General features: G+C 37.9%; 1 long non-coding RNA gene across 1 annotated transcript; it reads left to right on the top strand.

Moving 5' to 3' along the window:
- The first annotated feature begins 28,296 nt into the window (after positions 1–28,296).
- LOC129057775 (uncharacterized) lies at positions 28,297–85,363 on the top strand. The gene is made up of 3 exons (XR_008522545.1): positions 28,297–28,375; positions 77,551–77,694; positions 85,167–85,363. It is a non-coding gene; the product is annotated as an uncharacterized LOC129057775 (long non-coding RNA).
- Positions 85,364–138,615: the final 53,252 nt, after the last annotated feature.

Here is a 138,615-nt window from a genome sequence, read left to right as displayed (position 1 = left end):
ATAGCCCTAGGTCATTGCCTAATTTGTCACAGAGTGTGAGAAAAGCACATTTTATCACCGCCACGTATTTTTTTCCTAATGAAAAAAGAAAAGACAATGTTCTTGGCATGAAACATGATATGGAAGACGTGTTCAGTAATTAAATTTTTCCTCCTCTTTGGATAGTAGTTTTGATTCATGACTGACATAGATTTTTTTTTTATTTTTTTATTATTATTACTATTATTATTATTATACAGGGGAACATCAGACTTCAGGGACTGTTGTGGGACTGACATAGATTTTATTCTTGGTGGTTTAATTCTTCATGTTCATATTAACAAAAAACATATCTCACTATATTTACCAATGATATAGTGTTCTCAGCCCTGGCTGAATATTACAAATACCTGAAGAGTTAAATCTGATCTGTGAAGGGTTATGGGCATTTGTAAGTTTTAAATGCTTTGCAGATAATTCTCCTGAACTGTTAGAGAAGAGAATCCTTGAATCAAAAGAACAATGGAAATGCAATGTTTAAGTAAGTTTCTCTCACTCAAGTGTTTTCTAATTAAGAGCATACATTTAAGGTTTCTGTCAGCAGTTCTAGAATGGTTTGAGAGGGTGTGTGTGTGTGTGTCTATGTGTGTGTGTGTGTCTATGTGTGTGTGTGTCTGTGTGTGTTGCCAAGTAAAGACGGCTTTTCCAAGGGGAAGGCTGTGCTGCTTCCTGTCATGTTTAAGAACTTGGTCTTTATTTGGTGTTTTGGGCTTGCTTCTCCACATCCTGCAGATAAAATACTGCGACCCCCCTAGGGAGTTTCTTCATCTGCTGGATAATTATACCCACCTCTCAAGACTGCTCTGAGGGTTAAAAGACATTTGTTATGGGTTGAATTGTGTCCACCCAAGGAGATTGAAGTCTTAACTCCTCGTACCTCAAAATGTGACCTTATTCAAAAATAGCATCTTTACCGAGGTGACAGAATTAAAATGTCATCATTAGAGTGGGCCTAATTCAATATGACTGGTGTCCCTATAAAATGGAAAAAACTGGATGCAGAAACAGACATACGAAGGGGAAAGATGATATGAAAATGCATAGAGAAGAGGCATCTACAAGCCAAGAGAGGCCTGAAGCAGATCTTTCCCTCACAGCCCTCAAAATAAACCAACCCTGACGACACCTCAATCATGGACTTCTATCCTCCAGAACTGGGAAAGAATAAATTTCTGTTGTGTAAACCACCCAGTCTGTAGTACTTTTTTATGGCAGCCCCAAGAAACTAATACAACATTACAGAGCATAGTTAACACTGTGCCAGCACTAGCATAACTTCAATTTTAAAAATGCTACAATAAGGAGAAATTTTAAAATACAAAGTATTACCAATGCTAAGAAAAATAGAAATAATAGATCATTTAAAAAGGTAATAAATTATAATTTCTATAATATTTTATTAAACACATACATGATAAATTTGTTAAGCATTTTTACTCTATTTTAAGTCATACAGATGATCTCATCAGCCAGTCTCTTGGTGTATAGCCAAAGCTACCTTATTTTAAAGACCCTTTAAAAGAGCAAGCTTAGGTTCACAGCAAAATTGAGAGGAAGGTGCACAGGAACACAGTGTTCCTGTGCACCTTCCAGAACATCAGAACATCCCCCTGTTCTGATACATGCCCCGTCTCCCACATTAGCAACATCACCCACTATGGTGGTTCATTGTTACAGGTTATGCATCTGCTTTGACAACGTCATTATCACTCAAAGTCCATTGTTTACATTAGGTTTGTCCTTTGTGTTGTACATTCTATCGTATTGGACAAATGTGTAATGACATGTACCTACCATTGTAGTATCACACAGAGAATTTTTACTGCTCTAAAAATCCTCTGTGCTCTTCCCATTCATCGCTCCCTCCTCCACCCCCCAACAGCTACTGATCTTTTTACTGTCTCTATAGCTTTGTCCTTCCAGAGTGTCCCATAGTTGGAATCATACGGTGGACAGCTTTTTTGGATTGGCTATGTTCACTTATTAATACACACTTAAGCTTCCTTTACGTCTTTACTGGCTCCATAGTTCACCTCTGAATAATTTTCCATTGTTTAGATGTTTATTTATCCATTCATCTAATGAAGGACATCTTGATTGCTTTGACAATTATGAATAAAGTTTTGCCAATTGTGAACAAAATTGCTCTAAACATTTGTAGGCATAGGCAGGTTTTACTGTGAACATGTTTTTAAACCTCATTTGAGTAAATACCAAGGAATGTGATTGCTGGTTCATATGGTGAGAGTATGTTTAGTGCTGTAAGAACATGTTTTCCAAAGTGGCTGCACCATTTTTCATTCCCATCAGCAACGAATGAGAGTTCCTGTTGCTCCACATCGTTATTAGCATGTGGTGTTGTCAGTGTTCTGGATGTTGGCCATTCAAGTGGGTGTGTAGTGGCATCAGATCATTTGAATCTGCATTTCTCTGATGACATATATTATGAAACATCATTTCATATGCTTATTTGCCATCTGTATAACTTCCTTGATGAAATGTCTGCTAAGGTCGTTGGCCCATTTTTAATAGGATTGTTTATTTTCTTATTGTTGAGTTCTAAGAATTGTTTGTGTATTTGAATAATAGTCCTTTGTCAGATGTTTTTTGCAAACTTTTTTTTTTCCATCTGTTGTTTGTCTTATTCTCTTGACATTGTTTTTCCCAGGGCAGAAAATTTTAATTTTAATAATGTCCAGCTTATCAATTTTTTCATGGATCATTCATGAGTGTTATTGATTACTTCCTGTATACCACTTTCTATTCAAGTAAGTGCTTTGTATTTTAACTCATTTAATCCTCACACAAAATCTTTGGAGTATATACTGTTATTACCCTCATTGGGTACATTTGGTGTTCTATCGTTGTCAAACCCGATGTCATCTATAATAGATTTTCTTTTTTGTTAACTTCCAGGAATTTTATAGTTTTCATTTTGCATTTATATATATATAACCAATTTTGAGCTATTTTTTTGAAGAGTTTAAGGTATGTTTCTAGATTCATGTTTTTGCATGTGGCTGTTCAGTTGTCTCAGCACCATTTGTTGAAAAGACTACCTTTTCTCCATTGTATTACCTTTGTTCCTTTGTCAAAGATTAGTCGACTATATTTACGTGGTTCTGTTTCTCAGCTGTGCATTTTGTTCCATTGATCTATTTGTTTATTCTTCAACCAAACCACACTGTTTTTATTACTGTAGCTTTACAGTATGTCTTAAAGTTGAGTAGTGTCAGTCCTACATCTTTGTTTCTCTCTTTCAATATGTATTCGCTATTCTGTTTTTTTTTGTACTCTCCACATAAACTTTAGAATAAGTTTGATAATATCTATAAAATAACTTGCTGGGATTTTTGATTTGATGACATACAGATTAAGCTGGGAAGAGCTGACATCTTGACAATATTGAGTCTTCCTCTTCATGAATGTGGGATATTGTTCTACTTATTTAGTTCTTCTATTATTTTTTTCATCAGAGTTTTTGGCCACTTTTCTCAAATAGATCTTGTGCATTTTTTTGCTATATTTATACCTATGTATTTCATTTTGGGGAGTGCTAGTGAAATGGTATTCTGTTTTAATTAATTTGAAATTAAATTAAAACAATCCCTGTTTATTGCTGGTTTATAGGAAAGCTATTGACATTTGTATGTTAACCTTATATGCTGCAATTTTGCTATGATTGTTTATTAGTTTCAGAAATTTTTTCATTGGTTCTTTCAGATTTTCTACATGGATAAATGTGTCATCTGCAATTAAAGAAAATTTTATTTCTTATTTCCCAATCAGCATACTTCTATTTCCTTTTATTGCCTTATTGCGTTAGCTAGAACTTCTAGTACAATGTTGAAATGGTGTGGTGAGATAGAACATCGTTGCCTTGTTTCTGATCTTAGTGAAAAATCTTTGAGTTTGTTACTGTAAAAGATAATGTTAGCTGTAGATGTTTTATAGATATTCTATATCAAGTTGAGGAAACGGTTCACTATTTTTAATTTACTCAGAGCTTTAATCAAGAATGAGCACAGGATTTTGTAAAATCCTTTGACCGTATCTAGTGATATGATTATGTGATTTCTCTATTGATGTGATAAAGTAAATTAATTATTTTTGAATATTGTACCGGCCTTGCATATCTGGGATGAATCCCACTTGGTTGTTGTAATGGTTAATATTGAGTGTCAACTTAATTAAAAGATGCAAAGTATTGTTCCTGGGTGAGTCTGTGAGGGTGTTGCCAAAGTAGATTAATATTTGAGTCAGTGAACTGAGAGAATCAGATCCACCCTTGATCCAGGTGGGCACCATTTAATCAGCTGCCAGCATGGCTATAATAAAGCAGGCAGAAGAACAGCAAAGGACTTGACTTGCTGAGTCTTCTGGACTTCATTTTTCTCTCATGCTGGATACTTCCTGCCCTCAATCATCAGACTCCAAGTTCTTCAGCTTTTGGACGCTTAGACTTACATGAGTGGGTTGCCAGTCATTTGCCAGGGGCTATTGGGCCTTCAGCCACAGAATGAAGACTCCTGGCTTCCCTACTTTTGAGGTTTGGGGACTTGGACTGGCTTCCCTGCTCCTCAGCTTGCAGATGGCCTATTGTGGGACTTCAGCTTGTGACTGTGTGGATGATGACATTTTCTGGCTACTTCCTGCTGAAAAGGGGTGTTGTGTGGGGAAAGGCAGTTAAGGTTCCTCCTGGGGTTGATCTAAGGGTCCTCATAATAAGGCATGTCCATGTGTGGTTCTCTGTGCAGCAACATATGGAGTTTGATTGCTGTCAACCATTCTGATAGGTTGTAACACTGGTTTGCCTCCATCAGATGTTGCTGAAACATTAATATAGAAGTAACATTCCTTTTAGGATAAGAGACATTGGATTTGGGTGGCTAGAGTAACTTTAGTGTTAAGCTTGGCTAAATCTTTCCTGCAATTATTAATCCCTTCATGACTTCCACAGACCATCTAAGACATGCTTAAACTTTCTGACTTGTCCTAAACATCAATTCTTTTTAAACAATCAACTATTCTTTTTAGAACAAGTAGTTACCATCCTTATAATCCTTTCATGACCTCCATGAACCATCTACAACATGCTTAAACCTTCTGAATTGTCCTAAACATTCCTCTTTTAAAAAACCAACTATTCTCTTTAGGACAAGTATTTACCATAAAAGATCCTTTCTTATAAAAAAATCTCTTTCCATTATAACCTTCTTTGCATAGCCAAGGTGTGACATATTACCAAACACAATAAGAAGTCGTAGCAGACTCAATGACAGAAAAACTTTCACGATTCTTTTTGTTGGTAACTATTATCCCTGCTATAAGGATAATAACTAAGCAAAATACTACAGCAATGGAAACTCTCTGTCCAATATTTCAGTTAGAAGGTACTACCATGTATAACTCTATTGGAAATAGCAGAGTGAGTATAGCAATTCCTGCGAGGGTGTTATAGTAGATTATTTCCATCTAAAATTTTACTTACCAAGATATAGAATTTCTATTTGGGGGCATCTGTGAAGTTCCTTGGTTTTATCTTCCTGAACAAAGAAACCTCTGTGTTATGGGCATCCTACTCACTTTCATTACCTGGCAGAATTTGCAGGATAATTGTCCAGAGCTAGCATATTCATCCAGATTTTTACATTCCCCATCCCTTTTGGTTTCTTCTGAGCTGCAGGAGATCATTATTTGATTTAAAGGAATAAGCAGGGTTAGTTTAAAATGTAAGCAAAAAACTTAAAGACAATCAATGAGACGAAAATTTAATGACAAATGTATGATAATCTTTGGAGCACAATTTCTTTCTCTGGTCCTCATTTTTTTTTGGTAAAAACAAATTGTGATGGGACTGTGCATTTTGTTCATAGAATAAACTTTACTCTTATATTTGGCCTGATTATTTGCATAAAGTACAGGAAGAATAATTATTTCTACAAAGGCCTTTTGGATTGGCTTTGCTGGAACTCTGTTCCACAAGGAATCTTAGATAAGACCTTTTAAACATACGTGTGCATGTGTCTTTATAGCAGCATGATTTATAGTCCTTCGGGTATATACCCAGTAATGGGATGGCTGGGTCAAATGGTATTTCTAGTTCTAGATCCCTGAGGAATAGCCACACTGACTTCCACAATGGTTGAACTAGTTTACAGTCCCACCAACAGTGTAAAAGTGTTCCTATTTCTCCACATCCTCTCCAGCACCTCTTGTTTCCTGACTTTTTAATGATTGCCATTTTAACTGGTGTGAGATGATATCTCATTGTGGTTTTGATTTGCATTTCTCTGATGGCCAGTGATGATGAACGTTTTTTCATGTGTCTTTTGGCTGCATAAATGTCTTCTTTTGAGAAGTGTCTGTTCATATCCTTTGCCCACTTTTTGATGGGGTTGTTTGTTTTTTTTCTTGTAAATTTGTTGGAGTTCATTGTAGATTCTGGATATTAGCCCTTTGTCAGATGAGTAGGTTGTGAAAATTTTCTCCCATTTTGTAGGTTGCCTGTTCACTCTGATGGTAGTTTCTTTTGCTGTGCAGAAGCTCTTTAGTTTAATCAGATCCCATTTGTTAATTTTGGCTTTTGTTGCCATTGCTTTTGGTGTTTTAGACATGAAGTCCTTGCCCATGCCTATGTCCTGAATGGTAATGCCTAGGTTTTCTTCTAGGGTTTTTATGGTTTTAGGTCTAACGTTTAAGTCTTTAATCCATCTTGAATTAATTTTTTGTATAAGGTGTAAGGAAGGGATCCAGTTTCAGCTTTCTACATATTGCTAGCCAGTTTTCCCAGCACCATTTATTAAATAGGGAATCCTTTCCCCATTGCTTGTTTTTCTCAGGTTTGTCAAAGATGAGATAGTTGTAGATATGCGGCGTTATTTCTGAGGGCTCTGTTCTGTTCCATTGATCTATGTCTCTGTTTTGGTACCAGTACCATGCTGTTTTTGTTACTGTAGCCTTGTAGTATAGTTTGAAGTCAGGTAGCGTGATGCCTCCAGCTTTGTTCTTTTGGCTTAGGATTGACTTGGTGATGTGGGCTCTTTTTTGGTTCCATATGAACTTTAAAGTAGTTTTTCCCAATTCTGTGAAGAAAGTCATTGGTAGCTTGATGGGGATGGAATTGAATCTATAAATTACCTTGGGTAGTATGGCCATTTTCACAATATTGATTCTTCCTACCCATGAGCATGGAATGCGCGCGTATGTTTATTGCGGCACTATTCACAATAGCAAAGACTTGGAACCAACCCAAATGTCCAACAATGATAGACTGGATTAAGAAAATGTGGCACATATACACCATGGAATACTATGCAGCCATAAAAATGATGAGTTCATGTCCTTTGTAGGGACATGGATGAAATTGGAAATCATCATTCTCAGTAAACTATCACAAGGACAAAAAACCAAACACCACATGTTCTTACTCATAGATGGGAATTGAACAATAAAAACACATGGACACAGGAAGGGGAACATCACACTCTGGGGACAGTTATGGGGTGGGGGGAGGGGGGAGGGATAGCATTAGGAGATATACCTAATGCTAAATGATGAGTTAATGGGTGCAGCACACCAGCATGGCACGTGTATACGTATGTAACTAACCTGCACATTGTGCACATGTACCCTAAAACTTAAAGTGTAATAAAAAAATAAAAATAAAAAGAAATTTAAAAAAAAAAGACCTTTTAAAGCCAAGCTCAGCCATGGGTTTTTATCCTCAAATACCTGTGACTTGGGTGATCCTTTTCTCTTAAGGTCCCAAGATAAACTTGGAGCTCCTGTACCTGTTAGAAAGTTACATTCTTTACTGACCACAGGTTAGGAACAGTGTACGGGGACTGTGTAGACAAGGTATGAGGCCAGTCTTCCCCAAGGCATTTTTATTGGATTTGCACATCAAGATTGATTCCTTAAGGGAAACATACCTTTCCAGTCAAAGCCTTGGTAAAATAAGCAGGTTTTTTTCCAATTGTGTGCTGTTGCAAAAGAAAAATAGATTCTTATTGCACTGGTACAAACAACTGTATTGCTGTAAGTTAAGAATACTCACAGATAGTTTCCAAATTCTAGAGAAACCAGGCAGAGAGAAACAAATGTGCTCTAAATTTTGTTCACAGGAGTATACCTTACTCAATTATTAAAGGCTGTAAATAGTTCAAAATAAGTTTCCTTGACTCTGAGAAACAAGGATCAGCAATATTCCAAGCAAACATCAAAAAGGTTGCTTTAGCTTTCTGAGTGCAGTCCATTTAGTTAACCTTTGTTTTGTTTGATATTCATGCATGTTTCAGTTGTTCATGAGTCTTGTATGGTTTTTTATCTCTATTTCAATGTTACAATCTTCAAAGCTATTAAAAACCCACATTTGAGAACACCTGTTAAAGTTCTATAGCTTGATTATAAACCATCTTTTGAGAGGAAACAAAGTAAGACAACAATTGTCTGTGAATGACAAAATTTCCAGGGTAGTTACAGTTAAAAACATGACTGACAAAGAAGTTTAGTTGTCTCAGTGGTTTGCAATAACTTTAGTAACTTTTATGATTGATAGCATATACTTAGACATTAAAATTTTAGAAATCCCATACAAGTTTGAGGCATATATTAGTATTCATCAAAATATAACTTAAATAAGATTGGACATCATTTTGGCAATCTCATGTGACTAAACATGTCAAATAATCCTGTTTACCTTTTCTCTGAATGTTTCCAGGGCCCTCAGAACCATCCAGAAAGCCAGGCAACAGGAAAGACAATTTTAAATCTTGAAGTTTGATTTTGGGACGCCTGCTAAATGTTAGAGTTTTAAAACACTCTATGTTATGAAATAGAATTCCAGATTGCCATAAATTATTTATTTTGCCAAAATGATGATGCAAAAGGCAAAAACCTTTCATTAGTTTTTACTATTACATAAAAATCCTGTTCAAAGCCAAATTTTATCCTTGCATACATTTATTAATTTTAACCACAATTTGTTTAAATGAAACCTTATAGATGATTCCAACTAATCTTAACCAATTTGACCATGAGGTGAAATTTTTACAAACCTTTTATAACCTTTTTTGCTAAAGGGCAGATTATCATCTTACAACAACCTTGCTGTGCTTTTATTTCAATGCTCAATTTATGAAAATAGCATGTAATACCCTGTTGACTTTAGCTAATGTTTACACATTTTTTGCAAGAATAATTTTTATAATCTTTCTATAATTTGCTTAAACCTTCAGCTTTCTTATCTAATTTAAGACAATTCTTTATGACTAGGCAATATTTACATTTCCATGCCTTCTCATCTTTTACTAGAAACACATTTTACTGTTTTTATATGCCTTGCATGTAAAACTGTTTAGTGGTCTCAGATACACGTTGCACTGTTAAGTCTTAGCAACTTTTACTTTCGTGAAACACCTGATTAGTAAGTGATTTTAATTACATACCAGATGTGGAGCCTAGGACTCAGACAGAAATGAAGATAAGGTCTGACTCTTTGCAGCATCTAACTGTACCTGTCCCAGGCCTCATCTATTTGTAAAGCATGCAGTATACTACCTTGGAACATTTAGCAAACCTAGTATCTAAGTTGTATTATTTAGACCACCTATTTGCATTTTGATGACACTTGCATTTTACCAATAATTGTTAAGACTATTTATATTTATTAATGAATAAAGTCACATGAACTAAAAAATATTTGATTTAAGTGCTTATTTTTTAAGCCAATCAATTAGAGCTTTTTAAAAATAGATATTACACACAACACATATATAGTGACACAAACAGAATATTCAACACTTGTGAAATTTTTCATCTGCCAGTTTTTTAATTGGATTACTGGCTTCAGGCTGGAGCCCTCAGAGGAACAGGGCCAGGATGGCATGCATTTTGAGGGCCTAATAAGCAGGCACAGCTGAAAGCAAAGACATATCCCCAAAATTAAGAGTGCCATTTTAAGCTGGATCTTGGATCCCCAAAAGAGGGAGATACTATGGGAGAAGATGGTACAGTGCTTCTGCCATGCATTTTATTGCAAGGCAACCCAAAGCCAGTGGGCTTATTTTGTAATCAGCCCATCCCCCATGGGAGTCTCATCTCTCAGTGGGGGTAGCGATGTCTCCATATCTTTCAGGTGACCAAGAGCATGCTTCTCTGATTCAAATGTGCAAATAGTTAAGTATCCCTCCATAACTACCATTAGCCGTCCCTTAAAGTATATTTCCTACCTAGTTATTACACACCAAATCTCTCTCATAATGTGAAGTAATTTGATAACCCAAAAACTCAAAACTGTCAGATAACAGAATGCAAAACAGAACTGCTCCTTTGATTTTGAGAGGGTTCTATCTGCTTTTAATTCCTGGGGTTTCATGAGGAAAACAGAGATTTTTTTCCAAAAATGGGGTCTGTGGCAACTCCTATGTTTTTCCCAAGGAGTCCCAGGCTACCAGAATTCATCTTAGGGCCTCTCATGTGTGCATTAAGAGTGGCAAGACAAATAATAGAAAAATAACTCAGTTGATTGAGAATGAAAAAGAGAACCTTGAAGGAGAACATCACACTTTGGGGACTGTTGTGGGGTGGGGGGAGGTGGGAGGGATAGCATTGGGAGATATACCTAATGCTAGATGACGAGTTAGTGGGTGCAGCACACCAGCATGGCACATGTATACGTATGTAACTTACCTGCACATTGCGCACATGTACCATAAAACCTAAAGTATAATAATAATAATAATAATAAAATAAAATAAAATTAAATTAAAAAAAGAAAAGCAAGATCCAAGAAGAGAAAAACATAAAGGCCTTTTAAATATCCATATAACTTGAATATTCACTCTTAATTAAGCTGAGCACTCTTTAAGAAAATCCTTTTAAATCTCTTGTTACTCGACTTTAGCCATGCCAAGCAGTTAAGATTTTCAGCTTTTGAACTTTACAAAAAGTAGCCTCACAGGTGAAGCCAACAAGCCATAATTAGGTTTTGACTTAGCCACAAGTGTACAAGGTATTTTTAAATGGATAGTAAGCAGCTTTTGAAATTGTTGTTACAGAATTGTGACTGAGACAGTGAAAGAGATTCAACCCAACCAACTCCATTTTATTTCCAGCCCCCAATCTCTCCTTGCCCAACCCTGGGCATAGGTCAAACTAACTTTGGGAGGAGACTGGTTTACAGTTTATAGTACAAAAAAGCTAATAACAGCCTCTTCCTAAGATATACTTCCCTCTTGCCTGGGGACCAGACTAAGAAACTAGCCATAAGATTAGAAACCATGGCTTAGGACTCATGCAGCTGGAGGCTACAAGATTTTGACCCTCCCTTATCTGCTCTCAAGATCAGTGCTTAAGATATTTTGTAAACCCTGCCCTTGATGGATTAGCTGGCCCCACCCAAACTGATAAACTGGCTTACCTGATTTTGTGGCCCTCACCCACGAACTGACTTAGCACAAAACACTCACTGTAAAATGGCAGAGACTAAAACAAAGTATTGCCACGTGGTTACTGGTCATGTTTCCAAAGACATGAAACAAGATAGAGACCCGTAGCCAAGTTTGTTACTAGCCATTTTGTTGGGCTGGCTTGAATAGCAGGCTTATGAGGTCCTGCATACTAGCCTAAGGTACCCTTTCTTTTGACAGAACCATACAGAAAGACACACAAGCACAACAGATTAGCTACAGCCTAAGACCAACCTCAGAAGTTCTTTTTCATTAATTAAAAGTTTACAGAGAATATAAAGAGTGATCCTTATTGTTTCTTTTACTGGTTTGCACAGGGAGAAAGACACCAAAAGCCTGATTGGTAAAAAACAACAACACCAAAAAAAAAAAAAAACCTTTTACTCTTTTGCTGGCGTGTGAGACTTCTGGGCTCCCTTCCCCCTAGCTCAACCCTAAGCTAAGCATTATAAGGTTTGGTGAAATTAACATTTCCCATGTTGGAAGAACATTATAAAATTAGATAGGAGCCATTTTAAAACATAAAAGAAGAAAAAATACCACACAGAAATTTGGGTGTTCTAACTAGAATTGTCAAGGGGCACTGATTCCCTTCCTATTAGCAATGGTGTTTCCTCTATTGCTTCACCTTCCCTATTTTCTCTTTTCCCTTTTGGCCTACTATGGGAGACATATTGCTCATCTCTGAAATTCTCAGCTCCCTGTGGAGCTGTCTGGTTTTCAACCACAGTTAGTATTTGGCTTAGGAGCAGCCTAACATCCCTTCATGAGAGGCCAAACACCCCAGTTAAAATTTGGAAAACTTCTATATATCTACCAGTGTCATTAGAAAATTGGCCTGAGTCTCCCTTTATTTGCCTAAGGTCCTGTAATGAGAAGGGAACTTGAGGGGCCCCTGAATAGGGGGATCCTCAGATTGTTCACCTGGAAGTTGCTTCTCTAACTTTGGAGAATCATTCTCTATAGGCCTGCCTAATATGACTACTATAAAAGTTGTGTGTTGATTTTGTAATGCCTGGAAAGGTCTAGTAAGAAGGTCACGCCCTTGTGCAAAAAAAAATGAGCTGCTTTATTCTTTAATGTTTCAGGATCAAAGGAGTTCTTGTGCTTCACAATGCACTTCAGAGGGGTGCAAGCTGAAGATGATCTCTTACCCATTTAGAAAGGGAAGCAAGAAGCAAGAAAATGGCATCCCTTTTTTAGTGTGATCCAGAGTGGAGAGGGAGATAGTGGGGGTGTCCCTGCTGCTGTTTTTCCTCCATGGTTCCTGGGTACTAGCATGTTGTTGAACATGCTGCCCATGGTTTCGTGTGTGACCCTCAGCCAGGGGACTAGAGGAACTAAGCGGGATTAGTCATGCTCACCCATGCAGCTCTAGTCTTCTGCCTGTGATTTCCCTTGACTTGCTAGACTTGTGAGACCTGTCTAGCTCCCTGAGAAATGGATCTCGGGAGAGGCTATGTAACAGTTGCATTTTCCTCCTTAATGGAGGAAGTGTGCTGACTTGAGCACTATATCCTGCTATTATGGCTTATGCTAAAGCGTTTACCCTTAGAGAATGGTTCTAGTTAACTGCCGAACTTAAAATCCCCTGACTAATTAAGTATCATTTTAACTGGAGCCAGAATAAGTGCCTTAAAAAACGTAGGGACTGAATGGTCATTTTGCTGCTGATGGGACAGTACTGACACTAAAATCTGGTTCCAGAGGACATTTTACTCCTAATTGTTGAGGGCAGAGTTTTCCTGTTCACAGAAGCAGCATAAACCCTAATTTCTAGTAGAGAGGAACTAAAAGGGAGGAGAATTTGGATGCTAGGGTGTTTCGGTAAAGATCCAACAATGTGCCTAATGGAGAGAATTCCTACATCACTAGGTGGCACTATTTACCTAGAAATGCCAGGTGCTTTCTAGGTCAAGGGTAGAGTGACCTTGAGTGCTCTCCAGACCAAGGGCAGAGAGAGAGCTGGAAATGGCATGTGCTTGCTAGACCAAGGGCAAAGAGTGATCTGGAAATGCCACGTGCTCTCCAGATTAAGGGCAGAGAGGGGGTAGGGAATCACAAAGACAGCATTCCCTTGAGCTATATCCCCAGTTACTATGGCATTCCCTGACCTTGCCTAAGAAGATTACTTCCCTGAACTGTAAAACTTCCCACACATTGCATACACAGAGAGGACAGGGGATATGGCGATCGTGGACAGGAAAGGGGGAAATTATGATACAAACATTGGAGAGCCTGTTGCCAACACCCCATTGGGCAGTTGGAGGCTGGAGTCAGTCTAGAAGCCTTTGGATAACACCAGGGGGTAGCCCCAGCCAGAAATCCTCAGTTGCTCAAGGACCTCTTTCAGCCCCATGCAACGGTTAAGTCCTCCATGAAAAGAAACTGGTTCAAACATGGCCAATATGCCCAGCAACTTGTGGATGCTGGGGGATTCTCCATGTTCTCCCCGGTAAGCCTCACATCCAAGTCTTTAAGAATGGCAGCCACGGTAATCATGTTTTTAACTGACTGATGGATGCCTGTTATTAATTTGATTTGATTCTAAAATGGAGTCCGAGAGCCCCAAAATGACAGGACAAAGTTGGAGTACACTCGTCTACTCACTGTTTTGATGAATGTTGTACCTTGGTATCCTAGACGAGCCCCCAGTATGAAGCAGCTACATTGTCTGGGGTATATACCTGGGGTTCTTCATCTTGCAGCAGAAATTTAGGAAATGGACACACATGAGGAGTTTAGGAGTGGAGGTTTAATAGGCAGATGAAAGAGAAAGTAAAACTGTGCTCTTTCTCTATTGAGAGAGAGGGGACTTCCAACAGAAAAGATCAGCTGGCAGTGGATGTGCCAGATTTTATAGTCTGGCTTGAGGAGGTGGTGTCTGATTCACGTAGTGTTCACAGATTAGTTTGATCAAGTATGACGTTTACACAGCATGTGGGGAAGACTGGTTGCCCCTCCATAATCTTATCAAGCAAATGAACTTTCCTCTTAGCCAGTGCCATCTGGTCTGCTCCTTATTGTACATGTGGCTGACAAAGAGAAGGGAAGATGGAGCTGCCATCTTGAACGTGATTGGCACAGCTGCCAGCATCTATGTCTGCAGTTCGGCTTTACAGGCTGCTGTTTGTTAGAAAGGAAAATAATTTGGAGCTGCTTTTCACTAAAAGGAAAACCTTGCTGAGGACTTCAGTACCCTCACTATCTGCCTAAGTAATTTCTTCTTAACTCCTGTGTCAAAAATGTCTTCATTTCATTTCCTTTCTTTTTATTAGGTGACATGAGATTTATTAACTTCATATCAGCACTTAAGTGTTGCTAACTTTATGTAATAGTATTTAGGTTAAGGATTAGTGTGCTTCTGATTGTGCACAGGATAGCTGTATTATGTTAGGCATAATTGTGACCTATTATTGTCTTTATTTAAAGATTATGTATGATTTCAGGAGATGTATATAGGTTCAACTTGACAAGGGGTGGACTTGTGATGGTTAATATTGAGTGTCAACTTGATTGGATTAAAGGATGCAAATATTGTTCCTGATTGTATCTGTGAGGGTGTTGCCAAAGGAGATTAACGTTTGAATCTGTGGATTAGGAGACACAGACCTACCCTCAATCTGGGTGGTCATCATCTAATCAGCTGCTAGCGTGGCTAGAATAAAGCAGGCAGAGCAATGTGGAAGGGCTTGAATTGCTGAGTCTTCCAGCCTTCATCTTTCTCCCATGCTAGATGCTTCCTGCCCTCAAACATTAGACTCCAAGTTCTTCAGCTTTTGGACTCTTGGACTTATAGCAGTAACATTTGCTAGGGGCACTTTGGCCTTCAGCCACAGACTGAACAGCTTCCATACATTTGAGGTTTTGGCTTCCTTGCTTCTCAGCTTTCAGACAGCCTATTGTGTGACTTCGCCTTGTGACTGTTTGACTCAATACTTCTTAGTAAACTCTCCTTCACACATACATCTATCCTATTAGTTCTGTCCCTTTAGAGAACCCTGACTAATACAATTGTGGTATATAATTCTTTTATACATTGGTAGATTTGATTTTCTAATATGTTGTTGAGGATTTTTGCATCCATGCTCATCAGTGATATTGGTATATAATTTTCTTGTAGTGTCTTTGGTTGTAATATTAGTGTGATGCTGGCTTCATAGAATGAGTTAGGAAATGCTCCTTCTATTCCTATCTTATGAGAGTTTATTTAAAAATTGATATAATTTTCTCTTTAAATGTTTGATCAAACTCACCAGTGAGCCAGCTAGGCTGTGTGCTTTCTCTTTTGGAAGGTAATTATTGATTCAGTTTATTTAATATACATATGTCTATTCAGATTATATATTTCTTCTTGTGGGAGTTTTGACAAATTCTCTGTTGTAATAAATTTGTCCATTTCATTTAGGTTAACAAATTTGAGCACATAGACTTATTTATCAAAGCCAACTTTCCCAAGTATAGATTTGATAATTGATCATTTCGACTTTGTTTAGAAAACACAAACGCACACACACACAAACACACACACACACACCCCATATGAGTTATTTGTAATTTTCTATGACATTTCCTTTAAAGTGGAATGAGACATAAGACTTTACAGAATTTGGAAAGAAATCTGATTTCAGAACCTTTCTGAATAATACTTATTTCCTTTGGAACTTCCAACATACAGTGATTTATTTTTTCATTTGCTTTTTCAAATTAAGACTTTACAAAACATTTACTTATATCTCATATAAAAATTTTTTATTGTGATTCTAATTATTTGGTTTGCATACTATTTTTATCAATTATTTAATTATAATAAGATATAAAGGCGATACAAACAGTTGAGGGAAAAAACAACAACTGAATTTTCTAAGAATAAAACTAACTCGCTGGGAGTTGATGGAAGGAAACATAGGATACAGGGTGAAAGGCAGAGCAAGCCATGTGTCAGGAGCATAGATCTGAGGCAGTGCAAGAAATGATTCCATATTTCCACATTTTAAAAAGAGGATAATATTTATTTTGAAAGAAATTCAAATATACATATTTACATATACCTATATACATATATACACAAATATTAATATATATTTTTTCTTAAGCTGTACTATTCAAGACATGTAGTTATTAATTCAAGTAATGTGTTAATAATATTAAAATATTTGTTTTGACTAATTAGATACAAAATATTTTTATAGCATCTGAAATTTGAGAACTTTTTTTTTTGTTTACAGCTCAGAATATAGTCCTACTTAGTAAACATACCATATTTACTACAAGAATGGATAATGCCTGTTTAGTTGTAATGTTCTATAAATATCAATTAGGTCAATATGGTTGACAGTTTTGTTCATGGTTTCTATTCTTTTGATCATTTTTGTCTAGTTCTATCAGTTACTGCGAGATGGTATGAAAATACTGTGGTTGTAGAATTGTTTAATGTTGTTGATTTTTGCCACATATTTATTTTTGAAAATCAGTTATTAGTTGCATACACAATCATGATTTTTTCTCTTTCTGGTGATTTTATTCTCTTATAATTAAAAATATCCCTTGTTATCTTTGGTAATATTTATTGTCTTAAAATCTACAAATTTAACTACTCTTGCTTTCTTGTACTCACTGTTTTCAAGATTTTTCCTCCATCCCTTTACTTTCAATGTACCTGTACATTTATACATAGAAAGTGTGTTTCTTATAAACAATGTAGAATTGGATCTTGCTTTTTTTACCATTCTGAAAATTGTAGTCTTTTTTGTTAGGCCTTTCAAAATTGTCTTATAGGTCCCTGAGGTTTTACTCATTTTGAAAAAAGAAATTATGTCTTGCTCTTCCTCAGATTGACTAATTTTGGTTGATTCATCTTTAGGTATACTGACTTTTCTCTATATAATCTTTATTCTGCTATTAAGTCCATCTAGTGAATTTTTTAAAATTTTAGGTGTATTTTTCATGTGAAAATTTCCAATTGGTTATTTTATATGTTTTCCTTTTTGCTGGGATTTATCTTTTTATCTATTACAAATTTACAAATTTATTTTCCTTTATTTGATTGAGCGTCATTATAATGGTTGCTTTAAAGTGCCTGTCACTGTGAAATAGCTCACACGCACTTCTCATTAAGGTTAAACCTATGTGTGTATGTGTGTGTGTGTGTGTGTAGATGTATATTCCTTTATAAGTGTATATATTTCAGTATATAATTTTATTCCTATATAAATGTATATATCTTGCTTCTAGAAATGTATTCTTATACATTCTTATAATTAAAAATACATTTCTATAAAGCAAGATATGTACATATATAAGAATGAATAAAATATATGTATACAATATATCATATATTCTTATTTACATACAATATACGCACATACATAGATGTGTATATATACATATATCATATGCACATGTAATTATACAAATATAAATATGTATATACATATATATTAATAAATAGCATAAATAGGGTCCATTTTATGAGTCATTCCAGGGTTGGAATGTATTGATTATTTTTCCAGTTTCTAATAATTCCAGTTTCTGGGTTTTCTTAATGTTGTCATACATTGATAATATTTTCCCTTGAGATAAGTACATTTTCCTGTCTGTTCATATGTCAAATAATTTTGAATTTTTTCATGAACATTTTGAATGTTATGTGGTAGGAATTCCAAATTTTGTTATGTTACTCCAGTTTTGGTAGTTTTGCTTTAGGATGCAATTAGCTTGATTAGACTCAAACTGGAAATTGCTGGGCCTACAATGAATGGTGACACAGGTCTCTGTTCAGTACTTGAAGCCTGATCTGCAGCTTTCAGTTTGCCATGTTTGCGTGGTTCGGGATTAGCCAGAGACTTAGGCTTAGTTTAAACACATAATTTGGGGCTCTACTTCTTTCTTTCTAAGTTTCCCTATATTTTTTGTTGCTTTGGTTGTCCAGCTCTCCTTGACTTGGTTCTTACAGACAGAAAGACAGTGGACATTTTATTAGAGTTCTAGCTCCCCCTACCCAGCCACCTGCCATGAAAGTACCTGCCCACAGGACAACCACAAAAAACAGGAAACTCACTCCCCGCTAGTTACTTGCTCCAAGTTTTGACTATCTCCAAAATCTGGCTGCTTTTGTTCAGTCTTGAGGGCATTCAGGAAATTCTTTGCTTTGTGCAGGATTTATAGCTGCAGTTTGTGGGAGGGCAGTGTTGTTAGGCACTCACCATCATATTTCAAACTACTAACAAGGTTTGATTACATCTTTGATGTAAGCTAATATTTGGATTTGTGTTAACATTACAAGATGACAAACTCTGTTTTGATAATCATCTAAATTCTCAGTATATAAATTCCAAAAATGCAATATTTATTATTATGAATATTATTTTACCCTTTTACATTTTACTCCCTTTTTTTGCTTATAGTGATATTTTATAGTATTATCTTGCACATTTTAAATGGCATACTATAAGCTCTAATTTCACATAACTAGTGTTTTCTATTAAGCAAACTAAGCAATCTATAAATTTGACATATGACTGTCCCTATAAAACAATTTTTCTATTAATTTGTATTTAGTTCTCTTTAAAGTGCTCAATATATTTTGGCACATTATATGAAAAGTGTCTTTTATAATCCTGGAATGTAAGTTTACCCTTAAAAAATTGATTTCTTTACTGTTTGCAGTTTTACATTGCAAATTAAGTTAATCCTCCGTGGCACTTGATTTCAAAATCTAATTAAATAATTAAACATCTATATTACGAAGTGATTCCGAATGACATAGGAAGTGCATCCTTTGAATGTAATAATTCTATACAAAGTTTTGGACGATGGCATAAATAAGGGAGGATATTCTTGACTTTTACTCTCTTAATGTTGACTGGATTGCTAGCCAGTAAAGAGGATATTGCAGAAATTTCTTAACTTACTTTTCTGTCATATTCTTATAAATTCTAACTACAATAAAATTTATTTCTTATTTCCTCAGTGAAATCCTAAAGGAGCAAAATCTCATATATTTCTAGGGATAACATCATAGTATTAGAATAAGTTTTAACTTGAGAGAAAAAAATATTTACATACCGAAACCACACACACATACACATGCACACACACATATACACATTGATTCTTTCCTTACACACTAAGCATTGCCCCAGAGAGTCAGTGACCTACAGAACTGTTGAATTTTTAGTGAAGAAAGCATTTATGCATCCACAGCTTAAGCAGGGGAGATGGCAAAGCTGAGAATGGCATGATATAAAGAGTACTGGTAGCCAGGAAATGTTTATAGTTGGAGGGTCCCAGAGTTCAGTCAAAAGTTACCTGAAGGCCATCTGCAGAGGCACAGGGAAGAGATAAATCATTCCCTGGGGAACAGAATGACAGGGCCAAATATTGAAGAGCAGAATAATTTTTATATACTTTTAAAATTGAACTTAAAAACAGTATTTTGTAAATATCTTTATATATCAATAATTTATCTCTAACACCATTATGAGGTACAATGTTTTGATTTTTAATTCATCATCTACTATTGGATGTTCAGAAAACTTACCATTTTTTTAGCTCAAAGAGGTCGTAGAGATTATCCATGGCTCCAAACTATCACTGAAATTAGTCTTTTGTGATCTGATACAATAATTTATTCTTTACATCTTGCAGGAAATGAATTAAACCAATGGACATATATTGATTTATTCACTATGTTTGCTTTAGCTCTGTTATATGGTTTTGTGTTTAATATATACTAAATATATTTTTATTTATATAATTGGTCACTGATCTAGTGGCTTTTTCCTCTCATTTTGTATGCATTTATTATCTAGCAAGGCTTGTGTTTTTGTTTACATGTTTATCTTTACAATAACATATTTAATACTCTAAGTCCCCTCTTATTTGTCTGTTTTCAACTGGTTTCCTATTGTGAACAATAATAAAATTGTTTACTAACCTCTTTCCCTCTCTCCTCTCCTTCCTGACATGGCATCCCCTAACATCTCCTCTCTCTCTTAATTAATTGATTATTAATTATATAATTATAAAATTACTTATTAATAATTTAATATTATTTTCTGCCACTTTCCATAACACTTTTCATGAACTAAATTAATTTTTATATGTTGCCATTCCCCTCCAATTTTGATAATCACACTGCATCTATCTTGTCAGAGAATAGAGCCCTTACATACTGTATCACATAATGTTGTATTACAATAATTGCAAGTTTATCACTGGCTTACAGCCCTTATGCTTTCACCTGCCCTTTCCTTTATTGCTTAATGCTCCTTGTCTCTCAGCTTACATCACAGAGGCTCAGGGCAGCAACATTTTCTGAGTTGATGTATCCTTACAGTAGTTTGTCTACATCCATAAAGTCCATTTGGCTGGGTATACAATTTTTAGCTCATTTTTTTTCTTTTTGGATATTTGAAACAACTTACAACATTGTCTTCTGCCACTACAGGTTTATGTTGAAAATTCTGATTACAATTTTATTTTTCTCCCTTATGAATGACTTGGCTGTGTGTTTTGATTTATTGAGGATTTCTTTTTGATTAATTAAAGTTCAGTAGTTTTAGGTGAATATCTCTTAGTGACATCTCTTATGGTTAGGTTTCCCAATGAATATGGAAGCCCTTTTAATATGGAATTATGTCTTTAAAATAAAACCTTTAGAAACACTTTATTGTATTCCTGTTTCTTGGATTTGGTTTCTTTCTTCATTTACTTTTTCTACAAGTATAAATTATCTTCTTTGCTTCTCTTCTATAGTGACTTTCTTTCAACTTTAAAAATATTTTAAATTTATTTAGAATATGTTTTTTTCTCTTATCTCTAAACTTTAATATGTATCAGTTGTGTTTATTGACTCTTGCATCACTGCTATTTTACCCATCATTTCTGACAAAATATATCATTTATTTTAAATTATTTCCTTAGTGTGTCTCTCTCTCTTCTCAAATCTGTTTGTGCAGTCATATTATTTTTGAGTTATTCTAAATAATCTTAGTTATGTCATTTTTATAGCTTCTGGTTTTCAATTTTTCTTTTAGTTTATTTAGCAATATTATATTACACTTTTCGTCTGTTTTGTGGGCATGGCTTTATAGTGTGTTTTCATGGTAGGGATTTTATTTTCTACATTTCAATTTTCATATAGTTGTTATTTAAAATGATTTTTTCTTTTTTTGATACAGGACAAGCATCCCAGAGGTACCTAGTCTAGCTTCACATGTGGGAGCTCCGTCTCCTTTTGTTTTTATGCTGTGATAAAAAACATGGCGGCCACTTGGGTTGCTTCTACCTTTTGGCTGTTATGAATATTGCTGCTGTGAACATTTGTGTGCAAATATCTCTTCGAGACTGCTTTTCATTCCTTTGTGTATATATTCAGAGGTAGAATTGCTGAATCTTTTGGTACACATGAATAGATAAATACAATGTGTGGTATATATGTATATATACAATGGAATATTATTTATCCTTTACAAGGAAGGACATTCTGACACATGCTACAATATAGATGAATCTTGAAGACATTATGGTAAGTAAAAAAGCCGACATAAAAGGACAAATACTGTATGATTCCACTGTTATGTGATACTTGAGTCAAATTCGTAAGGATAGAAAATAGAATGGTGGTTGCTGGACGCTGAAGAAAGCAGGGAATGAGGAGTTACTGTTTAATGGGTAAGGAGTTTCAGTTTTGTAAGAGAAAAGATTCTGTGAATAGATGATGGTGATGGTGGTACAACAGTGTAAATGCACTTAATGCCACTGAACTGCACACTTAAGATGGTAAACTTTAGTTGTGCATATTTACAACTTAAAAAATAAATTTAAAAATATTGTGGTGATATGGTTTGGCTGTGTCCCCATCTAAATCTCATTTTGTAACTCCCATAATTCCCACATGTTGTGGGAGGGACCTGGTGGGAGATGATTGAATCATAGGGGTGGGTCTCTCCTGTGCTGTTCTTGTGATAGTGATGAGTCTCACGAGAGCCGATGGTTTTAAAAATGAGGGTTTCCAGCTAGGCGCAGTGGCTCACGCCTGTAATCCCAGCACTTTGAGAGGCCAGGCAGGCTGATCACAAGGTCAGGAGATCAAGATCACGGTGAAACCGTGTCTCTACTAAAAATACAAAAAATTAGCTGGGCACAGTGGTGGGCACCTGTAGTCCCAGCTACTCGGGAGGCTGAGGCAGGAGAATGGCGTGAACCCGGGAGGCGGAGCTTGCAGTGAGCCGAGATTGCGCCACTGCAGTCCAGCTTGGGCGACAGAGCAAGACTCCGTCTCAAAAAAAAAAAAAAAAAAAAAAAGAGGGTTTCCCTGCACAAGCTCTTTTCTCTGCCACCATGTGAGATGTGCCTTTCACCTTCCACCATGACCGTGAGGCCTCCCCAGCCATGTGGAACTGTAAGTCCTATAAACCTTCTTCTTTTGTAAATTGCCCAGTCTCAGATATGTCTACTAGCAGCATGAAAACGGATGAATATAGGTGGCATCAATTCTGAGATCAACCTCTGCTGTTCCAAATGCCTTTTATCTTCACTATTCTTTGTATGCATTGCCCTTGTCCTGCTCGGTTTGGATTCCACTCCCAACTGTTTCTACACAAAGTGAGATTTGTCCCATGAATTGGAGTCTCACAGCCCACTCCGGGTTTCTCCTGTGGCTCTCAGCATGGGCTGTGGAGTTTACCTGTGTGTCTGACAGCAGCTTAGGCTGGTGTGAATCTGTTTCCTTCCTCTGCTTTCTACTGCATGGTTTCTGACCACATAGGTTGTTAAATTATGGAGATTGGCCTCATCTGCTCCTATTTGTAGTTCATACGGGTGCCTTGTCCCCTCATTTTATTGTAGATGTTGCCAGTTGGTTTTGGGTTTTACCATCCTAGTATTTGCCTCCTTTTATGTATTGATTTGGGAAGATTCATAACTATGCCCCCACAAACATTTTCCTAAGTAAGCTTTTCATTTTTGTCATTCTTTTTCTTTGATTTCTGTTTTTGTCATCTTTCTCTATCTTTCTTCTATCCTATTTATCAGTTTAAAAAACACAGCACTAAAATCAGAAAAACAAATCTTAACGTAATGAATTGATAAAACAAGGATTTTTTTGAAAGCTCTCCTTAGAGCATCTTCCCTAGACTTGCAAAATCTCGATACCTCCTGTCTTCTAGAATAAAAACATTCGGTGTTTAGGACAATGATCTTCATTTATTAGATATGTGAGGTGTTTATTAGATTTGGTCAGGAAAGTTGACTTATTTACACCTGTCCTTCATTAGCACGAATTAAAACAATGTTTTAAGATCCATTTTTATTTAACTAAAAAGTATTCCTTAAGCATCCTGATCAAGATTGCTTGTGTATTTGGTGGTAGTAAGTGACTATCCTATACAGCTCACCTGTGACTAAATTTAAGCTTCATTTTTCTATTTCTGCCAGTTCCTCCCTCTTCACCGGATGTCCTCAGTCCCTGCCCTTGTTCCCTGCATTCCCCAGCTCCTCCCAACCCCACAATATGCTGTGTGGCCTGGAACACTGATTTGCTCACAGTGGATGCCCCATGCATTTTATTAGGAACAGAAATCACTTTGTCTTTTCCAGTGCTGCTTTAAATAAATGGATGAAGACACTGGGCTGCTAAAATGTCAGTTCTCTTAAAGAATAAATTCTAAAGATGAAAACCATAATTTAACAATTATGGAAGATTTTTGTCTTTTCATTGTTTCTAGCTGGTTCAACTTTGTTCACTGTGAAATTACCGTGTAAATTAAAATGTCTGTTTCTCTTTGTTTTAGCTGAGTTAATGCTATTCAAAATTGTCTTGCAGATATTTAGAAATAGTAGCACTTTTGCACATCATTTGTGGAAGCATTTAATGCAAACTAATCTAGCTATTATCATCTGGAGCTGTAGGCTATAGATTGTGGTGGATCTTTTTTAAAGGACTGGCAAATCTCTCTTATTAATGTAGAGGGACTTACAGTAAACTGAGACATTAAGATTCATGGGATCCCTGCCCCACTTTTGCTGAACCTGCTCAGCATACAATCCATAAATTAAATTATTTGGACACATGTGAAAGAGCAAGCTTCAGGAACAAAAAGGACAACAAAATGATGGTGTTAGCCTAATTGCTGCACAGTCCAGACACAGCTCAGAATTGCTGTAAAGGTAGCCAAGAGCCTTTAGAAGGACCTTGAGAAGAATACTCTCACTTTCCGCTTTCTCTCCTTTCAAACTCTCTTCTGTCTCATACACACACACACACACACACACAGACACATACACCACACCCACTTTGCTGCTCCATTTTAAAACACCAAACTATAGTTTGCAGTGTGTTTTGTTCTAAAAGCAGCTGACTTCTGGAGAGAAATTATGGAAAAGAAAAGGTATTCATAGTGTAAAAGTTAACTAGACAAACCTTATGACACCAAATATTGCCTGTTTCTCTTGGACACATTTGTCTGTATCTTAAAGGCAGAAAGCCACACAAACAAGTTCCATTATTTTTCTACCAAAACATCAGCACTGAATTATCCTGATTCCAGTCTTCAGAGTGAGGTCGCCCTTGTCAAACTGCAATAATTTCTTTTCATTTTTCCTACTCCGTTTTTCACACCAGGATGTATACCCTAAACTCAGGAGCAACTCACGTTGGTGCTGGATACATGAATGCCCTTGTTTATAGACTTGTAATGAATGTCATAGTGACTCTTCAGAGTTTTCGCTCATCTGCTAATGCAGTTCAGGAAATCCATGGAAAATTTTTTCTCTACACATTTTCCTATGCAAATAAATGTGTTATATATATATATATTTAGAGTGTATTTCTAGGAGTAGATGCTTTTTCTTTTAAATCTAGGAAATGGGCCGGGCATGGTGGCTCACACCTGTAATCCCAGCACTTTGGGAGGCTGAGGCAGGTGAATCACCTGAGGTCAAGAGTTCAAGACCAGCCTGGCCAACATGGTGAAACCCCATCTCTACTAAAAATACAAAAAAAAAAAAAATTAGCTGGGTATGGTGGCAGGTGCCTGTAATCTCAGCTACTGGGGAGCCTGAGGCAGGAGAATCACTTGAACCCGGGAGGCAGAGATTGCAGTGAGCTGAGATCATGCCATTGCACTCCAGCCTGGGTGACAAGAGCAAGACTCCATCTCAAAAAAAATAAATAAATAAAAATAAAAATAAATTCTAGGAAATACCTGCTACTGGTCACCAATAGTTTCCTTGATCTTTAAAGCAGTGATGAGGAAGTGGGGCCCCAGCACTCTTATATCCACACTTGTAACTAGTCCTACAAACCCTGGGCTCCAGAAGAAAGGAAAGAGTGTCCTATGGTTTATAACTATTATTAGCGTGTGGAAAAAGCCAGTGGTAACAGAAGGAGTTGATAGTCAAAATCATGGCTCCTGGAAGCTTTCCAAAGTGGCCAGCCTTCCCAGTATTGTTCATTTTTTTTTTGTTTTGGGCATAATATTAGCCTAAAAAGGATACAAGGAAATCCTGTGAATACAGATTTATCTGTAGTTTGTTTCCCAAATACAGGAGACATTAAGCGCGACTCATACAGGTGAGTGGCTGCTAAAAAAAATGCAGGACCCTTGAGGAAGGGAAGTAACACACAACTGCACTTTAGATCCTCGGCCGCTCTGCTTGCCTTTCTGAGATGGAGTTTCCACCTGTAGACTTGGGTCCTTGTGGTGTGTCGTGGCAGGGAGCCCCCGTGAGGATCCCATGGATTGGTATGGGCAGTAGACGTCATCTGCGCAGGAGCTTTCTACCTTCTTGAAATATAGGTCGTGTTGTCATTTAAAAAATACAAAACCATGTGAGATTATTACTGGATTCTTAACAACTGTCATCATCTGTTTTCTCAATCAATAGTTGCTAAAAATGTAGGTATTATTTTGTGGAGCTTTTGACTTTTTTAATACCTTAAAGGTTCCCTCATGCTCAGGAAAGTCTGAAAATTTGAGTTTAGAATGTGGAGCCTTGAGAAGGTGCAGGGGGTCTCCTATGTGTGCCCTGGGATTCCCCTTGGACTCAGATTGGTTGTTGTCACCAGGCTGCAAGGAGGAAGGAGGAGGAGGGTCCTGCAGGGTCTCCGAGGTGAACCAGCAGTTTTGCACCCAGCTATGATTTGTTTTGTCTGGTTAGCAAAAGAGCTCAAGGGTACACTTTCTAGCCATGTGCTCTTGATTGGTGAGCTTGAAATTTTTTATGGCAGGAACAAGTTAATGAGCTAAGGCATTTGGAGGTTTTCATAAACCCCTTTTCTTGCCTTTAAGAAATGAAAATGTCTTTTTACTCCAAGCTGAAATTGGCAAATAGTAAGACATCACAGGATCTTTTTAAATGATAGTTTAATGTTTGCACATGACAATTGACCATACTATTTTCTGTGTGGAAATGAACGAAATCTTTGCAATTGTGTGATTTGGACACACCTGAACTTACAATGCCCTAATTAAATATGTACCTTACAAATCCATACCAGATACTTCAGCTGTTTTTCATAAATTAGCTCCAGTCAAATAATAACAAAACTTCCTCTCTTTTTAATAGAAAAAAGATGTCTGCTTTCAGGGCACTCTGAAAACCACCTCTCCCTTGAATGTGTTTTGTGTTTCCTGTCTGTACAGTTTAATCCCCAGAAGGATGCTGGCTCAGATACCTGGGCCACCCCATCTTTTCATCAAATTATTGTGAGCACTTCCATTTTAAGCAGTGGAGTCAACAGAACACAACAATATTAATTTAGAAATGTGAGCACTATCCTTTTTCTGTTTATTTTTCGTTACAACATCTTACTAGTTGTTTGGGTTCATTTGGTAGGTCATCTTGATCTTTTTCTTCTCTAAAGCTGTAGGCTGGCTCTCTGTGAGGCTGCAGGGTTAGCACCCCCACACCTGGCCAGCTGCCTGGTTCACGGTGAGCCCGCGGGTACAGGGATGGAAGCGTGCTGCTGGTGATTCCACTAGCGGGAATCAGAAACTCGCCGGCACTATTTCGCATCCAGCTTCTCGATTCATTCCACAGATTAATTCCTTGACTTGATTCAATGGAAATTGATTTATATGAAGGGCCTAATACTTTGCTATATGTACTTTGGTGAAATTAGAAAGAAAAGAGTCAGAGGGTGCTAGAACCCGGGCTGCTGCAAAGATGTGCCTTGTTGATTTGACCAGAAGGACCTGGACCAGTGTAGGAAGTCCTTTTTGAGCTCTGGAGTCAGAAAGACCATCTTTTGAATTCTCTGTTTGTTACTAAACGGCCACGTAGTCTTGGTGGCAAATATTTAACTTCTCTAGACCTCAGTTTTCTTGTCTATAAAATATACACTATAACAGCACTTATTTCACTAGATTTCTGTGAGAATTAAGTGAGTTAATTTAAAGTATTTATTCATTCAACAAGTATTGTGTACCTACTGTTCTCACGATGCAGTTCTGGGCACTGGGAACATATCACTGAAGACACACTCCTCTCCCTGCCTTTCCAGACTTGTATTTTCTCTGGGGTAAGTGAGAAGGGAGGAAATAAAAATAAACAAATAAATACATTTTCTTTAATTTTTTTTTTTTTTTTTTGAGACAGTAACTCACTCTGATGCCCAGGCTGGAGTGCAGTGGTTCAATCATGGCTCGCTGCAGCTTCCACCTCCCCAGCTCAAGAAATCCTTCCACCTTAGCCTCCCCAGTAGCTGGGACCACAGTTGTGTGCCCCCATGCCAGGCTAAGTTTTGTATTTTTTTTTCTTTTGTAGAGACCGGTTTCACCATGTTGTCCAGGCTGGTCTCGAATTCCTGCACTCAAGTGATTCACCCACCTTGGCCTCCTAAAGCGCTGGGATTACAGGTATGAGCCACTGCACCCTGCCCCATAAGTAAACTTTCTAAAAATTTTTGAGCAACAGGAGAATAAAAGGAAAGTGGAATAGGGTATATTGGGACTGAAAACATGTAGGGGAAGCCAATTCCAATTTTCAATGGGGTTGTCCAGTGAGGCCTCCTTGAAAGGCTGACATTTGAGCACAGATGGAAGAAGAGGAGAGGAGAGGAGAGAGGCAGCCACGGGCACGGCTGGGGCAGATTAGCACTGATGAGTCTGGGAGGTGGGAGCAGCAGAAAGGCCGGCAGGGCCCAGCAGCAGAGCAGCCATGAGCAGGTCCAGGAGGTAACGGGGTGGGGGCACTGGAAAGACATGCTTGTTTTTTCTTTCTGGTGCTTTTTCTTTTTATCCAATTTCTTTTTCTACTCCCTTTTGTTTCCCTTGAGCACTTCTCTTTCTTCCTTGAGCACAATTGTGTTTTTCTTCAGTAAGTTCCTACTGCTCTAAGTATCAGGTGCAAGCCTGGTATGTTTTTTTCATGGAAAAAAAAAAAAAAAAACAGTTGTGAAAACCATTATCTTCTTAGCTTCATAAGCATAGAAACCTTCCAGGGGAAGGTTTTGTTTTGCATCTTTGCATGTTGCACAGCTCCGCAATGCTTCACAAAGGATAGGTACATGGTGAACACTGGTGAACTTGGTTTAATTTTCCTTAACAGAGAAAAACATTTCTCACTTGCTAAAAGTACATAAGTTCAAATGATAATTTTAATCGATAATGAAATATTATTTCAAATGAGGTAAAAGCACCTTTTTCATTTTTGAGGAAATCTCAACTGTTCCCAGTGCTTCTGAGTCCTTCGAAGGGGAGGTGCAAATGCACACATGCTTCCGCTGGATTCATGTCTCAGGGAAAGTCTGTTTGCCCTTGAATTTCATGTGAATCAATAAAATAATGTTAAGTGCATTTTTTTTTTTTTGAGATGGAGTCCCACTCTGTCACCCAGGTTGGAGTGCAGTGGCGCAATCTTGGCTCACTGCAACTTCCACCTCTCGTGTTCAAGCAATTCTTCTGCCTCAGCCTCCTAAGTAGCTGGGATTACAGGTGCCTGCCACCATGCCCAGCTAATTTTTGTATTTTTAGTAGAGACAGGGTTTTACCATGTTGGCCAGGCTGGTCTTGAACTTCTGGCCTCAAGCAATCTGCTTGCCTTGGCCTCCCAAAATGCTGGGATTACAGGCGTGAGCCACCACACCTGGCTTTAAGCACATTTTTTATTTCACTGGGAGCATCTCAAATGTGCCTGGACTTCATGAGACAAATATTTCTGAGTTCATATCGTCAAATATTGCTTTAAGCCTTTGTTCACTTGCATTTTAGCATCACTGTAGTTGGAAGAATTAGAAATTAGAAGTGTGCAGGACTTAAGGATGCCCCCCAAAAAGATAATCAGTTTTACTAAGGGGTAGGAATATTGTCCTATAAGCAAAACTGAGAGAATGCTATGTAGTTCTAGAAATTCCAGAATGATTAGACATTATGGAAGTATTTACTTTTTTTTTTTATTAGGCTTTAAGTTCTGGGATACATGTGCAGAACATGCAGGTTTGTTACATAGGTATACACGTTCCATGGTGGTTTGCTGCACCCATCAACCTGTCATCTACATTAGGTACTTCTCCTAATGCTATCACTCCCCTTGCTCCCCACCTCCCAACAGACCCCAGTGTATGATGTTCCCCTCCCTGTGTCCATGTGTTCTCATTGTTCAACTCCCACTTATGAGTCCCTATAAGCAAAACTGAGAGAACTCTATGTAGTTCTAGAAATTACAGAATTATTAGACATTACAGAATTATTTACTATTAACATTCACCAATGTGAGTATACATTATCACATTTGTCAGGATAACAAACAGAAGGTGAAAACATTATTATATAGACGTATATAAAAGTTATTTGAAAAAGTTCCACACATTCATTATTCAAAAAAAAAGTCTTGGCAAGGTCTTAATAGAAGAAAACTGTCTAACGTAGATAATAAGTATTCACTTAAAAAAATATATTCAAAACTTCATCATTAGTGCTGGCAATTTAGAATCGATCACATTAAACTCAGCAATAATACAAACACACCTATTATCCCTGCTTCTATTAAAGTTTATACTGATTTAACAAGACAAAAGTAAAAAGCAATATAAGAATTAGATATGAGAGAATACAATGTCTTTTTATGTAAGTGTGATTGTCTATAGACAAATCCAAAGTAATCAAATTGGCCTCCAGCACCTTTGCTGAGAGTGAGGCCAATACAAAAATCAATAGTCGCTTTATACACTGGTAATGATCACTGTAACAAAGATCCCATTCATGATTTCAACAATATTTATACAACTCTAGAAATAAAACTACCAAATATGTGCAAAATCTTTACAGAGAAAACAATAAAATATGACTGAATATTTGAATACTCATTCCACTTTCATAGCTAGAAACAGTTTACCTTAAATCTATTAATACTTCCTAAGTCAGCCTTCTGATTCCATTAAATTGTGATGGAAATCTAAAACAAGTATTTCATAGACCTTTGTAAACTAATCCTCACATTCACAGGGAAGAGCAGAATGGGAGGGATAGTTAGGAAACTGAAGGATTACAGGGGTGAGGAATTTGCCTTTCTAGCTATTGAGCTTTATAGTAAGTCCCTAGTGATTGTTGTATTATTGCAGAAATGGAAACACGCAACAATGAACAGAATACAGAGCTTAGAATTAGACCACATTAGTATCCTAGGGTTGCAATGACAAAGTACCAAAAACTAGGTGGCTTAAAACAACAAAATGTATTGCTTCACAGTTCTGGAAAATAGAAGTCCCAAATCAGCGAGTCAGCAGAGCCACGTGATATGATGTGGTTGTGTCCCCACCCAAATCTCATCTTGAATTCCCACATGTTGTGGGAAGGACCCGGTGGGAGGTAATTGAATCATGGGGGCAGGTCTTTCCCATGCTATTCTCATGACAGTGAATAAGTCTCATGAGAGCTGATGGTTTTATAAGGGGGAATTTCCCTGCATAAGCTCTCTCTCTTTGCCTGTTGCCATCTACGTAAGACATGACTTGCTCCTCCTTGCCTTCTGCCATGATTGTGAGACTTCCCCAGCCAGGTGGAACAGTAAGATCATTAAACCTCTTTCTTTTGTAAATTGCCCAGTCTTGGGTATGTCCTTATCAGCAATGTGAAAACAGACTAATACACCATGCACCCTCTGAAGGCTCTAGGGAAGAACTGTCCTCACCCCTTCCAGTTTCTGGTAGTGGCAGGCAGCTTTTGGCGTTCCTTGGCCTGTAGACACATCACTCCTATCTCTGCTTCCACTGCCATATGGCTTTCTTCCCTGTGTGCCTGTGAGACCGAATTTGGGTCCTAATACAGTATGACTGGATCTTAATATGATTACATCTGCAAAGACCCTGCTGTGGTTTAAATGTGTTTTCTCTCCAAAATTCTAATTTAAATGTAATTCCCGTTGTGGTAGTATTAAGAGGTACAGCCATTTAGAAAGTGATTAAGTCATGTGGGCAGAGCCTGGATTAATGCCCTTATTAAAGAGGCTTAATAGAGTTCCCCTCTGTTGCCCTTCTGCTCACTGCCACGTGAGGACACGGCCTGATCCCTCTGGCAGATGCAGCAACAAGGCACCATCTTAGAAGCAGCAATAAAGCCCTCACCAGACACTGAACCTACTGGTGCCTGGATCCTGGACCCCCCAGCCTCCAGAAGTATGGGAAATACATTTCTATTATTTATCAATTACACAGCCTATGGTATTTTGTTATAATGCAAATGGACTAAGACATTAAATAAAGTCACATTCCCGGATACCAGAGATTACGACTTGAACCTATCTTTTTGGGAAACACAATTAACCTACAACACAGACTTGTGCGTATATAGCATGTATTCAAAAAAGGTCGCTTTGTGTGTCTGTGGGAAAAAGCTGACTGGTCGATAAAATAAACAGTGCTGGAAAATTTGGTTGTCAATATATGTCAAGAAAATGAGGATGCTTACCCAAGAGCACATTCCCCAGGGAAGAAACAGAATTTAATGGGGAAATCCTACATAGGCAAAATGTTAACAAGGGCATGATGCCCCCACTGTGGGGCAGTGCATAGGGTTCCATTATGGCCAGCCATGAGATGTGATGAGGCTACTTTCTGGAAGGCAAAAGACGCATGATTAGGAGAAACCCAGGCCCTTTGCTGGGGTGATCAGGAGCTGGGCCCCATGGCTAGGGTATAATTGTATGGCATGGCACACACATAATCTTTATCCCTGCTCCATGACCTCAATGCTTTCTCAGGCACAGATAACAATCCTGCTCAGAAGGTAAACTCCTCTGAATGAAATTGGTCCTGGACAAGTGAGCCCTTACCTCTCAATATGAAAAAATGAAAAGAAATTAAATTCCTACTTAACATCATACTGAAATGAAGGACAAGGGAATTACTGACTGAAATGTGAGTGGCAAAACTTTAAAACTTTCAGAAAGTATAAGCAAATATCTTAACATCCATCTGAACCTCAGAAAAAGGGTTTCCTACAGGTGATGAAAGGGCAGTGTCAATGTTATGCAATTCAGGACTAAAGCCAGAGCAGCTTGTTCAAGGTCAATTACACAGTTAGTGCACAGAAGGCACCAGGGGGTCATCTAGTTCATGCTCTTGTCTACCACATGGGGCTTCCAATTTATGCCTGGACGTCCAGAGTCATCAGAATTACGCTCCTCAAGGGAACTTGTTGCTAAATAAAAAATGATGATTCAGAACTTCCTTTTACTAAACTGAAACTTGCTTCAAGTTTTCCTCCAATCAAAGCTTTTTGAATCTCTACATGTGTCAGGAAATATGATGAATAAGATGTGTTCCCTGTCCTTAAGAGGCACTCATATTGGCAGGAGAGACAGATATATAAGGAGGTAAATTACCCATAAAGTGCTGAAGGAAGCAATAGAAATCTCTGGAAAACAGGAATAGAGTATGGATATTAATTAAATCAGAGAATATCCATGGAGGAGGCAATATTTGTGCTAGCTTATGAAAGATAAATAAGACCATTGCAATTTGTATGTGTGTGTGTGCACGTGTGTGTGTGTACAGGGTGGTAAAAATGGATTTTCAAATATTTTGTGCCAATAAAACCTTCAGATATTTGAAGGCAGTCATCAAGTGCCTGGAGATCTTGACATTGTAAACCAGTCATGGCAATTCAAAAATTATAACCTTTTACTATCTTCAGCTTAAATGTCCCTTCTTTGAACTATGACTCATGTGATTTGATTTTTTTAAGCATCTTTATTTTCTGTAAATACATAAACTCTATCAATCTCATTTTCAAAATTTAAAATTGCACTAGAAAAAATTATAAAGGAAGAAAAGGATTCCTCTAACTGCTCTGATCTGTTATAGTGTGGACTGGGGTTGGCACATGCCAGCTTGCAGAAGCTCATCATGTCTGCCTTTTCCCAAGTCCACGTTCAGTAATGTCACTGAAGTCAGCCGTGGGCAGTATCACACTGGAAATTAGCACACAGTACAATTTAGAGCTTCTTTACCTGCACACCACTGCTAGATAGAGTAGCGCTGTGGCTCCCTCAGGTTATACACTTGACTTCCTTGAATGCAATTTAAGATAACGTAATATGTTTTGTGAGGTTTCCTCACAATGTTCAGTGTTGACTCAAATTGAATTTCCTGTCAAATAAGTAGTTTTTTTCTTTTCTCTCTCTTTTTTTTTTTGGTATTAGACAGCATTTAGAATTAGGCAAATGTTCTAAATAAAAGAAAAAAATCACCTGCAATTGTTGATTCATTTCAGATTGTCTGCTGCTTCTTTAAATTTTATTTTTAACTAAATTATACATGTATATAGTTTAATCACTTAGTGGTATCAGTCCTTAAAGAAAACTCTGCAATTTCCTACTCCTTTCCATTTTCCCTGCACTGGTGGCAAACTTTTAGCAGATTCCTTGGGCATTAATCTATGTATTTCTATTGCTTTGGCATTAATTATGTCTCCTCCAAATTCATATGTTGAAACCCTTACCCTAAATGTGACTATATTGGAGATTGAGCCTTTAAGACAATAATTAAGTTTAAATGAGGTCATAAGAGTAAAGCCATAACCAAATAGGGCTGGTGTCCTTATAAGAAGAGGAAGAGATAGCAGAGCTGCTCTCTTTGCCATGTGAGGACAGTGAGGGGCACCCATCTGCGAGCCAGAAAGAGAGCCCTTCCCAGGAGCCAAATTGGCCAACCCCTTGGTTTTGGACTTCTCAGGCTCCAGAAAATAAATTTCTGTTGTTTAAAACACCCAGTCTGTAGAATTCTGTTATGGCAACCTGAGTCAATGAAGACATCTATGAAACATGATTCTTTGGCCATTTCTCAGTTTTCCAGTTTTAGACACTGTATTAGTCCATTCTCTCACTGCTAATAAAGACACACCCCAAACTGAGTAATTTATCAAGGAAAGAGGTTTAACTGCTCACAGTTCTGCAGGGTTGGGGAGGCCTCAGGAAACTTACAATCATGGCGGAAGGGTAAGCAAACACATTGTTCTTCACATGGCGGCTGCAAGGAGAAGTGCAGAGAGAAGTTGGGGAAAGCACCTGATAAAACCATCAGATCTCAGGAGAACTAACTCACAATCATGAGAACAACATGGAGGTAACTGCCCCCATGATTCAATTACCTCCCACCAAGTCCTTGCCATGATACATGGGAATCATGGGAACTATAGTTTAAGACGAGATTTGGGTGGGGACACAGCTAAACCATATTATTCCACTCCTGGCCCCTCCCTCATCTCATGTCCTCACAATTCAACACATAATCATGCCTTTACAATAGTCCCCCAAAGTCTTAACTCATTCCAGCTTTAACTCAAATGTCCAAGTCCAGTCTCGTCTGAGACAAGGCAAATCCCTTCTACTTATGAGCCTGTAAAATCAAAAGTAAATTAGTTACTTCCTAGGTACAGTGGAGGTACAGGCATTGAGTAAATACACCCATTCCAAATGGGAGAAATTGGCCAAAACAAAGGGGCCACAGGCCCCCCAGAAGTTCAAAATCCAATAGGACAGTCATTAAACCTTAAAGTTCCAAAATGATCTTCTTTGATAACATGTCTCACATCCAGGGCATGCTGATGCAAGAGGTGGGCTCCCACAGCCATGGACAGCTCCACCTCTGTGGCTTTGCAGGGTATAGCCCCCATCCTGGCTGCTTTCACAAGCTGGCTTTGAGTGTCTGTGGCTTTTCCAGGTGCATGGTACAAGCTGTCTGTGAATCTGCCATTCTGGGGTCTGAAGGATGGTGGCCCTTCTCTCACAGCTCCACTAGGCAGTGTCCCAGTGGGGACTTTGTGTGGGGGCTCTGACACCACATTTCCCTTCTTCACTGCCCTAGCCAAGGTTCTCCATGAGGGCCCCACCCCTGCAGCAAACTTTTGCCTGGATATCCAGGTGTTTCCATACAACCTCTGAAATCTAGGCAGAGGTTCCCAAACCTCAATTCTTGACTTCTGTGCACCTGAAGGCTCAACACTGCATCAGAGCTGCAGAGGTTTGGGATTTGCACCTCTGAAGCCACAACCTGAGCTGTACCTTGGCCCACTTTAGCCATGGCTGGGGCATCTGAGACACAGAAAACCAAGTCCTGAGGCTACACACAGCAGGAGGGCCCAGGGCTCAGCCCACAAAACCATTTTTTCCTCCTAGGCCTCCTGGTCTGCAGTGGGCAGGGCTGCTGTGAAGGTCTCTGACGTGCCCTGGAAACATTTTCCTCATTGTGTTGGTGATTAACATTTAGCTCCTTGTTATTTATGCAAATTTCTGCAGCAGGCTTGAATTTATTCCCAGAAAATGGGTTTTTCCTTTCTATTGCATCATTAGGCTGCAAATTTTCCTAGCTTTTATGCTCTGCTTCCTCTTGAGTTTTTTGCTGGTTAGAAATTTCTCTGGCAGATACCCTAAATCATCTCTCTCAAATTCAAATTTCCACAGATCTCTAAGGCAGTGGTGAAATGCTTCCAGTCTCTTTGCTAAAGCATAACAAGAGTGACCTTTAATCCAGTTCTCAACAAGTTCCTCATTTCCATCCGAGACCACCTCAGCCTGGACTTTTTTGTCCATATTGCTATCAGCATTTAGGTCAAAGTTATTCAACAAGTCTCTAAGAATTTCCAAACTTTCCCACATCTTCCTGTCTTCTTCTGAGCCCTCCAAACTGTTCCAACCTCTGCCTGTTACCCAGTTCCAAAATCACTTCCACATTTCAGGTATTCTTATAGCAGTACCTCACTTCTGGTATCAATGTACTGTATTAGTCTATTCTCACGCTGTGAATAAAGACATGCCTGAGACTGAGTAATTTATAAAGGAAAGAGTTTTAATTCAGTCACAGTTCTGAGGGCTGGGGAGGGGCCTTGGGAAACATATAATCATGGTGGAAGGGGAAGCAAACACATCTTTCTTCACATGGTGACAGCAAGAAGTGCAGAGTGAAGGGAGGGACAACCCCTGATAAAACCATCAACCTTAACTATGTCTCAAATTTCTCTTATAGAAATTTGTCTTTATCCAGAATATACTTTGAGTCTTTTGCTAAGATACAGGTGGAATTATCACACCCTACCTATATAGAGTGGAAACAAAGATGGAATTTAACTTTTTTTTTTGAACATTCTACAAATTCTTCTTATTTTAACCACTCTTTGTATCTTCATTTTCAAAGGAAACTGGTGCTATTAATTTCTGAGTCTTCAGGAAATTCTCTGTACATTATGTTGCTTCTTAGCATGACATAGCAATAGCCAGGGGCCAGCATGGCCTCACCTGAAGGCGGGAAAAGAAAGAGCTGAGATCAGAGAGGCTGTCAGGAGCAGACAAGGTGGGGTGTAGGCCAGTGTTTGACTTGGACTTCTAATGTGCCCGTGGTGGAGAGGCATTGAGTGGTGATGCAGAAAAGAAATGTGATCTGGTTCTGTAAAGAATGATTCAACCTGCCCAGTAGAGAGTATCTGGCATGGGGGAAAATCATAAGCAGCAGAACTGATGGGGGGGTGTTGCAGTGGTCTTGATGACAGGAGGGCCTGGCTTGGACTAGGGCGTAGAGTGGAAGAAATGAAGACTTTTGAATAGTGAGTATTTCGAGTCAGAGTCTCGGGGATCTGATGACGTGGAGTTCAGAGAGAGACATCAAAATAACTGACTCCCGGGTATATGGCCTGACCAAAGGGTGAGTGGCATCCCCACACTCCAGCCCACCCAGGAAGAGCAGTTCGGGGCCTTGAAAAAGGTGACAATCATGAAATTACCTCAAATTGCATTGGAGATATGTCAAGTTAGCCAGATAAATATATACTGCATGGGAGTGTCTTCAAAATCAATTTTCCTGGAGTTAGAAAAATAGATGGGTTAGGTACAAGCTAATTCGCTGATAGATGAACAGTTTCTGATTACGTGTGTACATCATGCATAGCATGCTGCCGAAAGCTGACAAGCTTCAGTGAAATATGAGAAATGCTGTCTTATCTTGTAGTTCATAACCTGATAGAGGGAAGAGTAACACTCTGTTCTGAAATTGCTTTTAGATCTGTATATTCAAACACACGACCGTTTCATCAGTTCAAAAAGTAAAATGTTTTTCAAATAAATTTTTAAAATGGAGAATTTGATTTTGGTCTCTGGAAACGTTTTAGCTTAACACTGTATAGTTGACCTTTGAGAACACTTTTAAGTCATTTTGAATAAAAATCTATGTTTAATAATTTCTCTGTACAGATAAATGCATTTTGCATATGTGCTTCACAAATTGGGAATGGGAGAATATAAATCATTACAAGGAAGGAGAAATAATTTTTTCAATAAACACTTGTTTATTTGGGCAGGGATGTTTTCCCCTTAGAACCTTGAAAGCAGCAGAAGAGTCTTACTAAGTAGTGCAATAAAGTCTTTGTAGTGATTTTGGTGAAGATGAGCAGCACGAATCCACGTTTATAAGGTTTAAATACAACCCAAACTACATAGTGTTTTGAGATGCATATAATGATGATGAAAATATTTAGGAAAATAAGCAAGTACAAGATAAACCTCAAAGTCAGGCTAATTGTTGCCGTAGGGATGGGAAGCAGAGGAATGCACTAGGGAAATAACTGAGAGAAAGGGCAGCTTGGGATGATTCTGTTCTGTTTCTTCAGGCATGTGATGGTTTCACTAATGGTCATTTATTGTTTTGTTTCATAACTTAAGTATAAATTACACGTAAACTCCTGTGGACACAAACATATAATCCCATTTAAAAAGGAGCACACTAAGACCACAATGATACTAACATTGAGGAAAAGCACACCCAGATCTGCGCATCTTTCAAGGAGGTGCATGTGACAGAGGATGTGTGTCACATACACCAGAGGAGTGATAATAAAACGTTAATTAAAGATATGATTAACTTTGAACTGAAAAAGTAGGTGCTTCCGCTAAAATCACACACAGAAAAATGATACTTTTTGTGATTTATTATTTACATTGTACAGGCGCCCTAAAAATCAACAAAAAGTTTAAAATAAAATGAGGTATAAGTTTTGGAGAAGAGGAAGCAAAATTACTATTATGTGCAGTCAATACGATTATTACATAAAAAAGTCAAGAAAAGTGACAAATTATATTTGGGCTAAAAAGATAATAAAGTGGTTTATTACAAAATAAACACAGATAAATTATTAGCTTTTCCATATAGTCATGGAGTAATAGCATTTAATGGTATAAAGTACACATCACAACAGAAGCAAAATATAAAATTCCGTAAATATAAAAACCTGTATTTTTGAGAAAAAAAGAAATAAAATGTGAGATCTTGAAGAAGATAGTTACCCTTTTCCTGTATGAGAAAAGTAACATTTTATATTAATATTCTCCAAATAATTCTAAAACGTTAACGCCATTCATATAAATCTAAGCGATATGTTGAGCCTGAAAAAATAATTTCAGTTTGTGTGGAAGAAAACTTCATCATTATGGCCAACGCTTTGTGAAAGAAAAGCTATATATGCCATGTGCTACTTGATATTATAGCATATTGTAAAGCCACAAAAATTAAAACAATCTTTATTAGCAGCAAATCGACTATGAATGGAAGTACTAGAAAACTCAGAAAAGCCCCCAATATAATAATTTATAACATGACAAAGGTAGTATTTGAAAGAAATGGGAGAGAGAATGCTTTATTATGATTGTGACAATGGTGATGACAATGACAATGATGATGCTGTAACATGGTACCCGGCTGGTGTCATCTTCTCACATCTTCCCACCTGCCCCATATAGGTGGCCTCCTGCCTCGTTTTAGGATGTGGAGGTGTAGGCATCCATTGTATGGTTTCTAGTGTTGAGGCCTCAATTGAAACAGAGGTCAAAATAGTACCGATTAGCCACGTTTTATAGAAATAGGTGTCACTGGGGCTTTTTGCAGCAGCATCAGATTCAAGAGACCCAGGAGTGCATGAGTGCTGACTGACCATCGCTCCTGTGCACAGCCTTAGCAAGCCAGACTGAGAGTGTGGGTCTGCAGGGGTGGTGAGCACAATGGGGAAAGTGTGTTCAGGAGACTGCATGCAGGGCTTTCTGGGCAGTTGGTCACTGGAATGACAGGGGAAGGATGACCCCTCAGCTCCTCACATTATAAGGGTGTTGTGGCCATCATTAGCTGCCATGCTGAAGGTTATTTAGTCACCATCCCAAAGCCAAATGCTAGCTTTCCATGGCAGGGGGCATCTCCTCCTCAACCAAGAGAGATCTGTTTATGTTTTAAATAACACAGAGCCTGCCTCTCTGTTTTTTTTCTTTTCCCTCTCTCCTTCTCGTTCTTTCTCTGTCCTGTCTCTCTGTCTTTTCCTTTCTTTCTCTTTTTCACTCTCTACCTTTATCTCTATCTGTCTATATCTGTCTGTCTCTCCCTCTCTTCCACTTTCTGTCTCTCCCACTCCATCTCTGTGTTTCTGTCTCTGTCTCTTTCTCTCTCCCACTAGCTGGAAGGGAGGGTGGACTTTCCAACTACTGCATAAGCTCCCAGAGTCATAGTTTTGGGGTCCTCTCCCACAGTCCGGATGCCTAGCCTCCTGCCATAAGCAGCTGACATTTGCCCTCATCATATTGCCCCAGGGCAGTTGATGCAAGAGGAGTCAGCAGGGTTATTGCTGTAAGTAATTGTCTAATTTCTGAGTTAGAAATCTTGAGTTTGCTTTCATGACTAAACAAATAAACATAGATGTTGACAGCTTACCAGAGTGGATTGGAGTGAGGCTGTGGAGATATTCTCCTTCTCTCTAAGTCCAGCACCGTATTTTACCACCTTCCAGATACACAAAGAACAGAAATCCAAAAAGGTAACATCCTTGCTTATAATGCAGACAAATGAAATGGCTTGGCCTCTTCCTATCCCGGGAAAGTTCTAACCCTGTGGCTGCTACGGGCACAGAGAAGGAGGCAGGAGAGTGATTGAAGAGACACACCTACGTTAGGGGCCTCATAATATGCAGTGACCAGTTCATTAGTGAAACTTCCTCCAATGAGTTTCCTAGAATTTTACCAATTAGATTAGTATTCACTCTCACTGAAGAGCATGGGATAGAATTATATAGGGACAAGGTGCTCTCTGTATGAGAAAACCACTCTATTGTAATTCTGTGTAAATATGTGTATAAAACATTTGGAAAGACATTCCGAACATGAAAACTCTGATTCTCTATGAAAACTACAAATGACTATCACTTTTTTGAAAAAATACATTTTTAGTCTTGGCTTGGTAGCTCATGCCTGTAATCCCAGCACTTTAGGAGGCCTTGGTGATCACATCACTTGAGCCCAGGAGTTCGAGATCAGTCCGGACAACATCAGGTGCGTCCCCATCTCTAAAAAAAATGCCCCCCAAAAAAATTAGATGTGGTGGAGTGCACCTGTGGTTCCAGCTACATGGTGGGCTGAGGCAGGAAGATCACCTGAGCCTGGAAGGCAGAGGTTGCAGTGAGTTGTGATCGTGCCCCTGCACTCCAGCCTGGGCAACATAGTGAGACCTCATCTCAAAAACAAAAACATTTTTAATTGTATAAAATATTCATAATTGAAGGTTTAAAGCTATCTTCATTTTGAAAAAAAAAAAAGTTTGATTGTTTGCTTTTTGTACTTGCATCAAAGTGTTCTCAGAAAGTGAGGAGCTGGGAAAGCAGTGGAACATGCTCCATAAAGGGGGAGACTCTGTCTGAGACACGGTGTGGGCAGTGCATGTTTGCGCGCGGCAGGGAAGGGAGGGCCATGCACCCTTGATGGGGAGACTGGTGACCCCCCAGGAAGGTCCTGAGTTTGAGGCTAATGAACTTTGACTCTGGAGCTAATAGAGATGTCTGCCCAGATAATGACAGGTCAGATTTTCTTTGAGCTGTCAGCTCCACGAGTGTGGATGATGAAGTGTGGTGCAGGGAATTATTGACATATATCAATAAGAAGACATTTGCTACAAGTGAAGTTTACTTCACGACATAAATTTACAAGAGGAAACAGCTTGCTTTTCTAGATTTTCTGTTAAACAACAATCACCCTAATTTATTGAGCTTATTTGAGCTTAGTTTATGAGCTTACTTAGAAAAAGTTACTTGTACTGTCAAATTGTACTCATTATTTCTACTGTTTATATTTCCAAACTGCAAAGCAAATCTGTTTTGTTTCTAGTTAGGAATGGTTGGAATGAAATGAAAAGGCTCCTGACTGGCTGTCAGGAGATCTGGGCTTTGGCTCCTGCCATGACACCCTCCCACTGCCACCAAGTCCCTTGTCTAACATAATTACCTCATTTGCAATATGAAGAGGTTGGATGGATTAACCTCTAAATCTATAGTGTGACCCTCAGTGCATCCTAGATCCTAACTTTATATAACCAAATGTAAGTGAACATTATAGAAGCTCTCCAAGATCTTGCAGAAAAGGTTAACTAAATGGAGTAATGATTTGACACTTTGGTTATATATCCTGAGACCTGGTTTAGTTTGGTTGATTGTCAAAAATCACTAGAAGAGTAATAGAGAACTGGAAATGGAGTAGAAGTCAAATCTTTCCATATTTTCACTTCTTCAAAATTGGTCAACAGTTGAGAGAAAAGAAAATGAAATGAGGAGGTAAAAAGCAGGAAAGGGAAAAATGTTCCATCCAGTACCAGTAATCATTTGAAGTGTTCTTTTTGAGAAATATATTTGTTTTAATGTATCTTCCTAGCCAGAAACACTCCAGTCAGAAGACTTTTGTGATGCTCAAAGTATAGTAAAATTATACTATTAAAAGCTTGTTTTCCTTTTGGAAGTATGATTCACCTTATTATATCTTATGGCTGTCAGGAAGAAAGAAAGTCTGTCCAAACACAAGAGCAAAACATAGTTTCAGTCATTTTTTGATAGACATCAGGGAGATCTTATTTCTTTCATTGTAGCCTAGAAAACGGGGTGGAAAAATGCAAAAAAACAAAAATCCCCTGATAAGTTAATAAAGCAAAGACTTTAAATAAATAAATTTGTATTATTTATATTATGCCATTTATATTATAAATATCTAAATTTATATTAATAAATTAATAAATTGAAGAGTTTCCTACAAATACCTAAGATACCTTAACCAGATATAGCAAAAGCACTTAATGCTCAAAGCAGGGAGTGCAATGAAGGCTCTCCACTGAAAACAAAAGGTGGGGGATACACCAGCTATTGCAGAGGGAGATGCTCAGTGCTGTGTGTGGGGATGGAGCAGGTTCATGGTTGGATTTAACTGAGGTTGAGTCGGCATCACACAGGCTCTATGTAGTGAGGCAGAAGTGAAGGACTGAAGTGTGTTTGCAAAGAAATAATTATTATGAGGGACCGTGGGACATATTTTGGGTATGGAGGAAAGTGGGAACATAGGGACATATAATATAGTGATGAATTGATAAAATCAGTGCAATGAGGATTTGAGTGAGATTTAAAAAATGGTAGAGCAGGCAGAGGACAGCAGGTAAGCTGTAAGGAAAGGAGGTTCCAGGACAGGAGAGGGTGTCTGGATTGCAGATGATGCGAACATTTACAATGATGTGGTCACAGGTGTGATCACAAGGGTTGGGGGTTGAGGAAGGAGATATTCAGAAGAAGAACAGAGAGTGAAGACTTGGGAAACATAAACATTGAGGGCACATCTCATAGACAAAATGGAGAAGAATAACCAAAAAGAAGAGAAATTTGATCACAGGGTCAAATACTGCTAAGAAGAGGAGAAGATGAGTACCTGTGTTGTGTGTTGGATTCCATCTTTGTAAGAGAAGTCTCACAAGTAGGTGAGAAGCTAGATGTTACTACAGCTAATGCTGCTCAATCTTTCATCAAAACATCCTTCATGTCAGAGGGGAGCAAATGCTTCCAACTTGGCAGGGTTGGAGGGTGGTATCAGGGCCTCTAGAAGTGTTTAAGAGTCTGACATTTATTTAAAGTTTTGTACTTGATTTTTAAAATCATTTTAAATTTTGGATCCTATTCCATAAAAGATCTATAGAAAATAATATTTCACAACAGTAACAATCAGAAAAAAGACTGGAAAAATGGTTTACCTTTCTGGTTTGAAAGGGATGAGTGTCATACATTTAATTTACCTTTTCAGGAATAAATTGATGAAAAGTACCATATGTTGAGTTCAATGAGCAATAATTTTCCTCTAAATTAGTCCCAATATTTCAAGACTTCAGCCTCTCATAAATATGAAATCTATATTTTATATAGCTAGTACCATTTTGTTTACTCTTTTTTTGAAATACATTCTGGGACAGAAAGATCGGAATGTTGCCTAGAATTAGAAATTTGTTTTCTCTTTGGACTCGCCTATTTTAGGGCACTTTTTCAGAGCAATAAAATGTATAGACAGAGCAATCAATCAGAACATTTTAAACACTTTCTATGCCCTATCAGTATAATAACCAAATAATAGCTAGTTATCCACGTTGCCTCCTGCCTCTGGGTGAGTGTGAGAATCTTCAGTCATTTACAGGGTCTTGAGCCCCAGGGTATGCAGTTTCTGTGGGAATTTGGAGACTTTGACAAGGTTTTGCTCGCTGGAAGCTTCTGTTAAGTGTAAGTCCTTTCTGTGGAATGGGTATTCTGAAATCTTTAATTCCATTGCTGAAATCATGAGCATATGATAATATCTAATCACAACATTTGCCTTATTTGGAGTAGAAAGGTACAAGTTTCTTCCTAATCTATCTGGAGGAATATGCAGTACATATCCAGCAAAAGTAATGAAACCAGGATTTTAAGTCAAAGAGAATTTAAGTCTGAGTTTGCAAACAGCATTTTTTTCTTCTCATTCTCTGCATATATGTAGTTCATCTTATTGGAAGAGGCACAAGGAGCTTGGTATAACCTGTTTTTTTCTTGCAAGGAGGACACAGCTTATGGTTTGTCAGTGGTATCCTTTGATAATGCTTCTGCAGGTCTCCCAGGGCAACACCTTTTCAAGTTGGTGGAACTTCTGTAGAAATGTCTGGTGAGGAGGTCAGAATAATGTGATACAGCATCTGGGAAGCTCGTCTGTTTCCTCATCAGCTCTTTGACTCTTTCTTAGAAAGGTTCATCAAAGACTGTTTTTTTTTTTTCCTAGAAAACATGATTCCTTATATTTCTCTGTAGTAAATAAGACTCTCCTTTTAGATTCCTTTATTAAATAAGAGTCTCCTTTTAGATTCCTTTTCTGGTTCCTTTTCTAGTCTGATTCCTTTCCTAGTCTCCTTTGCTGGTTCCACGAAGCAACTCTTTTCAAGGAAAACAGTGCCTAAGACCAGGGATTAGGAATAATAGAAAAACAGCTGAATTCCTGACTGGCCATGTGACCACCTTTCACTGAAGTTTCCTGATCTAGAGATAATAAAAGTCACATCTTATAATGTTATAAGAACTAAATGATGCATACAGAGTGCTTAACATAGTTTCTGGCTTCTGTTAAGAAGTCTTAAGAAATACGAATTAGTAATTGCTTCTTGGCCTTTTGGCTAAGATCAAGTGTAAGAAATACGAAATTAGTAGTTGTAGTTTCAGCAGCAGTAATAATAGTATTATAGTCTCAAATTTTGTTTTTATAGCAGTTATGTTGTGTGTACATTTAAAATACATTGGGAGTACTGCTTTGGATTTACTAATTCAGGGGAGCCAGCCTTAAAAAATATTAGCTAAATAAATTAATGTACTGGAAGACACTTCACAGTTAGGATGAATTTATCCTTCTCCTTGTCCAGGTTGTATTGGTGTCTATCAGGATGCCTTTTTTGTTTCATGGGAAAACTCGGAGTCTGAGAACTACAACCAGTGTCTTCAAGGACATGCAAAGAAGGAACCGTTCTAAATCCATGTTCACTTCCCTGCAATGTGTTTTAAATGGGGTATTTGAACCACCATCTCTTTTTGTTGTTGTTCTTTTACTTTGTTCAGGTTTACCATTTTTAACACTTCAGAAGGTAAGGGCCACGCACTTTAAATTGAAGAGATCTTTTGAAAAGGTAGTTCTTGGTGCAGTATTCGACAGCACAGTGACCTCTGTCTGGGTTAACCACCCCTACAGTCTTACCCATCACAGGCTTGACCTGATCAATATTGTCTCTTAAAGTAATATCTGTTTTTTCCAATTATTTGATCATCAAGCCCCCTTTTAATGACTCTGCTTTTACAAGAATCTTTATCACACGTAGCAAAATGGGCAACATTGCAGATCTGTGCAGACCGTAAGCATCTTAGTGAGTTTGGACTGCTATAACTAAATGCCACAGAGGAGTGGCTCAACAACAGATGCTTATTTCTCACAGTTCTGGAAGCTGGAGGTCCAAGATCAGGGTACCTGCTGATTCGGTACCTTTTGAGGACTCCCTTCTGGCTTGCAGTTGGCCACCTTCTCCCTGTCTCCTCACATGGCAAGAGGGGTTAGTGCAGAGGAGAGAGTGAGCATTCTTCCTTTTTTTTTTTTTTAAGTGGAGTCTTGCTCTGTCACCCGAGTGCAGTGGTGCGATCTCAGCTCACTGCAAGCTCTGCTTCCTGGGTTCATGCCATTCTCCTGCCTCAGCCTCCCAAGTAGCTGGGACTACAGGCTCCCGCCACCACGCCTGGATAATTTTTGTATTTTTTGTAAAATTTTGTATTTTTAGTAGCGATGGGGTTTCACCATGTTAACCAGGATGGTCTTGATCTCCTGACCTCATGATCCACCTGCCTTGGCCTCCCAAAGTGCTAGAATTAACCTATAGGAAAACTTTTTCTGATGCTCAGATGGATATTAAGATATTTGTTTATATTTTCTGAAATTTTAAAGTTTTGTCATTCACATTTTAGTTGGTGAATTCCCTGTCATTCATTTTGGTATGGTGTGAAGTAGGAATTTAATTTCTTTTCCTAACCTTATTTAACAAAGGCCCCACCTCCAGACACCATCATGCTAGGGATTAGGGCATTAACATATTAATTTTGAGAGAACACAAATATTCAGTCCATAACACTAAGTAAAGAATGAAATCCAGTCTTTATATCCATTTTACAAGGGTGTCTTTCAGGAATATTATAACTTCTTCATGTTTGGCTATGTCTGCAAGGCAAGGATTTATCAAATTCTTTTTTATCATATAAAATTTCTCTTCCAAAGAAATTCTGACACTGATTTGAAGAAATCTTGATTTTTGTTTGTTTGAATTTGTTGGTTTCCTTTAAAGTATTTACAGTTCTTTTCAATATACCGTAAGAATAGAAGTTTATGAAATATTGCTTATGCATTACTCACCTGAGAGACAACAGGTTTAGGCAGGTTTCCACTGGCCTAACAATAGGCTCTGCATTTTAAATAGCCACAGACATTAAGTCTACAGTGTTAATCAACTTCCTACCATCAACTTTGTTACCAAGCTCTCTGTGGGCAGCCTCAAATAGGAGGCCACGCCTGTCACCATGCTGGGGGATTCCAGTGCCATTTGGATTTCCCTTGCAATTTCATGTATTTTCCATAGTTTAAAGGAAGATCTTTCCAAACTCAGTACCATGAATAGGATGAATTAGACCTTTTCTTTGTAAGAGTGGGCAGATCTCCCCTTGATGGATGTCAGCAGTATCTGGAATAGAGCTGGACTGTGGAAGACATGCACATGGAAAACTGGGTTTTGGATGGAGAATGCCAAGAGACACAACTGGAAAGCCCAGGAGGGCTTGGGAAGACTCAGAAGGAAGTTGAGGGGAAAGAGCAAAACAAATTTCAATTCTCTCACAAATTTCCTGTGGTCACTTGGAAATGCACATAATGTATTAAAACATTCAAATCACTTTTTGTCAGAGAAGAGGTGCTATTCAGCACTACTGATATTTGGTTGAATTTTCTGGATGGGAATATCTTGCAGATCTTTTTGGATACAGGAGCATTTCTCTTGATCTGGAACAAGGTGAATTTACTTTTGTAGTTCCTATGGCAAAATAAAAAGGGGTGAAGTTGACACTAAAATTGATGCCGATATTCAAGCTAAGATTCGAATAAGTGATTTAAGCATTCTCAGTGAAACCAGACTTCTATTCCCTAAAAAGAACTAAAAATATAAGGAAAATTAAAAAACAAAACTGGTAGGTTAAATGATATTTGATTTCTAAAAAATTTAATAGAACATATTTCTGGATATTTTTGGGGAAAGGAATAGAACATGGTTTTAATAGACTTAGACAAAATGAACTGCTATTAGGGTTATGGCCAGAGAATTTCTAATAGACACAGAAGACTCATTTCTCTGTTTCAGTCCTTGTCTAGTCAGGAGGTAGCACCACATCATCATTAAAAAAGATACTTCAGTGTAAAGGCTTGCTAGGTAGATTGAAAAAACTAATGGATAACTGAAAGGCACAAAGAAAACACTAAAATATCATGGAAGTATTAAATACAGAGAGCAGATACTCCCTCACCATGTTTAGGAAATGAAGGGAAGAGGTTGGAGCTATTAAAATTTAGAAGATGTCTCCCTGACACAGAAATATTCCAAGCCTGTGATAAGCCCTCTTGCCCTGAACTCTTAAATATTCTTAGTCTGTAAAAGAGAATGCTCTTGGCTAAAATTGGCCAGAAGCCCCTGTCAGGTTTATTCTCCAAAATAAAGCTGTCTTTGACTGTTGAAAAATAAATAAATTAATTAATTAATTAATAAAATTTAGAGGATGAAGAAGGTTGCTTGCAGAAATGAAACTCAACAGAACAAGAGAAAGACAGAGACTTATCAGACTTATTGGATTGAAGAAGAGGTCCTATGGGATTGGGACCCCAGACTTCTCAAGAGAGGGCACTGGTTAGCTGCTACTGGTCTCCCTAAGGGCTATGATGAGGTTGATTCTGTACCTATGGAAACATTGCAAACGGATTCAACTTTTGCTACCGGATAGAACTGCCACTGCTGCTATGGTGGTCTTTAAATATGTTCACAAATTTTTTGATATTTACTCCCTCTTTTAGGCAGTAGTGTTTAGTTTCCCTCCTGTTAAGTATAGGCTGGACTTAATGACATGTTTGTAGCAAACAGTATAGACCAGAAATGACAGTGCATGATTTCAGAGAGCAGGTCACAAACATCAGCATAGCACCCTCACAGCATGCTCTCTCATGTGTGCCTGCTCTCCGTTTCTTTCAGATAATTTGCCCTGGGGGAAGATGATTTCTGTGTAGTAAGCACACACAGGCAGCCCCATGGAAAAGTATACATGCAAGAAACTTAGGCCTTCTGCTGAGAGCCCTGAGTGATCCTCTAGCCTCAGGTAAATATGCAGCCCTTGCTGACACTCACAAGAAACCCTGAGTCAGAACTGAAGCAGGGCAGGTGAGTGCCCAAATTGGGACTTAGCCTGGGAGGGTTCTTGGCTTGCCCAGGAAAGAATTCAAGAGCCAGCCAGTGGTATTAAACAGGAGCTTTTACTGAAGCTGCCATGCACAGCAGCAGAGGTTCTACTCCTTGTGGAGCAGGCCCACCCCATGGGCAGTGTTCCCAGAATAGCAGCTCAGAAGCAGTGCTGCGGTCAGATTTATACCTACTTTTAATTATATGCAAATAAAGGGTGGTTTATGCAGAAATATCTAGGAAAAGGGTGGCAACTTCTGGATTGTCAGGATCATTGCCATGAAAAGGGGTGGTAACTTCTGGGAGTTGCCATGGCAATGGGAAAGCGACATGGCACAGTGGTGGGCGTGTCTTATGGAAAGCTGCTTCCACCTTGGACCTGTTTTAGCTAGTCCTCAATTTGGTCCAGTGTCCAAGCCCTGCCTCTGGAGTCCAGTCCTGCCTCCTGCCTCAGAACCACCTAACCAAGTTGAGCCTACTTCCTTGACCCAAATAAATTTTGAGATAAAATATTTTTTGTTTTAAGCCAGCAAATTTTGGTGTATTTTATTAAACAACAATAGAAAACTAATATAACCCAAGTGAAGAAGCAAATCTGAGTTGCACTGGTAGGAACCATGAGCAAAGAGGAAGGGTTGTTACCTTCTCCTGCCTGTAGCCTCTCCTCCCAGCACCCCCAGCACCAAGCACTGCTCTGCTTGCCTAGCAAGAGTCTAACAAGTCAGACAGCAAAGCAGAATGCAATTTGCAGGGCCTCACATTTCTAAAGACAGTAGCCTAATATAATAGCTAGTGCTGTCCACCTCTTTGTCTACCTAGCACTGACGGACACTTTGTGCACATATTGGAACTTACCCCAAATTCTGTGATTCTGCATAATGAGATACAGTGATCATTCACGCAATGTAAGACACTCTCACCCTCTTCTGATAATAAGGAGACAAGAAGTCTCAACCATCTGTCTCGCTGAACAAGCATACTGTCCCTCTCTGGCGTATGTTAATTACTCTTTAAATTCAGTCACAGTCCCATCTAAATATTATGTTACCCAAAAGATAAATTGTAAAGGTAAGCTAGAACAAAGCTTGTAAAATACAGTAAAGGAATGTGGAGAGAGATGAATGCATATTAATATGTACAGATGCACACATGTACACATGTAGTCAACAAAGAAAATATACATAGATACTATAGTCCACATTTATGTAACTAGCCATAAGGTTGTAGTTGATATTTGTAATTTCCCTTTCTTTTTATATTCGTGTTTCCTTTGCCCTCAGCTTAGACCTCAGATTATGCTATTAGTGGGATATAGAATAATTTTTATTTAACCCAATATCAAGAAGTTTTTTCTTATGTTTTGTTTTAAAAATTGTATTATTTTAGATTTTACATTTATATCTGTATTCTATTTTGATATTTTAAATTTTATTTTTAATGTTGTGGGAGCTGTAGAGGTCTTTTTGTATAAGTGTAGAATTCCAGTTTTTTTCAGTACCACTATTGAAGAGACTATCCTTTTTCCATTAAATTGTCTTTCATTGTAAAAAGTTGACTGGCCAAGTATTTTGGGGTGCATTTTTAGATATGTTCTGTTCTCTTAATCTACATTATTTTTTCATCAATACACACTTTTGATTACTGTAACATTATTATAAACCTTGAAACGTGGCAATAAAACTCTTCCAATATTATTCTTTATTGAAAACTCTAAAAGTTATTCTGATTCCCTTATCCTTTCATTACATTGTAGAATTAGCTGACCAATTTCTACAAAAATTCTGTCGGCTTTTGAATGAAATTGCATGGGCTATCTAAATAAATTTGGAGAGAACTAACATTTTGCAGGAATTATCATCCAAAATATGAACACACTATATCCACTTATTTAGGTCTTCCTCCTTTTTTTCTTTACTCTTAATCATTGTTAGTATACAGATCTGGCACACATATTGTATTAGATTTATATCTAAGAACCTCATAGTTCTGTGGGTTGACTTTTCATGTTTTTGATAGTGTCATTTGAACCACGTAAGTTTTTAATTTTGATGAAGCCCAACTTATCTATTTTTTATTCTGTTACATGCACTTTTGGTATCATAGTTTAGCCCCATATGAAAATTCATGCTTAAGTTTTCTTCTAATAATTTTATACTTTTTACTCTTAATTTAGGTCTTTGATCCATTTTTGAATTAATTTTTGTGCATGGTGTGAGGTAAGGATCCATTTTCATTCCTTAGCATATGGATATCCAGTTCTTCCAGAATCCTTTAATAAAAATATTATTCTTTCCACGATGATTTATCTTGATACCATTGTCAAAGAACACTCAACATGGGATATCCTCATTTACATTTTCAAGTGCACAATACTGTATTGTCAACTGCAGGACTTTTCCCCTGGTGGTCTTGGACTGATCAGGTTCTACCTATTTCTCACTCTGTAGTTCTCAAAAATAAATGTAGAATGCACTGGGAATACAATATTCTGAGACAGGGAACAATGACAGAATAGCCCAGGTGTATTAGTCCGTTTTCACACTGCTATGAAGAATTTCCCAAGACTGGGTAATTTATAAAGGAAACAGGTTTAATTGACTCAAAGTTCAGCATGGTTGGGGAGGCCTTGGGAAACTTACAGTCATGGCAGAAGGCAAAGGGGAAGCAAGGCATCTTCTTCATATGGCGACAGGGGAAACTGCTCCTTATAAAACCATCAGATATCATGAAAACTAACATGAGAACAGCATGGGGGAAACTGCCTCCATGATTCAATTACCTTTACCTGGTCTCTGCCTTGACACATGGGAATTAGGGGGATTATAATTCAAGATGAGATTTGGGTGGGGACGCAAACCCTAACCATATCACCAGGCTGTTTTAGTGTCTCACTAGAAAAAGCATGCTTATTCCAGCAAGTCATGTAACATAGGGTATGAAGCCCAGGGTGGGCTGCCTTTGGGAGTTCCTCAGCTGGGGTGCAAGTGGCGCATGCCTCTGTTCACCCTAAGGAGCTTAACTGAGCCCTGGGGGGTGAGCATGCATTGAATCCTACTTGGGCTTCTGTTGTCCCTTGCTGCTTGTCCTTAAGGAATAAATCTACTTCATGTAACTCATTGTCTGAATCTGTTCAGACAAGCGGGGAGCCAGAGCACAGGGGACCTGCTTCACATTCATTCTGGGCACTATGGTGTACAGCAGATCTCTAGAGCTTATTCATCCAGCATAACTAAAACTCTAGACCCAATGAACTCCCAATTTCCCCCACCCTTCAGCTCCTGGCAAGAACTATTGTATCCTTTGCTTCCATGAGTTTGACTATTATAGATATCTCATAGGAAATCATACAGTATTTATTCTTCTCTAACAGACTTATTTCACTTAGCAGAATGTCCTTCAAGTTCATCCATGTTGTCACAAGTGGCAGGATTTTCTTCTTTTTTAGGGCAGAATAATATTCCATTGTATTTATATACCACATTTTCTTTATCTGTTCATCTTTCTATGGCCACTTGGGTTGTTTCCATATCTTGGCTATTGTGTATAATGCTGCAATAAGCATGGAAGTGCAGGTATATCTTTGAGAATCTGATTTTAATTCTTTTGAATAAATACTCAAAAGTGGGATTGTTGGATTATGTGGTACTTCTATTTTTAATCTTTTGAGAAACCACCACACTGCTTTCCGTAGCTGCACCATTTTGCATTACCACCAACAGTATACAAGAGTTTTACATCATCAACACTTGTTATCTTTTGGAGTTTTTAAAAATAATAGCCATCTTAAGAGATGTGAGATGATATTTCATTGTGGTTTTGATGTGTATTCCCCTGACGATTAGTGATGTTGAGCATTTTTTCACATACCTGTTGACCTTGACCGTTTACATGTCTTTGAAGAAATGTCTATTCAAGTTCTTAGCCCATTTAAAAAATCATTTTTGTTGTTGTTTTGTTATTGAGTTCTAGGTCTTACTTACATATTGGAAATTAACCCTCTATCAGATACGTGGATTGTACATATTTTTCTCGTTCCATAACTTGCCTTTTCCTTCTGTTGATTGTTTCTTTTGCTGTGCAGAAGCTTTTCAGTTTAATGTAATGCTACTTGTCTGTTTTTTGGTTCTCTTGCTCTTGATTTTGGAGTCAGACCCAAGAAATTATTGCCAAGACCAGTGTCAAGAAGCTTTCCCTAGGCCGGGCATGGTGGCTCACGCCTGTAATCCCAGCACTTTGGGAGGCTGAGGCGGGTGGATCACGAGGTCAGGAGATCGAGACCATCCTGGCTAATACAGTGAAACCCCATCTTTACTAAAAATACAAAAAATTAGCTGGGCATGATGGCGGGCACCTGTAATCCAAGCTACTCGGGAGGCTGAGGCAGGAGAATGGCATGAACCTGGGAGGTGGAGCTTGCAGTGGGTCAAGATTGCGCCACTGCCCTCCAGCCTGGGCTACAGAGCAAGACTCCGTCTCAAAAAAAAAAAAAAAAAAAGAAAAAAAAGAAGCTTTCCCCTTGTGTTTTCTTCTAGGAGTTTTACAATTTCAGGTCTTATTATTTAAGAGTTGGTTTTTGTATGACATAAAATAGGAGTCAGTCATAATTCATTTGTTCACATGTGGCTCTCTTGTTTTTTCAGCATTATATGTTGAAGAGACTATCCGTTGTCCATTGTATGTTCTTGGTATCCTTGTCGAAGATCAGTTGACTGTATATGTGTAGGTTTATTTTAGGGCTTTCTGTTCTATTCTGTTGGTCTATATGTCTGTCTTTATGCCAGTCATTATCACACTGTTTAATTACTGTAGCTTTGTAATATGTTTTGAAATTAGAAAGTATGATGCCTCTAGTTTTGTTTGTTCTCAAAATCACTTTGGCTCTTTTGTGTCTTTTGTTGTTCCATACGAATTTTAGGATTGTTTTTCCCATTTCTTTAAAAAAAATGCCACTGGGATTTTGATGGAGATGGCATTGAGTCTGTAGATTGCTTTGGGTGGTATGGACATTTTAACAATATTGAATCTTCTAATGAATGAACACAGGTTGTATACCCTTTTGTTTGCATCTCCTTTAATTTCTTTCATTTGTAATTTTCAGTGTACAGGTCTTTTGCCTACTTGATTAAATTAATCTCTAAGCCTTTTATTCTTTATGATTCTATTTGTAAGTGAGATTATTTTCCCTATTTTCTTTTCAGATGGATTGTTGTTAATATATAGAAGAATATATTTTTGTGTGCTGATTTTGTATCTTGCAACTTTACTGAACTTGCTCATTAGTTCTAAGAATATTTTTGTAGAGTCTTTAGGGTTTTCTACATACAGGATCATATCATCTGCAAACAGAGATAATTTTACTTCTTCCTTTCTCATTTGCGTTCATTTTACGTCTTTTTCTTGCCTAATTTCTCCGGCTAGAACTTCCAGTATTATTTTGAATAGACATGGTGAGAGTGGGCATCCTTATCTTGTTCCTGATTGTAGAGGGAAAGCTTTCAATTTTTCAAGATTGAGCATCATGTTGGCTGTGGACTCATCAGATGTAACCTTTATTATGTTGATGAATCTTCCTTCTATATCTAGTTTGTTGAACATTTTTATCATTAACGGTTTTGAACTTTAACCTGACCTAATGAGAATGAGGATCATCTTATAAAAAGCAAGATTACTGATATCTTTCCTATGTAGAGTGTTATCTGCAGAGAATAATTGGATTGCATTTTTCTGCTGTCAGATTAAAAAAGACTAAAATTATGTAATCGAAGTCACATAAAAATATTCATATCTGCACATACTTTCCTTATATATATCATATTATCATATATGTCAGATTACTTTCCTAATGTGAGTTGCAGAGTGCAATATCATTTTTCTAATTTCTATATCTTTATTAATAAAGGGGTACTAAGTATTTAATCACAAACTTTTTAAACCCACACTTTCTCAGGCTTCTGTAATATTAGCTAATGTTTATTGAATGGCAGTGTCTATTTTAAAGGTTTTATGTAAAATATGTCACTGAGATGCCAATTTTTATATATGACTTTAAAATCTTCAGCTAATAGCTAATGTTTATTAAAGGCAGTGTCTATTCTAAAGGTTTTTATATAAAATATATCACTAAGATGCCAATTTTTATATATGACTTTTAAATCCTCAGCTCAGTGGATATGTCAATGATGGCAGGAAATCAGTTTAATCATTAAGGTACCAATAGTGTGCCAGGCATTTTGATAGAGCATATAGATAAAATATAAACAGGGTCCTGATCCTTAAGGCATTCAGTGGTTTAGGAGGATAATTTTCTTAGTTTTTAAATACAGATTGGGCATTATGGAGTCAAGGAAGAGGGTCCCATATCCCAAACTAGTGTAGGAAAAAGAGACCGAAGTTCACTTTCTGAGATGATATCTGCCTAAAATTTTTAACAATGAATAAGAGTTAAGTAAGAAAGAGGAAGGAGGAGAGAACAATGCAGACAGAAATAATAGTATGAGCAATGACATATACTGGAAACTAACAATGTGAATATGAAGAATTACAATAGTTTACAACAACTCAAGTGCAAATTGTTAGGTAGAGAGAAAGCACAAGTCAGGCTGGAGCCTACGGCAGGACCAAGTCATGGAGAATCATTGTTTATACACCATGATGGGGAGCTTGGACTTTGTCTTTTAGACTGCACGGAGTTATTAAAACATTTTAGCATTGCAGCTTTCCACACACCAGTGATTCTCAATGTTCGCGTGCAACAGAATCGCCTGGGGTGCTTGTTACAACACAGGTTGCTGGGTTTCAGTTTCAGGGTTTCTGACACAGTAGGTCTGTGAGAATTTGCATTTCTGACAAGTTCCCCAGTGATGCTGAGGCTCTGGTTTAAGGAAGTGAACTTTGACAACCATCGCCTCACAGAAAGGAAGCGATCCAGCAACAGCAGGGTCCTCACATCCGACTGCCGGGCTGCCGTTCCTTAAGCGAGCCCAGCTGTGACCATGTTAAAGGTTTCATGGCCACTAACCATACTCCATGTGAGAGCCTTTGTTCTCACCATGACTGATCCTGTGACTGATCCCACCTTAACACCTGAGCTTTCAACGTCCAATGCATTATTTTACAGTGTGATATGATTATACCTTTAGTGTGTCCCAGTGTTTTAGTCTTATTTCTTACCACCTTGTTGTGCATGATTTTACCACTGCTGGAATCCTGACCTTGGCTTCTTTTGAGTATAGGGCATTCTTTCCTGGGAGTTATTGGAGCATTGTATAGTTCTTATACTTATCTGTGTTGAACACTAGGAAACTTGGAGTAGTGATATTTGTAGAGCCAGAAAGGACCTTGCAACACATACTGTAAATTTTTCACGGTTTTCTCTAACCTGACTTTTGATGAGATAAACATTTCTTTTTACTCATTCCTCTATTTCTGTTTTTCATTTGTTGTTAGAATATATCTGAGAAGAGAGCTCTGTCTGAACATATTTACCCTTTCTCCATTATTGTTGAGATACTTCCTATCAAGAACTTTGTTGTAAAGTTCATGTAGAATACAAAGTGAAATCGGAGTGTGTGTGTACTCACTAGCTGTGTGACTTTGAGGAAATTAGCTAACCTCCCTGGACTTCACATTTATTACTTCTCAAATGAGAGTAATGGTCCACTACTTAATTTGAAAGATTATACGTAGGCAGCAAAAGTAAGGCACTTTGCTCAATGCCTGAAGCAGTATAGACTCTTAGCCTGTATTAATCTTCTGTTCCTTATTTTTCAAATATGATAGTAATATTCCATTTGGAGATGGTTCTTACTGTCTCCAACTGTATGATATTGGGAAGGAAACTTTATTTTGAGGATAGTTTTAGTTTACAGGGGTCTATTTCTTGGAGGTTTTTTTGGTTTTTGTTTTTGTTTTTTGAGATGGTATCTTGCTCTGCCACCCAGGCTGGAGTGCAGTGGCACAATCTCAGCTCACTGAAACCATCTCCCAGGTTCAAGTGATTCTCATGCCTCAGTCTCCAGAGTAGCTGTGGTTACAGGCACCTGCCACCATGCCTGGCTAATTTTTTGTATTTTTAGTAGAGATGGGGTTTTGCCATGTTGGCCATTCTGGTCTGTAACTCCGGGTCTCAAGTGATCTACCTGCCTCAGCCTCCCAAAGTGCTGGGATTACAGATATGCGCCACCATGACTGGCCTTTTGGAGCTACTATTATTTAAAAAAATTCTTCCCATTTCTACGTCAAAGTGGGGGAATCCCAAATTTACAGAGGCCAGAGTGTGGATGGGCATGGGTTTCTCAAAGTCCTACAGCTCTAAATAGTGTTTAATGATTTTTCAAATTGTAGCTGCAAAGTTTGAGACAGTTTTTACACATTTTGATGTTTCTCTATATTTGGATTTCACTTTTAGAAAATTCACCTGCAGAATTCCTCTTTCCGTTCAAATGGGGACTGACCACACACACACACACACACCCCCACCACAAAAAAAAACAAACCCAACTCCCAGAAATGAACTAAAAACTTCTGGGAGCATTCCTGTTATATAAGAACATAAATTTAGGTCAACTTTGACTTTCTAGACCCCACGGGATAATTATCCATGATTGGCTGCTTCTTGTAAAAGCTTCACATATATATTTATTGATAAATGTGTTTGAGTTGTGTTAGAATGCAAATTCATTTTCATATCAGCTTATGCAAGTTTTGTCACAGATAAAGCCAAGAAAAAAGTATATATATATTTGCTTCTTGTATTATAATACACAAATGAACCAGTATCTCTGAATTACTTGATTTTATTTAGAGATAAGACACATTAGAGATAAATGATATACATTTTTCCTTTAGTTGACAATTTCTGAGCAAAATTAATAATTGCCACATCTGGGAGTTGAAGTCAATAACTATGAGAGCTGTGTTCAGTTGCTAGATAAGATAATAGTAAAGAGTAATTAGTATTAAAAGCAAAATTAATCTTTATTGTGGTTTATATTATAATTTAGAAGACCCTACATAGGCACAAGAAGGTATGAAATTATCTCATCCTTGTAGATGTGTTAGGAGCATGGAGGTAATATCTGGTTACATTAACAGAGAACTGCCACAATGATCCCTCATCACCGTAATCCTGGGTTTTCATCAGACAGGTCCTGCTATGAGTTTATCTTCAGCAAAGGAATCAGTCCCTGCTTGCATTATAATCCCCTACAACCCTTCAGACTTTACTAGGCTTTTCTAAAACTAGGTCAAAATTAAAACTTCATGCAGCTATTGAAGGTAATCAATTAAAATGTTGTGACCTTTGAGCTCACAGTCAAAATTTATGGAAAAATTAAAATTTAGGAACTTCTTGCAGATCTTTCCAGATATTTACTTTGATCTTAAGAAGATATCATCTGAAGCATTACCAAATATTTAAGACACACATACAAAATTATTGCATAATAATGCAACAATTTTTAAAATTATCATTATGACAGTCATTTTAAGAACACTTCTCTTTTTCTGCCTCCTGTAATACACTGATAGAGAAGTCATTTGTGCCAGCTCACATACTAAGGGAGGTACACACCCTATTTCATCTTCACAACCACCTCTATGAAGTAGGGGACATTATTATCATCGTCATCAGAATCATTGTCATCATCATTGTCATCATTGTCATAGCTTGGATTTTGCCAATGAGAAAACTGAAGATTGAAAATAATTAAGTAATTAGTCTAATCTCCCCCAAATGGTAAGCAGTTTTGTAAATGGAGTGTAAGAAAAACAAACAAAAACACTCTGGTGACAAAATAACGTGGTGGTTTCTTCATGATTCAGCAAATATGATAATGTGGTAATTACTTAAAAAGAAAGAAATAGAAGAATATTTGGGAAGCTGCTGAAATGAAGACAATTAGAAATGAGCATTTTTATTTTCTCTCTTTCTTAAATGGTGCATCAGATGCAGTATTCATTGCATTATTTTTCCCAAACTGGAACATCTTTTTTTTTTTATCCTTTTGGTTTATTCACTTGTCACAAAGAAACTTTTTAGGAAATACCATAATTTTCCTAACAGCTAGTAATGATTACTGTAGAGTGCTGGAGACTATGGATGATATTGAATCTTGCAGAACTAGTAAGGAAAGGGTGGTTCATCTGGTTAACCAGCAACAACATGCATTCTCAAAGATCTGGTAGAGTTAAAAAGCCAAAGGAAATGATGGGAGGAGCTTTCTAAATATTTTATTATTTTTTTCTTGGAGTATCAGTAAGTATTAATACATCACATTTTTCATTATGTTTCCAAATAAAGCTTTTTTTTTTTTTTAAAAAAAAGTCTGCATTTGTATTAGCAAACAGGTTTCTGTAGTGAAAAAAATTAGCTTGAGAGTTAGAATATGCAGAAACTCCCTAGTTCTGGATCTGCCTAAAGCATACAGCCTTAGGCAAAGCACTTAACAGTTTTGAACTTTAGTTTCCCATATGTGAAGGGAAATAATAATATACGCTCTCACATTTTTGTAAAGATCATACAATAGAGCATATGTTTGAATCTATTATAATATTTGAAACTTTAGGTAGATACTAAATTAATGCTATTTCTATTCCTTTCTATATACAACTTACTTGTCTCTGAGAAAGTACATTTTATTTGATATACAAGTGATTTTCAATTAAAATCATACATGATTTTGAAGAAATTATTTTTCGATGAAAAATTACTAGACTAGCTGGTAGGCGGGACTTAAATGATGAAAAATGTATACTGTAAATAATGGTTTAAATCTTTAAAGCTGAAGTGATCAGGGTAAAAAGTTATCCACAGAAAGAATGTATTGTGGTTTTACAAGTTATCAGGTACATGTATAAGGTACCTAATAAAATAATGAAATATTGATACGTTATTTGAAGAGAAAAGGTAAATATGGACATCCATCAATTTAATCATAGCCTAGATTCTGGTGGCAAAATTTTAATTGCCTTTTTTTTCCCTCACATTGTCCCACTTAAAGGTTGATTATTAGTGTGTCTGACATTTGGAGCCTTTGTAGCTTTTCTGGCTTTATCACTATAAAAGCTATTTCTGTTGTAACAGTTTATTTAGTCATCCCTCATCAAAATACAAAATACTTTTTCTTTTCACAGGAGGAGATTTTTCCTTTTGTGGTCCCAAATGCTGTTCTTTTAATAGAATCAGTATTAACACTGTCAAGAAGCTTCAAGAGCCCAGTAGGATACATGAAAAGTGCCGCATGTGGTGGTCATTAAAAAGGAAAAACACAAATACAAGACTAAACCTGGAAAAGAAATAGTTTGTGAGCATAATTAAAAGCCAGCTGAAACTAAATGAGACTTTAAAAAGAGTACCTGCAACAAAAAAGTTTAAAAATTATTACATATAACTAAAGAACTAGGTAGCTTTGAAATTTATAACCCAATTCTTATAATTAACTTAGAAATACAGAAATGAATCTTTTACAATTGGTATGACAAGGGAAATAATTTGTTAACATGCAGAAATGAGTCCCAATCTTACAGAAAAGGGGTGGTTAATTACAGGAATAATTAACTGGAAGTCAATTTCTATTCTTTAATGGATCTGTTGTTTTCTTAAATGATTTCCTATATGATTTGGAGAATGAAATGAATTTCCTGATTTTAAGCCTAAACACTTTTGTGACAGCATTTTTGTGTTAAGCTTATGATCCACTCTTTAAATAAATTATTCTTGTTAAGTCACTGTTTGAATGCGCCAGTATGTGGTAAGCTCAGTAGTGTGAAGCTGATTCATACATGCTGCAAACATTGTTCTAGCACCTGGCTGCTTGCTGGTAAAAATTACTCTCTCCCTCTGAGGATTATAATAATCATCTTGGTTATAAGCATAACTAGTGAATAGTCTCAACGTCTCTTCTTTTCAATTCTCCATAATCAATGATAATCACTGGATCCTGCCCAGCCTCATCATGGAAGGATAAAAAAATACTTAAAGGCAACAGCAGACAGAAAAGTTATCCGAATGAGTCCTTTCCCAGAGTTTCCATTAAGGGGCAAATGATTGAGCCTAAAATACCGTAATCATCTCCAATTGTAAATTTGAAATAATTTTTTCCATATGTGACTTCAGGTTTATAGAATGCTAACTAAAGTTTATTTTATACTATTACTCAAATATCTGATTGATAGGACAAAATGTCATCTAATGGTATCTCTGGATATTTAATTTATAACTTTTCTTAAGATTCAAGAATAAATATCACTCGTTCTCTTGCCAGCAACTGGAAAAGAGATTGCAACACTTCTTTCCAGAAATGTTTATTGAGCTTCTACTTAATAGCAGACACCTTGATAGGCCCAGAATATAGAAACGTGAATGAGCCATGATGCTTACGGAATGAATTGATTAAAAAAATACTACAGCACGGTAGATGTCCCACAGAAGGGTGAGCAAGGCATTACGGGAATGCAAGAGACAAAGCACTGTGCATTTGTTGGAATGTGAAGGATGAATAGAAACTTCTCAGGCAGGTAGGTTGTAGTGAGGTGGAGAAGGTGTCTCAGGGAAAAGAGCATGAATCGAATCAGCATTAGCATATGTAATAATGACAGTGTATTTCACAAGACAGATGTCCAGCTCTAACTCAGTGAGGCATTGTATAAGTATTCATCTTGTGTTTACAGTGCACAGAATATTATACTGAAATATATATATCCAAAAGAGACAGTCCATAGACTGAAGAGAAAGTTATATTCGAATGAGAAAGATAAGACAATTCATTCAATTATTAGAAGATAATAATTAGAAGGCAGTGCCTTGAGTTTTCTTTCCTAAGTTTGTCCTCTTCCTTCTATACTCCGCTGCTGGTTTTTGAAGCAGCAGCATCTACTGACCAGGAGCAAAGGGTCAGTCTCTGTCTGTCAATCAACTTGATTCTCTCCTACCCCGCCTGCCTCTCCATTGCCCTCCTGCCTCTCCTTGCACCTTCTCAAGGGTATCACCCTCTCCTGCCTTCCTCTATATATTCTATATGCCGCTCTCTTGGTCTGGAACATCCCCTCACTCATTTTACACCTTGAATATTGGCTCCTGTGGCATTTCCTTTAGGAGATGGGCTGCTATCATGTAGCCAGCACCCAGATAATAAACAAAACTTATGCTCTGGTCTGCCGCTGCCACCCTCTGCCCTCCTCCTGGCTTCTGATAGCATTAGTTAGCTTTTCTGTTTCTGAGCATAACAGAAATGGAATCCTACAGTATGTGTTCTTTTGTGTTTGGCTTCTGTAGTGAACATTATGTTAGTGATATTTGTCCATATTGTTGTGTATAGTTGTAGATCATTTGTTTTAATTGCTGTATATATAAAATAGTCCATTAGGTAAACATCCTAACAGTTATTTTTCTATTTTACTATTGATTGGCTTTGAAATGTTTCCAGTCTATAACTATTAAAATTAGTAAACCTATAACCACTCTTGTGCTTGTCTTCTGGCAATCAAATGTACACAATGCTGTTACTTAGATCTCAGTAGAATTTCTGAGTCATGGAACAGGAATATAGGCAGTTTGACAGTTTCTTGTAAAGTTAATCCAATGCTTCATTTAACCAAGCAATTCTATTTCTAGATATTTACCTGTATTATAGTCTGTTCTTGTACTGGTATTTATAGCTAATTATAAATTTAATATAAATTTAATTTATATTAAAAGAGAGGTTTAATTGGCTTACAGGTTGTACAAGAAGCATGACAGCTTCTGAGGGGAGGCCTCAGGAAAACTTTCAATCATGGCAGAAGGCGAAGGAGAAGCAGGTGCATCTTATGTGGCTGGAGCTGGAGAAGAGAGATGGGGAAGGTTCCACACACTTTTAAACAACCAGATCTCACAAGAACTCACGAGAATAACACCAAAGGGGACGGTTTCCCATTCATGAGAAACCGTCATGTGATTCAATCATCTCCCGCCACGCACTACCTCCAACATTGGGGATTACAATTCGACATGAGATTTGGGCGGGGACACAGATCCAAACCATATTATTACCCAAGAGAAATGAAGACATACGTCCACACAAAGACCTGTTCACTTAAAAGATATCATTCCTTTGTCTTCAGGCTTCTGATTTTTTTTTCTCTTGAGAAGTCCTCTGTGAATCCTGCTGCTGCTCTTTTAAAGACCTTGTGTGCTTTTCCACTTGAAACTTTTAAGATTTTACTTTTGATTTTGTGTTAGTCTGTTCTTACCCTGCAAATAAAGACATACCCGAGACGGGGTAATTTATAAAGAAAAGAGGTTTGATGGATTCACACTTCCACGTGTCTGGGGAGGCCTCAATATCATGGCAGAAGACAAAGAGTAAAGGGACATCTTACTTGGTGGCAGGCAAGAAAGAGAGTGTTCAAAGGAACTCCCCTTTATAAAACCATCAGATCTTGTGAGACTTATTCACTATTATGAGAACAGCATGGGAAAGCCCCACCACAGGACCTCCCACAGGGTCCCTCCCATGGGGAGGGAATTATGGGAGCTACAATTCAAGATGAGATTTGGGTAGGGACACAGCCAAACTGTATCAGTTTTTAAACAGTTTTACTATGATGTGGTTAAGCATTATTTCTCTGTATTTTTCCTACTGAGACTCTTAAACTCTATTTTGATTTTTTTAAATCAGTTTTAAAACATCCTTGGTCTTTATCTCACTGCTATTACTTTTGGTCCTTCTCTCTATTCTCTCTTACTGAGACTCCAATTTCACTTTGGATATGTTCCACATTTTATTACCCTCTCTTCTGTGTGCTTTCTTTTTCTTCTATAATTTCTTTGGTATTCAGTTTGAGTACTTAATACTTACCTGACTTCCAGATTGCATTTTCTTTTCTATTGTTGTATTTAATATGCTATTACATTTATTAATTGAGGTTGTGCATTTCAGATATATGTTTTGGATTGAGATGATCATTTAAATATTTTATACAAATTTTAATTATGTGGTAATCATTTAACATCTGTTACATCTTTATCTTTTGTAATATTGTTGAATATATTATTCACAGTTATTTTTATTCTTTATTATTAATTCCAGTATATTGATCATGTTGAGGGCAGCTTCAGTTGTTTCTTTGTTTTTCTTCCTTATTTTCTTTTTGTCATATAATCTTGCCTCTTTGCATGTTTAGTCATTTCTAGTTATATTTTGGACTGTGTATTAGAGACCTTTGGAAGCTCTGGTGATGGTGAAATTTAACCACTTGTTTGGTAGATATCATCATGGGAGCTTGCCACCTCATCAAGTCAGGGAGTTAGTTGGTCAAGGGTGGGTTTCAGTTTTTTGAAGACTCTGGGTCCCCCTGTTTCTGAGGCATGATGTTCCAGCTTTTCAACTGGCAGGCTGGCCAGTGTTGATCATCCCAAGCCCCCAAACTAAGAAAGAGTCAGTTATTTTTTCACAGATGAGTTTGTTTGTTTGTTTGTTTGTTTTGTCACAAACAGCATCTAATTTGGTAAATGTCTTGGTAAAGACATGTCTATTGCCAAGAGAACTCTAGTTCTTGCCTGGTTTCTCTCTCCTTCAGAAATAGCCTTTTGCCACAGGCCATTGCTGGCTCCTATATTCTCATTCTCTGGACATCCGTGAGCAGCAGGTGCCCCAGTTCAGTCTTAGTTTTGGAACTTTCCTGTTAGTTCAGTGCCCCCCTAGGGCTTTTGCCTCATAGGTGTTTTATGTTTAGAACTTCCCCTGGAGGCTCATGGTATCCGGGTGCTGTGAGAGCATGGAAAATCTCAGGCTGTTTCTGAAGCTCCCAGCCCAGCCCTTCAGCCCCTGTGCAGCCTCAGGATATAGCACACGTCTCTTAGTGAAAACCAGCTGCGTATTTGAGGCTCCCCAATTTGTTATTCCAGACCTGCTTGGTCATTAAACTCCTGCTGGTTCCCCTTTCCCCTGAAAACAGCCTTCTACTAGGCCAAACCAGAAACAACAGCCATGCTCAGAATTGGCAAATGTCTCCGCGGGGAAAACAGCTGGTATCATGAGTTCGTTTCTGAGTGGGTCTCCCTCCACAGAAATCTTGATCCATGAACTCCTCATTGTTTTCATAGACCTCTAAATGCTCTTACCATGTTTTAAAAATTTATCTCCTTTTTCCCTGTGTATCATCAGGTCCTTTCACCTCGCTTTGACCTTCAACATCTGATTGGGAAGCATGCATTTTAGGCCATTTTTTAAAAAAATGAGATGTAAAAAAATCATTTAGAGAAAAGGGGATAAAAGCGATTCATTTGAAACTAAGAAATGCTTGAAAACATTGGTGATATTGGCTGTGAGTAGTGGAAATCCAGGGAGCTGTGAGCGTCTGCCTGCAAAGGTGTGAGATGCTCACGTGGCTAAGGGGCTAGGGCTTTCTGTGCATGGCTTCACATGATGAGAAGATGCTAGAAACGTGGCTAAGGGGCTAGGGCTTTCTGTGCATGGCTTCACATGATGAGAAGATGCTAGAAACGTGGCATAGGGGCTAGGGCTTTCTGTGTATGGCTTCACATAATGAAAAGATGCTAGAAGACAGTTTTCAGGTCGAAGCAGGAGGAATTTTCTTCATAATCTCATTGCTATGAGAAAATGAAATGGATTCCCAGAGGTGACTGTTTTCTCTTGTTGGAGTCAAGCAAGCAGAGTTTGTGATAAGTGTTGGGAAGAGGCTGTTGTGTGGTTGGACTCATATGATTTGTCTGATCTTGTGATTTTATTAATTCTCTATTTTCTCCTTGTAACATAATTGATTTCTGTTTATACAGTAGTAATCATAATTATTACACATATGGCATACAGGAAGCTTTTCTGGGCTCCAATACCTTTGGTTAGTTATTTATCTCAAAGCAATTAGTTCTTTCTTCACCAAATATATTCTGCAGTTATATTTCTGTTCAGGTCTCCAGTTAAAAAGAAAAACCACTGCCTGAACCTAAGTTGATAATGATATATTATATACATTCTTCTTCTTATATAAAAGCATTCTTCTAGAATCAAAGTTCACTCTTGGTAGTTAAGTACCTACTCAGAGGAGAGGAAAGTGGTGGTGTATTTTCACACTACAGTTACTGATACGGCAAAATTATGCTGTTTCCTGGAGTAGGTTGTCATGTTTATCATAACTAATATATGCATTTATAATTTTCAAAATAAGTTATGCCTGGAAAAATTGCTCATTGGTTGTATTTTAAAATAATCAATGTGTTTTCTTGATGCAGCCATAAGAGCTGATATTGGCCCTATATTAATCGTAATCTCTGTGTAATGTTTTGTTTAATGTAAACTCATTTAAGATATAACAATAATATAACAATAATAACAGTGATATTAATAAATAGTAATAACAACAGCTTTATACTTTCCAACGTTTGTTATGTGTAATATTAGATTATTATTGCATAAGTCTGAGAGTCAGGGGTAACAATAAAAGTTCAGTTTTATACAGGAGGAACTGAGGTCCAGGATTGTTAATTGATTTGTTCAATATCACACAGCTTGGAGAAAACTGGCAATAAAGAATCAGGTTTTCTTGCCCCTAGTCTTTTTGTCCTTCAGTAACACCAGAATGTTTCCCATAAACTCTGCAATACACAGGTCTTCAGGATCAAATTACTTTTTTTGTGAATTGCTCTTTCTGCAAAGTTACTCACCATCTCTTGGCCCTAAATCAATATCTTGAGTCCTTTTTTAGACTTATCAGAAAGAGGTGGAGATCATCTCTACAAAGAGTTGCTCTGGAAGAAAATTTCTACATCTGCCATTGAAGCAAGTAGTTCAGCTGGCTGCCTCTGTTTATCCACTTTTGTTTTAAGGAAAAATATTTGGGGAGTTTTAATGAGCAGCAAGAGTTTATTTTACTCCCTTCCTGGAAAATTTGGGCTTTCAGTGATATTGTAACCTAAATGTGATAATTCTTAACAGATAAGAGCTCTCCCTGTCTGTTTTGTCTATACCTCAACTAACTTCTCTAGTGGGAACTTTGAGAATGAAAAGGGGCTACAGACAGAAGTTACTGTGAAAGTGACTAGATCTCCCATTCTGGGGATATTTCTGTTGCATCATCCCAGTACTTCAGGGACTTGGAGTGTGGGATGGCACTTATGTGTCTCCAAGAGCTATCCTGGCTCTAGTCTTCCAACTAGCAGTTGTCTATACTTAATATTTTCCATGTTTCCAACTAGTATTCAGCGTGCCTGAGTTCTGGCTATGTGTGAAGATCCTGGAGATTTATCTTTGAAAGAGATATTAATCAAGTCCTTGGTTTCTGAAATAATGAGGTGTTTCAAATCCATTTGCAGGATTTTAGTCATGTGAGCAGCAGCCAATATGTTCTCAGCACTGAAATCTGTCATTTTAGCATCTAACAAATGAATCTGAAGTATATATTAGAGATGTTGTTAAGAAACATGTTGAATTTATGGCATTTATCAATTTATTGACACAATAAACCCTAAACCTATAGGATACATATACATTTGCCAAGGTGAGAAGCTAGTACAGGAAGGAAGGCTAAGAGAGGTACAGGGCCTGGGTCAGAGAGTAGATTTCACTCTGACAATAATGTTAATAGTGTCATGCCCTGTGCTAACCACTTTACACAACCTATTTCATTTTCATGGGAGTTATGCCTACTTGTTCTGTCAGTTTACAGATGATAACATTAAATCTAGAATAATTCTTATGTGGTAGAACAGCTAATAGAATTGGGAAGTGTTGGTTTGAACACAGGTCTGTCTATCTTCCTCCACAAAAGGTAAGTACCTTAATATGCTGCATTTCAAAGATGTCCCACAGAAAGGGTCTAATTAATATCAGTAAGAATACCATTTTATCCAACCTTCAGGGTTTAATAGCCAGCAGGACACCTGTGTTCAAAGAGAATGGACAGAATCATATCCACTGTGTTTACCTGAAAAGGTACCTCTGCTAGGAGAAACCCTGTGTGATCCATGAGGTTCCACAACCTCTTAACAGAATTGTTTACAAATGGCTGGAATTCAGGATCAGGGAATATTTTGACCTCAGTACCATTCACGGCTCCTTTTCGTGTGGTTCCGGTATCTTTGCTGGTTTCAGGGATGCAAGCAAATGCTTCAGCTGGGAGTTGCTTCCACAGTGGTAGTATTTTAAGCTTAAGTTGGAAAACAAACTTTTCTTATTACTATTGTATGACCTGAAGCCAGGTTGATGACTTCTTTAAGCTACTGTTGCCCCCTTTGTAAAATAAGGTTACAATTGAAGGCAAAAATGACCTGTAAACACAGAGAATTGTAATACTTATGATAATAGAGATAACCTATGCATAAGGACAGAATTTTGTTTCTGTAATTTAGAAAATACTTATAAATGTAATTTCCCTATTGCCCATTCAATATGACAAAATCTGACATGTTTTAAACGGTTTTCATTTTGCAGGTTGGTTATATGTATGTATACACGCAGACCAACAAATAACAAGAAATGATCATGTTAGAATTTGAGAAAAACAGAAAAAATGTGGCATCTTTCAAAAAGGAATTTTAATTCCTTGCCTTCAGAATAAAAATCTAAATAGGTCATGTGCACTGGCTTCACGATGACAAAGACAAGTCACACAGGAATCACATGGAGGTTTGTGTGGTTAAATGGGGTGGAAAAGAGCTATCAGAACATCTGCAGTTAGAATCCCAGCACTGACCGGCATCTCGCAGGGCTGGTCGGGATATGCTTGTCCAACAGTACAATGTGACAATGTGAGGAAGGAACAAGTGTTCTTAGCCTCCAGAATGCCACGGCAGTGGGACCCATTTCCTCAAGGAACAAATCCAGAAATAGGTGGGACCGGGTGGTTGCCTTATTACGTATAAGCTGCTCGAGGCGGTGGCCAGGGTGAACGAAAGAGAAAGGGTTAAATTTGAAACCAGTCAACTAGTCTTTTGTGAACTTGATCTTGATTACCAATACAGAAACAGATAATTAGAGGCACCATTCCCATTTTAGTCCCTATAAAATTTTATTACACACCGAACTCAACTACTGGCATTATTTCATGCCTCAACAAAGCCAGGGCATTAAGGACAGGCTTAAATGCTCAGCCTGTGTTTTAGAAGCGGTTTCTGTCAGATGGTATTTGACAGTCATTTGCAAAATTGCCTTTAGTCTTAACTATTGCACTTGGTTATTTTTTGATACATCAATTTTTTTGATAATGGCTACTTTTTTTTTCTTCCAGGCCTTTTAAAATGCAAGTCAGTTCTTTACAGAGCAATTTAACACAAATTTTGTAAAGCAATTAATACTAAGTCACATGTATTATGTTGGTGTAAAAGTAATTATGGTTTTTGCCATTACTTTTAGTGGCAAAAATCACAATTACTTTTGCACCAACCTAATAGTTCAAGAACATTTTATAGCACTAATTTTCAGGGTTCTGTTGCTATCTTTTTCTCCTGAAGCCAAAACTCAGCCTGCTGCTGCCCTTTCTGTCCCGTTGGTTCACTATGTTGCCATGTTTCTGCCGTTTCTCAGCACAGGGATTAACTAGAACAACCAGGCTGTGTTTAAACAAGTCAGTTATTTCAATTATATGGTTGGAGACATCGGCTCCTCACTGAGAAAGAAGATAGTTATTTGCTAATTTGCTAAAGATTTCAGAAAAAAATATGTGTTTTATAATTTTTACCTACATAACATTACTGAGTTCTCACAAAGTTTTAAATAATAGAACTGGATTTATTGATTTTTCTATAATATTAGAAATTATCTATAAGTTAATGCAGTTGCTTAGAAATTGTTTGACCTCTAGGTAGAATTTAGAATTTCTATGCCTGTCTTTTTGCCTTTGTACTGTTTAACTGGAAAGAATCTAAGAAGTCATATCCTTCTATCTGTGCTTTGCAGAGTGTGAGCATGTAATGAGTATCCATTCATTTGAAATAAAGAGTAAGCTGTTACTTAGATGCAATGTCAATCAAGATAAAATGTTGGGCCATTAAAAAATAGGTTTCTGAAAAACGCTGAGTCTTGACATTCTGTTTTTTGAAGCAAGAGAAAACCATTGTGATTTTGTGTAGTTTCCAAACTTTTCTTTTGACTATGGATTCTTTTTTGTGACGTTGGCATGAATGGATAAAAGAAGAGATACCTCAACTGAAGAATAAGGTCCCCAGAGTACTGAGGCAGAGTGAGCCCTGAGGGTGGCATGGCTGACGGTTTAATATCCATATTCTTACCCCAGCACTCCACTTCATAGATGAGCATGCTACAGCCAGAGAGGAAACACTCTCTCCCTCACGTACCCCTGATCTTGTTAGGATCTGAGTACCTTTCCTCTCCACTGTCCTGGGTGTTTCTTGGTCACCCTGGCCTTGATACACTGTTTCCGCCTCTAGTGCCTGAGTCCTTCATGCATCCTCACTTTCCAAATCTACACCAGGAATCCCTACTCCATTCGAGGGAGCTGCCTATCATGCTTAGATAGTGAAAATCCAGTCACTGGAGAAGGCTTGGTACTCTAAATTCAGCCTTTGCTAGGGAATGCAGTATTGAGTGGAGCTTTGCTGAAAATAATGGGAATAAGAAACACATCTTACTTGTCTTGTGGCATAATCTGATTAGATTTCTCTTACCATCAAATGCTGTGGTTGGGTTGTTTTGTTGTTCTAAAGTCACTGAAGAACTCATACATTGGTATCTTGTCCCAAAATGACAAAATCGACATCATTATATGTGTCTGACTCTGTGCTGTTTATATATGCATATATATATATGCATATATATACACGTATATATGCATATATATGCATATATATGTATATGGATCTATATGCATATATATGCATATATATGTATATGGATCTATATGTATATATATGCATATATATGTATATGGATCTATATGTATATATATGCATATATATGTATATGGATCTATATGTATATATATGCATATATATGTATATGGATCTATATGTATATATATGCATATATATGTATATGATCTATATGTATATATATGCATATATATGTATATGGATCTATATGTATATATATGCATATATATGTATATGATCTATATGTATATATATGCATATATATGTATATGGATCTATATGTATATATGCGCATATATATGTATATGGATCTATATGTATATATATGCATATATATGTATATGGATCTATATGTATATATATGCATATATATGTATATGGATCTATATGTATATATATGCATATATATGTATATGGATCTATATGTATATATATGCATATATATATACAAAATCGACATCATTATATGTGTCTGACTCGGTGCTGCTTACATATGCATATATATATGCATATATATATAGGTATATATGTATATGGATATATACGTATATATGCATATGGATTTAGTATTACCCTGTGAAGTTACTTGTGCTGTATGGGCTATTTTAATTCTGCCCCCTCAGATCCATGCTGTGCTCCACCCTACCCTGCTCCGTGTCCAGTAAGATGGCCTCTATAGAACGCATTGTGCAGGCTCCCTTGGCTGAGTTCTGCTCCCTTCTCTTAATGAAGGCTCTGGCCACATTCACAGGGCAGAGGGCATGTGGTTCCGGCAGCGTGTGCTTTACCAGTGGCTTCAGCTGTTGTCTGATTGCCTTCCTCCAGGGCCCCTGCTCTCCTTGTGTTCCAGTAATGTATTTCCTCCCCTTTCCCTGTCCATCTTCCCAATGTTGGTAGGCCGTTAGTGCCCAACTTTAACTTTTCTTGTTCCTAAACTTCTGTAACAGCTCCATATCCACTTCCTCTATTAAAAAGTATTTAATGAAATCGTTCCATCTGAGTCTTCTGTCTGTGCCATTTGCTTTCCCCAGAATCCTGATGGATACGGCACCATCTTTTCTATTTTACTGATGGCTATCATAGGATTTGCCATGAAGTTAAGCTTCAGGGTCCCTCATTTATGTGGAACCTTCCAAGGCTCTCAGTAGGATCCCCTGTGTTCCCATTGCCACAGGACTGTGTGAAATTCACAAAGAAAATGTGCCTCTGCATAGAGGACCTTTGTCTTTTCGGACTCCAGCTTCCTCTGGGTTGCCCCTTCTTGGGCTGATTTGCACTGGAATGGCTGTGGACGTTTTAGAGATTTGGCTTCAGGTTGATTTGGGGATAGGTTTTGTTTGAGTTTAGTGAGGTGTATTTATGTGGCTGCATTCATTGTACAGAATTAAGGTGTTGCTGACCTTCCAGAGTAGGAATACCTTCCAGGGTGTTCCTATTACCTCCTGTATCAACTCATATAGAGGTTTTTTTAAAATAAAAACACGTTCCAATCCACCTAGCACCAGATATATGAAGCTTGTAGAGGAGAAACAAGGTTTGAAAAAAAGAAACCCAGAAATGTGCCTGTGGAAACTTCTAAGCAGAAAGATTTAGTACTTATCAACACCTACTCAACATGCAAATGCTCAGCCCATCCCTACCTAACTGTGTAATGCATCAGATGCAGTTTAAACAATACCACTTTTATAAAGATTCTGCAAAATAGAATGTAACAGAATTCTTATGTTTATAGAGAAAAAGCAGTTACTAGTATTACACACAGAAAGAACTTTCAATTAAGTTTCTTAGGTTTGACTAAAATCCTAAACTTTTACATGACATTAAGAAAAATGAAATATGAAGCAGGAGGAAGTGTTATTAAACTATCAACAATGTATTCAATCTAGGAAGAGTTAATTATCTACAGAGGTAATACCAAACAAATTATCTTTTTATTCTTTACATAGTATACTCATCTATAGAAAATATTATAAACTTATTTTAATGGGAAAAGACATTCAAACACTATTCAACCAAAATACATAGGAGCAAAAGTATTATAAAGGTGAATCAGGTGCCTAATTAGTAAAAAAAAAAAAATTAGTTTATTTGTATTTGAGATTTTTCTAAAGTTTTTAAACATTTATAATTCATTGTGGTTTTTTTTTCATTCAAAATAAATATTTACATTTGTACTGAATATAGCATTGATAACTTTGTTTTCTTTTTTCAAAGATGACCGCTAAAACTCTTTTGAGAACTATCAACTCAAAACTGCACTCTTGAGCACTTTGTAACACAATCCTATTATTACTCACTAGCAGAGGTGGGGTTCACAGTTTTGTCTTTATTCTAAAGCATATGATTTTTGTAGTATAATACTCAACATTTCTGTCTCAAGTTGCAGCCCTCAGGAAATAGATGTTAATATAAAAATTTGCATACAAATACTTTATTTGGGAGGTCATCCTAGGAAACACTGATTGGAGGGTAGGAAGGTAAAGCAAAGGATAGAGGGAGGGTACTGCTGCAGTCAGCAGGACTTCATTCTTCTTTGGACTCTGGGACAGTGCAGATTGTGTCCAGCAGTTCTCCCGCCCAGGGGTGAGGGGGCTGCAGTATTTATCTACCATCTCCCATTTGTCATTTGTCAATGGCGGCTGCTCCCAGGGCATTGATTTCAGAGCATTTTTAGACTATGTTGTCCGGGCCAGGAAGGCTCCAGTGGCCAAAACAGCTCTTGGGTGGCAGCTAGGCTTGCACTGGAAGCAGCAGGAAAGGGGTGTGTTGCAGGGAATGGTGATGCCAAGAGGTTATGGAGAAAGTGCTGATAACTCCCTACTGCAGTTCCCAAAGAGGAGACTTGACTTGCGCTGATTTTTGTTTTCCATTTTAGTTCTGTTTTGGATTATAATAATGCCTGGTGTTATTTTGCAATTTTAACTTGATAAAGCATTATTATATACCATATGTTTTAAGGGAAAAAATGATCTTCAGCCTTACGATAACTGTCCTTTGTTTTTTAATGAGTGTGTTTTGTTGGTTTATTTCTTATATAGAACCAAATTAGATATTGCTGATGATACCTATTCAGGGGCTCTACTACTCAATTTCACCACAGTGCACACACACACACACAAAAACACAAATAAATTGGATACAGGTAGTCCTGGAATGCAAATAATCAATATTTCCCCACTGCAAAATGAAGAGAAAATTGCATGGCCGTAAGCTTCCAAAGCTGCCAGGCCTTCGCATTCTTCACACAAGTTTGCTATTACTAAAATTTCATGACTTGGAAAACATTGCTTTAGCCAATATCTGTGCCATTTGAGATAAATAGATGTATTTTATCTGCAATATAAATTCCAATATGTCATGTTTGAATTACGTTTGAATCCATCAAGATAGGCATCATTTCTGTAATCAGCAATATGCAATTATTTGATAACTTGTTATTTTAAGATAAATATTTTAAGTGGATACTTGAAAAGAAGCTCAAATACATGCTGGGAAATTGATTTTTTTTTTTTAATTTAATTCAACAAGAATGAAGTGAGCTGTTCTCCTAAGTTGATAAGGGAAACCATCACAGCCTCTCCACTTGGTGTTTATGGTAGGCTAGGTAACTATTTTTCTAGTTTTTAAAAATTTTAATATATATGATCACTGGTTAAAATGCTTTCTTTTACATTTTTTAAAAAATGATTTTCCTATGTTAACAAGTAGGACCTTTGCTTTGGAAAAGTACTGGATGAAGCACTTTCTTGATCAAAAGCGTTCCATCTGGATCTTAACAGAGAATTTTCAGATACATTTAGTCAGGAGAATTGAGTGATCTTTTGTCCACAGTTAAACCCATTTAGTATTTATAACTTTTCTCTTTTTTTATTTTTTATTATACTTTAAGTTCTAGGGTACATGTGCACAACGTACAGGTTTGTTATATATGTATGCATGCGTCATGTTCGTGTGCTGCACCAATTAACTCGTCATTTACATTAGGTATTTCTCCTAATGCTATCCCTCCCCGTTCCCCCCACCCCACAACAGGCCCAGGTGTGTGATGTTCCCCTTCCTGTGTCCAAGTGTTCTCATTGTTCAATTCCCACCTATGAGTGAGAACATGTGGTGTTTGGTTTTTTGTCCTTGCGATAGTTTGCTGAGAATGATGGTTTCCAGCTTCATCCATGTCCCTAAGAGGACATGAACTCATCCTTTTTTATGGCTGGATAGTATTCCATGGTGTATATGTGCCACATTTTCTTAATCCAGTCTGTCATTGATGGACATTTGAATTGGTTTCAAGTCTTTGCTATTGTGAATAGTGCTGCAATAAACATATGTGTGCGTGTGTCTTTATAGCAGCATGATTTATAATCCTTTGGGTATATACCCAGTAATGGTATGGCTGGGTCAAATGGTATTTCTAGTTCTAGATCCTTGAGGAATTGCCACACTGTCTTCCACAATGGTTGAACTAGTTTACAGTCCCATCAGTGTACTGTATTCAGGAGACCCATCTCACATGCAGAGACATATATAGGCTAAAAATAAAGGGATGGAGGAAGATCCACCAAGCAAATGGAAAACAAAAAAAGGCAGGGGTTGCAATCCTAGTCTCTGATATAACTTTTCTCTTATACAAAGACAACCCCTAAAACTCTATGATAAAAGAGTTCAATTTTTTTCTAATGCATTTGCTTATGCGGGATGTGTGGGAGACTGAACCTAACTGGGATTCTGGCAGGAAGGAAGAAATGAATTTAAAATAGATTGGTGGGCAGGGCTGTGTTTCATCTGTTCCCATACCTTTAGGTCTAGCATAGTGGCTGCTGCATAGCAGTTGCAAAGTACATGTTCACTGGGTAAATGAGTTCATCTCAATGACACCCCTAGGACTCTGGGTATCAGCATCCTGCACTTCCTCTCTAGTGTAAAAGAGTGTTATGAAAACAAAGTAGAATTCTCTGAGGTCAATAGAATGGATTGAAGAAAGCACCATGCTAGGGCCCATAAAATGCTGTTGATTGCCAATAGCTTTACCCCAGTGTCACTTCCTGCCCAAGCAATGTAGATGGGATGTTAGTTGTCTGATGTCCTCATACCATGATTTTGCTGAAAAGTTGAAGGATTTTCTTTTCATAAAGATTTATTTGTACAACAAGCTCTTTTTTTGTAGAAAATCATGCTACAATATAATGTTTTCTCTCTCTTTTCTTCTCTCATTAAAACAGTGTAAAAAGCATTGACTTTTGTTTCAACCTTACCAGCCACCAAGTCTTCCATTCTCCCTGTGTTCAGTTACCGTGGAAGGTGAACACTTTTAATCTCATTTCTGTGTCTTTGTTCCTTTGCTTGGAACCAGTGCCCCATATCCTAAATACCTGCAGTACATCTGTTGGGATGAATCCAGTTCAAATACTGTAATACTGCATGTCATAGAAAGAACGAATCGTTTGCTACTGTGTGCTATCATATGACTTTTGGAAGTCTATACATTGGACTGCAGATATTTGCTTAAGATTGTTTCTCTTTGTCCTTAAAAGCAGGGAAATATTTTACTCTTATTTGTACTCTTGGAATGGTGCGTGGCACCAAATAGGTTCTCAAAGATACTTGCTAAATAAATAAATAAATAAATTATTACTAAAATATAATGCAGCATGGAAACTAGAAATGGCCTCAAAGCCTGAAAGAAAGTGATTCAGCCTAATAGACATACAAAAACCTAATGAATAAAAATGTAATGCATAGCACAATTATGTGACTTTTTAAGCAAATGGGGTAGTGCTTAAAATACTAGGCAGACGTGGAAATTCTGATCATAATTGTGACCACTTATTTTGAATTTAGCAAAATCTCTCAATTAAAAGACAATGTGAATCTTGGATAATAGTAAATGAAACATTTGGTTCTTATCAAAAAGGTATGGTTGGGCTGGGTGTGGTGGCTCACACCTATAATCTCAGCACTTTGGGAGGCTGAGGTGGGTGGATCACCTGAGGTCAGGAGTTTGAGACCAGCCTGGCCAACATGGTGAAACCTCGTCTCTACTAAAAATACAAAAATAAGCAGGATGTGGTGGCAGATGCCTGTAGTCCCAGCTACTTGGGAGGCTGAGGTAGGAGAATAGCTTGAACCCTGGAGGTGGAGGTTGCAGTGAGCTCAGATCGCACCACTGTACTCCAGCCTGAGTGACAGAGTGAGACTCTGTCTCAAAAAAAAAGGAATGATTGTCCTTTCATTCCAGTCACACGTAGAAATGATTGAGTACCTGATTCTTCTTGGTTGCTGAGTATGAACCAGCTGGGGACCTTGATTTCAACAAAACATTGCTTTTCTAAAGGCGCTTATTTTGATTGGTTTAAATATTGACTTTTAGAGTTCATGACCTTCATTCAGTTTTATTAGCAAGCATTTTTTGTTAATCTTTCTAGCCAATGGATGCCTCTCACCAACAACCAGGAAGGAATTTGCATTGATTACTTCACATTGTGTTTTCAAGAACCAGCCCATCAGGACAGCTCTGCATATTATGCATGAGAGAAGGGCATGTGCACTAGAAGAAGACCCTTTTGTAGGTAAGTGAATATTTGAAAAGGTGATATTTATATTGATACTTAGAAATACAAGAGCAACATGCTTATTTCATTAAAGTCATCACGCATTTATTGGAAAGTCTTCCTAATATGGTTATGCTATACTGCTAGTGCATAAGCATGAGTATGGGCTTGTGTGTTCACATGTGGCAAATGGTTATATAAAGAGAGTAACACATTTTCTTTTTTATTCTTTAGATTATATTGAGTAAGAAATATAATAGGGACATGAATGTGACTCAGGTGTCATACCGAACCCTGGTATTTGATATTCTTCAACTATTCCTCCAGTTGTCCCCACTATTTGCTTCCTCTCCTGTCAACAAGTAGTCTTTCCTAGGTGGGATTAAGATAATAGAAAATGTTTTATCTTCTACCACATTCCTTCAACTTGAAGTAACGTTGTTTATGTAAAAAATACTTACATGTATTTTAAAGGCTTAAATAATCTGAAATTTTTAAAAAGCTAAAACACTGAATATTTCATGTCATTGCACTTGATCCTAAACTATAATTCTTTCCTTGTTTTGGTAAGACAACATTCCACTGTGAAATCATGTAGCAAGCTTGTCAGTAAGTCATGTGGAAATTACATGGATTTAACAGGCTTCATGGATAAATAGAAAAACAATGGACTGTTTTAGAAGTTTAAAGCAAAATGACAATGTGTGTCTTGCCTAGACTCTATGGAAATCAATTGTGTTTTTAATTTGTAGTTATTTTTCCAAATTGGTATAACTTGCTTGAAATATCAAAGTTTCTTATTAGTTTATTCAGATATATATATATATATATATTTTTTTTACCTAGAAGACCTTATCATTTAAACTCTGAGAAAATAAAATGGTAAGCTGTTTTATTCTACAAAGTTTAAACAGAAACAACTTTATTAGGGTTAATAGCACAATTCTGCTACATTCTGCTATTTTCATCCCAAATCCATCTTCCCACTGGTATTGTTTCAATTACTTCTTCCTTGTGTATAAAATGTTTAAATTTTTATATAGTAAATTGTGATCATGTTTGAGTACGTCTCTGGTGTTGGCACTGAGCAGAATTGAATATGACAGCTTTTTGTACCAAAAAAATACATTGTTCTGCTCTTGCAAGGATACTTCTAACTTGGCATTACAAGCTAATGAAGGTCTGTATTGGAAATAAAGAACACATGTTCACTTCAAGAAGAGCAGGAAGCAACACTGAAAAATTAGGTCATATTTTGACCAATTGCGTTATTCTTTGCTCTGAGTCTTTACAAAGTCTTGGTGTCTGCTTCATCACCACCCTCTTCCCTTCACCAAATAAGGAATACTGATAATTTGGAAAGTAACAAGTAAAATGAAAAATTCTCACTCCACATTGTACTAGGTTAGTCAGCACATTGTTGTTGATTGCAAATGACAGAAACCCTAGACTTACCTGGCTTATGAAAAAAGGGAATTTATTGACTCACATCATGAAAAATATTAAGTATTCAAGAATGACCTACAAATCCTAGGCAGAGCAATCAGGCAATAGAAAGAAATAAAAGGCATCCAGATGGGAAGAGAGGAAGTCAAAGTCTCTCTCTTCACAGGTGATATAATTCTATATCTATATCTATATCTATATCTATATATCCATATCTATATCTATATATCTATCTATATCTATATCTATATCTATATCTATATCTATATCTATATCTATATCACCACATAGTCTCTGCCCAAAGACTCCTAGAACTGACAAACGACTTCAGCAATGTTTCAGGACACAAAGTCAATGTACAAAATTCAGTAGCATTTCTATACAGCAATAATGTCCAAGTTGAGAGCCAAATCAAGAATGTAATCCCATTCAGAGTAGCCACAAAAAGAATAAAATGTCTAGGAATACGGTTAACCAGGAAGTTGAAAGATCTCTACAATGAAAATTACAAAACACTGCTGTAAGAAATCAGAGACAACATAAACAAATGGAAAAATGTTCCATGCTCATGGATAGGAAGAATCAATATTGTTTAAATTGTCATACTACCCAAAGCAATGTGCAGATTCAATGCTGTTTTTATCAAACTACCAATGACGTTTTTTACAGAATTAGAAAACATATTCTAAAATTCATATGAAAAAAAAGTCTGAATAGCCAAGACAATCCTAAGCAAAAAGAACAAAGCTGGAGGCATCATACTACCCAACTTCAAACTATGCTACAAGGCTACAGTTACCAAAACAGCATGGCGACAGTACAAAAACAGACACACAAACAAACCAACTGAACAGGTTAGAGAACCCAGAATGAAAACCACACACCTATAAGGATCTGATCTTTGACAAAGCCAATGATAACAAGCAATGGGGAAAAAGGCTTCCTATTTAATAAATGGTGCTGGGATAACTGGCTATCAATATGCAAAGGTTAAAGCTGGAACCCTTTCTTATAGCACATAGATTTAAATGTAAAATCAAAAACTTTAAAAACCCTAGAAGAAAACCTAGAAAATGCCACTCCAGACATTGGCCCTGGCAAAGATTTCATGATGAAGACTCTAACAGCAATTGAAACAAAAACAAAAATTGACAAATGGACTCTAATTAAACTAAAGAGCATCTGCACAGCAAAATAAATTATCAAAAGAATAAATAGACAACCTATAGAATAGGAGAAAATATTTGTAAGCAATGCATCTGACAAAGGTATAATATTCAGAATATCTATAAGGAGCTTAAATAAGCGAGAAACAACCCCACTTTAAAAACATGCAAAGGACATGAGCAGATACCATTTGACCCAGCCATCCCATTACTGGGTATATACCCAAAGGAATATAAATCATGCTGCTATAAAGACACATGCACACGTATGTTTATTGCGGCACTATTCACAATAGCAAAGACTTGGAACCAACCCAAATGTCCAACAATGATAGACTGGATTAAGAAAATGTGGCACATATACACCATGAAATACTATGCAGCCATAAAAAAGGATGAGTTCATGTCCTTTGTAGGGACGTGGATGAAGCTGGAAACCATCATTCTCAGCAAACTATTGCAAGGACAAAAAACAAATGCTGCATATTCTCACTCATAGGTGGGAATTGAACAATGAGAACACTTGGACACAGGAAGGGGAACATCACACACCTGGGCCTGTTGTGGAGTGGGGGGAGGGGGGAAGGATAGCATTAGGAGATATACCTAATGTAAATGACGAGTTAATTGGTGCAGCACACCAACATGGCACATGTATACATATGTAACAAACCTGTACATTGTGCACATGTACCCTAGAACTTAAAGTATAATAAAATATATATATATATATAAAGAAGACATACAAGTGACCAACTAGCATATGAAAAAATGTTAAACATCACTAATCATCAGAGAAATGCAAGTAAAAACCACAACGAGACACCATCTCACATCAGTCAGAATGGATATTATTAAAAAGTCAAAAAATAACAGATGTTGGCAAGGTTGTGGAGAAAGGGTAACACTTATATGCTGCTAGTGGGAGTGGAAATTAGTTCAACCACTGTGGAAAGCAGTTTTGAGATTTCTCAAATAACTTAAGGCAGAACTACCATTGGATCCTGCAGTCCCATTATTGGGTATATACCCAAAGGAATATGAATCATTCTGCCAAAAATACACATGCACTTATATATTTATTGAAATACTATTCACAATAGCAAAGACATGGAATCAACCTAGATGTCCATCAACATTAAACTTGATAAAAAGAATGTGATATATATACACCATGGAATACTATGCAGCCATAAAAAATAATGAAGTCATGTCCTTTGCAGCAAAGTGTATGGAGCTGAAGGCCATTATCCTAAGTGAACTAATGCAGATACAGAAAACAAAATTCCTACTTGAATGTGGAAGGTGAGAAGAGGGTGAAGATAGAAGCACTCCCTATTGGGTTGGTCACTATACTCATTTCCTGGGTGACAAAATAATCTGTACACCAAACCGCGGCAACATACAACTTACCCATGTAACAAACCTGCACATGTATCACTGAACCTAAAGTACAAGTTGCGAAAAAAAAGAATGACTCAATCCAGGAGCCCAATAGAGACCTTCTCCCAATCTGTGTTGCCCAACTTTCATCAGTGGTGGCTTTATTCTTAGTGTTCACATGAAGTAGGTTATCTGTCAAGAGTTTTCATGTGCTTGGATCCAAGTCCAGAGATAATTAGAGCACTTGATCCTCGCTCGTCAATCAACCATCTCCCTGTGTCTCTTTTAGTGGGACTGGGTCATATTCTTAGCCAACTTTGGCCAAAGGGCTGAGTTTCTCTGAATGACTAGGCCAGAGCCACATGCTTTTCCTGTATCTAGGGTTAAGCCAATCCACAGGACACCCATAGAGAGATGAATTGAGTATGGCTTTCAAAGCCATATGGGGCTATAGTCCTCTGAGATGGTGGTGGGGGAGTAATAAAAAGTTACAAAAGCAGTGGTTGTCTACCACCTAAATTCATAAGTTCTGTTACCTAGAGCAAAAGTAAGCCTCAAGATATATTCATCAGTTTTATGAATATCTTACTTTAGTTTGTTTGACTTCTAGGATTCATCAAAGTTGTAGTAGAAAATAAACAATTTATTACCTAGTCTACAAATTAGAAATGAATACAAATTTTAGAAATACATAAAGTAGTAATTTGGTTAGTTCCTTAGCAATATATGAAGTAATAATTTGGTTAATTCTTCTTTTCCAGGTGATAACTAAAACATATAATGAAATATATTAGAATTATTTTTAATTGCTTCATTTTGAAGACACAACTTTTAACTAACTAATTGATAAAATAATCTTTAGAGATTAAGCATGCCTATGGCTTAAGGCCATTCTGCCATTGCATTTTTCTTCTGTTTGTTCCCTCTGATCTTGGTCTCTGTTATTTTTTTTCTGCCATTCTGTGTTTTATTTGTATCTTTTTTTAGAATTCCATTTGGATTTATGTCAACTACCTTTTAGTGTATTTTTTGTGTAAAATTATTAATGGCTCTAGGTATTAAATTGTATATATATATAAAACTTATTACAGTCTGCTGGCACTGACATTTTATTACTTTGAGTCAAGTGTAAATGCTTTATCCACCTGTAAGTCCCTTTGTTCTTTTCCATTTGTAGTATTTTTATTTTTTATATTTTGTCTTCATACTTTGGGAACTACATCACACAATGTTATGATTTTTTGCTTCAACTTTCAAACATAATTTAGAAAACTTAAAAAGAGAAGAATAATCTTTTTACTTTATTCTTTCTTCTTGGCATTCTAAGGTTTCTCCTTTTATCATTTTCTTCTTTTTTAGAGAACTTTCTTTAGCCATTCCTTTAAGATAGTTTTGCTGGTGACAAAGTATCTTAGTTTTTCTATCTGAGAAAGCCTAGATTTTCTCTTCATTTTACAGGATGATTTTGCATGATTCCAGGTTGACAGTTCTTTTCTTTGATCTCTTGGAAAATATTGCATTGTATCTTCCTAGCGTCTGTGGTTCTTGATGAGAAATCTGCTGTCATTCAAATTGTGTTTTTTCTTATAGGTAAGTTTTTTCTCTCTCACTGCATTCAAGATTTTTAAAAAAAATCTTTGGAAGTTTGATTATGATGTGTCTTGACATGAATTTCTTTGGACCTATCCTTTTTGTTATTTTCTCAGCTTCTTGAGTCTATAGATAGATTTCCTGTCCTTCACAGCAAGGTGAGGGGGCCATACGTGCCCCACGTCCCATTTCCCACAGCATTTGCCTGGAATAGCGTAGTTATCATCTAAAGGTTTTCTGGGTTTCTTGGCTGCCACATTCCTTGTCTTGTGGTGAGAGATAACAAGATTCACATGGCATTCTTTAATTTTTATTGTTGGAGGCCATTGATGCTTTTGGGTTGCTAGCTTTTCCAAGATCTGGTGTGGGATACGTGAGATTAGGTGTGGGATACGTGAGACTAGGAAGAATTGTATGGAGCTCACCACTTTGCTCCTCCTTGGGCCCCAAGGTTCCTGTCCAGTAGGTCTTCCTCTCTTCACCTTGCAGAGTCTTCTTAAGTTTGTTTATATACAAAGCCCAGAGTGTTTTAGCCATCATTAATGAGGGGTACCATTTTCAATATAGAAAGTAAAAATTCAAATTTTTTTTTCTACTGCCTATTTGTAAATATCGGGCAGTAGAGAATGTTCAGTTTCATTATTTGAGGGTTAGATGACTTTTAGCTTGGCTATTCTTGCATCCTGTAAATATAAATTTCAAGAAGTGGCAATAATTTCTCAGATTTCATTCAACATATATGTATTATACTTTTACCATATGCCTAACTTAGAAGTTTATTTGCACTATGGTTTTTGCTTAATAAATTAATCAAGAAATTGTCAGTTGTGTTATTTATTTCTTAGCTTTACTGTAAGGGAAGTATATGAATATACAAATGAATCTCTTTCTTTAAGGAACATCGATGCTAAGTAAAGGAACTCTGAAATAGTATTACACAGCCTTATATGAATTACAAAGTAGGGGCTTTGTCCAGGGAAAAGAGCGCATACTTTGGAGCCAGTATAATTCAGGCTTAAATCCTGAATAAAACATATGTTAGATGAATGGGTTGTGGCAAAGCAATTCGCATCTGTGTTTCTTTTCCCTTATTTGTAAAAAGGGTTCTCAATGAAAAAAGGTAATGTTTATAAAACACCTAACATAGTGCATGAAACACAGAGGTTTTCAGGGAATGGTGCCTGTCATTATTGACTACATGTGCAATGAGAAGTGTTAGATTTTTGCTGTCTCAAAGAAACCCATGGTCTACCTAATGCTTGTCAAAATCAGAAAATTACACTACTACTCAGATAGGATTGGTAAAGCCTGCTAAGACCTCACCATTGGTCTAATGGATGCCAGCCTGGGAGAGTGGATTTGGTGTTAGGACTGGCCAAATTGGCCAAACATCTATCCAAAGATATTAACTAAGAGGCCGACAGGTGGTGGACAGCACAGTGCTGATGTGCAGGGAGTGGTTATGATAACAGAAGCAGGGAAATGGTATTTCTGGGTCATTCATTTAACCTGAAGTTATAATTCAATTAAATAGAGGGTTTTGGGCAAAGGATACATTTCCAGGGGTATGTGTGTGAGAGGGTGTTGTTAGTATGAAGTCAGTGGAATTTCAAGGTCTACAGTTGACAGGCATTGCTTTCAGGGAAGACTCCTGCCTGACCCAGGAACTAAGGCGAGCCCAGTCTCAATGGTAGGCTCAATAAACAAAGAATGGGAGAAAAGGCCCAAGATCAATCTATGAGGTCTTCTGGTGAGATGAGATCTTGTTTCTTGATCAGAACGGACTCACAAATTGTTTCAGGTGGAATTTGCAAGAGGAATGCATGCCAGGGAGTCCACTGGCACAGTGGAAAGAACTCTGGTCTCCCAGAGACTCATGCTCCTGTTCTGCCTCTCCCATTGCAGGTCTGGTGACCCTGGGTGGTGCCTCATCTTGATGGGCTTCACGGTGCCACTCTGCAAAATGCGAGTGACAGCAATCACCTGTAAGAGTTTTAGTGAGAATAAATGAACAGCACATACAAGACGGGTATGTCAGGTAGGTATACAAAAAGGTCATGTCTTCCCTCCCTTTGAGTGCCTGAAGAGAGAGGCACATGGGAGAGCCATCCACAAAGGAGGAAGGGCTGCATGCCAGGAAACCAGCCTGCTTGCTTCAAGGCAGCAGTGTGCACGCATAGCTCTTTGGACCGCAAGGCACAGGCACTCAAGGTCAATTTTCCCCAAGCTAAGGTCTCCCTGCATGTCTCTGTAGTAAACAAGACCAGAAAAATCAGGGTTGAAAAATATTTTAGAGTCAGATGTGATTAAATGGGGAAGTGCGTGATGTGACCAGTAAGTGCTAGAGGAGGGTCATGCAAAGGACAGGTTAGTGTGGACTGATAGAGAAAGAGAAAATGTCAAGGAGAGGGTGAGTGGAGTGGGATCCTGGTGGGCTGTGGATCATAGACCGGCTTCGAGGTCAGGGTGAGGCGGGATGTGCCGTGCCAGGATGCTCTCTGAGGACAGTGTGTTCCTGTGAAGAGTGGCTTGCCATTGCAGTGGAGTGCTGCTTTTGTTTTTGTTTTAAATTGGCTTTTATTCTGTGTAAATGTTTTATATAAGTGAATGTTTGTGGAGGCAGGAAGGGGGAGAGGGACACATAGTTATGTCCTGACTGCAGGAAGCCAGAGAGACTGCCAGAGAGGCACGGCGAGTAATAAGGGTGGTAAGCAAAGGAAGGGTGGGGATGCAGGTCAGGTTCCTCCTGGGAGTTCAGGGTGTTCTCATGCCTTAGGAAGGGGTGCTACAGTCAGCTGAATAGTACCCACTCCCCACAAAATCAGGAGCCTGATTAGCAAAGGTGTGGACAGGATCCCATCTTGCTGGGGGTGGTGGGATCAGGCAGAACCTATGGCACATATGCATGGGAGTTGGGTGGGGAACACCTGTTCACCCCGTGGCTTTATGTTGGTCACCAGTGTGGAAGGTGAAGGTTCAGTAGACAAAAAAAATAACTGATGAAAAATTGCTTAATGTGAAAATTAGTTACTAAAGTGACTTAAGTCCTCTCAAAAACAGGTTGATGTGTTCCATTTATGTTTTTATTTTTATTTTTTTTTGAGATGGAGTCTCGCTCTGTCGTCCAGGCTGGAGTGCAGTGGTGCGATCTTGGCTCACCACAACCTCTGCCTCCCAGGTTCACACCATTCTCCTGCCTCAGCCTTCTGAGTAGCTGGGACTACAGGCAACCGCCACCACGCCCGGCTAATTTGTTGTATTTTTAGTAGAGATGGGGTTTCTCTGTGTTAGCCAGGATGGTCTCAATCTCCTGACCTCATGATCCGCCCGCCTCGGCCCCCCAAAGTGCTGGGATTACAGGCGTGAGCCACTGTGCCCGGCTGATGCAGTCCAATTCTTAACCAAAAAGATGGGTAGACTAGAAATACGGTTTGCTACTGTCCTCTGGAGTGTGTTTTCTTTGACTTCGTGGAGCTGTTTCGTTAAGTATGAACAAGTCAAATAACCAGGTTAGAGGGAAAAAAAAATGGCACCCACCATGAGAATGTGGATGAGGTGATGAATTTATTGAAAGTAGCAATATTTACCTTATGGAAAAAAATAAATGCTTGGAATATTTTCTTCATGTAAATTTGGATTGTGATGAAAAATTTACATAAGAAATAGGGTGTATTCTCTACTGCATGATGGCTGATGCTGCATGTCCTTACTACAGGTTATGAGATTGTCACATTGATGTGTTATCCTGATTCAATTTGAAGAGGATAGGATAGATTTGAAGAGCTATAGGAGTTTGGCAGAAGTATTTTATGGAAATGCGTAGGTACCAGTAATCATGAAAAGGGTTACTGTAGAATGACAAAGAAAAATTGGGCAGTTTCTTCAGTTGCTTGGTGCAGTCCTCCATACCCTCTGTCACTGGTGTGGATAGTTTAAGTGTGGGGTTGCTTTTCTTCCCTTAGAGAGCACAAATCATGCCTATATTCCTAATATTAAATGAGTCAATACAAATCCATTAAATGGACTACATCACTTTTGGGTTCCTCAAATAAGTGACTTTTGGCTGCTATCCACTTTTAGGGGATAGGGCAAATTATTAAGAAACCAGGTTTTTCTCAGGAACCAAAATTTTTTTTAAAAAGGTCAGAAAGAGATTGAGAAGGATAATTCCAGGTTTTCTTTAGTTCATTGAAATTCACCCCTTTGTTATCACCTTCTGAACATTTGAGTCGGGAAGGGAGATAGGGATGTAGGACTTCAGATTCAGAGTCAAACCCAAGAGTCAACCGCCTCCCTTAATCCCTGCGAAAATGGATAGTTTCACTCAAAATAAAGGATTTTAGTTTCACCAACATAAAGATGAAGGAGGGTACGAAGTTGGGGTTTTTTTGGTACTTAAATTAAGACTTTGTTTATCTTAGATTTATAAATAAGAATAACTTATTTATCTGTTCTTCTGTTACATTTAAATTGTATTGGTTTAACGAACAGTAATGTGATATTCTCTTGTTCAGCTACATTTATGAGTCCTAATCCTGGAAAAGTTTGGTGGTAAACTGCAGAGTTCAGAAAGATAGTTTTGACGTATATACTTTTGTAATTTATGAGAAAAACACAAAGGGTTCTATCTCACATACCTATATTTTTATTTTTATGAGACATTAATTATATGCTAAGTCTGCTAGTTTTAGGAACTTTCATTTGTAAATTAGAAAACTAAAAAAACACATATTATTCTTTATATGTCCAAAATAATCACAGAACTCTACTCATAGGCTTACCTATGAAAGCTTAAAATTTCTGAATCATTTAGGAAGCATTTTCTTTAAGTACTGCGGGGAGAACAAAGCTTGCTTTAAAGAGAGTCCTCCATGGAATGGAATGAACTTCAGCAGACAATGCTTTGTCTTTTTTATTGACAGCTTTTGGCTACTTTATGTCTTTCTGTTTGCTCACATCAACCTTGTTATTTTTATATTACAAGAAAGCAAACAGCCGCAAATCTTTCTGCAGACAAGTCAATAGGTTTTGTTCTTTCTGGTTTTACCTTCAGAGGTATTCGCATGGAGACAGGCTTGTAGTCAGAGGGCCTGGGGTGATTGGTGCGAGGAGGGGTTTCTGGTTGCAATGAACAAGGCTCCCCCTACACTGGCATTCCCTCTCTCGTTGGCCCCAAGTTCAGCTGCAGCAGATAATTGTATGATGTGTTGCCCCAAACCTCTGGACAAGTTTAAGTTCTGATGGGAAACTGCAGCCAGAGATGTACAGGGAGAACTTAGCTTGGGGAAAATTGACCTTAAGTGCATGTGCCTGGTGGCCTAAAGAGCTGTTCATGCACACAGCTGCCTTGGCGAAGGTGGGCTGGTTTCCTGGCATGCAGCCTTTCCTCCTTTGTGGATGGCTCTCCCATGTGCCTTTCTCTTCATGCACTCAAAGGGAGGGAAGGACATGATCTTTTTTGCATACCTACTTGACATACCTACTGTGTAGATGCTACTCATTTATTCTCACTAGAACTCTTACTGGAGCTTGCTATCACTTGCATTTTAGAAAAGCAACCAGAAGTTTATTAAGGTGAGGCACTGCCCAGGGTCACAGGGTCTGCAAGGGGAGAGGCAGAAAAAGAGCATGGGTCTCTGGGAAACCAGAGTTCTTTTCACTGTGCCTGAGGACTCCCAGAGATGTTTTTCTTCACCGGAAACATGTTGATGTCACGAATAGAACAGCCTCCTTTTCCCTCCTCTTCAGTCCTATGCCTTGCCATCCTGTTTCACTCAAGCCTCTCCTCCTTTCACCGTGCGTTCCAGCCCCATTTGTCCTGTGCAGTAGCTCCCTCATGGGCAGAAGAATTGGCTGTTGCGATCTTTGCAGGAGTGGCTGGTGCTCCTGCCCCTGCCTGTGCAGTGGGACCCAGGATTGTGTGCCAAGGCTGATGCTGGCAGTGCAGGAGGGCACCTGCCAGCCTGGCCGTGCTGCTGCATAGCCTTTCCTGTGACCTTTCTTTCCCTTGTAGCTGGTGAGGAAGGACAGCGATTTGTTGGGGCAGCTCCGACCTGGGCCAGTGTTCACTGGGGAGGTGAGTAGGCTCTGCCACTTGTCATAGCTCTGCCTTGTGATGGCTTTTGTGGAGTTCTTCCCTTCCCCGGAAAACCCTTTCTGCCCCACTGTGTCCATTCTACTCATTCAGAAGGACATAGCTGTTAACTGCTCCCAGAAGCCAAGTTGGACCTTCCCCCTCAACCCTAGCTGCTTCCTGTGGGTTGTCTTGTGTCCCCCCAAATTCCTAGAGTGAAAAAATCCTAACCCCCAGCACCTCAGAATGTGACTGCCTTTGGAGACAGAGTTTTTAAAGAGGTGATTGAGTTAAAATGTTATGAGCATGGGCTCTGATCCAATGAGGGTGACCACAGCTGTCTGCCAGCCCAGGGAAGAGGCCCAGGAAGAAGCCAAAGCTGCTGACACCCTCATCTCAGACCTCTGACCTCCCCCACTGGGAGGGAATTCATTTCCTCTTAAGGCAGCTGTTCAGTGGGACTGGGATCCTCTATTAGTCCATTTTCCTGCTGCTGATAAAGACATACCCAAGACTGGGTAATTTATAAAGAAAAAGAGGTTTAACGGATTCACGTTTCCGCGTGACTGGGGAGGACTCACAATCATGGTGGAAGGCGAAAGGCATGTCTCCCATGGTGGCAGGCAACAATAGAATGAGAACCAAGTGAAGGGGGTATTTCCCCTTATAAAATTACCATGTCTGGTGAGACTTTTTCACTACCAGGAGAACAGTGTGGAGGGAACCGCCTCCATGACTCAATTATCTCCTACTGGGTCCCTCCTACAACACGTGGGAATTATGGGAGCTACAATTCAAGATGAGATTTGGGTGGGGACACAGCCAAACCATATCAGGTACCGTGGCCCTAGCTGACTGGCATGCGCCCAGTCAGAGCTCCCTTCTCCTAACAATGGAGCAGGTGCTGGGATAGGGTGGGGCTGCATGCCTTGTGAGAATCCACTCTGTCTTACTCCAGTGTGTGTGCTCTTAACTTGGCATCATATAATTTCAGAGAGGAGACTCAGAAGTGTATGGCATTTAGGTAGGATTTTCCTGCTGAATGGTGAACGTGGCCTTTGGAGGCAGCCGGCTCCACCTCCACTGTTCTTGCCTCCAACTCAATGGCAGGGCTGGTTTCCACAGCATTTTGTTAATCCAAGACCCTCAGAGGACAACCAGGTCAAAACCAACTTAAGTCTCAAGACAGAGTAATCTTCAGAGCTTGCTCCGAATCATCCTTCACTGTCTAGATAATTTCCTGTTTGTAATTACCTGGTATATTTGAAAACTGTTGTAAAAGTGATAGCCATTTGCCTGAATCTATATAAAATAGAAATATAAGATGCATTGGGTGTTGGTTCTAATGCTTCTCTGCAGAGCACCTGGATAGATTTCATCATCTTTACCTGATGTTCACGCAGTTCCAGGAAGTTTCTCTTGTTATTTTCATCTTCTGTGAACACAAGTCAAAGATTCCAACATTGCATACATATTTCTTTACATATTTTGTACGTATGTATGCACATGCATGTAAAGCACATGGTAGACTAAATGAGTATAATGAATAATTATAAACACTCCCGTAATTATATACACACTCCTATCATTATAAATCAGATAAAAAGTAGAAAATTATCACAAACCTAGATGTCCCAATTGCAACTCTTCCTCAAGAAAAATTAACCTGATTTTTATAATAAATACTTCCTTGCTTTCAAAAGTAATTTTACTACCCAAGTATGCATTTCTAAAAATATTTTAACTGTCATCTTTTTCAATCTTCATATAAATCAAATTGAAAATATACTGTATATATTCCTTGGTGTCTTGTAGTTATGGTTTAACCTTATATTTCTGGGATGCTATTGGTTTTAGCTGTAGTTAACTCATTTTCACTGTGTTATATGCCCATTATGAAAGAAAAACAGGATTTTTAACATTGCAGTGTTATTCCCAAATATTTACTTCACCTTCCTATAAAGTTACACATGGCCTCACATGGCCATACAACTCGCAGTGCCTCCCAAGGCAGGATGATGTATCCATACCCCATGGATGTGGCCCTCACCCTCTGCCTTGCTACACTACACATGTGAGGAAACATGATACATGGGGTCCGAGCAGACTTTTAGGACCCTGTTGAATGGTCTCCAGCTCTAATACAGCAGCATGTCTCAAACAGGCAGTGATCTTTTCTTCTTAGAGTGAAGATGGCAAGTTGAACAGCTCCGCAGGCAGTCTTCAGCCAACGTGTAGCAACATGCCCTAGGTGTGTGAAATGGGAAATCGTAAGCCACTAAGATTTTGGTGGTTTTGTGCACTTATATGTATATTATGTATTATATTTGCAATATAATCATAATTGATGTATTTCAATTAATATAGCATGCTTATATTTTAATAGTATATGTTTTATGTTTATGTATATTACATTTATATATTTCTGCTGACCCTGCAGCTTCCTAATATTCTCTTCAGGCACCTCTGCATGGGGAAGACACAAAAGGCACTCAACATGTAGGATGTGACTTCAGAAATGGCATCACTAAAAACAGCAGATTTCAAAAATAAACTCTATCAAATTTCACAGCCCACTTTAATTTCTTCATCAAGTAATTCTTCCCAGATTACTTCAGTTTTGAGAGATGATTCCTTTCCTCAAGTTCCTGGGATTAAACACACACTGAATGACTTTTGGGCATCTTTCATCTTCAACTCTTATCTTTCATTCAGCAATATCACTTTTCCAATTTTCATGCTCTCCCTTCGCAAACCATTTTTTGTCTTTATATTTCCCAAACCACTGGCACTTTTTAACAAATAGGATATTGAAATAGAAATCGGATTTGCCTCATACTTTTTTTTTTTAATCCCTTCAACATGTGTGCTGATGTAAAACTCTCTGAAAGTCATGATCTGTCAGTTTTCTTCTTTCTGGGATGTGGAGAGAAATTGCTTCATGATGGGCCTGTGTCCTGGGCACCAGAGATGGTGCTTTTTTGTTGAATCAGTGAGAATCCTCATCGCTTACACCTGGTGGCCTTGCTGTAGGGAGCTTAATTCTTAAATTTTTTTTTCTATAGGTTATTGGGGAACATGTGGGGGATCCCCTCTTCTTCCTATCCATACTACTACAGCTGATGCTTTCTTGAAAGCACCACCTCTTGGCAGTAGGACAATCAGCACAAAAACAGTGCATTAAACAGCCAAAACTAAGGACCCTCACAGAGCCCATTTCACCCCCCTGCCACCTCCACCAGAGCAGATGGGCAGGGTCCTAGAACTCTCAAGAGTATATGCCATTTGTCTTCGGTTACAGGGTGAGAAAGGAAGGACCACTGGGTGGTGCAGGGCTAAGCATGTCTGAGCTCAGACTCTCCTTGAGTGGGTCTTGCTGTGGCTGCTGTTGGGGTTGGGGTGAGGCTCCCAGGTCAATGGAGTTATGTTCCTAGGAGGATTATGGCTGCCTTTGCTGTGCCATGCAGGTTGTTAGAGAAGTGGAGGAAAGCCGTCAGTCACAGTCCTCACCCAGCTCCCACGCAACCCAAATGGCAGGTCTCACTCCCACCATGCCCCACATAACAACACTGAGACTGTTTCCAGGCAGTGGGTAAGCAGGGCTGAGAACTTGCCCCAGGCTACCTGCCTCCCAGCGGTGAAAGCAAGTAGGACTTTTGTTCTTCCCCTGCCTATGGAGTCTGCACCATGGATTCACGCCCTCCCCTGAGTTCTGGCCAGGAGACTTCTCGATTAGTTCAAATTGTTAACAAAGTTCAGCTGGAGGTTTCCTTCTCCCTGTGGCCTTTCCCCAGTGTTTCTGGCCTCCCTGCCCAAGGACCCCTGTGAGACAGGGCAGAAATTGCTTGCTAGGGAACCCAGTGAGCCCACAGGGCTTTTCCCACTGCTTCCTGTACCCCTGTATTTCACTTGGCTCTCTAAATTGACTCAGCTCCAGGTAAGGTCAGAATCTTCTCCCATAATCTAAAACTTCGGGTTCCCCAATGGGGGGTGTGTTCCAGGGTGGATGGTCTCCCTTTCCCACTTCCACAGTCTGGGCACTCTCAGTATTTGGGGTGTCTCCCAAGTCCTGCAGGAGCCATCTGCTACTGTGGGTTCTTTTGGCTGTCCTAATGTATTCCTGCAGTCATTCTGGAGCAAAAGTTCACAATGGGAGCCTCCACACACTGCTCAGTACATCCGAGCAAGAGCTACAATCTAGTCCTGCCTCCCATCTGCCATGATTCCCTGAACCCTCACGAGCTTAATTCTTATCACTCACTCCCTTCTTCTTACCACTTTGGCTTCAATACAAATCAGCGTAGGTGGTTAAGCTCACAGTCAGGGGTTCCACCATAATTCAAACATTTGGGGTGACATTGTAGGCTTTTGCAGTGCAAGAGATGCTCAGCACAATATGGATTCATCGTGAATGCCAAACTATAATGGTAATAATAAAATAAGATTTTAAAATTTAATTCAACTTCCTAGTTAAGTCAAAATTTGGATACCCAATGAAAACGATCTAAAAAAACTATATTGGCCTTTCTGTCCTTATAATCACATTATATTCAATACAATTGGAATTTTGTTTGAGGACTGACATTATTAAAGGTTTCAGTTTCCAACTAAATAATATGCCACCCAAAGTAGATATATCAATGAATTTATTTTCTTATAATACATTTGTATTAATAGACATAGGGAATATATGGCCATTTTAAGCTCCTCTTGATTTAGGTTTTGTTTAATCGAGATTGAGAGATGATTTCACTGTGGCAGCATCTCTTTTTGTCTCCCTTTTCTAAATTTTGTGTTACAGAAATGTTTTTCACACTTTCTTGCTTCACTCTTCCAGCTTGTTTCAATCATTATTCATCCAAAAAAAAAAAAACACTCTTCATGAAAATCCCCCTGAGTAGTACATGCCAGGAGAGAGTTTCAAAATTGGGAGCTATCATAATAAATGCTATGAGATATGCGTCTACTTTGATAGGTGTAACAGTTATACTTTAAACTATAATAGTATTTTAAAATGGAAAATTATTGAAACGTATTAAAAACTACAAATGGATCACTGTGATGGATTTTTTCTGTAAAGAACTAATAATATATGCAAATGATTTTAGCAGATAAATATGGAACAAAGAAAATGCCCTTTCTGAAATCATTGCAGCTCTGACATTCCCAATATGTTAAGTTCCAATTGTGAAGAAGCTTTCAGAAACAAAAGTAATTTGCTTAACTAATTAGAACTTTAAAACTCAAAACTTATGCTAAATAGGAGAGCGTCCATGGTTTGGTTTAAAGAAGGAATATGAAAATATGCTGTTGAGAGATAATTCTCCATAGGTCTGGTGTTTCTGCACATCCTGTGAACAATGGGTATTGACAGCTTTGTTCAAGAAAGTTCTCAGACACCCTTGGAAAGATAAAAATAATGTCTCAAATCAGAGAGATTTACACACATCTCTGCCCAGAGACATTCCAGGTGAGAAAGCTGGGCCATCTCCCTCTGTTCTCCAGAGAAAACTGGCAGTAAGGAAAATGCGTCTTTCTGGAGAGGTGGGGCAGGTTGCCAGTATCCAGCTTGTAATGTATCTAACCATGAAGTCCTCAGCTGGGACAGTGTCTGCCAGGGCCCATCTCTGCATCGCCATCATGGGACTTGGAGGGCAAGAGGAACCAATGTGAACTGGAAGCACATGTTGGCTGGATGCCCATTTAAGTTCTTTGTTTCCCGACAGGCCAATCTACGGAGGTCCAGTTAGCCAACCCAGCAGTCCCCTGCTTCTAGAGACTGACCACTGGACATAAACCTGATTCTTCTTAAAAGAATGAGGTCATATCTATTTGAACTGAAATTTCTGCAACTTTCTTATTTATCTGTAGATTAAAATTTTCAGAAGCTTATAAAATCAGAGAACAGTTTATTTATGAAAATAGGCATCCAGGACATCTCTAAGATTCATAGTAAATCTCATATTTATTTCAGGCTTATACTCTAATTTGCATTTAGAAAATCTGTGTTTCAGTGAGTCCCTGACCACCTTGCTGGAATATTTTGGCTGAATAAATGGAGCAACATTGCATGGGAGGTTTGAAAGGATCTGAACCATCCATGCTAAGTTGATGTGATACGTTTAGGGATATGACCACATAGCACTAAAATCTCGACTAGATTTAATTGACACCCATCATGACAGCAGGTGGGAAGCTGACCTTTGCTAGTTCCCTATATCAACTTTGATTTTATATTCAACTTTGATTTTAATTTATAGGTGTTTGGTCCTCAGATATCTACCCTCCCTGGAATCTCTCCTGCACTTTCCAGGTATTAGCATTCTGAGGTTTTAATGCATAAATGGGACTGGTCAGCAGTATTGGAGTAGCTCTGTAGAAGCACTGGTGGTGTCAGGGTGCTGGATCTGGACAGTGTCCCCAAGTCAGAGTGGCCATAGTGAGCATGAGCAGCAAGTGATTCTACTACTGGAAAGCCAGTGCCTCACACATTGTGTGTCTTTTGGGGGATTTTGGTGTGTCCCCTTTCATTCTACTTTAATTAGAAATAAACTTTAACATCCATACAATTACAATTTTCTTCACTTGGCTATGGGCACAGGCATAAAAAAAAAATAACAGCATAAGGGCAGAGCAGTACTGTATATAGTAGTTTGAGTGCTTTGAAGAATGAGACATCTGAAGATAATTTTTTATAATGCAGCACACATCATATAGAATAACTTAAATATACTGCTCCTAAAGAAAGCCATATTTAGGCAAACTGTCAGAGTTATCTTTTCCCTGACAGGCAAGAAGTTATCACTAGGGTTTTTAAAGAGCTAGGTGCTACAATATAATGGTATCAATTTTTTCCTTGTATGCATCTATTTTGTGAAGCAGAACAGCAAAATTTTAATAACTCAGTTTCTAATCTTTAGAGCTTAGATATGGGATCCAATCTGCATGTTTTTAGATTGATTTCTGGCCTCACAAATATTGGACAATTCATGAACATTCTACAATAATTGCAAGTTGATTTACCTACTTCCCACCCCAGCCTGCACATTTGCCTGTGCAATGAAGGTGACTGGAAGTAATTTTCTGCTTAAGAAAAATGTTGTCAGCAAAGTATGTCATAAGCAAGCTTTTTTCTTTCAAGGTTGCCCTGAAATAGGTAATCGGATTGAAATTTTATTTTAAAGAAGCAAAATATATTGATCTAAACAAGCTGCATTTTATTAAAAACAAATTCTCTAAAATCACAACTGGTGCTGTCTTACTGTAAAAAAAAAAATTGAGCTCTTGGGAATTGTAAACCCAGAGACATAAGCTGTTAAGGGACACTTGAAAATTGTATACTTTTCCTGGAAATGACCATATTTCTGAAAACATCCAGAATTATTGGGCCATCCGATGTTCCAGGGCTGCCCATGTCTGTCCTTCCTGCAATCCTCCTGGTATCAGTCTCCCTGATTAAGAAGGTTGGTAGATGGTAGAAATGTCTGGGAAAAGAGTAGAGAGGGTGAGAAAGGTTTGGTGAGAAACCAATCAGCCTAACGCTTTCAGTGGAACCCAACTTTAGCCCGGAAGCCATCATGGTGGAAAGACTTATGTGTGGGTTTCCACTCAGGCTTCAGGTTTCGGCACAGGGCACCTCTGCTTCCATCTTTCAGGTGGTAATTCCTGAATTAAGACAGGCATTTATCCTGCCAGTTGTTCTTTCTGTTTGTAGATTTGATTGAATTAAATGGCTATTTACTGATGTTTAAAGCTAAAAGCGCAGAACAAATGAATGAGAACACAAGAAGTCCTCCTTCACAAAAAGAAGGACAATGAAAACATTGAAGCACATCGTGACATGAACCAGCCTAAAGTATTGACTTAAACATTGTTAGGATTCATTTTTCAACAACACTGTAGAGGGGAGGACTGCAGTTCAATTGTTAACCTAAGATGTGGAGCTTGGAACGTTGATCTGGAAGCCCAAAGCACTCTGTTCCTCTCTCGAGTACTAACCCAGCTGTTGACTTCATGCTTGAGTCTTGATGCCACTCACCTTTGGCTGCATTACACTCCAAGCCACCGCAGAGCCGTCGCTAGCACCCACAGTTGTCAGCTGAGTGCTGCCTGGCCGGTCTCTGAGCTGGTTCTGAGTGTGCTTTCACTCTGTCCAGCCAGGTCTATCCTGACTCCACTGCTCCTAGTTGGGACCCATTGCTGCTGTTTTCGACTTGGTATTTGGATCTGGCTTCTCAGCTTGGCTTTAAAGACTTTTTCTGACTTTCAGCTTGGCTTTGAAGACTTTCGCTTGGATTGCACTTACTTCTATCGTTGGTTCAGAATTCATCAGGTGTTTACTTGCTCCTAGAAACCTGATAGAACCCCCTTTAGCCTAGAGAAAGGTCCTGATATTACTTAAGAAGAATTCAGACAGTATCTGCACCCAGACTAGAACAGCCCTGGTGTAATCTCTTAGTAGGATGATGTGATATCCTCCTGCTTCTGTTGTGTGTATAGTGAAGATATTCTATTTGCAGCTAACAAATACCTTGTTGCTATGTTCTAACAGTAACTGACAGTGAAAATCTCACCTTCACAATGGAGAATCAAAAATCAAAACAAGAATAACAGCCAAAAATCCTAAAACTACCATTTTCTCTTGCTTCTAGAATACAGGCATTGTGATTTAGGAATTCCCCCCCACTACCCCCCAAAAAATACATCTGTGTAAGACCATGATTTCTAATGATTTATATGGGAAAAGAGGCCAAATGCAAGAATTTTGTTGGCTGAAATGACATCATGACAACAAAGGCAATCAGTTCTGATAAGGTTTGGCTCTGTGTCCCCACCCAAATGTCATGTTGAATTATGTTCTTCAGTGTTGGAGAAGGGGTGTGGTGGGAGGTGATTGGATCACCGGGCAGATATCCCCCTTGCTATTCTTATGACAGTGAGTGAGGTCTCATGAGACCTGTTTGTCTGAAAGAGTGTAACACTTCCCCATTTGCCCTCTCTCCTATTCCACCATGTGAAGACGTACCTGCTTCCCGTTTGCCTTCCACCATGATTGTAAGTTTCCTAAGGCCTCCCAGCCATACTTCCTGTACAGCCTGCGGAACTGTTAAACCTCTTTTCTTTATAAACTACCCAGTCTCAGGTAGTTCTTTATACCAGTGTGAGAATAGACTAATACGAGTTCTGAAGCTGCACGTGGGCGGTGATGCCTCAGTTCTGTGCTTCCTGCTCAGGAGGCTGCGGCCCTCTTGTCAAATCCATTCTGGAGTAAAGTTTTGGGAGTTGTTTCTTGAAATTTGACCTATATTCTGTCTTATCAGCACTCATGAAGTTTCTGTGAGTTCTGCATATCTGTCAATAGTTCCTTTCCTTCATAACCAGCTACAGTGTCTTCTATAGGTGGGCTGCTAAGGACCATGAGCAATCAATATACATTTAGGAAACAGTAATGTTAGCATGCTTAGGAGAAAAGAGGTATAATTATATAATTACACATACTTGTGTTAGAGCCAAGTCAGTCTCAATTTTCACATTTGTCAAATACGAATAGTAAGAGAGAGGAAAAAAATACATATGAAGCATCTAACACTGTGTCAGGTACAGAGAAAGAAGCCTCAAAAGAGAGTGCTGAGTAAGCCTCAAGCTTACCAAATGAATGCACATTAATTAAATAGCAGAAATGTTAGTCCTAATTGGATTAAGCAGTCTTTATCGTGTCAGAAAAAAATATTGAAAGGCAAAGACAAAGTTCTAAAATTACCCAGTATATATATATATTTTAAAAGTGTCTTAGTGATTCCTAAAATAACTAAGTCTAACTAGCAAATAACAAATAATTTTTAAATACACAATTTATAGGAACCTTATTACCATTCTTAATTAGGTATTTCTACAAACAGTGGAAAGAGTAGGAGAAGACATATTAATAAAAAATGCAATTGTCTAAATAGAATGTCTATTGGAGGAGGAAATGAGAGGTGGTGATGGGAGGGGGAGAGAGAGAAAACAAGGCGAGGAGGAGAAAGTGTAATACAGTTTCTTGGTAAAGTGTCCCCAAGATCACTTATTGAAGGGTCTGGGACTCCTCCTTGATTAGCAGTTTCTGGTTCCTGTCAGCTTTCTCAGTTCTATCACTTTTCCTCCCACTCATGATTGTAGACCAGTCTTCTTCGTGTCTCCATCTGATCATTTGTTGCACAATTATTTCCTTCACCCACTGGGTAATAGACGTTCTAATTAAATTGCAGGCACTTTATGCAATGCCAGCTTCCTTTGCACATGGAGACATTTCTTAACGTCTAAAGAAAAGCTCCAAGTTGACATTCCATTGATGTCTCAGACCTAGCCTATGTTTATGATCAGATACAAGATGTTTCCTGTTAAATTTATTCCACTTTTGATTTCAAACACATAGACTTAAAAGTACTGTCATCTTTAAATTGTACACTCTCATTCAATTAGTGCTAAGTTCAGTTGGTTTTACAGGTCAATCTTGAATCAATTATTGTATTTTTGCTCATTGTCTTGGTTCAAAGTCTAATTATTTTTTTTACTTGCTGTCTTGTGATGATACTATAACTGATCATTAAGCCCCTTACTCTCTGAAATCGAATCCATTCTTCATACTTTGTGTTTCTTAAACACATAATTCCTAATATTTCTCTGTACAAAAGATCTCTTGGGTCTTGTTGCCTATAAATCCTTTAGAATCACATTTAAGGGTATCTAAAATCTTAATGTCCTTTAGGACCATCCATGTTATTGCAAATTACAGAATTTTCTATTTTTTGTTTGTTTGTTTGTTTTTAAGGCTGAGTAGTATTCCACGGTGTGTATATACCATGTTTTAAAATCCATTCATCCATTGATGGACACTTAGGTTGTTTCCATATCCTGACTATGGTGAATGATGCTGCAATAAACATTGGGGTGCAGACATCTCTTTGGCATATTAATTTCAATTCCTTTAGTGAGATTGCGGGATCATGTACACATGTGTTGAAACAGCACATTGTACCCCATAAATACATGCAATTATTATTTGCCAATTAAAAATAAAACAACACTGTAAAAAGGAGTTTCAGAAATCTGCTGTTTCTTGTGTACTGATCTACTCACAGAACCTCTGTTATTCTTATCCTCTGGTGATCTACTCATCCACTGGAGAAGAATGTTTATCTTAAGTCAACATGCCTTCATGACATAATTTGCCAACTGATTGAGTCATTGATGGAAATATGACACCGTTCAGAAGCCTCTAAGAAGGAATAATAAATATTAACTGTTTTACAGCTTTGTATGTTACCTGCACTGGGTCTTCTTTATATTGACTTTCTTGTTTAAATATGGAATTCCATTTTTAGCTCACTGCTTTTTTTATTTTTGCTTCTCATTTCTCATCTCCTAATCTGTGGTCTCATCTATGCCTATTAAATGAATTATCCATCTATCTGCATAAGAATACTGGTCCGTGTATACACTTGCCCCTAAAAATGTCCACAACCATAACCAAATGTGAATGTTTTACAGCCATAACCACATCAAAAATCCCAAAATAGAAATCACATTTTTTTTCAATTTATAATTTCTCTCCTTCTCTTGTAATTCCTATTTCAGGAATTGGCACTCTTATCCCCCATTTACCTAATTAGAGGGAGATAATCACTTCTCCAGAAGAACATTCAGAAAACTCCTGAACAAAAGAAGACATAGCCTTTGTCCTCATGAGACTGAGATACTTAGGGTAAGCGAGGACCAGGATAAAACTGCTCTGATTTGGAGCTTGCAGAAGAGAAATAAAGTTGATCCAGTAAAAATCACCTGCAAGCCCAAAGGTGCATCGCCTTGGTGCATGGAGGTGTGTAGTAAATCTCAGTTCTTTCCCCACGCCTCCTCCTCCTCCTGGGTTGCTGTCTTTTGCTGGTGTAACATCCCTTACTAGAATCTGACCCAATTTAGCTGCCAGCACTTGCTCAGCATGCCCTTTCTTTTAGTTTTTAGTACAACTTTGACCTTGTGGCTGTGACTTTGACAATTCTTTTCACCATGAGTTTCCTGCCTGCGTCCCTGTGCTGCCTTTCTAGACAATGTGTTCTACCTAAGCTGCCCAGAAATGGCATCATTTGTCATAATCCACCCTGGGTCCTGCCAATAAAGGAAAAGAGTGAGGCTCATCACATCCCTGCTCCTGGCTCAAACCATAGAATGACAGACTTTACACCTTGAAAAAACATGAAGAATCACTTCATCTCATCTTTATTTTTTGATGAACGGAGCCCCAGGAAACAAGAATGGAGCCAATGGGATAGAGTGCTTTGAAAAAATTAACCTATGCTGGCATCTATTAGACATCTCTGTAATTTGATGCTTATTTTTTTCCAACTTCAAACACTCAAATATCACAGTACAAGTTAGTTTACTTTTAAGTACAACTAATTTTAGAGGCAAGTACTAACCATTGATTTGGGAACACAAATTGTACAAAAAGCAGCCAAACTTTTTAGAGTTTAGTTCCAGCTACTCGGGAGGCTGAGGCAGGAGAATCGCTTGAATCCGGGAGGTGGAGGTTGTGGTGAGCTGAGATCACACCATTGCACTCCAGCCTGGGCAACAAGAGCAAAACTCTGTCTCAAAAAAAAAAAAAAAGTTTTGTTCAAGCAACAGCTCTGTCAGCGTGACCTGGGTTCCTGCCTGTGTGCCTGTGTCTATGCCTCATGCAGCCTCTACCCTGCTTCTCTATTAGTCAGGGTTCTCTAGAGGGACAGAACTAATAAGATTTTATATATAGATATATATTATATATACGTATATATAATATATATTCTATTATATATTATATAATATATATTCTATTATATGTTATATAATATATATTCTATTATATGTTATATAATATATATTCTATTATATGTTATATAATATATATTCTGTTATATAATATATATTCTATTATATATTATATAATATATATTCTATGTTATATAATATATATTCTATTATATATTATACAATATATTCTATTATATATTATATAATATATATTCTATTATATATTATACAATATATTCTATTATATATTATATAATATATATTCTATTATATATTATATTATATATATTCTATTATATATTATATGATATATATTCTATTATATATTATATATTCTATTATATATTATACAATATATATTCTATTATATATTATACAATATATATTCTATTATATATTTATAATATATATTCTATTATATATTATATAATATATATTCTATTATATATTATATAATATATATTCTATTATATATTATATAATATATATTCTATTATATATTATATAATATATATTCTATTATATATTATATAATATATAATAAGTATATATTATATATATTATATATAACAAGTATATATTATATATATTATATATAATATGTATATGTATGTGTAAAATATATATATTTTATATATATGTATATATTATATATATGTATGTAGGAGTTTATTAAGGAGAATTGACTCACACGATCACAAAATAAAGTCCCACGATAGGCCACCGGCAAGCCTAAGAGTCCAAAAGCTGAAGAACTCGGAGTCTGATGTTCAAGGGCAAGAAGCATCCAGCATGGGAGAAAGATGAAGACCGAAGACTCGGTACGTCTGCTCTTTCCAACTTCTGCCTGATTTATTCTAGCCGTGCTGGCAGCTGATTAGATGGTGCCCACCCAGATTGAGAGTGGGTCTGCCTCTCCCAGTCCACTGGCTCAAATGTTCATCTCCTTTGGCAACACCCTCACAGACACACCCAGGAACAATACTTTGCATCCTACAATCCAGTCAAGCTGGCACTCAATATTAACCATCACATCTAGGGTGGCCTGATGTGGCTCAAGCCAGAGTTTAGCTTCTGCCCCTCCCTTGCTGTCTCCAGACTCTGTCCTTGTTATATCTAAATTCCTTCACTCCATTCTGTTCAGGCTGTTATACTCTTGTCATTGGCACAGAACAGGGACATGTACTGGGGAAAATGGGGCAGAGAACAGGAAAAACTTGGGAAAAAAAACCCAAAAAGCCAGGTGTGGGGGCTTATGCCTGTAATCCCAGCACTTTGGGAGGCCACAGCAGGCAGATCACTTGAGGCCAGGAGTTCAAGACTAGCCTGGACAACATGGCAAAACCCTGTCTCTACTAAAAATACAAAAATAAGCTGGGCGTGGGGGCAGCGCCTGTAATCCCAGCTACTCAGGAGGCTGAGGCAGGAGAATCGCCTGAACCAGGAAGGCAGAGGTTGCAGTGAGCTGAGATCCTGCTACTGCACTCCAGCCTGGGTGACAGAGCAAGACTCTGACTCAAAAACAGAAAACAAACAAAAACAAAAACAAAGAAAAACAGCAGGAGGCAGGAAGGGTCCAGTTCAGTTTCTTTCTTCTTAGAAGCCATTTGCAGACTGTTCCGGTCCAGGACAGCTTGTTTTTCACATGAACACTCTGACACTTTTTTCTTAGTGCCATTTTAGTGTGGTCATTATGCATGCCACTTTCTAAGAGACTATGGGATTTGAGAGAGTAAGACTTAGTGTATTCTGGCATAAAAGAGATAGTGTTTATAGAAAAGAAGGGAAAGAGGTAGAAAGGAGGAAAAAGTAATAAAAATAGAAGAGGGAAGGAGAGAAGGGGAAACTATGGATGAAGAAATGATTAAATATGGAACAATTTTAATCTTTGCAACCTTACGCATATTCAAAATTTCTTTTATTATTATTATTATACTTTAAGTTTTATTCAAAATTTCTTAATTATCATTTGTCAACAAGATTGACTCCCTCCTTATGTTCAAGAGTATACTTTCTTGGAAAAATACCAATGTGACTCTGGTGCCATGTTTTATAACCTCCCTGCCACACCCCCTCCTTTGCTATTGCCCGTATTACACCAAGACTGAGTACTTGGGCTGATGATCTTCACAGGAGTGTGATCACTTTCTTTCTGGATGCTTGACAGTTTGAAGCCTGCTGGGGGATGTTGTCTGGACTGTGCTGTTGCTGTCTCTGACTTCCAGACTCATAGAAAGCAATATTCATTAGTTTAAAAACATTCATTAAGCACCTACTGTGTGACTGGTACTGAGTAACAGCACTGTTCTCAGGTCTAAGAGAGAGAGCAATTTTTTAAAAAGTCAAAATCCTTGCTTTTCATGGTGCTTCTATTCTAGAGGGAGACAGGCAAGACATAAAGATTCAGTCTGCTCACCAGAGACCCTCAAGCTCGCCACAACTGTGGACAGCAGGACTCTTGTGTTTCCTGTCTTTGACTAGCAGTCACTGGGGGTCGGCATTCTTTCTTTTTTTTTTTTTTTTTTTTTTGAGATGGAGTCTCGCTCTGTCACCAGACTGGAGTGCAGTGGCATGATTTCGGCTCACTGCAACCTCGGCCTCCGAAGTTCAAGTGATTCTCCTGCCTCAGCCTCCCGAGCAGCTGGGACTACAGGCACCCACCACCACGCCCAGCTAATTTTTGTATATTTAGTAGAGACGGGGTTTCACCATGTTGGCCAGGATGGTCTTGATCTCTTGACCTCGTGATCTGCCCGCCTCGGCTTCCCAAAGTGCTGGGATTACAGGCATGAGCCACCTTGTCCGGCTGGGTCTGCACTCTTGAAAAATTCGGTTTTTTCCTATGAGCTTCTGTTGGCACATGCTATGAACAGTAGCTGCATGAAATGTGCTAATGTTTTTGTTCTGAAGGATATTGTTTAGAACTTTCTTAAGTATTGCAAAGTGTCCATTTTATAAAGACTAATAAGGTAAATTATCTTCTCATCATAAAATCTAAAAAACGTAGCACTTTTCATAAACAGCTAATATATTCTTACGTTATTGATTCTATGAACGTCTTAATTAATCTTGAATTTTACTTTTGGTTGTCAGCACAGAGCCGAATTTTTGTGGCTGATTTTTAACTATTGCGAAGTACCTTATGCCATTACTTTCCATGTGCCAAATTACCCCAGCTTCGTCTCTTCACTGACCTTATTTTTCTAGCACTTCACTCTCCTCATTTATATTTATGTTTCATGATTCCCGCACTTATTTTCATGAATTTGTCTCTCTGTTTTCCTCACAATGTGGGCTATTGTGTCAGCTAGATATTGAATTCACGTGAAAATATCAGAGAATCCAGACACGATGGCTTTAAGAAACTAATGGTACTGATGACTTGAATCTGACGATGGCAAAGAGAATTCTGCAGGTTTGTCCAGGGGTTCAAGAACGAAAGGGCTGATTCTTCTGCCATTTCTTGGTCTTTACTCCCTGGCCTTGTAGTTACAGCCATATGCAGCATCATACTTAATTCTGGACAACAAAAAAGGGAATGGGCAGGTCAAAAAGCACCTACCAGTTGGGTCAGACTGCACTTAAAGTTTTCTCTGCAGCTCCAGCCAGGGACTCCACCCCCACATGATTGGCAGGAGCTATGCTGGGGGACAATCTCTACATGGCTGTCTGTTTTATGATGGATGTATAGCCACACCAAAAAAACAGTCTTGTGTTAGTAATAAAAGAGGTGAAAATGGATATTGAACAAACAAGAAACAGTCTCTGACACAGGTATAAATAAGTAAGCCATCTTAGTTTTCTTTGTGTCATTGTAATGCTTTATAATAAAAAATTTAACATTTACATAGCACTTTAAACCTTTTTTCAAGTGATTTTATATCTGTTTCCATAGCTTTATATTCTTTTGCTACTCTTTTCTACTAAATCACTGGAAATCTTTGTCACTTCCTATAACTATAAAACCTGGAATTTTCATTCAAATGATTAATGACATGTTTCTCTGTATTTCTCCTTGTTATTTATGTAATTTCTTTAACCCAGTTTCCTTCTGATAGTTTTTCTGTTGCGAGACTAGATATTAATTTCACAAAATTTGCTAAAACCTTTTACAAATGCCGCAAATCCCATTAGGAATTCATTATTCAAGATACAACTATAATGCATTTTATAGAGCTTGTAACAGAGTCTGTAAGCCTGAGGCAGCAGCTTTGAGTTTTTGCTCTAAATAGGGAGCCACATCTGCCCTTACCTTGGCTTCACACCACTTCACGAAACTGCCAGTACAATTTATTGCCAAGTGAAGAAGTATTTGTCATGGAAAATGGGTGCTGAATGAAAAGAGAGAGAGTGAGAGAAAAATAGAGAAATAGAGAGATGGAGCAAGCTCCCTTTTCTTTGATTTCTTTGGAATAAAAACCTTGAGGCATCATCTCAGTAGTTTAAAAATTTCATTCTTTCTCTCTTCTTCCTTTCTAATATATTATCAACATTTAACAACTGAAAGGAAAATCTGAACTTGTGAGGCTGAGGTGAGAGGATCTCCTGATCCTGGGAGGTGGAGGCTGCAGCGAGCCATTTTCACACCATCGCACTCCAGCCTAGGGGACAGAAATGGATACTGTTTCAAAAAAAAAAAAAAAGCTGGACTTCATAGACTATGCCCTTCCTGACTTTCACTTTTAAAGTTCTTCTTGTAGATACCTTTCCATTTCTCAATAATATTCCTTTTGTAATATTTCTCGATGTACTGACTTGTACACCACTCACACCCCATTCCCCTCTCTTTACTCTCCTAACACTCTTTGTCACATTTTTTAGTCTCATCAATACTCATTATTTATCCTATGGTAACTAAGTAGGAAATGTTTACTGCTGACAAGTGATGTTCTGAGACAACATTTTCTTTCTTGTATTATTCTTTGCTTTCCATGGAATTAATTGGCTATTTTTTTAATGTGTTGAATTTTTATTTTGCTGTGATGTTTTAATATCCAAGAAATCATTCTGATTCTGAGAATGTCTCAGTGTTCATGTTTTTTTTTCTTTTATTTTTTAAAAATACTTAATTATCAAATAAAGGTCGGATATCTTCAAGGTATATAATGTAATCGATTTACATTGGAATTGATCTCCTATATGTATACACTGAATACACAATGAAATTAATAAGCTCATCCATAACCACTCATGCGATACTTTAAACCTCAAATACCTGTTCATCTGATAGCTGAAAGTTTGTCTCCTTTGGCCAACATGTCTCCATTTCTCCCACCCCCAGTTCTCTGATGTTGCCCTTTATGCAGGCAAATTCTTCACCCTCTCCTTTGTTCTCTACATTACCATGTTTATTGTTTTTATAACACAAACGTAATTCATTATATTGTTTTTACATTTGTCTTTATTTATTACATTGTAGCAATTTTGAAAGCAGAAACCATATTTTATTCACCATGTCACTTGGGCATGGTACTTGCTCTACGATAGTAGTAATTATTTCTTGAATTAATTAGTAGTAATTAGTTGTTGAATTAATATAATATTCAAATGAGAACCAGAGGTTTTATAATGTGACTTCAAATGAAAGGTCATTTTCCTTTGCTCTGTATTATCAGATTATTAACTTTGCATGGTAAAATACATATTTTTCCCTGAAGTCTTTCCTTTTTTTCCTGAAGTTATCTTTGAGATTAGGGTACAGTGGAAATACAAATTTTTCTAATAATGTTTTTGCTAACTTTTGGGATTTGTGGGATTTAAATAAGTGATGCTCCTCTTTTCCTCCATATTGTGTAATGAATAAAAAGACAGTTGAGAGAGTCAGGTAGCTGGAGATTCAGCTGTCAGCTTTTTGCCAGGGGCATCTTGATTGGAGAATGTGCATTAGAGGGGTGCTCACAGTGGGCTCGCAGGCACATCACACTAGTAGCAGAGTGGTGTCCCCACAGACAGTCACAGCAGCTGATGGGACATCTTTGTCCTGCAGAGAGGCTGGCTGGAGAAACAGTCTCGGGGGCCTTTTCACAGACTTACCGGGCAGATCATTTCCTGTCAGCTAATTTTCTCCAACTTCAAACTCATTTCCTGTCTCAGTGCTAAAAACAATCATGTATCCCATCAGACATTTTAAATTGATCTCTAAAAATTATTCACCATAATTTTAAATACCTACAAAATGTATCATTCTGGCATATTGGAACTAGTAATATAATAATAAAATTGATATGAAACTCTTTTTAATACACCCAATGACCTCTAAATGTAGCACATTTATGTTCACTTTAAGGCATTTAAAAATGCATGATCAGGCCGGGTGCGGTGGCTCACACCTGTAATCCCAGCACTTTGGGAGGCTGAGGCAGGTGGATTACTTGAGGTCAGGAGTTTGAGACCAGCCTGGTCAACACGTTGAAACCTCGTCACTACTAAAAATACAAAAAATTAGCCGGCAGTGGTGGCGTGCGCCTGTAATCCCAGCTACTCAGGAGGCTGAGGCAGGAGAATCGCTTGAACCTGGGAGGCAGAGGTTGCAGTCAGCCGAGATCGCTCCACTGCACTCCAGCCTGGGTGACAGAGCAAAACTGTCTCCCAAAAAAAAGCATGCTTAGTAATGTGTTTAACTATACAGTTAAGTGTTACATATACATTCATACACATATATGTATTCCTATATGTGCACATGTGTATATGAACATGTTCTTCTTTAACAGTGGGAAATCTTAAATCATTTCTTGTTTCCTTGACCTAGTATTTCAATTCTACTTCTCCTCCCAAATTTCTTACCCAGTTAAAATATGCTTGTGTGTGAAAATAATCAATTACCACATGATGAAAGCACATCACACACATGCTACCACATACAGAAATTTAAAAAATTATTTCCTGTAACCATAAGATGCTATGTAACAATACTTATCTTTAAAACAAAGTTTTATTAAAATTATTATTAATACACAATTAATAAACATAAATACATATAAATAAATTAGTACTTTGGCAAGTATGTAACAAATTGTAAAATTTCATTGGAAAACTATCACTTAATGAGATGAGCTAGGCTTTTTGTCAAAACAATGTCAGGGTTCAGATAAATTCTATTCAATACTTTTAATTTTTATAGATATAAGACAAGTGCTCTTACAAACAAGTAGATGGAGTAGTGAGGGGCTTATGATAATGATGTTACTCTCTTCTAAGAATTCTGTTTAATTATGACATATTGTGTTATCAAAACTTACACTAAATGTCGTAAATCAGCAGTCAACTGCATAAGATTATGTACCAAGTTTATGAAAACAAAGAATACCACCTGACTATGACTTAGTAAAAAGACACATCAGCCATTAATAAAGTTCCTTATGCTTTCAAAATCTGAAAGGTGTGCTGTTTTTAGTTTCTCCCAAGATTAATCAAACACTGTTATTATTATTACTTTTTTTAGCTAAATATACTTGACAAATGTTAGAGGTGATATATATCCCAATTACCCTGGTATGATCATTACAGATTTTATTCAGGTATCAAAATATCAACTGTATCCTGAAAATATGTACAATTAATATAAATAAAGTAAAAGGTGAAATAAATAAATATATATTATATATAAATTAATATATTAATATAAATTTATATATTATATATAAATTAATATATTAATATAATAATATATTTAACTATATAATATGTGAATACTAGAAATGCATGATATTCTTTGGTAAATATGTATACATGCATGTGTGCACGTATATGGAATAATTGTGTTCATGTTTTAGAAACTGTTTAATGTGAGATTACATTTTCAAATTTCACAAATTAGTTCACAGATTTCATGAAACATGATCAAACTTTTCTCATGTATGCCATGTAAAAGAAAAAGAAAAATTACTAAAAACTTAATTAGTCCATGACCTAGAATGTGATTCTATTTTTTAATAGGAGGTAGAAAATACTAAACATTTTATGCAATGAAGTAAGATGAGGATTGACTATAATTAGAATGGATGTTTCATAATATGATTTGGTAAAATAGATTTTAACTACTTTTTTTGAAGAAGCACATTCATTCTAAAATAGATCATAAAATTGTTATTCATAGCATTTTTTCTCAGCTACATTCAAAAGAATGAGCATTGCCAACCAGTATTGATTACTTCTTTAAAGGTGATTGCCTTTTCTAGGGATGGGTGTTGACAGTAGCTGGAAAAATTCCTTATACTTAAGTATAGGAAAAAGCCATTTAAATGCCAGAATTTTATAAAACTGCCAAATAAAAATATTCTCAAAACTTTTTGTGAGAAATTTAAGCTTGTTTCCAGGAACGTAATATTTTGTATCAGATTTTTTTTAACATACTTCAATGACAGAATAGATTTTATGTTTGAAATAGCAACATCCAATTCCTGACAAACTACATAATATTAAGGAACATGATAAACATTGCTAGTTGTGTGACGATATTACGCACATGTACAAAATGTTCAAATATTGTTGAGCTGCATATTAAAGTGTTGAGGGGTGAAAAAATTTGATTAGATTTAAGATCTCTTCAAATTCTTGAGGGTCACATTGATGTGAAGATTTGTTCACGTAAGGTGGTTATAAAAATAAAATTGAGGCCGGGCACGGTGGCTCACACCTGTAATCCCAGCACTTGGGGAGGCCGAGGCGGGTGGATCACCTGAGGTCAGGAGTTTGAGACCAGTCTGGCCAACAAGGCAAAACTCCGTCTCTACTAAAAATACAAAAACTATCCGGGCATGGTGGCACATGCCTGTAATCCCAACTTCTCGGGAGGCTGAAACAGGAGAATTGCTTAAGCCCTGGAGGGGTAGACTGCAGTGAGCTGAGATCGTGTCACTGAACTCCAGCCTGAGTGACAGAGTGAGACTCCATCTCAAATAAAATAAAATAAAATAAAATAATAAAATAAAATAAAATAAATAAAATAAAATAAAATAAAATAAAATAGAATGAAATAAAATCGGAAACCTAAAAAAAGTTTGCAACAATTCTAATTTTGCAATAATTCATTTTAATGGACAAATGTAATGTTCAATTTTCTTGGTAGTATTGCAAATAGATTTTAAATGTAATCAAACTTTTTTTACCCCTCAACACTTTAATATCCATCTCAACAAAATTAGGACATTTTTTACATATGCATAGTATCATTATACAACCAGCAATGTTTATCATAATTCCTTAACATAATTTAATGCATAGTCCATATTTTTAATATATTTTTTAAACTTTTATTTTAGGTTCAGGGGTACATGTACAGGTTTGTTATTTGGGAAAATTGTGTGTCGCTTGGGTTGGGGGTACCGAGGTAATAAGTGTGGTACTCGATAGGGCGTTTTTCCATTCTCACCCTCCTCCTACCCTCGCCCTTAAGGAGGCCCGAGTGTCTGTTGTTCTCTTCCTTGTGTCTATGTGTACTCGATGTTTAGTTTTCACTTATAAGTGAGAACGGGTGGTATGTGGTTTTCTGTTCCCGTGTTAGTCACCTATTTGATAATTCAAAATAGTGTGAAAGCTCTTATTTTATTTTATTTTATTTATTATTATTATACTTTAGGTTTTAGGGTACCTGTGCGCAATGTGCAGGTTAGTTACATATGTATACATGTGCCATGCTGGTGTGCTGCACCAACTAATTCATCATCTAGCATTAGGTATATCTCCCAATGCTATCCCTCCCCCCTCCCCCTACCCCGCAACAGTCCCCGGAGTGTGATGTTCCCCTTCCTGTGTCCATGTGTTCTCATTGTTCAATTCCCACCTATTGAACATGTGGTGTTTGGTTTTTTGTTCTTACGATAGTTTACTGAGAATGATGATTTCCAATTTCATCCATGTCCCTACAAAGGACATGAACGCATCATTTTTTATGGCTGCATAGTATTCCATGGTGTATATGTGCCACATTTTCTTAATCCAGTCTATCATTGTTGGACATTTGGGTTGGTTCCAAGTCTTTGCTATTGTGAATAATGCCGCAATAAACATACGTGTGCATGTGTCTTTATAGCAGCATGATTTATAGTCCTTTGGGTATATACCCAGTAATGGGATGGCTGGGTCGAATGGAATTTCTAGTTCTAGATCCCTGAGGAATCGCCACACTGACTTCCACAAGGGTTGAACTAGTTTACAGTGCCACCAACAGTGTAAAAGTGTTCCTATTTCTCCACATCCTCTCCAGCACCTCTTGTTTCCTGACTTTTTAATGATTGCCATTCTAACTGGTGTGAGATGATATCTCATTGTGGTTTTGATTTGCATTTCTCTGATGGCCAGTGATGGTGAGCATTTTTTCATGTGTTTTTTGGCTGCATAAATGCCTTCTTTTGAGAAGTGTCTGTTCATGTCCTTCGCCCACTTTTTGATGGGGTGGTTTGTTTTTTTCTTGTAAATTTGTTTGAGTTCATTGTAGATACTGGATATTAGCCCTTTGCAGATGAGTAGGCTACGAAAATTTTCTCCCATTTTGTAGGTTGCCTGTTCACTCTGATGGTAGTTTATTTTGCTGTGCAGAAGCTCTTTAGTTTAATTAGATACCATTTGTCAATTTTGGCTTTTGTTGCCATTGCTTTTGGTGTTTTAGACATGAAGTCCTTGCCCATGCCTATGTCCTGAATGGTAATGCCTAGGTTTTCTTCTAGGGTTTTTATGGTTTTAGGTCTAACATTTAAGTCTTTAATCCATCTTGAATGGATTTTTGTATAAGGTGTAAGGAAGGGATCCAGTTTCAGCTTTCTCCATATGGCTAGCCAGTTTTCCCAGCACCATTTATTAAATAGGGAATCCTTTCCCCATTGCTTGTTTTTCTCAGGTTTGTCAAAGATCAGATAGTTGTAGATATGCGGCGTTATTTCTGAGGGCTCTGTTCTGTTCCATTGATCTATATCTCTGTTTTGGTACCAGTTCCATGCTGTTTTTGTAACTGTAGCCTTGTAGTATAGTTTGAAGTCAGGTAGTGTGATGCCTCCAGCTTTGTTCTTTTGGCTCAGGATTGACTTGGAAATGCGGGCTCTTTTTTGGTTCCATATGAACTTTAAAGTACTTTTTTCCAATTCTGTGAAGAAAGTCATTGGTAGCTTGATGGGGATGGCATTGAATCTGTAAATTACCTTGGGCAGTATGGCCATTTTCACGATATTGATTCTTCCTACCCATGAGCATGGAATGTTCTTCCATTTGTTTGTTTCCTCTTTTATTTTCTTGAGCAGTGGTTTGTAGTTTTCCTTGAAGAGGTCCTTCACATCCCTTGTAAGTCGGATTCCTAGGTATTTTATTCTCTTTGAAGCAATTGTGAATGGGAGTTCACTCATGATTTGGCTCTCTGTTTGTCTGTTATTGGTGTATAAGAATGCTTGTGATTTTTGTACATTGATTTTGTATCCTGAGACTTTGCTGAAGTTGCTTATCAGCTTAAGGAGATTTTGGGCTGAGACAATGGGGTTTTCTAGATATACAATCATGTCGTCTGCAAACAGGGACAATTTGACTTCCTCTTTTCCTAATTGAATACCCTTTATTTCCTTCTCCTGCCTAATTGCCTTGGCCAGAACTTCCAACACTATGTTGAACAGGAGTGGTGAGAGAGGGCATCCCTGTCTTGGGCCAGTTTTCAAAGGGAATGCTTCCAGTTTTTGCCCATTCAGTATGATATTGGCTGTGGGTTTGTCATAGATAGCTCTTATTATTTTGAGATACGTCCCATCAATACCTAATTTATTGAGAGTTTTTAGCATGAAGGGTTGTTGAATTTTGTCAAAGGCCTTTTCTACATCTATTCAGATAATCATGTGGTTTTTGTCTTTGGTTCTGTTTATATGCTGGATTACATTTATTGATTTGCGTATATTGAACCAGCCTTGCATCTCAGGGATGAAGCCCACTTGATCATGGTGGATAAGCTTTTTGATGTGCTGCTGGATTCGGTTTGCCAGTATTTTATTGAGGATTTTTGCTTTGATGTTCATGAGGGATATTGGTCTAAAATTCTCTTTTTTGGTTGTATCTCTGCCCGGCTTTGGTATCAGGATGATGCTGGCCTCATAAAATGAGTTAGGGAGGATTCCCTCTTTTTCTATTGATTGGAATAGTTTCAGAAGGAATGTTTCCAGTTCCTCCTTGTACCTCTGGTAGAATTCGGCTGTGAATCCATCTGGTCCAGGACTCTTTTTGGTTGGTAAGCTATTGATTATTGCCACAATTTCAGATCCCGTTATTGGTCTATTCAGAGATTCAACTTCTTCCTGGTTTAGTCTTGGGAGAGTGTATGTGTCGAGGAATTTATCCATTTCTTCTAGATTTTCTAGTTTATTTGCATAGAGGTGTTTGTAGTATTCTCTGATGGTAGTTTGTATTTCTGTGGGATTGGTGGTGATATCCCCTTTATCATTTTTTATTGCATCTATTTGATTCTTCTCTCTTTTTTTCTTTATTAATCTTGCTAGCAGTCTATCAATTTTGTTGATCCTTTCAAAAAACCAGCTCCTGGATTCATTCATTTTTTGATGGTTTTTTTGTGTCTCTATTTCCTTCAGTTCTGCTCTGATTTTAGCTATTTCTTGCCTTCTGCTAGCTTTTGAATGTCTTTGCTCTTGCTTTTCTAGTTCTTTTAATTGTGATGTTAGGGTGTCAATTTTGGATCTTTCCTGCTTTCTTTTGTGGGCATTTAGTGCTATAAATTTCCCTCTACACACTGCTTTGAATGCATCCCAGAGATTCTGGTATGTTGTGTCTTGGTTCTCGTTGGTTTGAAAGAACATCTTTATTTCTGCCTTCATTTTGTTATGTACCCAGTAGTCATTCAGGAGCAGCTTGTTCAGTTTCCATGTAGTTGAGCGGTTTTGAGTGAGATTCTTAATCCTGAATTCTAGCTTGATTGCACTGTGATCTGAGAGATAGTTTGTTATAATTTCTGTTCTTTTACATTTACTGAGGAGAGCTTTACTTCCAAGTATGTGGTCAATTTTGGAATAGGTGTGGTGTGGTGCTGAAGAAAATGTATATTCTGTTGATTTGGGGTGGAGAGTTCTGTAGATGTCTATTAGGTCCGCTTGGTGCAGAGCTGAGTTCAATTCCTGGGCATCCTTGTTGACTTTCTGTTTCGTTGATCTGTCTAATGTTGACAGTGGGGTGTTAAAGTCTCCCATTATTAATGTGTGGGAGTCTAAGTCTCTTTGTAGGTCACTCAGGACTTGCTTTATGAATCTGGGTGCTCCTTTATTGGGTGCATATATATTTAGGATAGTTAGCTCTTCTTGTTGAATTGATCCCTTTACCATTATGTAATGGCCTTCTTTGTCTCTTTTGATCTTTGTTGGTTTAAAGTCTGTTTTATCAGAGACTAGTATTGCAACGCCTGCCTTTTTTTGTTTTCCATTTGCTTGGTAGATCTTCCTCCATCCTTTTATTTTGAGCCTATGTGTGTCTCTGCACATGAGATGGATTTCCTGAATACAGCACACTGATGGGTCTTGACTCTTTATCCAATTTGCCAGTCTGTGTCTTTTAATTGGAGCATTTAGTCCATTTACATTTAAAGTTAATATTGTTATGTGTGAATTTGATCCTGTCATTATGATGTTAGCTGGCTATTTTGCTCGTTAGTTGATGCAGTCTCTTCCTAGTCTCGATGGTCTTTACATTTTGGCATGATTTTGCAGTGGCTGGTACCGGTTGTGCCTTTCCATGTTTAGCGCTTCCTTCAGGAGCTCTTTTAGGGCAGGCCTGGTGGTGACAAAATCTCTCAGCATTTGCTTGTCTGTAAAGTATTTTATTTCTCCTTCACTTATGAAGCTTAGTTTGGCTGGATATGAAATTCTGGGTTGAAAATTCTTTTCTTTAAGAATGTTGAATATTGGCCCCCACTCTCTTCTGGCTTCTAGGGTTTCTGCCGAGAGATCCGCTGTTAGTCTGATGGGCTTCCCTTTGAGGGTAACCCAACCTTTCTCTCTTGCTGCCCTTAACATTTTTTCCTTCATTTCAACTTTGGTGAATCTGACAATTATGTGTCTTGGAGTTGCTCTTCTTGAGGAGTATCTCTGTGGCGTTCTCTGTATTTCCTGAATCTGAATGTTGGCCTGCCTTGCTAGATTGGGGAAGTTCTCCTGGATAATATCCTGCAGAGTGTTTTCCAACTTGGTTCCATTCTCCCCATCACTTTCAGGTACACCAATCAGACGTAGATTTGGTCTTTTCACATAGTCCCATATTTCTTGGAGGCTTTGCTCATTTCTTTTTATTCTTTTTTCTCTAAACTTCCCTTCTCGCTTCATTTCATTCATTTCATCTTTCATCGCTGATACCCTTTCTTCCATTTGATCGCATCGGCTCCTGAGGCTTCTGCATTCTTCACGTAGTTCTCGAGCCTTGGTTTTCAGCTCCATCAGCTCCTTTAAGCACTTCTCTGTATTGGTTATTCTAGTTATACATTCTTCTAAATTTTTTTCAAAGTTTTCAACTTCTTTGCCTTTGGTTTGAATATCCTCCCGTAGCTCGGAGTAATTTGATCGTCTAAAGCCTTCTTCTCTCAGCTCGTCAAAGTCATTCTCCGTCCAGCTTTGTTCCGTTGCTGGTGAGGAACTGCATTCCTTTGGAGGAGGAGAGGTACTCTGCTTTTTAGAGTTTCCAGTTTTTCTGCTCTGTTTTTTCCCCATCTTTGTGGTTTTATCTACTTTTGGTCTTTGATGATGGTAATGTACAGATGGGTTTTTGGTGTGGATGTCCTTTCTGTTTGTTATTTTTCCTTCTAACAGACAGGACTCTCAGCTGCAGGTCTGTTGGAGTACCCGGCCGGCCGTGTGAGGTGTCAGTCTGCCCCTGCTGGGGGGTGCCTCCCAGTTAGGCTGCTCAGGGGTCAGGGGTCAGGGACCCACTTGAGGAGGCAGTCAGCCCGTTCTCAGATCTCCAGCTGCGTGCTGGGAGAACCACTGCTCTCCTCACAGCTGTCAGACAGGGACATTTAAGTCTGCAGAGGTTACTGCTGTCTTTTTGTTTGTCTGTGCCCTGCCCCCAGAGGTGGAGCCTACAGAGGCAGGCAGGCCTCCTTGAGCTGTGGTGGGCTCCACCCAGTTCAAGCTTCCAGGCTGCTTTGTTTACCTAAGCGAGCCTGGGCAATGGCGGGCGCCCCTCCCCCAGCCTCGCTGCCGACTTGCAGTTTGATCTCAGACTGCTGTGCTAGCAATCAGCGAGACTCCGTGGGCGTAGGACCCTCTGAGCTAGGTGCGGGATATTAATCTCCTGGTGCGCCGTTTTTTAAGCCTGTCGGAAAAGCGCAGTATTTGGGTGGGAGTGACCCAATTTTCCAGGTGCCGTCTGTCACCCCTTTCTTTGACTAGGAAAGGGAACTCCCTGACCCCTTGCACTTCCTGAGTGAAGCAATGCCTCGCCCTTCTTTGGCTCGTGCACGGTGCGTGCACCCACTGACCTGCGCCCACTGTCTGGCACTCCCTAGTGAGATGAACCCGGTACCTCAGATGGAAATGCAGAAATCACCCGTCTTCTGCGTCGTTCACGCTGGGAGCTGTAGACCGGAGCTGTTCCTATTCGGCCATCTTGGCTCCTCCGAAAGCTCTTATTTACAGAACATGCATGCATTTGTGGAGTGGCCGTCCTGCTGCTGGCTTAGGCACCACCTAAAGAACCTGTGGCTGCAGGAGGAAGCATCAGATGCTGAATATGAAGATAGCGCATCATGGCCACTGCTTGGGGCTGCGCCTGACGGGATCCCCCCTGTGGCCCCCTGCATTGGCACAGCTGAGCAATTGCACACTAAGTAAAGTGTCAGTCCCACTTTGGGTACCTCAAGAATAGCTGCTACATGGTTCCCTTTGCCACAGCAAGCAGCAGTGTGCTCCGCGGCTGCCTGGTAGCACTTCCTTAGACAAGGTCAGAGTGTTGTGGTTGAGCCCCCAGTGCTCCATGTCAGCCATTGAGCTCCAGGCCAGCAGGGATCATATGTGCAAATCCCTTCCACTCCCTCCGGAACCAGCCTCTAAAGCACCTGGGATGTGGCTGCTGGCCATGGCAGCTGCTAGACAGGTGTGGACTGGTGAGCACCTCATGGCACATCTGTGCCTCACCTGCAAAAGTGAGCCATGGGGTCCTGCGTGGAAGCTGTGAGTTAGACTACCTTCCTGTCCATCAGGCCAAACACAAAACTCTTCTGCTCATGAACGTTTGATGCCTCCTCTTGGTTTACCCAAATAACATGAAACTCATTTGCCTTCCTGGGTCTGACTCCAGCCATCCTTAACATTTTTGTTTCTTACTGCTTTCCTGCATTATGCTCCAGTTGAATGGAAGGCTTCTTATACCATGTGCTGTCTGATCAATAAAGTATTGTACATATGAATTATTCTGTCTGTATCTTCCTCCCCACTTTCCCTACCTATTGAACTTTGTTCTTATTTAAATTTAGCTAAACTGTGACTCTGGTCATCACTCCACAAATTCTAAAAATGTTTTGTATTTTTATAACTCATTGCATATTGTCTTAAATTATACTTTTGTTTTAAACGTATTTTGCTCTTTTTCTGGAGAATCTACAGGAGATTCTGATTGATTTGTGGGCCCCTTCATGCCTGTTGCAAAAAAATACATACTCAGTAAGTAATTATTGAGTATAGATTAATTGTCATAAAACCGTAAACTAGCTAAATTGGGTACTTGAAAAACATTTATTTTATGTTCTATCTGTCAATTTATATCCCACTTTAAATTGTTTTATCCTACTGAGAAATGGATACAATGTGCTTATTGACACACCTGCATACCTTGTGCAGTTTCTGTACTAAGATATTTTCAGAAGCATCTGTTAAGACTCAAGTTTTAATGTTAGTAATATATCAAGTACAAGAGATTTCTTCATGCTTTCTTCATAATCATTCACCATATTCTGTAAGGCACCATTTATAGAAAATCTACTGCCCTCAAAGAAGAAAATCTCTACCAGGAACTTATATATGAGTACAACATAAATAATGCAATTCATTTCAATAACAGCATAACTGTTACTATTATGAATGGTTAAGTCTTGCCTCAACTATTTACTAAGTAGCTAACCTTCATTTTTATATAATTTTTTCTGAATCTCAGATTCTTCATACATGGTAGTTGATTAATCACAGCAAACAGGACAGATGCTTATCTTTATGAGCAAATAAAGCTGAACATTTTTGTTTTAGATGACACCCCCTAGGTCATATGGTAATAGTGAGAATTACATTTAAAAATGGTGTTTGTGCATATGTGTAAGTGTGTGTGTATGTGTGTGTGTGTTTTGTTGGTTATCTACCAGGCACTAAAAATGTTACTACATTTTTCTCTTTCTGACATAAGTGAGATGTGACATTTCTCTTAAAAGCATGTTACTCTTTCTGATGTTCAGCTATTTTTGTACTTGCACCTTTTATCATCACACAAGATGCACAAGAAAATTTGAACATACATTTTCCAGTAAAATCAACTTTTCAACCTCTAAAAGTTATTTTTGTGTGTGTGGAGGTACACTCAACAGTAAGTGTGTTAGGGAAAAGGGTTGTGAGGGTGTGTGTGTGTATGTGTGTGTGTTTAAGAAGCAAAACATTTTAACCTCTTGACCTCCTTGTAGGGGTTGTGGGGTTTTAAAAGTATTTTCTCATCAGACCTGATAGGGGAACATGTGAGAAGCATGCCCATGTGGGTTCTAGCCATCCTTGCCAGGTTATGAATATAGACTGAACTGATTTCTCCTGATGGCTGTTCCTTCAACTAGGAGAGAATAGGATGGATGTTTGTCAGAGTCCGAGGTTCGGCCACTCTTGCTCTGTGGCAAGCAGATACCCTAGGGTCCAGGAGCTAAAAACATTTGACAGGAATGAGATAAAACATTTGGTAAAGTGGTGGTTCTTGCACATTATGAAAATCGGACCAGTGATGTGCTGCTCCACCTTAGAAAGGAGGAAAGTAGCAGATTTAAAGGGAGAGGTTACTTCCAGAATGGAGTTCCCTAAGTAATTTCTGCTGCGCACAGAAACAGAGCACCAGAGTGTGGGTGAACTACCTTTCCTAAGATGCCTTCACTGATGCTGTCCAGCATCCCATGTACATGTATATATGCTCTCCTGCATGCATGTGCGTGTATGTGTCTATTGACATTTGTTATATTCTTAATAACTAAAAAATAAGTCACTATCACATATCTGTAACTGAAAATGCTGAAAACATTACTGAGTTTTACTTATTATAGGATATTTGACACATATTTTCTGAATATTGATCATTAGTTAGAAGTATTTGAAAATTTAAATATTAAACGTGTATCAGAAATTTGTGTTTTACCCTGAATTATTTTAGCTGTTTCATTTAACTTTGTTTCTCATACCTCTTTTTAAGTAAGCAAACTCCTAATTTAAGATCTTCAGATCTGAGTTTAAATTTTCGGATTTTCCTTGGCTAATTAATATCAGCAAGACATAAATAAAGTTTCAGTTTTTAAAAAATGTTGTGAAACAGAGTGTTTTACTATTTAAAGTTCATCCTGAGAAAGGCAAAGTTTAGTTTTCGTTATTGAATAACCTTAGTAGTCATGCTGTGTGCAATTAGCTCAGGTTCATTGTGAGAAAGCCACGGCATACAGATTGTGGTGGTGTTCATCTTGAAGCAGGTACTTCATCTTATTTATTTGGACTCCATACTGTCCAGCACCGTGCTTCCTATCTAGGATACACTTCCTAGCCTTTTGGTAATTTATACATGAATAAATAAAAGTATTCTTAACGTATGTTTATTCAAAAATGTCCATTTCTTGAACTCAAAGATCATTTCAATGTACCTTCTTTCTCAAGTTAACTGGCTACAGTGGTGGGATGAGGACCTCTGAGTGCTGACATGTCATAGGGATTGGCACCTCCCCAAACTGACAGGAATAAGAAGAACCTGGAGGCTGGGAAACAAACTTTAAGACTAAATAAATAGTACACATCCTGACCGAGGCTGGGGCAGAGAAGGCCAGGAGCTGTCAGATTAAAGGAGATCTCAGAGGCAGAACCAACTAGTTTGGTTCCATGTGATGGATAAAAACATGGGAGATGAGGATGCATTCAGTCTTGGGTGATACCATCAGCACTATTAACTGAGATAAATTCTATTTAATCCCCATTGCAGGTGAAAATCTAGATTTGTGGAAAGTGAGGATGATGAGTATGATTTAAACAATTTAGGGAAACTCCAGAAGACATGAATTTATGGAAGATCCAAGAAACTGCTTTCAAGGCAACTAGAATTATGGATTTTAACTTGAAAGAGAAATTAAGGATAGACATTTTACAGTTATCAACCGAAAGCCTGAGAATATGTAAATCCAACATTTTCATTTTTAGTTTTGTTGAAAGTGTCTCAAGTTGGTTGTGCTTTGAGTTGTCACACTTTATGTGTCCCCTCCACACTAGTGTATTCTCCTGGGCTGGTTATTTTTAATGAACTCCTATTGCTGAAGTTCTGGGTCCTCCCACATGGTCCAACCTCGCAGTTGTTCTAAGGAACTCCTAATGAGATTGGCCGAGGTCCGTGGGCAGCTCTAGGTATACAGTCAGTTTGCCTTCTCTCTTTGCTTTCCACCTCTGTAGTTACTGGATTTTTTTTTTCTGTTAATTCTCCCAAAACAGCTCATCTTATTCCCTTCTTTAGGAAACCTTCCCAACCTTCTGGTAGAGTTAGCTACTCCTGTTAGTTCTCAGAGTTTACATACCAGCCTCTTCTCTCTTTCTTTCTGGCAGGGGTCAAAGAGGAAGAGGAGCCCCTGCAGAGGCTAGTCTTGATCTGGGCAGCTCAGGCTCCTCAGCTTTTCCAGTGGGCACTAGATCAGGGTTTTGTTTTTCCAGGGCTGGGTTGCCAGGGCTTCTGTGCTACATAGGGCATGATGCATCACCTAGGCTGACACACTGCCGTTAGCAGCTCTGCAGGACGCACCTTCCCATCTCAGCTCACATTAACCCTCCAATAGCAAACTCAGCCCTTTCCCCTCCAGGAGTTCTTGCTCTGTCATATAAGTCCTGCTCCCTCTTCCTTCTCAGGCCCTCTCCCAAGGGCACCAAGTGGGCCATGGATGACTCCGCCTGCAATTGCCAATTCCCACATGTGCTTGTGAGGTTTTTCTTTAAAATGACATTAGAAAATTGTGAGTGTCCATTGCAAAGACACCTGGGAGTGGACCCTGCTCATTTCAGATCAGTCAAACCCTCTGCTTGTTTTCATTACATTGTACCTTTGTTCTTTTCACCATCTTTCTGTAGTTCTAAGAATTCAGAAAACCTTTTTGTCTTTATCTCTCTCTCCACACTTCTCCAACCTGAACTTTGTCTCTTGGACTTTCTTCTTCATGCTGTTATTCCCACTAGGTTTTCTTTTCCTCTAAAGTGGTCTCTCCTTCTGAGTTGCTCCATTGCTCAATCATGGGTGTCAATGCTCATGCCACTTTATACAGGCCCATCATGGCCTATTCTAATTGCCCTGCTTCCAGGTAAGTGTGCCTGCAGCTCTTTTGGAGCACTATGTCTTGCATCTTGCAATCTTACAGCTAGGGAATCTTGGTGTAAACTAAGTTGCTCAATAAATGTTTGTTGAATGAATCCCAGATTGTATATAGTAAATGTTCTTTTATCTCTCAAACCTAAAGTACAGCAGCTGAGTACAAAATATTTTTTTGAAATGCTCTAAAAAACTCTTCATGTTCAGTGTTTTCAACATTTATATAATTTAACATGTATGTAACAAATGTTAAAAACATTGAATAGTTTGCTGAGAATGATGGTTTCCAGCTTCATCCATGTCCCTACAAAGGACATGAACTCATCCTTTTCTATGGCTGCAGAGTATTCCATGATCAATGAGAACACATGGACACAGGAAGGGGAACATCACACTCTGGGGACTGTTGTGGGGTGGGGGGAGGGGGGAGGGATAGCATTAGGAGATATACCTAAGGCTAAATGACGACTTAATGGGTGCAGCACACCAACACGGCACATGTATACATATGTAACAAACCTGCACGTTGTGCACATGTACCCTAAAACTTAAAGTATAATAATAATAAAAACATTGAATAGAAAAGTAGATGGAATGCCTTATTTTTAAATTGTCTACAGTTTGACATTCTCTCATAAATGATTCCAAACTGCTCCCAAATATACGTCTCCTTTCATTCAATTAACTTTAACTATTCCTAATAACAATAACTGTCTGTTCTTGCGGTAATTTGCTTTTTGCTACCGCCGCAAGTCAGTTTCAGTTATCCTTGGACCTTCATTTTCCATCTTAAGTAGGAAACTCCTAGGAAAGTGGTGTCCAGTAGAACTTTCTGGGGTGAGGGAAGTATTCTCACCTGAGCTGTCTGTTCTAGGAGCTATTGGCCTCGTGTGGCTCTAGAACACTTGAAATGTGGCCAGTGTTGCTGAGAAACTGCATGTTTATTTTGATTTCCTTGTAATTAAAATAGGAATTTAAATAGCCACGTGGCTAGTGTTGGCCATATGGGACAGCAGTTCTAGGAGGCAGTGGTGCGTTGGCCACTCACGGCCAAAGCACAGTGCTGACAGTGATGTCATCAAGTACCGCAACCTTGGATGTTCCCTCACATGTGCCTCTGTTTATCCTCCAAGAAACTGGGCCTTTGTAAAGAAATCGCTTTGTTTGACTTTTTAAATTCACACGTAGATAACTTATTTTCAATTTCTGACAATTTTCCAGTCACTGTTGTATACTGATGACAGAGTAAGTGACCATAAATAATTCATAGCATAAAGGCAAAGTAATTCTATTTAAATGTTTAAGCCTAAAAATCAGATTAAAAATTCAGTAGGTGATCTTCGGTGTTATTTCATTTTAAGTTGTGATTTGATGTTTTTTCAGTAACTATTTCTGGGTTTATCAACAACACAGTCATTAGAAAGGCTTTTTAAAAATGCATTCCAGGCCGGGTGCGGTGGCTATGCCTGTAATCCCAGCACTTTGGGAGGCTGAGATGGGCAGATCACCTGAGGTCAGGAGTTCGAGACCAGCCTGGCCAACATGTTGAAACCCCGTCTCTGCTAAAAATACAAAAATTAGCTGGACATGGTTGCAGGTACCTGTAATCCCAGCTACTCGGGAGGCTGAGGCAAGAGAATCGCTTGAACCCGGGAAGCAGAGTTTGCAATGAGCCAAGACCATGCCATTATACTCCTCCAGCCTGGACAACAAAAGTGAAACTCCATCTCAAAAAAAAAAAAAAAATGCATTCCAGTATCTATCACCAAGTTTTTATTTTTTAGTTAATAATTTTTCCTCTAGTTTTCTGACTTTTTAAAGATTAAAATAAAATTTATTTAATTTTTCCTGACCTGACTCTTCCTGGCAATCATCTATATGGCAAGCAAAATCATAGAGACAGGGCAGACGTATGCAGTGTGACGATGTCTTCATTTATCCTCTGTTATAAAATCAGGAATAAATTACATGAGGGCAACACACTTTTATTACCATGTTCAAAACTCAAATGGATAATGCTAGGTTGCTATAAAGTCAAGGATCACTATCTGTCTCATTTTTAACACAGACATTTTGCTTTTAATGATGTGTTAATGGGAGGAAACATGAATGCCATTTGTGTTATTCTTTGTTCTGGCTGAGGAATAACTGATATTATCTAATGAATATGCAAATAACTCAAGGCCCCTTATTAATTGTGTCTAAACCATCTGTTCCAGAAAAGAGCACTTGTATATCTGCCACATAATGCTATATGAATGTGTGCAGAGAACTGTTTAAGAAACTTGGAGAAGTTAATCTATATATTTTAATGAATCTATGGTTTCACCAGCATCAATAAATGAGACAGCTTTCCTAAAATGAAATTAGTTGTTCCAATGAGATTATATGGGATTGAAATTTCACAAGAAAAATGTCAAGAATAATATTAGTGTTTTAAAGTACCTAAACCACAGATTTTGGAATCCCAAGATGTTTTAATAGAACCCAATTTATGTGGACTGAATCCACAAAATTCAGTTCTGAGATAGACATGCATTGCCTGATGTATATACGTGATTAGTGTAACATACTCATATTTATTCAGGGAACTTACAATATGAATTGTTTTTCTGCTGGTATCTTATAAAAGGTAAATAACAGCTTTGAAAACATTTTTAAGGAAAGATGAGATAAAAATCTTATGCCAGATGTAAAGCACTTCTATAATTAAATTGCAAACAGTAAAAATGAATTGGAAATAAGTTTACTTCTATTTTTACCTCACTTCTCTTCAAATTAAAATTATTTAACCTCATTTTAGATGGTGGCAGACTGTTTTTCATAAATTCTGTTCCACAATTCAATTTGACTACATGGCTATCATAATTAAATACAGAATTGTTATTTTTTTGTCTCCAGGAGTAAACAATAAGCAAAACAGGAAACAGTGTTTTATTTTATGTGTATCTCATTGTAAAGACACATGTTTTTCACCACTTTGGATTACAGTCTATAACTCAAATATGATTTTATTTTATAAATATGTCTGGCACTCATTTATATCCTAACTAATGGGCACTTTAATAAGGTTTTTGAAAATCTCAAGTCAAAATTCTTTGCATAAGTAAACAAATCATTGAACTTGTGATTTTTGCTTAGAAACAAAATAAAATGTATTAATTTGATAAGATTTCTTCCCCACTGAATACAGCTTTGGCCAAGGTCTAGATTCAGGAACAAACTAATAACTTTTAAGAATAGAAAGTCAGTTCTTTCTTAATACAAAGCTGAAAATTATTTTTGGGGTATTTCTTCAGGATTATGTAATACAGTCACAAAATTATGATGATATATTCATTACCACCCAAATTAATCTCTTAACAATTATAAAAATATTGTGCCTCTGTGTACACACACATACAAAGAGACAACAATCATCTCTTTGGTGTTTATATTCAATCTTAACACAATTAAATAGCATCTTTTTATAAAGTGTGGAGAAAGCAAACATGGGACTCTGTTTCTAGCCAGTGTACAACCACAAGTTACGTGTGAGGTTTCTGGATGTCACAAAGTTTTTGTTAGTAGAAACAAAGTAATAACAATTGCCACAGCCCACAGTGTGTGGTATGCTGAAAGAGCCAAGCAGAAAGTACACAGAATAACTTTGAAAATTCAATATTTTCATATCCATGGAAGGTAGTATTTTTAAAATCACTAAAATATATATTAAATACATGCCCTAATGTTAGAATGCCCACTTTAAGCAATCTATGATATAAATATGTTTTCTCTACATGTAACCTGACACAAGCAGTCGCTATTAATGACCCTACTTTCTCCATTTGCAACGTCTTGGGAACAGGAAGAATAGAAAGACATCTAATGTAGTATGAAGATTATAGTTAATCATATTATATTACATACGGAATATATGATAAGACAGTAGATTTTTAGTGCTTTTACTGGACACACAGAAAAGCTAGCTATGTGAGATGATAGATGTGTTGATTTGCTTGACAATGGTTATCATTTTACTATGTATACCTACTATGTCAAAACAGCATGTTGTATGCTTTAAACATATACAATAAAAAGTTAATTAAAACACCTTTAAATATGAGTCAATTTTCTGTTTACCTTTCTAGAGATACATTGGGCTTTTATAACTTCTATTAGAGTAAAACTTTCCCCTGATATGTAGTATCCCTAAATGCTCCAGAAATATGTAAGATTATTTCCTTTAGAATATACTTTATTCGTCAAATTTTTGAGATATCTAGTCATAAAATGTTGTGGTTTCTCTCATTTTTCCAGCAATACCAACATTGGCCAGTATAGGATGTTAACATGTATGCTTAATGAGCCAGTGGCTTCATTTATATTACACTTGTATCATGCTTTTAAAGTGCCATATTGTTTAGTTAGTTAATTCAGAGACAGGCATGGTTCTTCGCTATTTCTTGTTAATGACTCCCATTGTACCAATCTTTTTGGCTTCTCAATTATATTATGAAATTGATTTTTTAAAGTTGTTTTAGATATTCATTGTATTTTCTATTATTGAATTTCTCCAACTAGTAGTAAAAATGTGGGCCTTTACAACTTTTTTTTTTTTTTTTGAGACACAGTCTCACTCTGTCGCCCAGGCTGGAGTGCAGTGGCATGATCTTGGCTCACTGGCTCACTGCAACCTCCACCTCCCGGGTTCAAGTGATTCTCGTGGTGGGCCATTATATCTTACTAAGCCCCTACATGTTCTCTCTTTTTTCTAATTCCATAGTCTCTGTCCATGATTTCGTTACCTCTTGCCAGTTAAGTACTTCTCTAATGGTTTCCCATTAGATCTCCTTGTTCCTATTCCATACCTCCTTCAGTCTCTCCTAAACAGCACACACCCCTTTTCTCTAAATCAAAATGATTTCCATCTCCAAAAGTCTTCCAGAGATTCCCATTGCATACAGACTTTTTTTTTTTTTTTTTTTTTTTTTTTTTTTTTTTTTTTGAGACAGAGTCTCTCTGTTGTCCAGGCTGGAGTGCAGTGATGTAATCTCAGCTCACTGCAACCTCTGCTGCCTGGGTTCAAGTGATTCTCCTGCCTCAGCCTCCCGAGCAGCTGGGATTACACTCCCAAGCAGCTGGGATTGCCACTGTGCCTGGCTAATTTTTGTAGTTTTAGTAGAGACGGGGTTTCACCATGTTGGCCAGGCTGGTCTTGAACTCCTGACCTCGTGATCCACCCGCCTCGGCCTCCCACAGTGCTGGGAATGCAGGCGTGAGCCACCATGCCCAGCCACATAAAGACTTCTTTACCTTGATTTTGGTATCTTTCATTCTATGATTCCTACCTGCTCAAGAACAAAAGAGGCTGAAAATGAGACTTCGCAGCATTCTTCAAATCACTGTCACTCTTCGCTGTCTACCCTCCTCCATGCTTTTGTTTGTGTTTTCTCTGTCAGTTTTCCCACTGCCTGTCTGCAGTTTGGGGCATACCAAAATGTCACTATTTTTTCACATTTCAAAATTCTTTTATTTAACTTGTGTTTGAGTTTTCTCCCTCGTGTGGTGTCTTATTTCCATCTCAGTTCTTATTCCCATCTTAATCCCCTCACTGTGATGGGATTACCCCTTGGAGCTTACACACTGTCTTGTACAAAATAGATGCTAGGAAAACTTCTTGAATTGAATTAGCTGGCCACTATTTTTATAATTAAAAAAGTAAAAGAATAACTAATTTTTTTCAGTTTTTCGTGTATGACATCTATTTCATACCTATGTATCTTTTCAACTCAGAGTATAAATGTAAATATTACTTTTCAGCTAAATATAAATAAAACTACTTTTCAGCTATACTAGGTGGTCTCTTCAAGCAAAAGAATGCAATGAAAGCTGTTGAAACTCCTTCAAATATACATCGGATCCAGGTTGCCCTGTGTTTATAATATTGGTGATCACTATTTCGCACTGGATAGTGTCAGAAACTGTGCTTTTCATTCCTTAGATCTTGTTTCTACAGCTACCCCCTACAAGGTAGCTTATTGCATCTATTTTGCAAATAATAACTTTGACGCTTAGGAAGGTTGAGCAATTCCAGAAAGCTATAGAAACCCAAGATAAAATGGCAGAATGTTTATTTTGTTTGTGCTATTCATAGTTCTGTTTTGGCTGTTGAATGTTCTCTGTTGGGAAGGCCTCCAAACACTGACTCTGTCTCACGGAGCACTTATGCAGACTCTGCAGAGGTCCCCTCTAAGACCTCCACCCTGCATCTTTCTCTGATTTAGGCAAAGTTCACTCTGCTGACCTCTTGCAAACTCCCATCAGTTCCTGCCCCTGGCAGTATATCCCTGGTGTCTCCTTCCCTTGCATAGCCTCCTTGTTGGAAATGTTTTCTTCAAGCTACTGAAACCTAGCTTTGCTCTGTGGTGCACCCTCAGGTCTTGGAAAGCTGATGCATTTTTTTCCTGAGAGGCACAGGCTGTTCTCATTTGCTTCCTCACTCTGGCATTGTGGGCTGCTCCAGCAAGTCCCGCATTCTGAGGCTTCGTTGGGTGAGGAGCAGACACCAGTGTTTGTGCCCCTAAACTTCAGAGGACAGATGTTAATTTCGGCTGAGAACTTCCTTATGCAGTACTGGGTGCAGCTATAAATTTCTACAGCTCTGCCAAGGATTTATGTTAATAGAAGCCATCGCTTAACATCTCTGGGCCTCAGCTTTAAAATAGGGAAGATAAAATCAACTTCATAAAGTGGTAAAGTTTGAATCAACTCACGTAAAGTACTTAGAACAGCATCAGAAACACGGTAAGCATTTAAAATGTATTATTATGAGTGTTAGTGTTTGTCTGAGGTCTCTTGAGGGTGTCTCATTTGGACAGAAGGGGCAAGTACCTCCTTCCCCTTCACCTGCAAGATAGCATTCTCAATTACTACAAATTTCCTTCAAATAAATCTCTCCAGTAAAATGCTAGCCTTTATTTTTATAATGTAAACTCCTGAGAATTGTGTTTGCTGGTTCAGTCTGGCTACCTTTTAACACATCCTGTAGGCTTGTACACAATTCCTGTCTAAAACAGGGGCCACTTACTATCAATAACTCTCAAGACCTTTGAGATCTTAGCTGAAACTCCAAAACACTGGGAAGGATTCTTTGCACATTGTTTTATAAGGAGAAACACAACTTCTTCTCTAGTGTAGCCAGAGCAGGAGTGACATGAATTAGAGAGGCAGTAGCATCTGTACCAGTTTTCCAGTAAAACTCTAATGGCAATGAGATGTTCACTGTTCTTATTTTCTGGATTACTTCCTTCATCTAAATTTATGTTAATGTGTATGTTTATGGAAATATGAAAGAATGGGGCTGTTCTCTAAATAATGTGTGCAAGGTTCTCAATGAATGAGATGTCTGTAAAAATTTACTATTTGCCAATAAAACACGATATTGAATCAAGTAATGAATATGTTAACTAATCACAAGGAAATTATTTATTTTATTGTGTTTTACTATTGAGCAATATTGGAAAAATATTTGAGCTGGCATGGAAGGCAGAATTATAGAGCCCCAGAGATGTTCACACCTCCATCCCTGAAACTAGTAAACACGTTACCTTACGTAAAGAAAGGAATTTTGCAGATAGAGTAAGATTATGGCCTCAAGATAGGTAGGGTAGCCTGGATAATCCAGGTGAACCCAATAAAATCACATGCACTCTTAAAAAAACCTTTCCCAGCTGAGGTTAGGATCAGATGTTGTGACGATGAAAGAGCAATCAGAGAGATGCAATGGTGCTGGCTTTGAAGATGAAGGAGGGCCATCAGCCAAGGAATATGGGTGGTATCTAGAGATTAGAAAGGGCAAATAAGCGGACTGTCCCCTAGAATTTCCAGGAAGATATGCAGCCCTGCTGATACTGTGTTTGTAGCCTAGTGAGACCATGCGGTACTTCTAACTTACAGAACTATAAGAAAATAAGTTTTTGTTAAGTCAAGTTTGTGGTAATTTGTCATATTAGCAATACAAAAGTTATCCAGCACCCGAGGCCATGGGAAATCACCTCTTGCATCACTATGACCTGAATGTGAGACACGGAGTCAAAGGAGATCATTTTTTTAACTTTAAGGTTTAATGACTGCCCTATTGGATTTTGAACTTGTGTGGGGCCTGTAGCCCCTTTGTTTTGGCCAATTTCTCCCATTTGGAATGGCTGTATTTACCCATTGCTTGTATCCCCATTGTATTTAGGAAGTAATTAACTGGCTTTTGATTTTACAGGCTCCTAGGTAGAAGACTTGCCTTGTCTCAGATGAGACTTGTGCTTGGACTTTTGGGTTAATGCTGGAATGCATTAAGACGTTGAGAGATTGTTGGAAGGACATGATTATGTTTTGAAATGTGAGGACATGAGATTTGGGAGAGGCCAGTGGTGGAAATGATATGGTTTGGCTGTGTCCCCACCCAAATCTCATCTTGAATTTTAGTTCCCATAATCCCCACATGTTGTGGGAGGGACCAGGTGGAGATAGTTGAATCATGAGGCAGTTTCCCCCATCCTGTTCTCATGATAGTGATTAGTTCTCAGGAGATCCGATGGCTTTTAAGGGGCTTCCCCCTTCACTGGGCACTCATGCTTCTCTTACCTGCAGCCATTCAAGACGTGCCTTTGTTTCTGCTTCACCTTCCACCATGATTGTGAGGCCTCCCCAGCCATGTGGAACTGTGAGTCCGTTAAAACCCTTTTTCTTTAAAAATTACCCAGTCTTGGGTATGTCTTTGTTAGCAGCCCAAGAACAGAATAATACATCCAGCTTTTGATGCCCAGAAGCAAGGTACTGCTGTAGAAAATTCCCCAAAACAGAGGTAAATTTGCTATTGGCCAATGGGCAAAGGCTGAAAGAATTTTGAGTAGAATAATAAAAACAGCTTAGATTGACTTAAACAGACTGTTCGCAGAAACAGGCACTGCAATGATTCTGATAGTGAGGACTCAGAAGGAAGTGAGGAGCATGTAGAGAAAACCTAATTCATATTAAAGAATACCAAAATCATCATTAATAGGTGACTGGTAGAATTATAGACATTAAAATCACTGTTGCTGAGAGCTCAGGAGGAAAAGAAGAAACATGTTAGTGGAAACTGGAGGAGAGGGAATCATTGTTGTATGTGGCAGAAAGCTTAGTGGGGTTATGTCCTGTAATTGTGCAGTAAACAGAACTTTTAAATGATGAAATCTGACAGTTAGTGGAGGTGATTTCCAAGCAAAATGTTGAAGGTGGAAACAGTTTTTTGTTTTTGTTTTCTGCTTATAGTAAAATGTGAAGAAAGTGATAAATTAGGGAAAGTGATAAATTAGGGAAGAACTATAAAATAAAATTGGTCCAGGAGTTTATAATTTGAGGAATTCTCAGCCTATCTAGAGTGTTCAGTCATATAAAAGGCTCTTAGAAGAGATTAATTTTGTGAGTAAAAAATCCTCTTATTGAGACCAGAGAACATCTAGGAAACTTAAGGGTGTTGTAATCCAGCCTTCTCAGCAGAAGCCAAAAATAGAAACTAGAGAGATCTGTGAATGAGTCTCTTATATAAATGGAGTGACTTCTGTATGATACACAGAAAACCCACAAGATTGTTCAGAAACGTATATAGGCAGAAACATTAACTAACAGAATCTAATTGACATTTATAGAACACTCCAGTCAATAGCTGCCTATTATCATCCAGTGCTCAACAAACGTTCACCAAGACAGACAATGTCCAAATTTCTGTTAACTTGTCTGACAATTTTTAAACAAGCATGTTGAGAACTCTGACTGTGGCTTTGCTCATTTTTCCTTGAACTTCTATAAGCTTTTACTTCATGTATTTTGAAGCCCTGGTATCAGCCATATAAACATTTAAAAGTTTTATATTCTCCAGATGATATGACTTCTTTTTCATTAAGAAATGACTTTATTTATGCAAAGTAATAGTGTTGGTTCGGAAATCTTCTTTTTCTGATGTCATATAGCCACACCAGCTTCTTTGGAATAGTATTTTCATGATATAGCTTGTATTTGTCATTTTAATGTTAGTCTATTTTCCTTTATATTTAAAATGTGTCCTCCTTTTCTGTGTTGTGGCCTGGAAGCTTTTGATCAGATGGGAAACTGAGGCAATCCTAGGGCTCATCCTGCTTGCTTCTCCTCTCTCAGTGATCACTGTCCTCCGTTGCTTGATGTCTAATATCTTAAAACAACTGCTTCATATATGTTGTCCAGTATTTTTAAGTTTTTTTCCAATAATAGTAAATTAGATTCTTATTATTACATTCTAACCAGAAATTAAATATGATTGCTCATATGCCACATCAATTCATTTCCTGGGCATCTGATCACGTGAAATTAAAACTGTGGTCACAGATAGACCTATATGCAAATGTTTACAGCAGCTTTATTTGTGAACATCACATTTTGGAAACATCTTTCAACTAGGAAATACATAAATAAAGTATAGCACATTCATAAAATACTATTCAGTAATAAAAAACAACCACATGGATAAATCTCACATGCAATGTATTGAGTAAAAGATGTTTTTATGAGACTAACACAGAAGGCTGCGTATTATATAATTCACATTACACCTTGAAAAAGAGAAAACCTAGAGACAGAGCATTCAGTAGTTGCCTGGGTCTGGGAGTAAGTAAGGCATTTCACTGTAGACTAGTATTGGGTAACTCTTTGGGGCATTGGAACAAATGTATATCTTGATTATATTACTATATTAATTTGTCAAAACTCATAGAGCAATATACACCGAAAAATCATACCGCAGTTTAAAAAAATGGATAAAAAGCATTATGACACACACTTTAAAATAGATATAAAGAGTAAAACAGAAATTCTAAGCAAGACAAATTAAAAAACACAATCAGCATTGTGTTAGCGGCCATGAAGTCAATGAGAACTCAAAGAAGAAATTGTGATGTTATTAGAGATACATGATCAATCTTCATATGCTCTACCTCCTGCCCCTGAAATTTAAAAAAAAAAAAATTTATGGCAGGATGTGGTGGCTCACGCCTGTAATCCCAACACTTTGGGAGGCCAAAGCAGGTAGATCACTTGAGGTCAGGAGTTTGAGACTGGTCTGGCCAACATGGTGAAAACCTGACTCTACTAAAAACACAAAAATTAGCCAGGCTTGGTGGTACGCACCTGTAATCTCAGCTACTCAGGAGGCTGAGACAGGAGAAGCACTTGAACCTGGGAGGTGGATGTTGCAGTGAGTCAGGATCGTGCCACTGGACTCCAGCCTGGGTGACAGAGAGAGACTGTCTAAACAAACAAACAAAAACTATGAGTTTATTCACTTTTAATGGTAAATTATTTCAAAGAAATGAAACATAAATAAATACCTGAAGCCGGGTAATTTATAAAGAAAGAGGTTGAATTTGGCTCACAGTTCCACGGGCTGTACAGGAAGTATGGTTGGGGAAGCCTCAGGAAGCAGGATCATGGCGGAAGGCAAAGGGAAAGCCGGCACATCACTCATGGAAGGGGCAGTTCAATTGAGGTTTTAGATGTTCCAAAATAACAAAATGTTTGGAGCATTAAAAGGTCTTTTGCTAAGTATTCCAGGCACTATTATGCTTTAAATTTAGTCCTTAAAACAACCTTAGTAAGTAGGGATACAGTAGATGTAAACATCTTACAGATGAAAAGAGGCTAAACAACATTGGTTACACATCGAATAAGTGAATGGATGAAAAATAATTGGAAAATAACATATTCTAGAAAGAACACATATGACAGCAAAACAAGAAAAATATGATTTAAGAAAATAATAGACAAATTTTATTTATGAATATGAATCAATACTTTTAAAACACTACCAAATATAATTCAAGACTACACAGACAGATACAATAACTAAGACCAGTTATGTAGACATGAAGAATGTGAAAAACATGACTATAAGAAATATAATTTCATCAATATAATACATATAATACATCAATAAATCAATTAAGAATAGTTGAATGCTTATAGGTATTGAGAAGGATTTCCATGGAGTTCAAAACTCATTGCTCATCTTATTAGTAAATGAAAGTATTCTTTATTATGATAAAACATATCTATTTCAAAGTGATACTTAATTGTGCATAACCTTGATGTGATTGGGGAGAACAAACTCAGAATCAGGTTGCATAAGTAACCATTGTTACTTAACTTTGATCTGGAAATGCTGGCCAGTTTTTCAAAGGCTTTAAAAATGTCCTTACCTATTGATTCATTTACTGTACTTCCAGAAGGAAGTTTATCCAAAGGAAATTATCCCAAATTAAGAAACAAAAGGAAGGCTTTCACACTGTTGGTGGGAGTGTAAATTAGTTCAACCATTGTGGAAGACAGTGTGGCAATTCCTCAAGGGTCTAGAACCAGAAATACCATTTGACCCAGCAATCCCATTACTGGGTATATACCCAAAGGATTATAAATCATTCTACTACAGACACATGCACACATATGTTTATTGCAGCACTATTTGCAATAGCAAAGACTTGAAGCCAACACAAATGCCTATCAATGATTCACTGGATAAAGAAAATGTGGCACATATACACCGTGGAATACTATGCAGCCATAAAAAATAAGTTCATGTGCTTTGCAGGGACATGGATGAAGCTGGAAACCATTATTCTAGGCAAACTAACACAAGAACAGAAAATCAAACACAGCATGTTCTCCCTCATAAGTGGGAGCTGAACAATGAGAACACATGGACACAGGGAGGGGAACATCACACACTGGGGCTTGTCTGGGGGTGAAGGGCAAGGGGAGGGAGAGCATCAGGACAAATACCTAATGCATGCGGGGCTTAAAACTTAGATGATGGGTCGATAGGTGCAGCAAACCACCATGGCACATGTATACCTATGTAACAAACCTGCACATTCTGTACATGTAACCCAGAACTTAAACTAAAATTAAAAAATATATATATAAAAAATAAAAAAAATGCCCTTACCTGTTGATTCACTTATTGCACTTCCAGAAGGAAGCTTCTCCAAAGGAAATTATCCCAAATTAAGAAACAAGGTTGAGCAAGCCGTCAGCATTAAAGTCTCTTATCACTCTGATCCCAGTCCACTTTGCATATTGCATTCAAATTATTTGTTTTAATGGTTGTCTCCCTACTGGTGGCGAGCTCAGTAAGGGTAAGAATCATTATCTATATATCGCCAGTGAAAGTGGTCACCTATCACACTTTTTGACATAAGTATTGGGCAAAAACATAAATATTAAACAATGCAGTATTATTTATGATTATGAAACCCTGAACATGACTAAATTATGAAAACATTGGAAACATATAAACTACAGTGCATCTACTTTTTTTAAATATTAAGGCTGTTAAAATTACATTTACAACAAATTACTGGTTGATAAAGTGTACTAAACAGGCATGTGATATATGTGATATGTTTATAACTGAAAACTGGGTGAAAAGACATTGAAATGTTAATGGTGGTTGCAACTGTTTGTCGTAATAGGGTAGCTTATTTTTTTCTAATTCTCTATGCTTTCTAACTATACTTTAATGAAGGTATTTGCATTGTTTAGATAGGGAAAGAATAAACATTCTAAAATAAAAATAGCAATTTATGTCTTTTCTTATTTGCTCTTTAAATACTGCATATGACAAACAGATTAAAGAAATAGTTTCTCTCTACAATTAAAACACAACATTGTCAGTATATGTGAATGTCTAAGACATGGGTAATTTGCTGCATTAACTAAAATTTAACATATGGTGTAATTTTGAGACTACAACAAAAAATATGAAATATTGCCAGAATAAAGAAGTTGATTATATACATATAAAAAAGCAATGGACATATAACTATTAATTTATAAAATGAATAAAAGATATACATATTAAAATATGTGAATAGAATCCTCAGATTTATAACTGATATGGTTTGGATTTGTGTGCCCACCCAAATCTCCTGTTGAATTCTAATCCCCAATGTTGGAGGTGGGACCTGGTAGGACGTGATTGGATCATGGGGGCGGATTTCCCTCTTGCTGTTGTTACGACAGTGAGTGGGTTCTTACAAGATCTGGTTGTTTAAAAGTGTGTGGCCCCTCCCCCTTCTCTCTGTTCCTCCTGCTCTTGCCATGTAAGATGCACCTGCTTCCCCTTCACCTTCTGTCATGATTCTAAGTTTCCTGAGGCCTCCCCAGCCATGCTTCCTGTACAGCCTGTGGAACCATGAGCCAATTAAACCTCTTTTCTTTATAAATTATCCAGTTTCAGGTATTTATTTATAGCAGCGTGAGAACGGACTAATATTCTGTATTTAGGTCCATGATTCTCGTTTTTATTTTGATATAATCTTGATCTCTCATTGAATCTGAAGTAAATACAGATAATTTATTTATGACTTTCTTTTTTTTTTTTGAGATGGAGTCTTACTCTGTTGCCCAGGCTGGAGTACAGTGGTGCAATCTCGGCTCACTGCAACCTCCGCCTCCTGGGTTTAAGCAATTCTCTGCCTCAGCCTCCCAAGTAGCTGGGAATACAGGCGCATGCCACCACGCCCGGCTAACTTTTGTATTTTTAGTAGAGATGGGGTTTCACCATCTTGGCCAGGCTGGTCTTGAACCCCTGACCTCTTGATCCACCTGCCTTGGCCTCCCAAAGTGCTGGGATTACAGGTGTGAGCTGCCACGCTCGGCCCATTTATGACTTTTTTAAGATACACTACATGCACATTTTATAGAATCTTTTTCTACAGGGTTTCTATAAAGCAGATTTCTATTTGTGAAATTCCAAGTTCACATATGACCTTGCTAAGAATTTAAGATGTGCTCTTTTAGGAGAAAAAATAGAAATTTCTAATATGCTACCAAATTAAAATATTATTGCAAAGTACAGTGGTTATTTAATATTTGATATAGTAGCTTGTGAGAGTTGAAAGCTAAATAACAGCTAACTAAATAGTCTTATGGAAAAATTTAGGTTCTATTAGTTTCCTTTTCCTTCTTGGATTTCCCTGAAAAATTCTAGCTTCGTGTTAGTGATGCATTTTTGCAAGTTGAATGGAAAGGAGCAGTAATGGAAAAAGTAACTAAGGCAATCATTTAAATTATGAAAATTAATGACGTGTAAGGGGTAGCCTTGCAGTTGTCTGTCTCATATGTCTGTTTTCATTGCCTAAAGCCCTGTAATAAGGGGCAGCTCTGCACCATTTTGCTCTTTCCTTGAAGTACCTGCAGCCACGAGGGCAAGTGCAATTCCAGTAGGGTGGAGCAGAGGTGAAAGGAACCTGGGTGTCTGCAGAGTGGAGCTGTGCAGAAGCCCTGGGTTCCAGACACCTGTGCTCTTTCATAAGTGAAAGAGAAGCTCAAGTCTATCTAGCTTAATCAGCATTAGAGAATTCGATACTAAGAAATGCACTGAACCTAAGAAGTAACAGTTTGCACAGAGGAGGAGGTACGGTTTTGCACTCATGATGCCACTAACTAAAAGCCAATAAACTGGAATCTCACCACATTTTCAGAAAATCTACTACCATATAAAACCAAAGTCTGGCTTTTAACAGCCTTGAAACCTGGAATCCTGGGACCTATACTCATAAGACATCTCACAATGCTCACAGCCCTTCTAAGGAGCAGAATCAGGGGGCATAAAGGGTGTGGCTGTGGTAGTTCCAGGAGCAAGTGACTGCTGGGTGTCCTGTCCTCCCCTCTGAAAATGTGAGTTTCATCGCCCTCATCCTTATCCTTCTACACCAATGTACATTGGATGTATTGGGGGTAAATAATTTGTCTTTGGGGTTAGGCATCTCAGAGCTGCATACGAGCTTAGCCTTCCACCAAGTGCTGTGTGTTTAAACAATAATATTCCATAAAGTATAGCACGTCAGAAATGTCCTAACAACTCCCCCGAGTGATCTTTCAGGA

Source organism: Pongo abelii, chromosome 12, assembly GCF_028885655.2.
Source record: "Pongo abelii isolate AG06213 chromosome 12, NHGRI_mPonAbe1-v2.0_pri, whole genome shotgun sequence".
Taxonomy (NCBI): Eukaryota; Metazoa; Chordata; class Mammalia; order Primates; family Hominidae; genus Pongo; species Pongo abelii.
Note: the sequence above shows the minus strand (reverse complement) of the source record. Positions and strands in the feature narration are given on the sequence as shown.